General features: G+C 38.4%; 2 protein-coding genes and 2 long non-coding RNA genes across 7 annotated transcripts; 2 read left to right on the top strand and 2 right to left on the bottom strand.

Annotated features, from left to right (window-relative positions):
• Positions 1-12075: 12075 nt before the first annotated feature.
• LCA5 (lebercilin LCA5) lies at positions 12076-39349 on the bottom strand. Of its 4 annotated transcripts, none has more exons than XM_087944336.1 (8): positions 39112-39349; positions 31062-31340; positions 29560-30086; positions 27446-27583; positions 25218-25314; positions 24598-24671; positions 23543-23681; positions 12076-13593 (listed from the first exon to the last, which is right to left on the bottom strand). In XM_087944336.1, the coding sequence occupies exons 2-8, from the start codon at positions 31255-31257 to the stop codon at positions 12797-12799; spliced, it is 1968 nt and encodes a 655-aa protein (XP_087800462.1). In that variant the 5' UTR covers positions 31258-31340; positions 39112-39349; the 3' UTR covers positions 12076-12796. The 4 variants fall into 4 exon arrangements, with proteins under 4 accessions (XP_087800462.1, XP_026520962.2, XP_087800456.1 ...); XM_026665177.2 differs by having other exon boundaries at positions 24598-24746; positions 31062-31402; positions 39112-39299; XM_087944330.1 differs by having other exon boundaries at positions 31062-31402; positions 39112-39299.
• Positions 39350-39468: 119 nt separating this feature from the next.
• Positions 39469-52456, top strand: LOC148132962 (uncharacterized). The gene is made up of 3 exons (XR_015745457.1): positions 39469-39580; positions 47390-47527; positions 51025-52456. It is a non-coding gene; the product is annotated as an uncharacterized LOC148132962 (long non-coding RNA).
• Positions 52457-56318: 3862 nt separating this feature from the next.
• SH3BGRL2 (SH3 domain binding glutamate rich protein like 2) lies at positions 56319-86350 on the top strand. Its single transcript, XM_026665175.2, has 4 exons — positions 56319-56595; positions 68090-68275; positions 82108-82188; positions 85215-86350. Exons 1-3 carry the CDS (start codon positions 56551-56553, stop codon positions 82177-82179), a joined length of 303 nt encoding a protein of 100 aa, XP_026520960.1. The 5' UTR covers positions 56319-56550; the 3' UTR covers positions 82180-82188; positions 85215-86350.
• On the bottom strand, positions 86301-87788 carry LOC148132961 (uncharacterized). Its single transcript, XR_015745461.1, has 2 exons — positions 86529-87788; positions 86301-86447 (listed from the first exon to the last, which is right to left on the bottom strand). It is a non-coding gene; the product is annotated as an uncharacterized LOC148132961 (long non-coding RNA).
• Positions 87789-105871: the final 18083 nt, after the last annotated feature.

Raw genomic sequence — 105871 nt, 5'->3', positions numbered from 1 at the left:
TTTTTTTAAAGGCAGATATTTCAGTAGTTAATTATCAGCTATTAAGAATTTATATACATTGGGTAGTGTAATAATTGGATGATGGAACTGCCAGTCAGGGCAGAGGATTACACAAATCTTCCTATGTTATATTCTAAGAGTAGTAGGAAACTTAGGAAAAAAGAGTTTGTGGAATCCTTGGTGCTCCCTGAGCTTGGTTGTTGTCTTGCAGATCTTTCATTTACTCAACTAGGCAACATCATCAGTGCTAGAAGGGAATGAGGTTTGCTCTCCTTTTCCATAGTATACCTGTCACTGTTAGTGGAAGTGTTCTTGGTGGTTCCTTGATTAGGCTGTTGTTTACTAATTAGCTTGTTTGGCTGAGTTGGCAGGGCTTTAGTTGGTTTATATGCTGTTGTGAAGCCATGTGGTTGAAATAATCAGTTGGTGGTTTCTGAGATGTTTTTAATGTACCAACAGCTCAACCCTGAGCTACAAATATTCTCTTCCCTTAGAGTAGGATTTAGAAGGTGTGGGTTGGAGTGGAGGTTCGGAAGTCTAGCCTAGAAAGACTTTAACCTGAAAACAGGGTTAGGAACCAATTTGCTGTAGACACAGACAGGTATTGACTGGCTATAGGTATATTGTAGAGTTAAGTGAACCTATTCATAAATAGTGGAGAGATACTCAATTAAAGTCATTTTTAAAAAATAACCCAGTGACTGCCGACATATACTGTATTTCCCCCACATTCTACTTCAGACGTCCCCAAACTTGGCAACTTTAAGACTTGTGAATTTAAATTTCCAGAATTCTTCAGCCATCAAAGCTGGCTGAGGAATTCTGGGAGTTGAAGTCCACAAGTCTTAAAGTTGCCAAGTTTGGAGACCTCTGTTCTACTTAGTCATGTTTCCTCATACGTATAAAGAAATAAAGGAGAAGAATGGATGAATTTCTAAACCAAAAGAGGAGTGGCTTAGAGATAACAGCAAAGACAAATAGATTCTGTAGATATCTTCCATTGTTTATAGGATTTCATTTATTTAAAGAAAAAAATTGTAATAAAAAAGGACATCCACAGCCAGAAAGGTATATAACAGTATTAATTTACATTTTATTCCAGAGTGAAATATTTTTTAAAATCTTTACAGACAGTATCTTCACATTGTGTTGTGAAGATACTGTTGTGCTGAACTTAAGGATTTCAAAAATCCTTAATCCTCATTCAGTTAGTGTCCTGTTCCAGCACATACAACAGAAAGCAGCACAGCTAGGAAGCAAAATATAGATTATAAAATAAAATTGTCAAGCAAACTGAATAATAAACCTTGAGGACAAAGCACCATATCTTCTGCAAAGTTATGTCCTACATTATTTACTTGAAGATTTTTTTTTTAGAGGTGAACAAACGTTTGATAGAACTTTTCCAAAAAGCATTGTGCATGTGAACTTTTAAAGTGGCTGTGACAAAAATCCAGACGCACAGCTGTTAAAAAGTTTTTAACAGTTGTGGAATAAATGATAGCTCTCTTACAGATGAGCAATTATTTAAAAAAGAGAAAGCAGAAATCAAGAATAAATAGTAAAATGACTTTTTAAAGTAGTAAAAGGAAAGAAAATTTCCTTGGAAATTGCACAGAGAGCAATATCACTCAAGAAAGAGGTAGGTCATATGTGAAGTGGATAGAAAAAATTATTCTTCCCCTCTCACAATATTAGATTTTTGAGGCCACCCACTGACACAAAAGTCAAAGGTATTCAAAACCAAGAAGAGGAAATGTTTTTTCTAAGTTGTACATAATTAAACTTTGGAATTTTCTGGAACATTGCAGCCAATTTGAACATTATGAAAAAAAATGGGTCCGTGGACAGGCTATCAATAGCTGCTAATATTGCTAGCTGTCTAGTCCAGAATCCTAGACCTCGCACCTTAAAAACTGTTTGCTGAAAAACAGTGGTTAGAAGAGGTGCTCTGATCAAGGTATTGATTACTAAGATATTTTCTGTGGCACTACCGTGTTTCTCCAACAATATGCCCCCCCATAGGAAGATCCAGCATGTTTTCTAGGCATAAAATAAAATTAAGCCCCTCCCCCCAAATTTAGGCCTAGTTTAAAACATGCGAAATTTGGGGGGGAAAGCTGGGGGGAACTTGCCACTAGGAGTGCCCCGCGGGCAGCTACGCCTCACCATCAGCCGCTCCTAACGCCATGGTGGAGCACGGAGTTCTCCCTTGCCCAGGTCAGCAGGCGGGCGGTGTCAGCGTGGATGTCCGGCAGCGTTTCAGCCACTTCTCAGGCCTCCATAGCTTCCACGGTTCCCACCGGTGCTGGCGCCTCTCTCACCAGCGCCGTCTCCAACAACAGCATCTGAGTTCTTCCCACTTTTCCCCCGTCCCCGTAACAACAGGAAAAAAAAACCATTTTGAGGTACCTGGGAGCGCCGCACTCTGCGTTTTGGTTTAATCCTGAGCGGCTGGGTGGGCGTGAGAAGAGCCGAGCGAGCGTCTCTGCTGCTGCTATCCTTGGTGCTTCAGCCTCGGGCTCTGCAAGTTTGCAAAAGGCCCGGAGCGCAGCCCGTTCCTGCATTCCAAGCGCCCAGACTGAGCTGCAGCTGTCCCTCTCTTGCCAGTGCTGTCTCCAATAACAGTGGCAGCAGCGGTGGGAACCAGGTACCTCCCAGGTACCTCAAAATGTTTTTTTCCTGTTGTTATGGGGACAGGGGAAAAGCGGGAGCGACTCAGACGCTGTTGTTGGAGACGGCGCTGGTTCGCGGGGAGGGGAAGAAATTAATTCACCCCTGAAAATACATCCTATGCCGTTTTTCAGGGCTCAAAAAAAAAATAAGGCCCGGCCTTATTTTGTGAGAAACACGGTACAACCACATGTGGCCGTGGGTTCCTCTCTTTACTATAATACCCAAACATTCACAGCAAGATTGTCCATTATTTCTAGTTGAAAGCTGCACAAAATCTGTACCAGAGGTAATAGATAAATAAAAAAAAGACAACCCTAAATCTCTAAATCATGGAAACGCTTGGATTTGATACTTCCTTGTTCTTTTCCCATCGATGCTTCTCTGACTACAGTCCTTACGTACCAAAGACTAGGGGTGTCCATAGTTACTTTTTATTTAGGTTAGTTTTTCTCAACCTTAGCAATTTTAAGATACATGGACTTTGACTCCCATAATTCCCCAACCAGTATGCTGGCTGTGGGATTCTGGGAGCTGAAGTCCACAGATCATAAAGTTGCTAAAATTGAGTAACACTGATTTAGACACTGCAGGAAATTTTAGGATAATTTAAACCTTAGAACAGAGGTCTCCAAACTTGGCAACTTTAAGACTTATAAACTTCAGTTCCCAGAATTCTCCAGCCAACGTAGCTGGCTGAGGAATTCTAGGAGTTGAAGTCCAGAAGTCTTAAAAGTTGCCTTAGAATGTGTCTCATAGTTGTCTCTAGCCTAATGTAGTCAGTTTCCAACCTCATTCAGATTCCACTATGGATTGATATCAGTATAGCTGTTTATCTGTATAGATTGAAATCCATGCCTGAAATGTGCTTTGAACTTTTTGTTACTTGCTAAGAAGAAAGGAATATCAGTGTGTCAATCAAGATACTTTAATTTATTGGCTATTTTTCTGAATTTTTATTCTGTCTTCTACGTACATGCAAAAATATGCATATCTAGGCCCTTTCCCTTCAATAAGAGGAGTGTCTATATCTGACCGGGGTGAAATGACTAGCATTCTCTAGCTTTCCATTACTCATAATTTCTTTAGAGCTTCCAAATACCATCACTTCATTGCCAGCGTTCTTTCTAAATTCTTGATTTTGATGACTCATTTTCCGCCCAGCACCTCAAAGTTTAAACACAAAAGAGAAAAGTGTACATTAATTAAAATCCCTTCGTAGCAACCTACTTGCAAATATCATTTCTACTATTCTTAGAGAGGCAGTATAAGAACCACTTATCTCCTTTTGGTGACAGTATTGCCAAATGTGCAAGATCAACCGCCCTAGAAAAATGCCCTTTTGACACCCCATTGAAATCTTGGCTTCTACTCTTCTGGAGGACAGGAGATAGAAGCTCCTAGTAGTCCTTTGGTCTCCTTTCAGATGGAGAAGGCCACCAAGTGCCTTCCTTTAGCGACTGGTATTAGAAGGCCAGAACTTTCTAGCAAGAAATAGAAAACAGTTTCTCTAGAGCGGGGGTGGGGAACTATGGCCATTTTATGACTTATGGACTTCAACTTCCAGAATTCTTGAGCCAGTATGGCTAGCTCAGGAATTCTGGGAGTTGAAGTCCGCAAATCATAAAGAGCCTTTAGTTCTCCACTCTACTCTAGAGGAAGCAGTTCAATCATTATCTGAGACCAGGCTAATCTTCCTTGTGTCTTGTTGATTTTTGGAAGAAGCAGGGGGCCTTATTTTCTATGAAACCTAAAGCAGTCTTCTTTAACCAGATCTTTGGTACTATTAGAGGGAGAGAAGATGATAATTCCACTGGTACTTCAGCATCTCTTTAAAGTTTTAATATTACTAAGCTTATCTTTGGTTCAAGACTTTTATTTCTGTATTTTGCTTGAGTTTTGACTTTGAGGTGCCTTTTTTTAAAAAAGGATTCTCTACTATAATTAAAATGTGTGGAGACTTCTAGCTTGAAAAAACACACATGGGAGACAGGAGGGTAAGTGGACAATAGCCTGATCTTTATTCTGTAAACAGCAAATCTTTTGTGGGAATCTCTACACTTGAAGTTTTTCCCTTTCAGTGCTCCCTCATCATCCTTTCACTGTCACTCTGGGTTGAGAAGCAATTCCCATTCAAAACAAAAGGGAGAGCATTTTTTTTTTCAGAGAAGTAAAGCAGCTCCAAATTATAAAATGAAATTTTTAAAAACTCACCAACTTACCAGTGGACTCCCTATGTATATTGCTAGAAAGGTTTCTAGAAGGTACAAATCTGGCTTCAGTATATTGACTTTGATGAGCTAAGTAAAGTAGTTTATGCAGACAGTGGACATTTATTTATTTGATTACTATCATAATCCAGCATAAATTGAGTTCAGAAATCCTAGTATGAATAGGAGGAAATTTAAAAGAAGTCAAGGTACATACTAATCTTTTGAATTGGATCCAGACAAGTCTAAATTATAAAGTTAGTGTGATTAAAATATAGGAAACTCCATGCCTGAATGTTTATTTGGCCAGTCACATAGCATTCTAAGCCAGTGAAGCTGCATCACAATTATTTGTAATAGTTTTAAGAAAATTCAAATAGTAAATACCCTCATAAAAAGGGTAAAAAGGGAGAAGTTTAGAGTTAGTGTATTAGGATATTAAATATTAAATTAATATTAGTAGGATAATTCAATTAGTAGCTAGCAAAATGTACAATGGGCCAGTATACAGTTGTACTTGATTGATTAGAGAGTGTTGACTCCTGCATGAGGCAGTCTAGGCTGTGATTGGTTGCTGTGGGTGTAAAGGCGGAGTTTCCTTTGCCCCTGCATTTTTTCATCCCTGTGCTCTGTATGCTGTATGATTTGTCTCATGATGTTCCTGTATTCTGACTATTTTGTCTGTTGTAAATATAAATGTAAAATACGTTTTATTTATATAAAACTACAGGTTCATATCAGTGTCTCTGACATCATTTGGACACTTGCTGCACAATTTCTTGATAGTGGTGCTTGTTGTATGGGATAAATGTTTAAATATATTATAAGCAATTCACACATAGGTAGTCTAAAAGATTTTGTTACTTGAGTGGAACAGTAAGTTGATATCTCATCTTTCTTTCCATGAATAGGGAATTGCTGAAACTTACAGATGACTCTACCTTCAACACAAGGGATGGGAAGATATCTTTCACAATAGTTCAAGGTAGTGAGGCATAGGAAGTGAGTTCAATAGTTCAGGGTAGTGAGGCATGTCTTCCAACATTTTGCGTTGATTTTTTGCCCACAAGCATCTGCTGCTTGAATACATCATGTAATACCTAAAATCGTATGAAAATAAGCATAATGAAACCTCATTTTAAGGGACTTATTGAGAGGGAAGAATGCATCATGGCAATTTTACATCACTTGAATGAATTATGTAATTATGTAAATGACATACTTCACCATAGAATTAAGTCTCTTGAATGCAAATTTTTTGTATCCATGTCTTATAAATTGAGATTCCACTGTGTAACTGCTACTGCAGTAAAGTGAAGAAGATAAACTAGAATATTTTTAAACATGTCTTATTGTAATTTTATGTTGAGAAGCAAAACAAATGTTTACAGAGCTTGCACAAAACAAGGATTAGTTTTGGGGTAATGATACTGTAACAATATCTATAGTTTATGTCTATATTTTTGATACTAAGTTTTATTATGATTATTCTGCTTGTTGGACCTATTGGAAAGCATGCATTTAACACCTTTGAAATGCATCCTAAATCTAGATCTAAATCTAAACCACCTTCCATGGTTCCTGAAATCTTAACTTCTTTATAAGAGGTATTAAAATGAGAAATAGTCAGTTTTAGTTATATATTTGAATTGAGGAATGACAAATTGGAATATCCTGTTTTGGAAAAACAGTGGCTTGAAATGTTAAAAAAAATTAAATATACCTCTTAGCAGGAGGTATGAAATTTTTGGGGGGCTTACTGGATCCCCCCAAAAAGATAGACAACTAGGATAATTTTATGTAATTGGAAAGAAAGTTATTCTCTGAAGAAATGGATTTAGAATGTGAATGTATTACCTATTTTTGAAAAGTCTCAGCAGTCTAGACCAAGTCTAGACATGAGGAGTTAGCAGGTAGCTAAGTGGTCTATATTTACATATCGTCTTAATTATTGAATTAACTATGTAGTTAATTGAGGTTATTGCATAGGTCTTTTTCCTGTTAATTTGAGATTTCTTGTTATGTTTTCTTTTATTCACTATAATTATATTTCTTGATAATATAATTCTTGTCCTTTTTGTTGTTGATTGTGGCAACGTAGAGCTTTGTTGTATGTCATTTTAAAATAAATATTTTTTTAAATGAAAGAATCATTAAAAAAAAAAACACTACATGCTGTACCATCATTACACATACAAAATGCTCCTGGATCTGCAGTTGCAGCTGGTAATTGATCAGTTAAATGGTTAGTTAATTTCCTATTAGCAGATGGCTTGCAAGTCTTAACTCCCCCAAATCATTAAACAACATCACTGATGTTTTTGCATATTTTTTGTTGGCACCATATTTTGTTAAACATTAGAACTTGATTCCCAGATAATTATATTGATTTGTGACATGAGTAACAGATTTTATTTCACAAAGATTCCCCTAAAGGAATCTGAGGCATCACTTCCAGCAGTAACAACAGTATCAAATCAGAAACAAGATATTTTCTACAATATAATTCATAGTCTTGAACATCTAATTCTCTCTCTCTCTCTCTCTCTCTCTCTCTCTCTCTGTGTGTGTGTGTGTGTGTGTGTCTATGTGGTCTCTGTATACCTGTTTTATTTTCCAAACTATGGCAGGTCTGTTGTTGAACTTACCACAAAAAATCATTATGTATATTAACTTGCTTTTGAGTAGGTTTTAATTTCAGATGTCTATACCTATATGGAAACTAGTGGCTGGAAAATGGAAATAGATGCAATTTCTACACCATTCTTGCTGTCAATATATTGTTCTTCAGTATGGAAAGATAAATTTATGATCCCAATTACTTGATGAACTGAAGACCTGATATTGTTGCTTATGAATTAACAATAGTAGACTTTTGAATGAACAATTATAATGAAATATTGTCATCCCCTGTTGAAACAATTGTATAAAACTTTGTAAACAAACAAGAGATACACATACAATACATATATACTGGTATGTACAATTTCTTTATTCTTTTTTTGTGTCCTGTTAAATAAACACAATTTTAAAGAAATGCTGGCATCATTCATTTAAGCCTTGCTGAGTTAATATTGTGTGGGGATTTAATTGATCAATGGCAATTATATTAGAGGAGGTGAGGATGGCCTGTGAACATATCCCTTTATGAACTAGAAATAATTAAATTTAATCCTAGAATTGTCTAATATTGTAAGAAATCTGAATTTGCAAAAAAACTTACTGTAAGTAAGTTGCTGCTGCTGAAAACCAAACACAATACCACGTGTGGGGAAATGACCTTATCTAGGATACAAGGATAAAGGGATGCGGTGGCTCAGTGGCTAAGACGCTGAGCTTGTCGTTAAGAAAGGTCGGTAGTTCGGACCCCTAGCACCGCATAACAGAGTGAGCTCCCATTACTTGTCCCAGCTTCTGCCAACCGAGCAGTTCGAAAGCATGTAAAAATGCAAGTAGAAAAATAGGGACCACCTTTGGTGGGAAGGTAACAGCGTTCTGTGCACCTTCAGCATTTAGTCATGCTGGCCACATGACCACAGAGACGTCTTCAGACAGCGCTGGCTCTTTGGCTTTGTAACAGATGAGCACCGCCCTCTAGAGCTGGAACCTTTACCTTTACCTTGGGATACAAGGAAAGGTAGCATACATTTCCTACTTCTAACATGATTTGTTTCATTCCTCTCCATTTACATTCTATAGAAATTTAAGCAGTATAAACGCAGTTGGAATTGAACAGTTCTTTTTTTGATAATGGTTGTATTTTTGATCCACAAATTAACTTAACCATATTTGACCACATTGATCCACAAATTAACTTAACCATATTTTAATACAGTTAGTTGTATAGACTCAACTTTTAGCTTTTGCTTATTAGTATATGAGGTTAATCTTTTAAAAAACAACTCCATTAAATATGGATATTACACAAACAAAAACTTTTAAGGGTTGGGGTTAATAAACAGAGAATGTATGGTTAAAACATTAAGATGTTTCAGGCCAGGGTTTGGGTGAATGTTAAAAAGTTCCAGAAGAAGCTTCATGCAAATGACAGAACTGATTTTTTCCCCCTGCAAAGACCAACAGCAGAGTTGGAACTAAATGAGCTGTAGCCTTTGTGGAGGTGGATGACTGAAACACAGTACAATAAAAAGACTGACAACTCTTCTTGGAATGAGCTTTCATTAGTACCTTGGCAGCTTGCCCATGTGTTTCCAAAAAACTCACATTTGGTTCACACTTTTTTTCAGCAAGGCAAAGAGCTGATGATTGCAGAAACATGCTTGCTTCTCCAGCATGCAAGCTGGAGTACAGAATGGCAGATGAACTTCACAGTTTCTCCACTGAGGCAGAGAATTATTTGAAATGTTAATCTAGTTAAAATGGTTATACCGGAGCCTCCTTTCCTCCTAATTTATTTTGTATTCATAATATTGTGAACAATAATGCAGAATCCCTTGTTTTGAGATAACTGTTTCGGAGTGAACACTGAATCCAGCAGGCTCCACAGAAGCCTAAGACAAGATTCTGACAATTAGACAACTAGATTAAAACTCTGTGTGTGGCATAAATTTTAGTTTCTAAGCATTAGACTTTCGGGGGATATAAAACATCATTTAGTTATTTTTTCCCTTAATTTTCAAATTAAATTCCTATTGATGAATGTGTATGTGTGTATGTGCAAATGGAAGAATCCTTCCCTCATCTGGAAAGTACCATGTTGGCCATGATGACACAACATAAATGGGAGCCAATTCAGTGTAGCAATTCAGTAATATGTGCTGGACAAAAACTTGGGACACCCAGGTTCAGATCCACCTTCAGCCAGGGAAAGTAACTTAAGACTAAACACATGCTGTAGTCTCCCACTCCAACCCACTCACAGGATTGTTACAGGGAAAAATTGGAAAAGGCAAGTGTTTCATCACATTGAGCTCCTAGGGAAAAGGCAGGATACAAATCTTTAAAAATAAATATGCGACTTTTGATGACAAAGGGATGGAGTGTACCATTAATGCTCAAGATACAGCCAGTCAACAGAAACCTTTAAAAAGTACAAATTTTCTGCATTGATTGACACATCTTCAAGTTGATCGTCTTTCTAACTCATTGACTGAAACTCATTGACTGAAAGTTTATTAGCACCTTCCCTGTATAGATCAGTTTACTCAGTGGCTTCCTGTTTGAAATTGCCCACTTCAATAAAATATTCCCTGTGTTGGGATGCAAAGTAGGCCCACTCTGCTGGAACAAGTAGGATGAGCTTGTCCTAGAAGGATGAGACAGTTATGGACAGAATCTTGCCAAACTAAAGCTGGAATCATGTAAACTACTAGATATATTCTGTTTGGGACTGTGCAGTCTTTTAATTGGGGCTTCTCTCTGGGAAAGCTCTTGTGTTGCCAATACTGCCCTCACAACTGCTTCTCTAGCTACATATTACAGAGAAGGTGCTTTTGGTAGGCATTCAAGATTCTGTTATAATTCTCTAATGGCATTAAAGTGTACTCCAAGACTTTTAGTGATTGTTTCCTGACCTCCATCTATATTGAAGGGGTGACAATACATTGTATTATGCCAAGATTGTTGAATAAGCCGAAATGGCTGTTTGTAGATAATTCATACTGAACAATCATCACACTGAACAGAGCAAAAGCAAAGAGACTTTGTGACTTAGATCTGTCTCATGAGTATTTAAGCAGCAGGGAAGCTGCACGAGCCATTTCACCTTATTTACCTAACAAGCTGCTATTGATTCCATGTGCAAAATGGAATTTAAAAAATATTCAAGGTAAAAATGGTTCAAAGTACATTTGAATTAATATCATGAGGATTACAGTAATGTAAATATGTGAAAAGATTTGTTACTTTCATAAACACAACTGTCATGAGATCAAAGCTAGTCTGTTCCCCATTTCATATCCTTGGAATTAAGTACAGAAATGTTTATGTTAGCAAAAATAAAGAGTACTTGTGCTTGTTTGGGTCAGAAATACAAATACTTTAATAAAAATACATATTTTTCTAAAAATCCAAGTATATTGGTACATAAAATATAAATGTATAAAAAAACAAATAACATTTACATTTTTCAACCATTAGACAAAATGCTAAAGTGTGTATGTGTGTATGTATATAATGCAGAACTTGTATTTCTTCTCAGTGAAAACAATTTTTTTAAAGAAAAAATACCCAAATCTTTATTTGTGCGTTAAAAATGTAAGGATATCTAGTTATTTCCAAAAGAGGTACTAATAACCAAAACATAATCCTACCATCTTGGCTCTAATTGAAAGCTAGAAAACATCTATGATATAAACCAAACCTCGTGTGTGTGAATTCTGGATGATTACAGAGTAGAATACTAAAACTCAGGGTGCACAAAAGCCTTTTGTTTTGCCAATGTGTCACAGGAGAATGTTTCCCTAGAGTCCACTGCACTCTTTCTCCAAATGCTCAAGTAGCCTGGAGGCTAAACTAGCAGTTTGGGAAACAAGTAAAACCTAAATGTTACTTTGGTATTGCCCAAACCCACAATATCTGCCGGTAAATAATATTGAGTTAATATTGAGATTAACCAACAGTAATGGAAATGGGAACTATGCAGCATGATACTGTTGGAAATGGAAAATTTTTACTGATTTCCTGTTTCCTCTTACTTTTCAACTTAGTTCTGTGGTAACCAAGAGCTTTCCCCTTTATATTTCCATAGCTTTGAACCTTACTCTACACATGAATGTTTTTCTTGCCTTTAGCTGCAATTACTTGGGATCTTGTGCCTTAAGAGATAATCCGCATGTAATAAGAACATCTGTTTAAATGGTTCGTCTATAAACCTTAGGTTGAAGAATTCTGTACATTCATAGTAATGCATCAGCATCCTTCTTGTTCCTTCATTTTCTGTGTTCATGTGAAGCATAGAAATGATGTCCCCTAGGATAAAACAATTGTCTGTAGCCAAAATGAAAACAAAACAAAACAAAGTGTAGATCTAATTATGGGCTTCGGGTCTTCAGGCTCAGGCTAACCAATCCCTTTGCTCATCTTTTCAAATTATTTTTCAACTGAATGTTTTATATTGATATGACATTTGGTGCAGCTCTCTAGGAACGTTAGCATAGTCACCAAAGTTACATTGTACAAACACTTCACTTTGCTAAATTGATTATATTCATATCATTAATTCACAACCCAGTTATTGTGTTTTTTAATAGAGCTGGCAGGGTACAATTAAAGTGGAGGTAAATTTAATGGGCATATATTTTTTGTTTCTCAATTAAATATCTTTATCATAAGCTTTCCAATAGAAGATATAACAAATTACAACGTTGTCTATATTGCCATCAATCTTAAATAGTCAATTTTATTCTATGACAGAGGTTTATAAACATCTATTACATTCAAAGCAAACATGTAGGTGTATTATGCAAAACTAAAACATAAACTAAGGTTACAGGGACAATCCAACTTTTTCTGCAGTAATTGTTTTGCTTGCACCCTCAATTTCAAAACATAAAATTCCTCATAAAGGAAGCACTCTCTACAAGAGATACTTAACAAAATGGTGGTGGAAAGAGGCCTTAAATAAGAAAGGGTTCAAATTCAGAAAACATCCCCATTTATTTGGATGTGCTAGTGAAATGTCAATTTGAAGTGACTGATGACAAATATGTAGATAACACTACTTCCTTCCAAGAAGAGGGCCAAGTGATTCTATTAATAGAATTAAAATAAGAAAATAATTATTGAGTACATCTTGTTTTATCTGTTACTTGTCATCATTTTTGTGTAGGGCATTACATAAAAAGTTGCATTCTTGATCATTCTCGAAGCTATATAACTTAACTTCAATTACTTTGTATTTATAAACTAAAACCAAACTAAATATAACTATTTACATATTTTACAGAATAAAATCACTGCAATAATACTTCCTCAATATCATCTTCTAAAGAATCAAGTGCCTTAACTGCTGGTCTATTTGCTGTGTGTTGCAGTCGTTGTCTTTGGGGTATAAAGTTCTTTCCTTCACTAAAAAAAAGATCAGTGTCATGTTTAATGTTGACCATGGTTCCTTTAGCCTGAAAACCATTGTTTGTATTACCGTCTTGTTGAAAATCATTTCTCTTAGGTGGAGTGATTGTGTTGACACTGCTACCAAACAGCTGTTCCATTAAATTAGACTTTCTCTCTTTCTTAGTATCAAGACCTACGTTTTCCTTAGTGAGTTCATCTAAGAAGTCAATTTTTTGATTAAGCCAGCTTGGCTTCCCTGACCCTTTCCCAAAGGAAGGTACATAACTACCAAACATCACATTGTTGTTTGTACATGTGATGTCTGTAGACTGCAGTTTCTGGATTTCTTCTTTGACAACTGTACTAACTGAACTGTCTGGTTCTGGCAAACCATTAGACCCTTTCTCTGTTGTCTCTGACAATTGGTGTAGTCTCTTATTTTTTTCCAATGTATAACTTACAGTAACAGTATCTGTGGTAAGTTCTTTGGAAGCCGTATTTATATTGTTTTGAGTTTCCCTGTCGATTTCATACATCTTGGCAAGCAGAATTTCTTTCCGTCTTTCTTCCTCTGTTTTGTCATGATTCTGTGTTCCTTTTTCTGAAATATATACTTCTGTCTCTATCTTCACTTTTTCATTTTCAAGCAAATCACTGTTTTCTTTCTTCTTTCTGTCTGATTCTTCTTTCTCCCATTCTGAAGATTAAAATACAATAAATTTACATCTACATACTGATTGCATTGACATTCACATGTGATGTTAAACTATACTTTAGTATGACATACATGAGTTGAAACAAGCCGATTTTTTCTCCTCCAATAAGACTGAGAAGAGATTCGGAACTTTTATGCTTTCCCATAATTGTATCTTGTCATCTAGATCAAAAAAATGCTACTAATACTATACAATGGTTCTTAAAAGTATGTAAACCCTATCGAAGTTTCAAATTTTCTATGTAAATATGTCCTAAACATGACCTATTCTTCATACCACTCCTAAAACTAGATAAAGAAAATCCAATTAAATAAATCAAAAACATTATCCTTGTTCATTTATTCATTGATCCAAGGCTACATCTTCATGTGTGACAAAAGTCCATTGGAAGGAAAATTATTGTTAAGTAACAATTAAATGCAATTGCATAATTCAACATGTTAGCTATGATTTACAATTAGGATATAATTGATTTTTAAATAATCCAACGAGTAGTATTTACATATTTCTTTTAAGGACAAGCAAATATGCAAAGCTGGTTTTAAAAAACGCTTTCTACAATTATCCCTATGCATGTGTATGAGGAGAATGGACTTGGATGTTAATAGTTCTATTGACTATGGTATATAAAAGTACTGTGATGAAAGGGCAAAACCACCAATTCCCATGGAAAGGTAGGTGAACGTACACCTACAAAGAGGATGGTATCTCAGTTCTTCCATTTGTACAGTTCAGATACATATAGCAAAATATTTAAGTGAAAGTTCATGGAGTCATAGATATCTAGTCCATCTCCAACCTAGTCCAAGAAACCACCACTACAGCATCCCCAACGGATAACTATCCAGCCTTTATTCAGATACCTCCAGCAAAGGAGAGTCCACCAACTCCTATAATAATCCCATCCCCTCTTGAACAATTACATTAGAAAATTTGCCCAGAATTTATTCTCTTGTACTTTAAACTCTTCGTGACTTGTCTCATTTTCAGGAATATCACAGAACAATTCTGCTACATTTTCTACATCAAAAGAGTCAAAAATATGTGGTCCATAAGACTCCTGAGTGCAGCCTGAATCAGATTAAAATGCAATTCAGAAATATTTAAAATAAAACTAAAATACAATAAAACACAGATTCATGCATTTTAAAATGAAATAATAATAAATTATATCACCAAGCACCATAAAATACTGGCCCTGTGAGAGTCTTGCACTAGTTTACCACATATACACACAGAGAGAGAATAGAACATAATTCTTTATTGGGGAGGGTGGAGCTGGCGTCGCGACGATATGGCTGCGATCTTAAAGGTCTGAGATCACTGCCGATATCTTTGCTCGTGGATGGTCCAAACGGATCTAAACTGTCCTGAAGAGATGGTGAATGTAAAGAGCGCATCCTGTAGATCCCAGGGATACTGCAAAGTCCCTGGTAGATCCAGGAGAAGCTCTTTTTGCCAGCGGCAAAGAGGCAGCCATTAAAGCTGCTGAAGTTGGGACAGCTCCGAAACGAAAGAGAACAGAAAGAAAAAGTGTGCCGGTTTGGTGAGAATTTTTTTTTTTTTTTAACCTTAAGATTTAAAAAGACACCTGAAGGAAAAGAAAGAATCTGTAAAATCTTAGACAGAAGTGATTAAGCGGCGATTTTAAACGGGAAGTCAAATTACTTTTTTCTTTTTTTGCTGGACTCTTCATATATGATTTTTTTACTTTGAACTGGATTGGTCTTTTTTTTTTTCCTACCTTATTTTTTTCTTTTTTGTCTCTTCTCCTTTTTGTCTTTATAATATTTTAGGCTAGAGATTCCCTTTTAGCTTTTTTTTTCTAAACCTTTTCCCCTTTTTAATTAATTTTTATAATAATTTGTTTGGAAAGTGAAAACAGAGGAAACTTTGTAACACTGCCAACTAGAGGCTTAGAAATATTGTTTGTCTTCTTTTCTCTTTCAACCAGACAAAGCTGAGAAAGAATTCAGACTTCTTTTCAAGGACTTTGAGCCTGTCTGATAAGATAGAGGGAAGAGCATGGGAGAGTATTATTGCAGGTGCTCCTCTGGGTTTCTATCAGTAGCTGCAGTCTGGTGTTGAAGTATACAGAAAAAAGACAATAAGACTCTAGAGAACAGAGCTATAAAACTCAACAAAAGCCTTGGATAACTAAATAGGTGTAGTGTGTTCTTTTTCTCTTTTTTAAGCTGGGCTATTCCTTACTTTAACAAACCCCTTCCTTATTAGTTTATTATTTGTAATAGCTGTTTGGATCTTTGGCCTCTTGGAACTTGTTTTTGTCTTTTTGTTTTTGAAGTCTTTATGTCTGCATTTTATTTTAAAGGAAAAGTCTTACTATTAATGTTTTCCTTCTTTTTTTTAAAGGGGGTAGTCTTTTTTCTTTTTTCTCTCTCCCTCCCCTATATTTTTTTATTTACTTTCCATATTGATTTTTTTGTGGCTTCCTTTTTTTTTGTATACCTTTTCATACCTGAGACTTTTTAATTGGATTAAGGTGTTGAAGAACCTGAAGAACTTTTTCTTTCTTCTTTAGTTTTTTACTTTCTATTTTTCCGCCTCCTGCAAGATTTAACAATTTTTCCCTTTTTCTGTTTTTTTTTTTCCCTTTTTTGAGTTTTTACTGCTATTTAACTAATCAATTGGATTAAGGTATACAAGAACCTAAAGAAATTTTTTTATTATTATTATTTTGCTTCCCCCACTATTTTTACTTGGAATTACAATTGGTTATTTCACGAGTGGATTAAGGCTTAGAAGAACCTGAAGATTTTGAATTGTCTGAAATGAGCAGGAAACTAACAGCGGCTGGTTCTTCAACTTCTACTTCTTCCTCTTCACCATCTGGAGGACAACGCTCAATACAGACGATGTTACAACAAGAAAAAGAACAGGAAAAGGTGACACTGCAGAAGATTATGCAAGGAATTCAAAATATACAAACAAGAATATTGAAAAGAAAACAGAGAACATTGAACAAAGAACAGGAAAAACTGATGAAAAGGTGGAAAACATTCAACAAATGATGATGAAGTATGACGGGAGATTCCAAAAGAGATAAGAAGATTGGAGATATTGATAGCAGATAAACTGTGGTTGAACAAGATAAAAGTGGGATGCTGAGATGGGAAATGGACAGATCAGAATTTTATCTCAGATTCCAAAACTAGAGGAAGAAAAGGGACAAAACCTAGCTGAGATAATGATAGAAATCTTGGCTGAAGCTCAGGAAATAACCAAAGAGAAGATAATGGATGGAATAGACGAGGTTTTTCGAGTCTTCACAAGATATGCAATGAGAAATAGCTTACCAAGAGAAGTTCACATCAGATTTACAAAGAAAGCCATTAAAACGCAAATATTGCAAGTAGCTAGAGAGAAAACATTGAAATATAAAGACAAGGAGATTGTGGTCCTGAAACAAGTACCCAGAAGAGTGAGAGAGATGAGAAGAGAATACCAATTCCTGACTAAAATTCTACTTTAAAAAGAGGTGAATTATAGATGGCTGATTCCAGAAGGTTTAATGTTCACATGGCAAGAACAGAGACACAGAATTGACTCAATTGAGAAAGCTGAATTATTTTACAAAAAACTACAAGAATCGTTGAACCTTCCATTGCTAGAAGTTATGAATGAAGTTATGTTAAAGAAGAAGATACCTAAAACATGGTCAGAAGCTTATATTACACTTGTCCCAAAAGAGGAGGCTGACCCATTACAAATCAAGAAGACCTATTTCCTATAGGTCCTATAGGAAGACCTATAGACCTATTTCCCTACTAAACGCAGATTATAAAATTTTTCCTTCAATCTTGGCAGAAAGACTTAAAAAATACCTAAATAATTTTATTCATCCTGATCAAAATGGATTTCTGCCAAAGAGACAAATTAAAGACAATATGAGAGTAATCTTGGACACTTTGGAATACTACGAGGCACACCCTGAAAAACAAATGGCTTTCATATGCTTAGATGAACAGAAGGCATTTGACAATGTGAATTGGTGATTCATGTTATTATAGCTGGAACAGATGGGCTTTGGTAAAAAATTCATTCAAGCAATAGAAGCTATATATCATAACCAAATGGCAAAGGTAATGATAGAGGAAGAATTGACAGACTCTATTGACATAAGAAAAGGAACTAGACAAGGGTGCCCACTGTCACCTTTGTTGTTTGTGTTAACCTTGGAAGTGCTAAACAGAAATATTAGAGAAGAAAAGGATATAAAAGAGATGAAAATTAAAAAGGAAGAATTTAAATTGCAAGCATTCGCAGATGATCTGGTTTTCATTTTAGAAGACCCACTAGAAACAGCATTAAAATTGATAGAAAAGATAGAGACATATGGAAAGGTGACTCGTTTGAAAATAAATAAAGACAAAACAAAGATTTTGCCAAAGAATATGTTATCAAGACAAAAGGAAGAATTGGCAGATGTATTGAAAATCCAGGTCACAAATAAGATCAAGTACCTGGGGATACATTTGACAGCAAGATGTAGTACACTAAAAGAGAATAACTATATTAAACTTAAGCAGCACATAGCGCTAGATTTGGTGAAAGGGGAAAATTTACAACTGTCATTAATAGGGAGAATATCAACAATCAAGATGAATATATTACCCAGAATTTTATATTTGTTCCAAACAATTCCAATTAGGCTTGGAAAAGATTATTTTGAAGATTTAAATTAAATTGTGTTGAAATATATATGGCAAGGTAAAAAAGTGAGAATAAAATTAAAACTTTTGCAAGATGCTAGAATAAGAGGAGGATTTGGTTTGCCTAATTGGGAGTTGTATTACCAAGCTACAAACTTGATGTGGGTTAAGGAATGGATAACACTAAGAAATACTAGATTGTTGACATTAGAAGGACATGATCTGTTGTTGGGGTGGCATGCTTTTTTATGGTATAAAGGAACTAAAACACAGGGATATTTTAGAAGACATTATATACGAGAGCCTCTGTGGTTAAACTGGGAGAAAACTAAAAGGCATTGTTATTTGAAAATTCCGGTCTGGCTATCGACTATTGAAGCATTTTCTTATCCTTTAATATACACTGCTCAAAAAAATAAAGGGAACACTTAAACAACACAATGTAACTCCAAGTCAATCACACTTCTGTGAAATCAAACTGTCCACTTAGGTAGCAACACTGATTGACAATCAATTTCACAAATGGAATAGACAACAGGTGAAATGTGCAAATGGAATAGACAACAGGTGGAAAGCATAGGCAGTTAGCAAGACATCCCCAATAAAGGAGTGGTTCTGCAGGTGGTGACCACAGACCACTTCTCAATTCCTATGCTTTCTGGCTGATGGTTTGGTCACTTTTGAATGCTGGCGGTGCTTTCACTCTAGTGGTAGCATAAGACGGAGTCTACAACCCACACAAGTGGCTCAGGTAGTGCAGCTCATCCAGGATGGCACATCAATGTGAGCTGTGGCAAGGTTTGCTGTGTCTGTCAGCGTAGTGTCCAGAGCATGGAGGCGCTACCAGGACACAGGCCAGTACATCAGCAGAGGTGGAGGAGGCCGTAGGAGGGCAACAGCCCAGCATCAGGAGCGCTACCTCCGCCTTTGTGCAAGGAGGGATAGGAGGAGCACTGCCAGAGCTCTGCAAAATGACCTCCAGAGGGCCACAAATGTGCATGTGGCTGCTCAAACGGTCAGAAACAGACTCCATGAGGGGGGTATGAGGGCCCGACGTCCACAGGTGAGGATTGTGCTTACAGCCCAACACCGTGCAGGACATTTGGCATTTGCCAGAGAACACCAAGATTGGCAAATTCGCCACTGGCTCCCTGTGCTCTTCACAGATGAAAGCAGGTTCACACTGAGCACGTGACAGATGTGACAGGGTCTGGAGACGCCGTGGAGAACATTCTGCTGCCTGCAACATTCTCCAGAATGACCGATTTGGCAGTGGGTCAATAATGGTGTGGGATGACATTTCTTTAGGAGGCCGCACAGCCTCCATGTGCTCGCCAGAGGTAGCCTGACTGTCATTAGGTACCGAGATGAAATCCTCAGACCCCTTGTGAGACTATATGCTGGTGCGGATGGCCCTGGGTCCCTCCTAATCCACGACAATGCTAGACCTCATGTGGCTGGAGTGTGTCAGCAGTTCCTGCAAGACGAAGGCATTGATACTATGGACTGGCCTGCCCGTTCCCCAGACCTGAATCCAATTGAGTATATCTGGGACATCATGTCTTGCTCCATCCTCCAAAGCCACATTGCACCACAGACTGTCCAGGAGTTGAGGGATGCTTTAGTCCACGTGTGGGAGGAGATTCCTCAGGAGACCATCCGCCACATCATCAGGAGCATGCCCAGGCATTGTAGGGAGGTCATATAGGCATGTAGAGGCCACACACACTACTGAGCCTCATTTTGACTTGTTTTAAGGACATTACATCAATGTTGGATCAGCCTGTAGTGTTTTTTTCCACTTTAATTTTGAGTGTAACTCCAAATCCAGACCTCCATGGGTTGCTAAATTTGATTTCCATTTATAAGTTTTGTGTGATTTTGTTGTCAGCACATTCAACTATATAATGAACAAAGTATTTAATAGGAATATTTCATTCATTCAGATCTAGGATGTCTTATTTTTGTGTTCCCTTTATTTTTTTGAGCAGTGCACTATAAGGAACAGTTAGATATGGTGAAATATTGAATGAAAAGGGTGAACTTAAATCTATGCAAAAACTAGAGGAACAAGGTATAAAGATGAATTGGTTTTCATATGCGCAAATACAGTCAAGGTATGATAAAGATTCTAAAACAGAAGCTTTTTATGATAAATTGACTGATTTAGATAAGATTTTGACAGGTACTGATGAAAAGCTGATTGAAAAACTGTATGGATATTTATTAGAAATTAAACTAGAAGAAGAACAAGTCAAAGAAACAATGATTGCTTAGGAGAAGAATTTTGGATATGGGATTGATCTAGAGAAATGGCAAAAATTGTGGTCTCAAAATTATAAAATGACAGTGTCAACAGCATATACAGAAAACTTGTATAAGATGTTTTACAGGTGGCATTTTTTCCCCCCAACAAGAATAGCAAGAATGTTCAAGAACAAATCTGAAAAATGTTGGAAATGTCATCAGGTACCTGGCTCATATTACCATATGTGGTAGACTTGTGCGGATGCCAAAAAATATTGGACTAAAATCCACACATGGTTGGAAAAAATGACAAAAAAGCATATAGACTTGAAACCAGAGATATTTTTATTGGGAATTTTACCTGAAATATATAGTAAAGAATTGAAATGTTTGATTGTAAATGTATTAATAGCGGCTAGGATTGTATTTGCTAAAAACTGGAAAAATGAGAAAATACCAACACAGGAGGAAGTTATTAAGAAAATAATGGAATGTGCTGAAATGAGTAGGTTGACATTTGAAATCAGAGATCAAGAAGATAAACAATTTTATAAAATTTGGGATCTATTCTATCAATGGTTTGTTTATCTTCTTGATAATGGTAATGGTAATGAAATATGTAGATTTTTAGGACATAATGAATATATAAAGATGTATTTTTTATTATATCTACAAAATGATTATAGCATAGATTTGAGATGGAAATATGAACTGTCATAAAACAAATTAAGTCAAATATGGATTATTTTGCAAAACATGAATGAATAATAGTATAGTCAAATGATTGATTAACAATGATATTAATGTATTTAGGAATATTTGATTGACAATATGAGAACATATACAATGTAATTGTAATTGAAGGCTACGAAGTGGAAGCACACTGTATGCACATATATGGAAGATGGTTTGATGTTTTTATGTTGTGTTTGTTTATGTTTGTCTTAAAAAAACAATAAAACTTTTTTTAAAAAAGAACATAATTATTTATTGGCCAAGTGTGATCAGATACACAAGGAATTTGTCCCTGATGCATAAACTCAAAGTGAACATGGAAAGGTAAAGGTTCCTCTCTCACATATGTGCTAGTCATTTCCGCCTCTAGGGGGCGGTGCTGATCTCCTTTACAAAGCCGAAGAGCCAGCGCTGTCCCAAGACGTCTCCGTGGTCATGTGGCCGGCATAACTAAACACCAAAGGCGCACGGAACACTGTTACCTTCCCACCACAGTGGTCCCTATTTTTCTACTTGCATTTTTATGTGCTTTTGAACTGCTAGGTTGGCAGAAGCTGGGACAAGTAACGGGAGCTCATTCCGTTACGCAGTGCTAGAGATTCGAACCACCAAACTGCCGACCTTCTGATCGATAAGCTCAATGTCTTACCCACTGAGCCACCACGTCCCAGTGTTTAGGATTGCAAAAAAGTGTAAAAACTATATCTCTCGTGGTAGTTTTATACATATACCCTGTTTCTCCAACAATACGGCCTCCCCCAATAGGAAGTCCCAGCATGTTTTATAGGCATGAAATGAAATTAAGCCCCTCCCCCAAATTAAGGCCTATATTAAAACATGTGAAATGGGGGAATGGTGCGGGGGCTTGCCATTAGGAAGTACTTTTGTTGCACACCCGGATATGGTGCTGCCTGCGTTGACCCCGATATGAAGTGCCCCATCAACATCCAAGCCATCACCGCCCGCCCGAAGATGCAAGGGGGAATTAAGTCACCCCCAAAAAGATGGCCTAGCCATTTTTTCGGGGCTCAAAAAAAAATAAGACCCAGCCTTATTATATGAGAAACACGGTATTCATGTACACACACAAATACAGTGGATATGTACATACATACACATACACTCATTTATTTATACTATACACACACAGATATATATTTCCTCTTTCCTTAAGAATTCCAGAGGTTTATACAGAAACTAAACAATGAAATGGTAAACTCAGTACAATAAAACAAATTTCAAAGGAAAATAACCATTAAAATATAGCATGGAGCTATGCAGTTGAAAAAAGTGTTCACTTAAAAAGTATCTGCTTCTGAATTGCCATCTTGAAAACATCTTGAGAACAAGCATTATTTTTTGAGACTAGATAACATGGGGAGAGTCTGTATTTTTTCCAAGTGAGAGTACCATAACTGCGTGACATAACCATTTTATTCCTCCTATTCACTACGCTGCCAAATCTACAGGTAGAACCATAAAGAGTAGTTCTACTGCTGTTCTTGACATATGAGTTGGTTTGAATTGGGAGGCAGGTTTATCTAGATTATTTGGTCCTGAACCATTTAGTTCTATGGAGACCACCATCATTACTGCATTGAGCCAAGCACTCGAAGGAGATAGTGGCATCTAACAACCATTTGTTTTAAAAACAGCTAGGGAAGCCAGACCTCTTTAATACTTGGTTTGGCAGCCACAAAAACATCCTAGAGCTGAAGGCTTGATAAGCGAAAAACAACCAGAAGATGATATTGGTAAGCTACTTCCATACAGTTACTAAGGACATATCCAGGAATTGTACTCAAGAGAGGTCTTATCTTTTGCCTAGAGGCCCTCAATACAATGCTTAAGGTACTATGTCAGTGATTCCTAAACTGCTTCATCCAATTACCTCTTTTGCCTGCCTCTAATAATGTTATTATGCCATTGTAATAATATTCACATCCATTGTTTTCACAAGTGTCTTGGCACCAAGGCAGTTCCAAACTGGATCCTCAACTCATAAACAAGCAATTAGAAATTGCTCCATTATCCCCAGGACATGTCCAAATTATCCCACTGGGGGTAATTACCTCCAGTTTAAGAACCACATCAAAGATAAAACCTTATCTATAATATTTACTTATTGCAGTGTAAAAATAAAAAAAAGCATTTTGTTTATTATCCGAGAATAACCATTATATAAGAAATATAGCTGATAATAATTGGAGAAAGGGTATATATTACATGACATTTTCATACATAAATCCTGCAAATGTAAACATTTCTACTTTACCTTCTCTTAGTTTCTTGGCTCTTTCTTCCAATGCTTGGAGTTCTTGTTCATTTTTTAGTTTCTCTTCTCTTTCTCTTTCTTGGTTCTGTTCCTGCTTGAAATCCTCCCTTTGTTCTTTCCAATCTTTAACTAGATGTTCCTAAAAATATAAACGTAGAATGAAAAGCTCCCCAAAAACCATTGGGATGAAATTAGAACAAATATTGTCGTTTCAATTCATTTGCAACAAGTTACATTAACTAAAAATATCAGCAAATTATGATCAAAATACTCTTAGCAGAAAGAGTAGAGTATACTCCTTTCCTACTTAAGGAAGATGCTACCACCTGATATTCAAGATCGCTTTTAGCTCAGCCACCCTCTATTCCATTCACAAAGGACTTTCCATTCTTAAGAAAGGCTTTTCAGGGATATGAGAAGGACTCTTGCTTAAAGAAGCAGACAAAAAGATGCTGCCTGCTTCCCCCCAATGACTTCTAGCTGGATTCAACTCACAAAGTTTTCAGATCTTAGATATCTGAAGAAACCTGGGCATTCCTATATTTTATCATGCTAAAACTTAGATTTTCAATTTGCAGTTACAGCTAGTCCTGGACTTGCAACCAAATTGGAACCAAAATTTTCATCGTAAATCTTTGTGGTCACAAATTGAGTCGAGCCAATTACATGACAGTTTTATGGTGGTCGTTAAGTGAATCAGAGTGTCACTAAGCAAGCAACGCAGTCATTAAGCAAATCCAGTTTCCCCAATCAGTTGTTTTTGCCCTAAAAAAAGGTCACAAATTGCAATCACATGAGCACAAGACGCTACAAGGGGTCATAAATGCACACCAGTTGCCAAATGCCCAAATTGGGATCATGTAATTGCAAGGGTGATGCAATGGTCATAAGTGCAAATAGAGATCATAAGTCACTTCTTCTGACTTATATTAAATGAATGGTTGTAAGTCGAGGACTATCTACTTTCACTTGAACACAAACATTTTCAACGACATGGAGAGAAGCTAGTGACTAAACAGAAGACAGTAAAAAGGGAATTTACAGTTTCAACTCACCAATTGGAGATGCCCATCTTCTTCCTTTTTCTCAGCTATTTCATCAGAAATGAAGTCTGGCGGCAATGGAAATTCTATCGGGGAAAGGAATCCAGTAGTCTGTACTCCTTTTGTGTTCTGTACTTCTCTTACAGTGTTTTTCTCAACAACTGTAATAAATTTTGTGCCATATTTTAAATAGTTTTATTTAAAACAGTTACAAACAGTTTCAGGACGTTTACACCCATTTGTTTCATTAGTAATATGAATGACTTGAATGTATATCAAAAGAGAGTCCCTTAAAACATCTGTAATAGAATATGGAGCTGTAAGAAGTCTGGAATGCTGACAGCAATAAAGATTTAAAAACCTCTTAGCCAATTGCTTCTTCACACATAACAAGACCATTGCATAATAATTTATTCTTGTTTAATCGATCTAAGAGTTGGTTTGCTTCAGTTTTCAAATGCAAAAATTAGAATAAAGATCATTCACTTTTCAATTGATTAAACACTAAAAAGGACAGGCAATGCATTCAATATGCTAGAAATACGGAGATACTGAGAAATCACTCATCGAGTGATATATTATTTAAAGTAAACCTTCACAATTTTGCATATAACTGTTAATATAGTATTTACCTTTTTTTCTTGGTGTGATATCATCATGCTTTTTGGGTGAGTGTTTTAACATACGATTAGCATATATATTTTTTGCATCTAATTCTCTCTCTTTTTCCTAATAAAAATAGAAGCATACAAATTGTCAGAAAACTAAGCAATTCTTACACTTTTAGTTCTAGTGCCTCGTTCAGATTTTTGAGATATATGCCCAATATTTATATTTCAATTTTTATAACAAATATATGTCTTGGAGTTGTATGTGAGTAACCAGATAATTCTGAAGTGTTCAAAGTATTCAGCCCAGATGTTTTATTACTTGATGATATAATACACCCTCTCTGCCCAGAATATAAACTCTATTCTCCGGAAGGCAAAATAACTTTCAGATGTGGAATGGGATGACATAAGATTATGTAACAAAAAGTGTGCACTACTATTCAGTTTTATAAGGCATGAATGATCCTGTGAAAGGAAGGATATACTTTGACCAATCTTTAAACAGATCGTTATCAGGTTTTTTCAGGGGGGTGTACTATACATCTGCAGTCTAAGGAAGACTTCTTTTGAATAACATTATGTCTGTGTTGCAGCCCTAATATGACTAATGAGCCTAACAATTTAGACAAAGCCGGAACTTAATTTTATATCACAGGGATTCTCAAACTCCATATCCTAATTGCCTAAATCAGTAATATGAATTTGTGTAACCCTACCCAAAAATATAAGGGATGCGGTGGCTCAGTGGCTAAGATGCTGAGCTTGTTGAAGGTCAGCAGTTCGAATCTGTAATGGAGTGAGCTCCCGTTACTTGTTCCGGCTTCTGCCAACCTAGCACCTCAAAAGCACATAAAAAAATGCAAGTAGAAAAATAGGGACCACTTTGGTGGGAAGATAACAGCGCTTTGTGCGCTTTCGCCATTTAGTCATGTCGGCCACATGACCATGGTGACGTCTTGGGACAGCACTGGCTCCTCAGCTTAGAAATGGAGATGACAACTGACCCTAGAGCCAGAAATGACTAGCATACATATGTGGGGGAACTTTTACCATACCCAAAAATAAAATTTAATTGCTTCATTGGGATTAGGGTGGATATGTATATCTATTTACTTTTAATAATTACATTTTGATCTTTATACAGAATAAAACTGTGAATCTTACACATTAGTAAAATAAGATTGGATAAAGTAAAATTGGGATTTAGTTTTGCTTAATTCCAAAATTTAAAGTCATGTTTTTAACAAGGATTATTTTTCTTAGTTTTGCATAATTTCTGAAATTGATTATGAAGGCAGCCACTGTCAATCATTAGGCTGAACGGTGGGGGGAGTACAGGTAGTCCTCAATTTATGATCACAAATGGGAATTTCTGTTGCTAAGCAATGTGGTCATAAAGTATGATGTCATTTGATCACATCACGTGGCGACAGCCGTCCATCATTAACCAAATTCCACTGTTGTTAGCCATGGACCCAGCTCAGTGCAACCATTCTGGACATCTCCCAGCTCCGAGTTTTCATAAGGAAAAGGATTACTTCCTCTTTAGCTCTCTGTATCATCTGTTTCCCCACCACCACCATTTCTGCTCTTTTGGTTACACTTTACACTAACTTGCAGGGTAGCAAGCAGTCCCAGAACATATGGCTCAGGTGCTGCTTGTCATACTGTAGCTCAGGGGCTTTTAGTGCACTGCAATTCTGTAGCTGCAAGAAGCCACAGACAATTCTGAAACCTAAACCACCCTAACAGTGTGGAGCAAACTGCCATGCCCTGAGAAACCCCAGCTGTCCTTGCAGTACAGTGCAAAGCTGCAGGTAACTCAAGTTGCCCTTAGCAGCATGGCCAAAGCCACAGCCCTCTCAGGAAACCTAAGCAGCAGCTCACGGCGTCATGCCATGAGCAGCAGCACTGGCGCAACAAACCTCACAGCGTCCTGCTGCGAGCATGGCATCAACACGGTATGTGGCATCTGCCCATGAGCAGTTGTGAGCAGCTGCAGAAGAAATCAAGCAGTGGTGCAACAGACATGCGAGGCATGGTTGCAGTGGTCCTAAGGTAAGCGGGTAAGACATCCCCTGAAAACAAGACCCGATGCTTATTTTGGGGCCAAAAAGAAAATAACACTGGGTCTTATTGTCAGGGAAACAAGGCAGTTATATTGAACTATGTGAGATATGGAAAAAAAATATTTTGGATTAGAAGATACGTTATAAACATGTTCTATGCTAGACAATACCAATTTTTACCTTTAATTTTTGTTTCAATCGTTGGACTTCCTCTTGAATAATCTTATTTTCTTCTTGTGCTTCATAAAATTTCTTTTTCATAGAGTGCAGTTGTCTTTGGAAACTACTACTGCTAAGATCAAGCCTCTTCTCAAATTCCTACAATTCAGTATAATAGTACAATCATGTTTTTGGTAAAAATATTTTTGAAGGGACAAAACTGAGGAATTGTTTGTGTTCCAATACTTTTCTACATGAAATATTTCATTCTATTTCATGGCCTTTCTCAACCCTATCAAAATATTTAAATTATAAAAGAATTTCACAAATTTCTCTAATTTGTTGATGTCAGTGGTTGGATGCAATATGCAATGGGTCAGAAATTGAAAGTCTTGTTTATTTTCATCATGACAAAATGTCACCCAACATCTGATGAACTGAAAGGAAATATAAAGATGCATAAACTTATCAATGTATCTTATAGAAAGTCTGAACTTCTACTCAAGAGGCACCAAAACATATTGTCTATGGAGATTCTCAGTCATCCAGGTCATGGTTGTCCCAAAAGTGCTTTTTCAAGAGGCAACTGGACTTTCTGGTTTTTCTTTGAAGATATTTCGCTTCTCATCCAAGAAGCTTCTTCAGCTCTGATCCCAACCATCTAGTCAGAGCTGAAGAAGCTTTTTGGATGAGAAGCAAAATATCAAAGCAGAAAGTCCAGTTGTCTCTTGAAAAAGCACCTTTGGGACATCAAAATGAACTGCCTTTTGTTTATCATAGGGTTTGAACAGAGATTCATGTTTTGCTCTCCCTGGACAAATGCTGTAAGTACAAAAAAAGAAGAAGTTCCACCTGCTCTCTTTTCCAGCTCTTTATTACTGAATGCTAACTTATTTTTCACACAGCATAAATTTCCACTAACTTTCCATTGCAATTTAGAGAAATAGCATATGGTCATATGTATGACTTTAAAGAAGAAATAACTTGATGAAAAGTTCTAGATTCTACGTTAGCAATACAGTATTAAAAATTAATTCCTAATCAAGTAGAGATTTTATCATGGTGGTAAGAAGGAGGCTAGAAGTGGTTGGAGACTTCTTGCCAGTTTTATTCAGTTTTATTCAGCTTTAATAAAGTTTCATGTTTCCATTGAACATTCATATTATTCTATTTCCTTTTTCATTCATTTAGACCCCTATGCTGCAATTTTCAACTCTTGGTGGGTGGCAAATAATAAGAAAAGATCCCCACTCCTCTGCTGCTCATCCTCTTGGTATTTAGTTTATTTAATCTTCCTAATTTTAAGTGTTTTTGTTGTCTTTTTTAACTTTTATATTATTCTGTAAACCTTCCTTTGCTTGAGCAATGCAATGGGCGGCATACAAATTTAATAATAAATCAAGCAAAATTAAATCAATTTTAACAACAGCACAAAAATATTATACACATAGTCCCATAAACTTAACCCTAAAACTGCATTAACATTTGCAAACACAGAGTGACAAAGTAACCTTAGAAATTTTATCCCTGTCAGTTTGATGAATGAAGGGCCTTAAATAATGGAGGGATTATTATGAGAGGGTTGAGGACTATTCTCACCAATAATCTGTCTCTGCATCACCTCTATATAATTCCAGAAAAATCCCATTCTATAGATCAGGTTTTCTTAGAACATAGGGAAGTTGGTGAAAACTACTTCATCCTTTTCTATTAGCAGGTACACAAAGCAGGCTTTCTGTGAACTCTGCTCCCCTCTTAAGGATCCAATTAAGGATTCTAATGAATTAGTAGTATGTCAAAAGAAAATTAGTACTATGTCAAAAGAAAATGTGAATTTAGAATTTGGAAATTTTATACATACTTATTTAAAAGTATAAAGTATGTTTAGAAGTAACAGTCCCACTGTTTACTGGCTAGGATTTTACAACTGTGAATTATAATGGCAATGTTAGTAAATAACATGTGATACTGGTTCTTTATCAGATTCAAAGAAATCACAAGACTAAATTGGCCTGTTTCAGTTTAAGTTTTTTTTCCTGTGTATGAGTAGCCAGTAAGTGTGTAAATATGGCACGCACCATAGAATGTACAAAATAAAACGTATCTTTTGAAATGCTTTTTTAAAGGGCTCTCACCTTAATTTTCTTCTCACTATCTTCCAATCTATTTTCTGCAATTGCCAGCTTCTTAGCCAGCTCATCACGTTCAGGGAGATTCTTATCTTCTGCAAGTTTTTTCAGTTTTTGCAAACCACTTTTAGCTTTGAATAGCTCTTCCTCTGAAGCCTTGAGTTTCTTCTCAGTTGTTTGTTCTCTTTCTTGTGTTTTTCTTAAGCGCTCCTTTAGTATTCTCATCTCATCATTATGCCGCGCCAGAAGTTGAGAGATTTCATTTTCTGTACCTTCAAACTTATGAAGGGCTTTCTCATGTCTGTACTGAAGCTGCTTTAGTACCCTATTTTCTTTCTGCAACTCATCAAGTTTGACATGCAACCCAGACAGTTCATTACGAAGCTCGTTAATTTTCAGCAGCCTAGCAGAAAGCACTCTCTTTGTAACAAGACTGATATCTTTGGCAGGAGACTCCCTGGTGAGGCTCTGGGAGTAAAAACCCCAGCGGGTTCTCTTGCTGGGTGCGTATTTAGAGTAAAACTGCTTTGTGGCTACAAAGAAATATAACAAGGTTAAGATTACAATGAAAATTAGTGAAATCATCCCAGGACTGAAATATCCTAGATGTACAATTTCTCATTGCTTGCAAACATATGACAACAATCTCTCAAATATTCACTATGAAATCAGCATATATTAACTCTTACACTGTTTATTCTTTTTAATCCTGATTTTCTAAAAGCCTAAACAGTCTTTTAAAAAGATACCAGCCTAACAGAGTTCAATATGTTGGCACAGTAAAGGAGAATGTGAATCCTTCAAATCATTGTAAAGTTTAAAAGCACTTATGGGTTAGGGTAAGAGAAGAGAGGCAATAGAGTTGGACAAAAGTAAACAAGGAGAAAAATTAAAAATAGATGCCTCATCTATCTAAAATAAAACTAAAATGAAACTAATACTGTATCTGGTGTGCAAAAAATCTGAATCATTTAATGGCAGTCCATCTAGTATCATCTGAATTTTTGCAGCCCAAATCCCTTGTAAACACCTTATGACTAACTAAATATTGAGTCTGTATTTAAAAATAGAGGAGACCTTTATCAATCTTTTAAAAGAAAAGCAAGTTATATTTTGTACTGTCTGTTCATGCAATATTATTGCTAAATGAATGTTTAAATGGTCGTGATCAGTTGATACCTACTCTCTCTACTGTCTTGTATCTAAGATGCTATACTATGAGTGAAGAAAGGAGATATTTATAACTGACTATATTCAATTAATACATATAATTACAAGAACAAAAGTATGTACCAATTTAATTACAAAGAAAAGGCAAGCCAGGGTACTTTCTGTTGAGTAAATTGTACTTTATTTTAAAACCTAAATGTTAATTTTTATTACAAATGTCAGCTCAGTTTTGAAATATGCCATATTTCAAAGGAAATAATCTTATTTTCACATAATTCATTTAACACTATGATACACACAGACACACACATAACAAATTGTATTTTGCCAATACTTACCATGATAATCTGCATGGCTTTTCAAGTTCTGTATTTTATTGCTTCTATTTACAGTTTGTATAGATTGAGTGCTGATGGTTGGAGACTGATCAGAAGCATGAGATGAATCATCATCTGAGTAATAAGAATTACTGCTTTTATCACTGTCTGATTTTCTGCTATGCCCAGAATCCAGACTCCTTCCTCTTTCCTCCATTACAATAAACTTTTCCTCAAATAGTCATTTTCCAGATGAAGGCTCATTACACAGTCACTACTGGCTTCTTGTCAATTCATTACCTAAGTTTAGAAGAGTTGCTGACATCATTTTGGCAATCAATATCTTTCATGTATCTTTTAATCTGAATTCAAAGAGGAAAATGGAAGCTGATTATAATAACCATTTTAAAATGAATGACAGTGACCAATAATTCTTCCATTTAATGTTTAATTAAGTCTTATTTATGTACATTTGTGACATGAACTTCTGCAGATTAGAGTTTGTTAATTATAACTGATGTTACACAATACCATTTTATCATTACTGGTAATACAACAGAGAAATTTCTTCAAAGGAAAATGTTAAAAACCCTATGCAGAAGGGCAGCACATCACTTGAAAAAAATACTTTAATAATAATTCCAAAGAAATAGATATATGAATAAATCATGTTCAATATGAGAACATTCATAATTGTATAAATTGTTAATTTATAAATACATGAAAGTCCTTTGATTTGAACACAGCCAAACATTTTTAAAGTTAAGCAAATATTTAAGATGATCTCAACTAGTTTTGTTCAGTATTTTAAAGTATCATCATATACAGACAAATCTAACAAAAAATGTGTTCTTACTAAATCAGACCAAACTTAATTTACAGCAAATATTCTCTTTCAAAATGACTAATTATAGGACATGCTGTTGCTGCTGAGTCCTTCATATTCCCAGTGATCCTAGATTTTATACCATGTAGAACATAGACTTCATATTTTTTTATCATTGATAAGACTTGTTCTCCCCAAATTTGTCTACTCAAAATCTTTAAAATTAAATCTAATTGTGAAAGGAACAGTGGTGGGATTCAAATTTTTTTACTATCGGTTCTGTGGGCATGGCTTGGAGGGTGTGGCATGGCTTGGTGGGCATGGCTTGTGGGTGTGACAGGGGAAGGATACTGTAAAATCTCCATTCCCACCCCTCTCCAGGGGGAAGGTTAATGCAAAATCCCATCCCCTCCCCACTCCACTAATCTGCTTTCCAGCTCTGTTCTCCTGCGCAGGGCAACAACTCAGGAGGCAGAGAATAGTTGGGGGCGGGGCCAGTCAGAGGTGGTATTAGCCGGTTCTCTGAACCACTCAAAAGTTCCGCTACCAGTTCTCCCGAACTGGTCAGAACCTGCTGAATACCACCTCTGGAACAGAACTATTTTTATAGTACCATAGTAGTATAGTATATAAACTAGATCATACAAACATTAAAAGTCTGGTACTCAGTGGAAAAAATACTGAACAATGAACCAATATTTTGACTTCCTTTATGACAACATACAGTATTTCATGTTCTTTCATTCTAATATGACAAAGAAGACTGTCCATGTTGTTTAGCATATGGAAGTTTGCTATATTATATTTTAGTCACTAAAATTAAATGTCTCAGAGCACCAACTGTCCACCTATGACATTTTACCTCCATCCTTTACCGCTAACTCTAAATATCATTTCTTCATTTCGTTAGTACAATGTAGTGTAATTTCCTATCTTTTAAGTTAGCGGATGTGCATTTTCTCAGTTTAATGTTCCTTCTCAAGTCAGATGTAAATTTAACCATGAAATTATGAAATTAAAGTCACCTTTATAGAGTCCACCATTTTTGCTATAATTCTGACCTCATTTAATCTAAAACTACTTCAATAAATCTCCACAGATGCCTTTTGGAACAATTCCTCCTGCCTGTAACAAGATTATTTCAACCTTAATGTTCATTTGACAAAATAAGAAAATGGAAGCTGTAATTAAAGAGAAATTCGGTAGAAACTAGACTGCCTTCCACAATAAGTACATCGTAGAGAGATGGAAAACAGAGACCTGAATTTTAACACATCAGTGTAGATTGCAATGGAAAAATGTGTTTTCAAATTGAGGAATTCATAGTAATTTGGAGTGGTCACAAACTGATACAAATGTATATATGCCTCATTTCAGTGTATATCTATGAGCAAAATTTTATAATTAAACTCAATTTACAAATGCAGCTTAAGAAAAATTGTAGAGTTCTAATAAGTATCTCTAAATAAAATTTTATGTGGGAATGTATTTTTCCACATTTACATTTACTAAACAAGCTATCACAAATAATGTTTTAACATTACTGTTATAATTCTAGGCCAATTTTTTTATCTGACAAGTTCTATAGAATTTAATAGGATGTACTTTTGATTATATCAACATAAAGTAACAACTACAAAGCAAAAGTCATAACTTACTAATAATTGAGGAAAGCTTTCATAAAGGTAATGATGCAAATGTTCTCAGAGAAAGGTTTTACAAGTCTAATGTTGTCTTATCTACATTTCCTTATAAATTTTAATTTGCTTTGAAGGTTGTGCTATGGATGTGTTTTCATAAGAGAGATTTTTAGCATTAACATTTCCCAGTAGAATGAAATGCTCATATTGTGGAAATATAGCCTTAAGTGTAATTAGTTGCAGTAAAGATGCCCTCAATTTAAGCTTGATTCCTAGGGACCACAGCCATGCAGTTTTCTGGGCAGTATTATAGAGGTGGCTTGTCATTATGTTCTTCTAGATGTTTTTTCCCAATGTTCCCATGTAGCCTGCAACCCTAGAATTCCTAGGCAGTTTCTCATCCAATTACTTGCCAGGGCTGATCCTGCTTAGGTTCTGAGATCAGCAAGGACTGGGTAGGTGGGTAGGTGCTGCCACCTGCTGAGGCAACTATTACAAGCAGAAAAAAGTAATGCTTATTTGAGGAAAAAATCCTTAAATATGTCTGAATTCAACAATAAATTCCTAAACCAGAGCTCTTCTGCATGTTTTGGTGGCTTGGAACTAAGGTACGCAATTATTTAAAAAGTTATTTTATTGGTTCTTTTAAAAGCATTTTATATTGCATTGAGAAATTCTTAAACAACAAGCACATTTTTAGGAAAATATAATTTTCTATTCTTAATATTATTCCCTTCGTTTACTAGCGAAAGTGAAATTTACTAAGAAAATGCCAATAAATATATTATCAAGATGAATCTCAAAAGAAGCTTCTGGGAACTTTTAAAAAAACAAATACTTGTACGGTAGTAGCCTGACCATTATTATTAGTCAAAGTTGTCTTTCTAGAAAAGGGGTCTCCAAACTAGACAACTTGAAGACTTGCGGACTTCAACTCCCAAATCCTGGGATCCTTCAGCCAGTCATATTTCTATGCTGGCTGGGGAATTCAGGGAGTTTAAATCCACAAGTCTTAAAATTGCCGAGTTTGGATACCCCTATTCTAGAATTACTATCTTTCTACAGTTTTGCAAATTAGTTAAAGTTACAAGATAATAAACATTTAAGAGCACAGCAGGCCACCCTCAGAAGACACCACAAACTGATTCACCTGCCCTCAGCAATAATTTCTTGCTGGTTCTGCACATATCCACGTGGACACCCAAACAAAATATTTTTATTTGTTTTGCCAATAGGGAGACGAGCACAAATATTACTATAAACCCCTAAAGACACAGGTCTCGTAGGAAAGAAAGGGAAGCAGATGTGCTGGTTTCAATATCAGATGCACACTGACATCAAAAGTGAAGTCACTGAAACGCTGGCAAAGAGAACTCTGGGAAGGACAAGCAGGGAAATGAAGGGAATGGCTGTCATCTGCAAAGGCTAAAATGGGCCAAGACAGCTGTAATGCTGTTGAAGATGTGCTTCTGGTTTCAGTTCAGAAAAAAAGTGTGGTTTGGGGGCTAAAATAGATTAGGCAGGGTTTCTACTGCTAAAGGCCTGTTAATACAAGTGTGATATAAAGTCCACAAAGTTTTTGAGAATACAAGTGGGGAAAGAGTGATGGAGAAGAAAAGGAACTGGCATGTAAAAAAATGTGCTTCTGACGGAGGACCTTCAGTGCATTTGAAGATGAAAAAAAGAAAAGAAAAGGAAGGGTCTTATTTGCAAAAGAATAGTTAGCTAGATGAAGGCCGGTTGCCAATTTGTCTGAGAGAGATAGAGGGATAAAGATAGATAGAGGGAGAGGGAAAATATTGCAGCTAATACTTGTACTTCTTCAACTCTTCAGTAAGTTAGAAAAAGTATTAGAATAAAGTACATATTTATTAAGCTTGTATCCTGACCTAAAATACACATATTTATAAGGTTAAGAGATCAGGGCTAACAACTGGATTTCAGGAGAAAAAAATTCTCTAACATTTAATTTTGAAAAGACTGTCTTATCTAAAGGGTAAGGAGAAACTGTTGACAGTAGAATGTGGAGTAATTTAAGTGAATACAAATTGTACTTGCAAATCTGGATAAAGAATTGAAGCTATTTTTGCTTTTATTGGTAGTCTGAATAAAGAGGAAAATCAAAATACTGTTTTGTGCTCTTTTCAATCAGGTTCATTTAACCCTCAGATATACCCTGTAACACAAACCATATTTAAATTACTGTGGCATTAAGAGTGTGATCTATTTATTTAAATTTTCAAATAGTCTTAAGAGCTTCCAACAATATTTATTGCTTAAATAAACTTTTTACATTTTACATGAAATTAAGCATAGTCTGCCAGGCTCTGCCCAGATTAATACTCTGCCAACTTTTAAAGTAATTTCATCAGGCTAAAGAAATGTTAGTTTTAGAGACTATTCATGGCTTTGACATTTCTTTTACATCCGCAATTATAAGGACTTTTACAATTAAAAAACTTTCGTTATGAAACTTTCGTTTGTTTACAATCCTTTTATTTTCAATACACACACACACACAATTCATATCCTGAAGCTTATCTATATTTTCTTGAGTACTGTGAGAACATATTGTACATACTTTCAAATAAGCTAAGAATTTTAGCTGCCAAAATAACTCCACACACACCCTTCCTCCCCAAAAAATTGGGTTGAGATTCACTGAAGGGCTTATCTGAGAGAATATACAGGTAGGTAGTCCTCAACTTACAAAAGTTCATTCAGTGACCGTTTGAAGTTACAATAGCACTGAAAAAAGTGACATGACTGTTTTTCACACTTATGACTGTTGTAGCATCCCCATGGTCACGTGATCAAAAGTCAGCAGCTTGGCAATTGGCGTTATATTTATGCCAGTTGCAATGTTCTGGAGTCATGTGATCACCTTTTGTGAACTTCTGACAAGCAGAGTCAATAGGGAAGCCAGATTCACTTAACAACCATGTTACTAACTTAACAACTTCAGTGATTCATTTAATAACAGTAACAAAAAGAATTGTAAAATGGGGCAAAACTCACTTAATAAATGTCTCACTTAACAACAGAAATTTTGGGCTCAATAGTGGTCATAAGTTGAGGCCTACTTATACTTAAGTATGGTGTATAAAGTAGTCATGTTTTCCACATATACTTGTGAATAAGCACATTTCTGGATAAATTGATCTGACCAAAATACCACGAAAATATATAATCTGTCAATTATCCATAGGTAAGTAAACTGTGAAAATTAAAACATACAAATATTTTGATGGTTAGCTTATCTGCGGCTGTGGATTTTTTGAGGGTCAACTTATCTATGAATGTATGTGATAAGTTTAAAATTCAGATAGATTTTGGCTAGATGGGGAAACTAGTAAAACAACCCAGAGGAAGAAAATGGCAAATCACTGTATGAAAAGCTGCCAGTTGAGTTTGACTGGTTGAAATTTTAATGTGACTGGAATGAAATTAAATTTATAACAGCTACAACAGCATAGTACAATTTAAAATCATGAAAACCTATTTCTAACCTTTCAGAATCATTGTATAATTTTTCCCTCATGGGTTTTATTTTCAATTATGTTCACAGTTATATAGAACATGATGTACTTCAATGTTTGTTTCTTCAGGAAATTGAATAATAAATATAAAAAGGGATCAAAAAGGACATGCAGCTTCACTTATTTACTTTGATGCAATTTTCTTTCAACTTTACCATTCTGGCTATAACTGAATTCTCAGGCTTCAATTCAAGTACAAATTTGATTAAATTCAATGCAGTTTCAGTTTGATTTAATAGCTTGTGTACTGGACAAATAATACAACAATACATCAGTTCTTACAATTCAGCACAGAATTATTTTGCTCTCTCTATTGCTGATGTAATGACTTTGAGAGTATATGATTGTCATAACAAAAGCAATATTTATGCATACCTATCCATGAAAGAAATAAAAAAGCCTAGTAAATGATGCCAAGAAGCAAGTTAGAAAATATATTTTCTTTTTAAGATGTTACTTGAGTGATAAGACCAGGTATTTTAATATATTTATAATGTATAAATATAGCAAGAGAAGATGGAATGTCTCTGAGTTGCATATTCTGTGATATTTTTAAATACATTTACTTTATATTAAACTTGGAAATTGATTTTAAAAATATTACTATCCCAAAATTCTTAAGCGCAAAACAAAAAGCAATCACCTAAATAAATAAGGATAAAAGCAAATTTCATTCAGTCCAAGTTTTCCACCATGTTGTAATCTCAAATGAATCCACTGTGGATATTTTACCCCATGAGATACCATAATGAAAGCAAGGCACATTTTCCTCTTCCTGCCAGTGTAAAACAGAAGTACTTCATACTAAATAATATGGAATAATCTAAATCATTTATGTTTATTCAGAAGTAAATCCCAGTGCTATTTTCTAGAACATCTGTTTATGATAGCATTTATAAATATAATATGTAAATATATTTTATGTATCTGATTTCCTACCACCAATTTTTAAATATAGTTACATTAATCAAGTAGCAAGCATAAAAAAAGAAAATGTTTTGCCAGTAAAAACATAAAGCTGCTAAGAATTGTATATTCATTTGAGTGTACCTACCCAATCTGAATACACCTAGTAAGAAAGAAAATGGAAACAATATACTAATATCTTGATTTTCCCCATATTATAGAAGACATTGTATGTATTTTCTCATCAACCAGTTTTTGAAATGTTACAGGAAGAAGAAAGGACCATCACATAATTAGAGTAAAAAGGTGTTTTGTTCTCATATTAACTTTCCATGGTGCTCACTCCACTTCGAGACACTTAGGTGTGATGCTTTTGAAATCTTAACCTATTTTGGTTGCAAATTCTGGTCTCATTAACCTCCACTGAACTCAATGAGATTTAACTGTAAGTAAGCACAACTAGGATTGCATTACTTTGCAAATATTTCAGGTCCTTGAACTATTATCTTTTAATTATCCTGGGTATAGGTAAACATAAGAGTGATAGAAGGGGGGGGGACTGAACAGCAGCTTTGCTGTGTAAGAAGTTCCATTTATGACATTTCTACCCAAACTTCACTTGTGGTGTTATATTTCTATTCCACTTTTCCTCCAAGGTAACTTAAGTCGATATCTTTCCTTCCACTTTTACTTCACCATAACCCTCCTGGGTAGGCTCGGCTGGGAGAGAATGATTGTCCTAGGATTACCCAGCGAGTTAAATAAGAGGTAGACTCGTAAAAAAAAAATGCATTAAGTCAGATGGATCGGGGAGGCAACTGACCTTTCTAAGTGCCAGCCAAAAGTGTCTTATCACTGGCACCCCAAATAAACTGACCCTTCTAAGTGCCAGTCCCCCTGTCTATCACTGGGACCCCAAATAAAGCTGCCTCTGGCTTTAGGGAGCCACCAGTCGTTATAGAGTGTATGAAAAGAAAAAAAGAGCTCTGACAAAACGAGGATGCGGGGGACGTTGGAAGCAGTCACTTCCCAACCTGGGAGCTAGAGGCTACCAGCGAGGAACCGAGACAACGCGAGTGCCAAGAAACCTTGCCCCGTAATGCCAGCCCGCCCGCCACCCCCGGGTTTCCGGCTTTCTCCCAGCGAGCCCCTCGCCCTACCTGACTCCGGGGGCTCTACTTCCCCCACCCCTGACGGAGCCGGACGGTTGCCGGGGCTCCCTTAAAGGCGCCACCGCGTCACCAAGGTGCTCCAGAATATTTACAGCAGGTTCCAAGGTAACGCGGGTGAAGAAGAATAAGAAAGCAAAGGGGCGGGGATAAGAGGGGAAAGGGGGGGAGGAGAAGGAGGAGGCTCTCAGAGTCTGTCTTATTGGCTGCCCGCTTTGTCAAAAATCCTCACCTGAAAAGCCAATCCCCGCGTTTGATTAGGCCGGAAAGGGCGGGCAGAAGAGGAAAGGCGGCGGTTTTTTTCATGGGGTGGGGGGGGCGAGGCGGGGTGGGGGGGCGTGGAAAGGGGCTATACAGGGAAGCTTGCCTTATTGGTTCGTGCACCGGAAGATTCCGAGAGAAAGGGAAGTCCTCTGGTCCCGGCCGATGCAGGCGGAGTGGTTTTTATTCCAGCTGCGAGGTGCGAGTTGTCAGTCTGGCGGAGGTGTCGGTCTAGTGTTGCGTTCCTGCTGCGCTTGTCTCGTAGTAGGCTTATCGGTTCAAATTCCCTAAACACTGAAGCCTCACTTTCCTCTTAAGCTCTTCAAATATGCTTTTCCTAAGCAAACTTTAAAAAATAAGCTATATTTGATCAGTATTTATCTTATTAAGATAAATATTAAGATATATATTGATCAAATATTAATTTATTAAGATAAATAAATAAAAGATTCTTTTTAACAATTTCTCTTGTAAGTCAAAGGAATGACACTAAGGAGCCATACATTTTAATGGCAGTGAGAGCTCGATTTAATAGACGTCTGTGATACAGAATTTGGCGTGAAATTTTCGGGGCCAGTCATTTTATAATTAGCATAATGTCATCTTTATGCAAATGACCCAAATCGGTGCAGTGCTGTCTCTTTATATGTAACGGATATTTGTGAATAATGGAAAGCCTCTTAGTACATGCGAAGTCAGTACAGTGTGAATATTGATCGACATATTCATTTAACACAGCTTAAAAGTGGCTACTTTTTGTTGTTGTTTTGGCTTTATATTAATTCACTCAGTGGTTCAAATGCTGTACACTCCACACTTTTTATTATGAGTGAAATCCCTATCCTTATTTTATCTGCATATATTTTTTATTGTTTTTTTCACCTAAAGTGGGTCACAGCAGATTTTTTTTAATGTGGAATGCAGAGTTGAAACAAATCTTTGAATTTCAGCCCAAACAGTATATGTTCTTTATTTTCAAAATACAGGTAGTCTTCAACTTACGTGACCGAAGTTAAAATGGCACTGAAGAAAGTGATTTATGACCATTTTTTAGACATATGACTGTTGTAGCATCACCATGGTCACGTGATTTACATTCAGATGCTTGATAACTGACTCACATTTATGACAGTTGTAGTGTCCCAGGATCATGTGAACATCTTTTGTCACCTGAGAAGCAAAGTCAATGGGGAAATCAGATTCACTTAATAACCAGGTTACTAATTTAATGACTGCCATGATTCATTTAACAAATGTGGCAAGAAAAGTCATTAAATGGGGCAAAATTCATTTAACAAATTTCTCACTTAGCACCATAATTTTGGATTCAGTTGTGGTTGTAAATTGAGAACTACCTGTATAAAGATATACAAGACCAAATAATGTGTCCACACCTTGTACAAATAAACCTAGAAAAACATTAACATTTTTGCCATTGCTATCATTTCTCAAACTTGAATATGAAACAACATAATTTTATAAAATAGTGAAAAGCCAAAATTTAAATTTAAATACATTTCCTGCTTGTAGAAAGCAAATAAAAATAGATTGCACCTCATTTCCAAGAAGACAATCAGCAATTTAATCCATTCTGATTTGAATAAATAAATCTATATATGAAAGCAAAATACCACTCATGCATCATCACAAAATCTCCAGAACCGTAAAGCCTACAAACTTGAAATTTGGCACATATGTTCCTTTTGGCTTCTAGGTGCTCACTAAGAAAAGTTTTTTTCGAAATGACCGTCAGAGCAATTAGTATTTCGTATATTACTATTAACACGCTCTGAGGCTAAGGAATTCTATTCCCCCTCTCCACCTGAAAAGAAATATCTTCCAAATATAAAACACAAGCAGAGGAGAGGAGTTTCAGTTTCACTTTTACTTTCACAGCACCAAGCAGATTTAGTACAGAACAGTCGAGCTAAGCCATGCCCAGGCTCCTTGCTGTCTCCTTGCTCACACAGCAAATACTGTTTCAGCTTCCAAACAGCCCTCAACTCTCTCACACACTGACAGGATGTTAGCCAGATGAATACCGATGGATGCTGGTAGGCAGAGGCAGAATTTTTCCCCCTTATTTTCCTCCCGAAAAACTAAGCCCGACCGCATAGTTTGGTAGCGAAGCACAGGTATCGAGCTAGTTCCTTATAATTTCCATATCCATTCCATTTGTTCTTTCTTCTGTGTTTTTATTTGTTTACTTGTCTATTGCATGATTTGTTCATCTTCAAATTAGGTTAAAAGTCAAATTATACATCATAACCTTATAGAATAGAATAGAACAGAACAGAACAGAACAGAATAGAATAGAATAGAATAGAACTCTTTATTGGCCAACTGTAATTGGACACATAAGGAATTTGTCTTGGTGCAAATGCTCTCAGTATACATAAAAGAAAAGATACATTCGTCAAGAGTCAAGGATCATAAGGTACAAAACTTAATAATAGTCATAGAGTACAAAAAGCAATCAAATCATACAAGGAAACAGTCAATATAGATCATAAGGATATAAGCGACAAAGTTGCAGTCATATAGTCACAAGTGGGAGGGGATGGGCGACAAGAAGTGATGAGAAGATTAATATAATAGTAGTGCAGACTTTGTAAATAGTTGAACAGTGTTGAGGGAATTATTTGTTTAGCAGAGTGATGGCGTTTGTGGAAAAACTGTTCTTGTGTCTAGTTGTTCTGGTGTGCAGTGCTCTATAGTGTCGTTTTGAGGGAAGAAGTTGAAACAGTTTATGTCCGGGGTGTGAGGGGTCTGTAAATATTTTCACAGCCCTCTTTTTGACTCATGTAGTATACAGGTCCTCGATGGAAGGGAGGTTGGTAGTAATTGTTTTTTCTGCAGTCCTAATTATCCTCTGAAGTCTGTGTCTGTCCTGTTGGGTTGCAGAACCGAACCAGACAGTTATAGAGGTGCAGATGATAGACTCAATAATTCCTCTGTAGAACTGTATCAGCAGCTCCTTGGGCAGTTTGAGCTTTCTGAGTTGGTGCAGAAAGAGCATTCTTTGTTGCGCTTTTTTGATGATGTTTTTGATGTTAGGTGTCTATTTTAGGTCATGTGATATAATAGAACCTAGAAATTTGAAGGTCTCTACTGTTGATACTGTGTTGTCTAGTATTGTAAGAGGTGGTAGTATGGGAGGGTTTCTTCTGAAGCCTACCACCCTTTCTACGTTTTTGAGTGTGTTTAGTTCCAGATTGTTCCAATTATACCACGAGGCAAGTTGTATAACCTCCTGTCTGTATGTGGATTCGTCGTTGTCTCGACGAATCACTGTTGTGTCATCTGCAAACTTCAGTATTTTAACAGATGGATCGTTTGAGATGCAGTTATTGGTATATAGGGAGAAGAGAAATGGAGAAAGCACACAGCCTTGGGGGGGCCCTGTGCTGATTGTACAGGTATCGGATGTGATTCTGCCTAGCTTCACCTGCTGCTTCCTATCTGTTAGGAAGCTTATGATCCACTTACAAGTGTGTTCAGGTACCGCTAGCTGGTTTAATTTATTTAAAAGGATGTCTGGACTGATGATATTGAATGCTGAACTGAAGTCTACAAAGAGGACCCTTGCGTAGGTATTTGGAGATTCAAGGTGTTGTAGGATGTAGTGCAGAGCCATATTAGCAGCAGCATCTGTCAATCTATTTGCTTGGTATGCAAACTGCATGGGATCTAACAGCGGATCCGTGATGGTTTTCAGGTGGGACAGCACTAGCCTTTCAAGGATTTTCATAACTACAGATGTTAGAGCAACTGGTCATTTAGTTCCTTGATGGAGGGCTTCTTTGGCACTGGGTTGATAGTAGAGTGTTTGGAGCAAGAAGGAACATAGCACATCTCCAGTGATTTATTGAAGATTTGTGTGAAGATGGGGGCCAATTGGTCAGCACAGACTTTTAAGCAAGAATGAGTTATCTTGTCTGGCCCTGGTGCTTTTCCTGGCTTTTGTCTGTGAAATAGATCTTGCACTTTTTTTTCCGTGATCACCAGAGATTGTGAACCCAATGGATTGGGATCAGTTGTAGGAGGCTTGGCTGTTGTTGGTATGTTTGAGATGGGAGTTGTGGAAAGAGGTGGCTGTAGTTTCCTTTCAAACCTGCAGTAAAACACATTCAGGTCATCTGCTAGTTGTTGATTTTCTTCTGACCGGGAAGTAGGTTTGCTGCAGCCAGTGATATTTTATCTACAAATTAGAGCTCTTATGAAATATGCAAAGCTAATTAATATTTCCTTCAGAATAATTCCCACTATTTAAAGGAGCTTACTAATATTAATGTATATTAGCTTCACTGTGTTACTTATAACTTCAATCAAATTATTTTATAAAGTACAATTTCAGTTCTGCTTTTAGTGATGGCATAATGTTTTTATTTGGATAACAAATTGATACTTCACATTACATAATTGCTGAATGGATCATTATTTCTGAGTTGTGTATATAAGGTAGTTCATGGTCTTGAGTTATTAATAAAGATAATAAAGGCAGGCTATAAATATATACATAAAGGAAGGGATGGGATTCAATCGGTGTTACTACCAGTTCGGTGATTACGTTTTATCCTTGCATATTATTTTTGCTTCTATCTTGTCCATGCAAACCTTTATACTTGCTTATTCTTTAAGCTTCTACTGATAATCCCTGAGTTACGAGTGTTCCCTTAACGAACGTTCAAAGTTATGCGAAAAGTGCACACTTAGTGTTTGCGAACATGGCCCGAAACTACAAACCTTGCAGCACCATGGCAGTCGTTTGCCTTTACGAACAACCACAAAGGCTCTGCAACATTCACTCGGCCCGTTTCTGACCAAAATGGAGCTTCTAAGGGGAGGATGCGACCCTCAGAAGCCCCGTTCATCCCTCTGCGGACCTCCCCTGCCTTTTTCAGGCCAAAATGGAGCTTCTGAGGGGAGGATCCACCCTTTAGAAGCCCTGTTCGGGAATCCAGAGGCCTCGTCTGGCCCATTGCCGGCCGAAATGAGTTACTGAGGGGAGGATCCACCCCTCAGAAGCCCCGTTCGGTCCTCCACGAGCCACTCCGGCCCGTTGCAGGCAGAAATGGAGCTTCCAGGGACTGGGCCCCAGAGGCTTCATTTCGACCTGCAATGGGCCAGGGAGACCCGTGGAGGGCCGAATGGAGCATTGGAGGGCCGGATCCGGCCGCCGGAGGCTCCATTTCAGCCTGCCACATGAAACTACAGAGGGGCGCACAAGGCTGCAGAGGAGACTGCAATTTGGGGAGTATGAGGTATTTCAGAGGATCGGAGGGGGGTTCGGGTGGTCTTAGGCAGGTGGCCTATTCCATCCCTCCATGGCCTTCCCCACCCTGAAATACCTTGTGCATTAACGAGCCTCACATTCAATTAGCGAATGTGTGGGCGAAAGGAAGGAGTGATCTCATTCAAGGTACAAGATTCACTCCCACGAATCCTCTGGTTACAAATGGAATGGGCATTCGATTCAAGGACTACCTGTATTCTCTTTTTTAAAAATATCTCCTCAACACTGTCCTAGAATAACAAACTCTGTCTTCCCCTGCCACTCACATTTATCCTTTTTTCATATATATTTTTTTAAATTATTAATATTCTCTCTCTGTGAACAAATCCTTCAATGTACTTTTTTCATGCAATGTATTCTCGCTTTTTAACGGTAATTAGGGCCAGGAACTCTGTCACTAAGTGATGCAGTTGTAAGGCATGATGTCACATGATCATGTCGAGTTCTGGCAATTCTAGGTGCCATCAGTAGGTGATGCATGTCTTATAGACAAATGACACCCTTTGTGACTTACTGGCCTCCCCACTGACTTTGCTTGTCAGAAGCTGGCAGCAAAGCTTGCAAATGGTATTAACATGATCACAGGACGTTGTAACATCACAACTGCAAAGTGGTTGCCAAGTGCCTAAATTGCAATCACGGGACACTGTGACAGCTGCATCTTAAATCCCCTTTTCAATGCCTTCAAACAGTTGCTAAACCAAAGGCATTTAAGCAAGAACTATCTGTGCTGCTGATTACTTTATTTTGCGTTCAGCCCATGTTCATCTACCCTCCTTTTTTGAACATATTTCTTATTATATCACATATGTTTTTACGTACGTCATTCTTAATGCATTCTATTTTTACGTTTCTTTTGACATATCCAATTTTCATTTCCATATAACAAACTATAAATATATAGAAGCAGTCTTATGCATAGCCATTTTTGTTTGTTTTTTACCACTGGCTAAATACTACTTGCCATTCTTTTACCCACTCTTACAGGTTTTAAAATTTCTCAATCCATCTTCCTATCATTAGTAAACATCCACCTACAGTACTTGCTCTATTTTTGCTATGTATAATTTGCAATTGTTCGCTTCATTTTCCCTGTCAGATCAAAACTATCTTAACTTTGATACATTAATTTTCATATTGATCCTCTTTGTTCTGACAACACTACTAGAATGCTTCCTGCCATTACTTCTACTTTGTACTTTTTGATCAGTAAATGAAGATTTATCCATTGATATCCACAGAATCCATCAATTTTCATTAGAAAATAAGTGTCACATGATAAGCTCTGTCCCTAACAGAACAGAACATTACAACATGTGTAGAAAAGAGGCAGAACTTGCATAGTGAGCTCTTGCATTTTGTAAACTTATCCGAGTTCCTAACACATATTAATGTATTTGAGTTTTCACTTAATTGTTTATTCCCTCCAAACATGATTTATAATCATATTCAGTCTCAAGGGGACAGAACATTCTAATGCCTAGATACAGGTGGTCCTCAATTTAAAACCAGAGTTGGAACTAGAATTTTGGTTGTTAAGCAGTGTGGTCATTAAGCAAGTCATCACATGACCAGGCCCAATTTTGCAACCATTTTTACCATGGTTGTTAAGTGAATCATGTCATTAAGCCAATCATATGGTTGTTAAGCAATTCACTTCCACAGTTGGCTTTGCTTATCTGAAACTGATTGGGAAGGTAGTATACTGCAATCATGTGACTGCAGCTGTCGCTACTGTAAATGTGAGCCAGTTGCCAAATGTCCAAATTGTGATCAAGTGACTATGGGAATGGTACAACAGTTGTAACTTCAAGGATAGGTCATAAGCACTTTTTCAGAGGCCGTCATAATTTTGAACCATCATTATATGAACTGTCATAAGTTGAGGACTACCAAGTAACTCAATGTCTCCTGAATTAATTTTAATTAAGTTGCATTTTCCCTATCTCCTCTTTCAACCCAAGTTGGTTTTTGCTATAGATTCGCAATAATAAATACATCAAAGTAATAGGTTGCTCCCATTAATGCCTCTCTCATTTCTGTCTAAATCTGTCAGTTAAATAACTGCATGGGATTGGGAAATCACTCTTCCAATTTATTTAACATTATTATCATACCACATTTTTCTTCAAAGAAAATTGGAGCATAGTATCTTACCCCCAAAATGTATTGTAGAATTTTTTAAAATTGTCACAAAGGTTTTCATTGACCCGAAAACTTCCAGGGTTTGTATCTTTTGGTAATAAGAGAGGACTAACTCTTCTTATAAGTGGCTCAATGGCTAAGACGCTGAGCTTATCGATCAGAAAGTTCGGCGGTTCGAGTCCCTCGCGCCACATAACAGAGTGAGCTCCTGTTACTTGTCCCACCATCAGGGTCATGATTGCGATTAGTGTTACATTTGCTGCTTTGTGAAAAATTCTAAACGGATGTGAATATCCTTGCAGTTGTCTATGAATCCTCTGAGTGGAGCTTCAACTCTGCTTCAGACAATTGTGATAAAATTCTGCTTTCTACAGCAATAAACAACACACTGATACATACCAGTGTCTTGTAGATTACTAGCCATGTAATACTGATTTTAAGGGGGGGGGGGGGGAATGACACTTCCAGTTGCCAGTTTTGTCCCAAATTATTTATTTACGTACTTTATTCTATCTATATGGCCACCCATCTCAACAAGTGATTCCTGTTGTTTTTGATGTTTTGCAGGATTTCCTAAGTGTCTTTGCAGCTGAAATTTCAATAGGAGGAGGAGGAGTATAAAAGAAGGTGAAAGAGGAAATTAAGAAAATTGATATTCTCTGTTTCCCTGATACATTTTTTTGTGCAGCAAGGAAGAGGAAAATGGTGAGAGGAGGAGCATAGCCACACCTCTTAACATTCCTCTGTATCGGGAGGTGGGGGAGCTAGAAACTTTACATAGAAATATCAGATAGAAGGAGAAAATCCCAGGAAGCAGGTTTCTAATTTATAAAATTGCCCTGCTAGAAGATTGAGCTGAAAGTTAATCAGCTCAGCTTCCCATGCCCTCAGAAATTTGGTCATGGGGATGCAGGAGGAAACACTGTGGGTAGTCTGTTGAAGGGATCCTAGATCAGTATGTTTTGAACTCGTAGGAAAATATTGCAATTTGAATGCCAGCTTTTCAAAAAATAGACAACAAATGCAGGTAGTCCTTGACTTACAATCACAATGGAGCCCAAAGTTACCTTGCTAAGAAAGGAAGATGCTAAATGAGTTGCAGCTCATTTTGTGACTTTTTTTTTTTGCCACAGTTGTTAAGTGAATCAGTTGCTACGTGTGTCAACTCATAAAATATTTCTCTGGTCTTTTAGTGTTGCCAACAGAAAGGGAGGGGGGGAGTAGTGTAGAAGCTTGCAAAACCGAAACTGCATTCCCTAAATGTTTTCATAGATAGCTTCCAGGCAACCAAAGTTTCTGCCGTGCAAAATTCTAACTGGAGAATATGATTGATGACTCTTGGGTATGGATGCGTCCCATTGGAGAATATGAATTACGATACACCCGGGGGTGGGGGAAAACCAGGATCAAGAGTGACAATGAATGATGTGTCTCAGAGTTGGCTACACTCAGGCAGCACCGGCATGGCAAGTCCTAATAAATCTTCTTTAAGCTTTGAAAATCCGGCTAGAGACTCATGATTTAAATGGGGGGTAACTACCGGAGCCCTGACAGCGTGATTCATGAGGTCATTAATCAAATCTGGCTTCCCCTTGACTTTGCTTGTTGAAAACCAAGGTTAAAATAGTGATCACACATAACAATGCAACTGTCATAAATATAGGCCGGTTTCAAGCACCTGAATTTTGAACACATGACCATGGGGATATTGCAACGTTCGTAAGTATAAAAACCAGTCATGTAGTCACTTTTTTCCAGTGCCATTGTAACTTCAAACAGTCACTAAATGAATGGTCGTATGTCAAGGACTACCTGTTTCCTGTTCATTCTTCTTTTGTTGTCAAATATGTATTATTATACTTTGAATCTCGAACTAAAGTACACATCTTCATTTTCAGGACTCCTGAAAAAAATCTATCAGGCTCTGTGTCTTACAGATTTAATGATTTATCTTTAAAAGTGTTCATATACAATAAACCAAGAGTTTACCCAAGTGCAGCAAGAACAGTGCTACTCACAGCTTCATGATACTCTTCACATCACAAGGCTAGGCTTATTAGACATTGGTTTTGTTGAGGTAATTCCCCGTTAGGAGAATGAGCGCATACAGGGAGACGTAGTGAGAGAAGTGTTTGAATAATACACACACAGCACACAGATACACTGTACAGTAAATGTAGGTTTTTACTTCCAGAAACTTTTAAGCAAAGTTCAAAATAAGCAGTCCAAAGTCAGATAAGATCAGTCAGTTTTCAGTCCAGGGATAATCCAATAACAAAGTCCAGTGTCAAAAACAGTTCAGTAATCAGACTTACATCAAATCCAGGAATATCAGTCAATTAGAAGGAACGGCAATATTCTCCAACAGAAGGAAACAGAGACTCACACTCTCTTCTGAGACTAAGACTAAGACTAAACAACCCAGGTTTCTGGCTCCATTTTATGGCAGTTTGAGAAACCACACCCAATTACATTTTTTTTTCATTTTCTTAAAGATACAGTATTAAAATATCTATCTTGGTTTATATATTTCCAACCCAAATAACTGTTAGGTGACTTACATTCCTAACAGATTTCCTTCAGAAAGGAGTGCAAATCCATCAATAAAGGACGGTGACCTACATGTTGCTGTCATGATACTGCCAACTGTCATATGTAATTATGACTGTTTTCTTCTTGTTTCACTTGCATTGTATTAGGCAAACCAGGAGGAGATTAGGATAAGGCACAAGTGTATATATCCAGCATTGTACATGTCCAGAGCCATGATGGTGAACCTATGGCATGTGTGCCAGAAGTGGCATGCAGAGCCCTCTCTGCGGGCACACAAGCTGTTGCTCCAGCTCAGCTCTGCCACGCATGTGTGTGCGCCTTCCTCTGGCCAGCTGGTCTTTGGATCTCTGCCATGCATGCGCAGTAGGAGGGGCGCATGTGAGGATGCATGCATACGTGTGGGGCAGAGCACATGCACGGGGATGCATGTGCATGGGGGCGCTGGTGCAGGGATACACGCACATTGCATTTTGGTGGTTTGCGCATACACTTATTTGTGCAGACACGTGTGCCCTTTCGGTTCTTGGGGCTGAAAAGGTTAGCCATCACTGGTCTAGAGGACCCAAAGTTAGTTTGGATTTTCTCACACCATTGACGGACTGCATTTCTATCTAAAAGATCTCACCAATCCATCTATCCATCTTTCTGAGGGTCTTGTCTAGACAATTCTTCCAGCCCTGATCTTAAATACAATTAAGAAACTAAATATAATTGAATATATTTATAAATATTTAATATAAACCTAGAATTGACAAGTTTTAGATCTTCTAACCCAGCGGCCCCCAACCTTTTTGGCACCAGGAACCAGTTTCGTGGAAGTCAATTTTTCCATGGACCGGAGTGGATGATTTCGCTCGCTTGCCTGCCACTCACTTACAACTGTGCGCCCGGTTCCTAATAGGTCACGAAATGGTACCAGCCTGTGGCCAAATGGTCAGGAAACCCCTGTTCTAACAGTTGGTTTCTATAGAACTGCAGATTTTGGAAGATTGCGTCTGTAGAAAAATAGCATATCACAGTAGAATTATGTTTTTTTAAGGAAAAATGAAAAATCATAGAGGATGTTGTACTTTCATGAGAAAATCTCTACTACGTATTCTAACCAATAACTTATTTTTTTAAAAGAAGAAGGATGTTATTTCCTTGGACTTATGTATGTTACATTCTGCTAGTGACCCACTGTTTATAATAAGTGTCCACAACAGTTTATTTTGCAAACCTAGCATCACAGTTAATCATTATATTTAATCGACATTCTGCTGCCTGTAATCCAGAACTGATAGCCAAAAGCTCCATCTCATTTTATTAGCTTTTACATAAAGTCTTTCAAACCAAGAATAACTGGAAGCTTGTGAGGAGTGTGCATGTGTGGTATGTGTATCAGGTTGCTCGAACTAACCAGTTTCCTTTCGAGCAGTTTTTTTTAAATTGTATGGTAGAAACAAAGTGGATAGATTATAAATTACAGAAGTAAGAATTTGGGTAGGATTATAGTTCAATAGTAAATTCAAAAAAGAAATCTTTTTCATTGCTCGCCCTACAGACATATATCCAAGTTCCTATGTTACTTTTCTCCTATCCAAAATCACATTTTTCTTTTTCTCACATACTTGGATGTGTATTTTCTGTTTTTACACTCTTTATTACAGTTTACTTCTAAGCAGCATATGATCGTGAGCATATATGAGGTTTCCTATGAAAACTTGATGGGATGGGGGAGCTACATTCCCTCTCATCTCTCACATGATAGCTGCACATTCTGGATCATTCTGCTGCCTTCTGGTAATTAAATAACTTTGAAAACACCTGTTGGAGGAAATATAGAATTGATGTATTATTGTCTGATTTTCCCTTAAGATACTTGTCAGGAATCCTCTTAATTTTGGATGGAGGCGTCTTAGCTCATTCAACAATGGGGACTTGGCAACCTGACCACCCCAATTATAGGAGCTAGAATTTCCCTAAGAAAGCATAGTGATAGATGGAAATGACTCACTTGGCTTAACTAGGCCAGGGGGAGGAGAGTAGTCTCTTACAATAATCTTTCCTAGAAAGGAAAAAGGAGGATGAAAACTGACTTTGCTTACAGCAGGAAAACCTGTATTACCCCAAAATTTGGTGGAAAGGGGAATTGTCTTTGAGTACTAATACTGAATACCGTTAACTTTCATTCAAGTTGTATACAATGTATGTACAGTATAAGGAAGCTTTATGGCATAGAAACATCGAACATTTCTAGTGACTTTATTCAAGAAAACAATTTTGGATGAACATTGAAATCCCTGATTCTTTCTAATTCTTGGAATGTGATGGATCCTTACAAAAATACGTTTAGTTCTGTTCCATAACTGGATGTTTATAGATCTCGTTGGAGTTCAACAAAATTGCCAGGTTGTTTTATTTTAGTAAGTACTTTTGTGGTGACTCAGCATGATAGACATGTCTTAAGTTAACATTTGCAAAGTAAACTGTCACTTTGAGAAATATTTAGTGAATAGGGTGGAACAGAGATAATTTTAAATGCCTACAAAGATGGTAAGTCTAATATTTAAATATTAGGGGTACTGGATCTTCTTTGTCTCCTCACTTGCTCTGTGGAAGAGCATTTAGATTACTGGAACCATGTTGGACTTTCACAAAAGTGCTAAAAGATCTGGCTATTCCTATATGCATTTGGTTTGTGAAATAAACACACACAATTTGGAAACAGATTAGGTGAGCTGCCTCTTTTTGATGTCAAAGAAAATAGATTCAGACAAATAGCATATTCATAGATAATCAGCATGTTCATAGAATTCAGTTCTTTTTCTCTTTTTCTCTATTTCTTCAAGTGTTTGGAAAGAGATAATCGGATTCGCTGCCTGAGTGCCTTTTACGCTACTTGGACAGGGATGCCAAATGTAAAGCTACATTTATTCAAAGATGCTGGCTGCTGTGAAGCCCCACTAGATTTCTTCCCAAGTGCCTGTGTTACATAACCACTCTTACAGTTTTTACTTACAAATGGCTCAGAGTCACGTAAATAGTGAGATGGCCAGTGTATAAAATTGATTAATAAACAAATGAATAAATCCTTCTGCAGCGGCAGTCTACAGTGTACCTGAATGATCTTTCAGCAGATTCTATTGATATTTTAAAAATACTTTTCCAAGTGGGTAGTAGAAAACATCTGCTAGGCTTCCATCCCTATCCATTTTGCTAAGGTGATAGGGTTCCCCCACTCCCAGCAGTTGTTTCTCTTGGATTTATGTAGTCTTATAACTGTTATTGCTGCATAACTATGCTACATTTATTGTTAAATGAAGAAAAGAGTAATTCTTTAGCCATTGTCCTAGTGCTACTTTTGTGCCCTGTTTTCAATAGGCAAATAATTTAAAAGTATAATGAACTAGTGCATCTATTAATAATCTATTTTGCATTTCATGTGATGACGGTACTTAAACCATTGTGAAAACAGGTTTCCAGAGAAGGCAAATTAGTGGCCGCTAGACGATACAAACTCCTATCTGGCGGAAAGAAAATGTGACTGCTCTTTGGAATGGTGAGGGGAATGCTCTGAGCTATTGCTAGTCTCTGTGCAATGTTCTGAACAGAATCCTAGAGTATGGAGGTACAAAAAGTTGGTAGTTTCTCAAGTTCCTCAGACAGGATCTGAACTTGGGCTGAGCAAACTTTTTTTCATCACCAGTTGCATTCAACATGTGTAGGGGAAGTCCATAGTGAATATGACAAAGCACAAATATATTCTAAACGTCCAAGTTCAGTTGAAGGAATAATGAATAAAAAGAAATATTGATATAAAATACAAATATTAAACTAGATAAAATATAACTTGTGCTGCATATTTTGAAAACATACATATATAAAATTATAAGCCCTAGATTAGCAGACAAGTGGAACCAGAAGATTGGCAGGACTGATGCATTAAAGAGGGTCACAAATGCAATCAAGATATTTTCATGTTCTAAGCCCTTGCCACAAAAACTTGCAGGGACTGAAACTTTTTACTGTCAGGTCTTGGGCTTCCAACTCCAAGGAACAAAGAAAAACAAAGGTACAAATACCCAAATCTAAATTAAAATAGCTCCAAAGGAATGGAGAAAATAAATAAAAAGGCAACCACCACCTTTAACTCAAAAGCAAAAGATCAAGAGGAAGGATCTGATAAGTGTGAAAGGAAAGAGCCACTAATGGAAACATTAGCGCATTAACCTGAATTAGGAGCCAAATACAAATTATAGCCAAAGGGATGGATTAGTCTGGCTTGTAATGTGAATCAAGGGTATATCTATGTTAAAGATCAAGAATTTCCACTTCCAAAGCAAACTTTCTTAGTTCTTGTACAGCCACAACTAACACCTATTAATCCATCAACTAATCCTGCCTTAACCATGAAAGCCAGCTGGGCCAGTCACTCTGTCTCAGCCCAAATCACCTCACAAGGTAGTAGTTATGTGGAAAATAGGAGGAGGAAGGTGTATATATGTCACTACCTTGAGTTATTTATTGAAAAAATAATGGTGGGGTGCAAATAAATGAACTCTCTCTTGTTTTGGGTTCTTCTAGGTGAGGTTTTAAAATAGGGAAATTGCATCCTTCACATGATGTTAGGTTGTAAGTATTTACAGAAAATGCACAAGCACTCAATGGCTTTTGTCTTTGCATTGGTTTCCCCCCAATCCCTTCTTTGCATATCATCTTTCCTCAAACTATCCACTATTCTTTAAACATCTGTTAAGAAGCTCAGTGAAATAGCTGAATAACTCTTTATTCTACTGTTCTCAGTTCATTTTATTTATTTTTATTTATTTTATTTGTCAATCGCTTACAAGATAATAGGTATAAACATGAGTAAGAATACAGGAAATAGGTACGAATAAATGGGGACAATAGGACAGGGATGGTAGGCACAATGGTGCACTTATGCATGACCCTTACAGACCTCTTAGGAATGGGGTGAGGTCAATAGTGGTTAGTTTGAGGTTAAAGGAATGTGGGTTAGAGCAGGGGTCCCCAACCACCGGGCAGCGGACCGGCACCGGGCCGTGGAGCACTCTCTACTGGGCCGCAAAGAATTTTTTTTAAAAAATGGCGGCTTTCTTCACTTTCGGTGAATGCTGCTGGGATCGGGATCAAGGACACAAATGAAAGAAGGGGAGGGAGGAAGCAACCGAAGCCTGTCCTTCTCTCTGGGTCAGCTCTCTCAGTCGCTCTCTCGCTCCTCCACCAGCCCAGGAAGAAACTGCTTCAAAGAAGCGGGGGGCTTTCCTGTCGCCGCAGCGCCTCCGAGCGCCCGTTTCTCCCCCACCACCACCCGTCCGCCCGCCCGCACGCCCAGCACGCACGGGTTCAACCCAGTGCTCCATTCTGCCTGCCTGCCTGCCTGCCTTCGTTAATGGTTGAATCGAAACAGCTTCGGCTGAGTAAAAGGCGAATAGTTATTATTCTCAGCCGAAGCTGCTCCCAAACAACCAGAAACTAAGGCAGGCAGGCAGGCAGGCAGAACGGGACACTGTGGATTGAAGCTGGCGGCGGCGGGCGGGGTGGGTGGGGGTGAAGCGGGCGCTTCGGAATAGCTGCGGCGACAGGAAAAGCCCCCTCCTTCTCTTCTCCCCCGGTCCTTGCAAAAATTTTCTGCTTGAAACCGGTCCCTGGTACAAAAAGGTTGGGGACCACTGGGTTAGAGGATGTAGCAACAGAGTCAGGTAGTGCATTCCAGGCACTGATCACTCTGTTGCTGAAGTCGTACTTTCTGCAATCGAGTTTAAAGCAGTTTACATTGAGTTTGTATCTGTTGTGTGCTCTTGTATTGTTGTGGTTGAAGCTGAAGTAGTCATTGACTGGTAGGACATTGTAGCAGATAATTTTGTGTACTACGCTTAAGTCTAACCGTAGCCCAAAATCTCAAGCCTGGTAATATGTGGTATTCTGTTGCGAGCAGAGGAGTGTAGTACTCTTCTCGTGAAATACTTCTGGACTCACTTAATTGTATTAATGTCCCATATACAGTGCGGATTCCAGACTGAAGAACTGTATTCGAGTATTGTCTAGCAAAAGTTTTGTGTCTAGTTAGCAATCCGATATTTCCAGAGGAGAAGCTTTGTAAGATTAGATTTGCAACTCTTAATGCCTTTTTGCCAATGCTGTTACAGTGAGCTCTGGCACTTAGGTCATTAGATATGAGTACTCCTAGATCCTTGACAGAGTGAGGATCATCAATGAGGTCATATCCGCCTAGTTTGTATTTGGTGTACTGATTTTTTTTACCAATGTGTAGGACAGAGCATTTGTTAGTCGAGATTTGGAGTTGCCAATTGTTTGACCATTCAGACACATAATCAAGGTCGCTTTGAAGGACAGTAGCATTGTTGGTGGTGTTGAATAGTTTTACGTCATCCGCAAAGAGGACACAGTTGCTTATAAGGTCATTTATATAGAGTATAAAGAGTGTGGGTCCTAGAACGCTACCTTGGGGGACACCGCTGTTAACTGGAGCAAGGTTTGATATAGCGCTCCCTATTTTTACTATTTGTTGCCTGTTTGACAGGAACGCAGTAATCCATTTATGGAGGGATCTGGAAATGCCGTAAGAGTTTAGTTTTAACAGTAGTTTGTCATGTACCACTGAATCAAAGGCTTTGTAGAAGTCTATGTAAATTGCATCTATAGCTTTACCCTGGTCAAGTAGAGTAGTCCATATGTTTTTGCAGTTCTCAGTTCAACTGATATATTCTTTATTCCACTGGTTTGTCATCGAGATGATTTTGCTATTTTTCTCCAATAACAAAGTGATGGTATGTGCCGTCTCTTATTTAATTGCATATCACCCTTGCCTCAAAAGGAAGAGAAAGGGAAGGTGAACAGCTTCGGTTTATGCCAGGGCCCGTAAAACTACATTTCCCAGACATCTCTGCACCCTTCCCCCCCCACTTATCTTCGGATTCCTGCCGCATCTCGGAGTCACTCGCAGCCCTTGCTTATCTGCGGCGCGCCCTGCAGTCGCGGGCTCGTAGGGCGGAAGGGCTTATAGGAGCGAGGCAGGCTAGGCGCTGGCTAGGCAGACTCTAGTCTAGGCGAAGCAGCGCGACACGGAGGCGCGGGAGGCTCGCAGCTTCTAGACTTTGGCAGAGGGAGCTGCCTCGAAGCGCATGTAGGGAGGGAGGAAAGAAGGGAAGATGGTCATTCGGGTTTTCGTCGCGTCTTCCTCTGGTTCCGTGGCGGTGAGTGGAAAAGGGAGGCTGGGGAGCGTGGAAGTCCCAACGGTCAGGCGAGGGAGCCACTGAATTCATTCATCGCCCTGCCCTGCCTCTTGGTGTCCACAAATATTTGGGCCGGACTACAACTCCCATCACGCCTTAGCCCCTCACGAGCCATGTGGCTTGGACGATGGTAGGAGAGTTGTCCATCGCACTCGGGACGTTGTGTTAGGGAAAGAAGGGTATGCCTTCAACAGACCCTTACCACCACCCCGGGGGAAGCTTCTATGCGCCGAGGCTATCGAAATCGCGACCCCGACAGAAAGCAAAACGCGCGCGAAATCTTTCGGTAGAGAACCGGCGGAGCCGAGAGAGAGATTTCTGCCGTGGGCAGCAAAGTCCGTAACACTGGAAAGCGGCGTAGTTGTTTTTCGTGGCTAATAACAGCCTTTTTTTTTCTCGGGAAAGAGAGAGGCGAAGCGAGCTGTCCTATCGGCAGCCTCTCGGTTGCAGAATCTCTGGGTTTGGGCGGGCTGGAATATACATGTTGTAATTTACTAATAATGTTGTTTACTGGCCTCTGGCTCATTTCTTTTAATTTGGTCATCTGAAAGGGCGAAAGAAAATAAGTATACCTCAAAAGCATTACCGTTCGTCACCCTTTCCGAAAAATTGGCATGACCCCCGTTTTAAAATGAAGTAATTAATAGTTAATAATTAATGACCATAATGAATAACACAGTATTTTTTGAAAAAGGAGCCCATATGTAGAAATGGGACTGCTAGGTGCATCAGAAGCCCGTATGCATTTATATGATTTATATATGCCTGCCCACCTCACATAAGTGACTGGGCAATATACAGGATTATAACACAAAACCTACCACACATATCTTCCAACACCCAACGATAAACAATCCACTCACCATCAGCAACACAGAGCTCATCTGAACTCATAACAAAGTTTGTAATTATACACACATAGTTGAGTTTGTAAACACATTAAATTCACCATAAAATTGCTGCTTCAATAGCATTTTTCAATTCACACAAAAACTCAAAAAGTTGTATTTCAGATGCAAGTCAAATTTAAGCCTTGCTAAGATCTTGATAATAAATTCTAATCTATTGAAGGAAAGTGGGAGGATTTACACTAAAATGATTAGAAAGCAGTGCTAAACCAACACCCACAACTCTTCAAAAATAAACATTTTAGCTTTGTAGCATGTGCTGTTTAAGTAATTAAGCTTCCTCTGTAAATGTGCATAAAAATTTCAGCTGGATGTGGTTGGCATATCCACCATTAAAAAAAAAAATTGGGGGAGTGGTCCCCTCTAATATGTTTTTTTCTCAGTCCTGTTTCTCTCAAGATACTTTTAGTCTTTAGATATTTCCCTTTTGCACAGACACAGTTATATTTTGGCACTGTAAGGATTGTCCTCAAAGAATGTAGGATTGGTGTCTCTTTATATGATAATGTAAACAAAGGGAATCCCCATTAACCCTTTGAAGTTTGCTGTAATAACAGAGATAGCCATCTCTGACCTTCCTGCAGGTGTTGTGCAGTTTGAAAAGCACCAAGTTCGAAAAGGCTCTTAGTCATATTGTACAGGTAGTTTATAATCCCTGGACTTTCTGCTGCTGTAACTAACTTTGCTATCTAGAGAACTCTGTTTGAATTACATATTCTTGTCAAAGTAAGCATAAATATGGACCTGCATGGGCTTTTTATGAAAGTCATTGAAGGAGATTTTCTACACCCATAACTGCTTTTCCTTCAGTGTTTGGGATATTGAACTTTGCCTTCTGTAAAACACACTTATGCTGCCTCTATGGACTCTGAAGTTTCTGATAGATCTGATAGCTGTGTGTGATAATTTGCATTGTGTCCATTCATGTAATAAATGCTGAAGTACAGTGTGGTTTGGCACAAGTATGTATCATGCTAGGTAGCTGCATCAGCCAATAATGAGTATTTATCCATCTCAGGAGCCTGCTGAGTAATTATTAGATGTTTTTAGAACCTGTATAATGAGCAGTCACTGAACATTCACAATAAAAGCCTCTATCGTAGTAGAACTGTCGGTCTATTTTTAGCAAGTGGTTTATAGTAATACATCATCAACATGTTTAATCTGTGTCACATATTTCAAAACAATGATTAAAATAACCAAGAAAGCCGTCCCTGTCTCAAATAAAAAACCTGGGATTTTCTACTCACTAGGCTTAGCAGAACTTATATTTGAGCAGGCATACATCAAGTTGCACTATTTATCTTTGGCTCTCTGCCTATTTGCCTTGGGAAATTCAGGAAATCCTTCCTTCCCTTAAAGTTTATTACTCATTTCCTGGGTGCCATATCTGTAATTGAATGCTTGAACTAAAATAAGCAAATAATTCAAAGCAAAAGGACGTGGATATCTAACAAACTTAATGCTAGGGCACTGATGGCGAACCTTTTTGTTGTGTACCGAAAGTGCATGTGCTGGCACCCACAATGCAATGTGCCCCGCCCCCCTGCACATGCGCCCCCTTACCTGCGCATGCGTGTGCCTCCAAGCTGATTTTTGGCCCGTTTGAGGCTGTTTTTGCCTTCCCGGAGGCTCAAGGGAAACCTCTGCAGCCTCGAGAGGGCCTCTGGAGCTCGGGGGAGTCCGTTTTCGCCCTCGCGGAGGCTCGAGGGAAGCTTCTGCAGCCTCGGGAGTCAAAACGGGTCCGTTTCGGCACTTCCGGTATTTCCGGAAGGCCCATTTTTCAGCCTCCCGAGGCTGCAGAGGCTTCCCTCAAGCCTCTGGGAAGGCGAAAACAGCCTCAAACAGGCTGGAAATCAGCTGGGAGGTGCACACATGCGCAGTGCAGGTAAGTTTGGCTGGGGCTCATGTGCCTGCAAAAATGGCTCTGCGTGGCACCTGTGACACATGTGCCATAGGTTCGCCATCACAGTGCTAGATTTTTTCTAGTCAGTACACTGGAAAGTGGTGTGGCCATAAGCACTTTCACCACTACTGTTCCTTTCTCAATAATCAATAGGTCTGAGAAGTGCTATTGGCAATTCTGCAGTAGTAATAGTGCAACAACCATAATGTAGACCAGCAGTTCCCAACCTTTCCAGCTTGCCAGACTGGCAGGGAGAGTGGAGGGTTCCATGTGAGTGGCAGGTGCCCACGTGAGCATGCATATTTTGTGCATTTGTACAAGCGGCGAGGCATGTGTCCGCTTTCACAAATGGATCTTTGCATGTATGCTCGCCCACTGCTGGTTCCAAACAGGTTGCGGTCTGGTGGTGGTCTGGTTCCAAACAGGTTGCAGCCCAGTAGTGGGCCAGCGCCTGGGGGATTGGGGAACCTTGATATAGACCACTGCCTATAACATCATGCGTAGTATCAGACTACACCATTCTGCTCTTCCCTTTAGCTAAAGCACAAATGATGGAATACTGTGCACATAAAGTACTCCATCAATAGAAGCAAAGCTGTCACAAAATAATGAAGAGTAGATTTCAATTTTCTGTCTTTTATATACTCTTTCTTAATAATCCTGTTGCAAAAAAAGTCATTTCTTGCTTGCAATTTCCTTTACTACAGGGTTTTTCAATTTGGTAAGCAGGAGGGGGAAGGCTGTTATTATAATATTGACATCTGAGCTAACCCCATCTACCTCTGCTATTTTCCCCCTTCCCAGGAAAAGCTAGATTCACACATTATGCAGTTTGCTTAATTTTAACTTAGCATCATGTTGTATGAACCTAGCCATTGTGTTTTGCACCATGTATAAATAATTTTGTATTATTTGTATTATTGAGGAGCAAGCATACCAAACCAGCAATTATATGAAGAACATGCAAAATCTGTACCTGGACAAATTGTGTTTTGCATGCACCACTGGCCCTGTACAAAAGGGACTTGGTAAATATGTAACATAAGCAAGAACTTTCTTTGTTAACACATCAATAATGGCTATTATTCCAACATGTAATCAATATAGTAATAAAAAGATATCCAAGGAGAACCAAATACAGATTAGATTAGATTCAACTTGCCAACTAATAAGTCGGTTTTCATCTGGAACAAAATGAGACTGAAGCTGACCTCAATTACTGCTATGGGGACAGTTTTTCATAAAGGCAATGTCATATCACCTTATTTGTTATTAAATGCAAGAGATTTTGAGAAGAGCCTCCTCTTTGGAACTTAAAGTGTAAGCCAGTCTGGGAAAATGTTCATATATTTGGCACCCAAACTGTCCCAGTGTTTGAAAGTTAAATAAAAGAGTTTGGAACTGGCCACAAAAGCAAGTGAGCAGGTGCTTGCTTAAATTTCAATGGCAGAGTTGGACTGAGGTTTATTGCCCTTTCAACATTCACCTATTTGTTAAACCCTCATTTGATTCAGATAGCAAAGAGAGCCGGTATGGCATGCAGGTAGAAGACACTTCATGCCCTTGATGACAGTGCATTGCTGTTAAAAAGTGGAGACTTGAAGGATCCCAAAGTATATGTGCTATGGAATACAACAAAAGTCTCTTCCCTACTACCTATCCAAATGGTACCTTAATATTCAACTACTTCGCAACTCGTTGAATTTGGAACTCAGTGCATTTTGATATGAAAATTTTGTCCCAGTACTCATCATTTGTTTGATACTCAATTCACAAGCTAGAACTTATTGATGATGGCTGCCTTGTGATTCACTACAGGTAGTCCTCAACGTACAACCACAATTGAGCCCAAACTTTATGTTGCTAAGTGAGAAAATTGTAAAGTGAGTTTTGTCCCATTTTACACCCTTTCTTGCCACACTTGTTAGGTGATTCACTGTAGTTGTTCAGTTAGTAACACGGTTGTTAAGTAAATCTGGTTTCCCCATTGACTTTGCTAGTCAGAAGGTTACAAAAGGGGATTGATCACGTGTCCCTTGGACACTGCAACTCATAAATATGGGTCAGTTGTCAAGCATCCTAATGTAGATCACGTGATCATGGAGATGCTGCAGTGGTCATAAGTGAAAAACGGTCATAAGTTACTTCTTTTAGTGCCATTGTAACTTTGAACAGTCACTAAGCGAACTGTTGTAAGTCAAAGACTACCTGTATATTATTCCTAATGGTAAAAAATTGTTCCATACTCGTCATGCCTTCTAGAACCAATTAAAAATGACTAGTGAGGTAACACTATATATTCCTCAAGATAGAAGTGAAACAATTCTCAGAATTAACGTGATAAAATATTGTGATCATTTGTACTGTATAAAAAATAAGCTATGCTTCCTCAACAAACATTTGAAATTACTGAATTGAGAGTTCACTTAACAGAAGGGCTCTGTTTCCCTTAATCTCCATTTCTTTATTATTACTCCAGTACAATGTTGTTATGGATAATATATGAACATGTCAGGCTTGTAGAATTTCCTTTGCATTTTATAACAAAGGTGAGGTGCTATGTTTACTGAGTAAAACCAAGGCTTTTAAATTAATTTGAAAGCCCTTTATTATAGCTTATTTTTGCACATCTGATAGAATGGACTCTAGGTCTGTGAATGTTTCTACCATATTTTAAAATATGTAATAGGCTACAAAATATATGTTTTCCTTCTGTGGATTAATATGGTTGCCCTTTGGGATTTTTTAAAATTTTTTTAGAAATACTCTACATTATCAGGGATCTTTCTTCCACATAAGTGAATTGAGGATTACAGCAGAAATTCATTTTTAATAAATGATAGGAAGTACCAGTAACTTAAGTATTTTTAGGAGTAAAAAACTCTGATACTACTAGCAAAATGCAGGACTTTAATCTCAAGTCTTTCATCCTTGATTTCAATTGCTACCTTATTATATTGAATGTAGCGCACTCTTCAGAATGAACAATGTGTAGGATGAGACATTTTTGTATAAAATTAGGCAATCTATCCCCTATATACATATACATATACATATAATATACATATACATATACATATACATATACATATACATATACATATACATATACATATATATACATATATACATACATACATACATATATATATATATATATATATATATATATATATATATATATATATATATATATATATATATACACACACACACACACACACACACACACACACATACACACATACTTACAGAGAGAGGGAAAGAAAGATCACGCGAATTAGAAATCTTCCCCTCCCCTCCCCTCCCCTGGTTGGTGGAGAAAATGAGGGAAACTGTCACAGAATGTTGAAAATGAAGATTACACAACCACAGCAGCAGCGCAATAGCAACCAGCAGCACAGAGGCAGCCACAATCTCCCCAAATTTAATCCCTCAGAAGTCATGGCCCCCAGATTTTGGAGACATTCTGTAAACCCATTTGAAGTACCTTGGTTCAAAAATTATTGCCCTAGGATGCACCATTTCACCCAATTAAAGGTCTTGACAACAAGAGCTTTAGTAATACATAGATATATCTTGTGTGAGTAATATATAGCAGGGGTCCCCAATCACCGGTCCGCGGACCGGTACGTCCGTGGAACAAGTCCTACCGGGCGCTGGTTTGCTAGGCGCCGCCATCTTTTTGATGAAAAAGTGCTTCCAGTGAGCTTTTCCGGGTAGAAAGCTCACCGGAAGCACTTTTTCATCAAAAAGATGGCGGTAGCGCTTCGTGAGCTTTTCGGGTAGAAAGCCATTTCTACCCGAAAAGCTCACCGAAGCTACATCGCCATCTTTTTGATGAAAAAGTGCTTCCGGTGAGCTTTCTACCCGAAAAGCTCATCGGAAGCACTTTTCATCAAAAAAAGATGGCGGCGCCCAGCTAATGCCGGTACCGGGCCGCGCCATAAAAAAGGTTGGGGATACCGGGCCGCGGCATAAGAAAGGTTGGGGATCACTGATATATAGGTACATCTTGTGTGAAGACTTTACTCTGGTTTCTAATCACTTAAGGTTTTTCTCTATATGTAGATGATTTCATTACATACTGCCATTCATTGAGAAGATGGGAACAGATATAGTACAATTTGTAGCATCAGAAACAATCGGGTCATATATATGTTTAGAAGAGAAATATTTTTAAGGACCCTAGAAAACCTACCTAATAATCCTACCTCCTATTTCCCCCGCAACAACAACTCTCTGAGGTGGGTTGGGCTGAAAGAGAGAGTCTGTCAGTCAGTCACCTAGCTGGCTTTTATGCCTAATAGAGGCATAGAATTCAATCTCTTGGTTCCCAACCCAGCATCTTAACTAATACTAGACTGGCTCTCAGTTTGTTGAAATATGATACAGAGATTTGATCAGATTGTGTGGTTTACAAAATATTCAGTATAGAAAACTATATATTTTGAATATTTTTTCCTGGTTTCTGATCACACAGCATAAATATGCTGTTCCACAAAAGCATTCTTAATCCTTTTCCTGTAATTCAGATACGCTTGACTTAAATCAAAGAATATTTCAAAATTCTAAGCCAGAATTCAAGACACCTCTGTTGAGCAACAGCTGTCATGTTTTTGGTCTTATTTTCTCAATCCCTGACTGGCTGATTTACGTTTTGAGTCATTTTAAATAATATTGGTGTTTGTTTATCCAACTCTTGTCATCCATCTGCTGATCTCGCTCCAGATTTAGCTATTTTTTTAAAAAAAGAGCAGCATGCAGAAATTCTGTTCTGTGCCTTCTACCGTTTGCTGAGCTAATTATTTTTAAAGAAGAATGCAAGATGCCAACAGAAAATAGTTGTTTTCAGTAGCTCCATAAATTTTACTAAAGTATGCTGTGCATGCAGTCCATTAATCTATAGAGCATGCAGTCAGATGTGCAGTTTTAAAGCAAAAGTAAATACCGTCTTTCAATCTTACATATCAGAAATCTTGAACTGAGGGTTTTAAGGTAAAAAATTTATACCGTTAAGCATATATAAAAATAAAATTTGTGCAAACAGGCTAGCTAAGTTTGCAAGTCTCAGGTGCTTGGCTGCCTTATTCAGCTTAATTTCTAGATTCATAGAATACTGAACAGCAAAATGTGATTTCTTTAGTTCCAGCTTCACACATTTTGCAAATTTTATAGTGTGATTTACAAATCATGATTTAGGGTTGTATCTTATATATAACCTCAGTCATTGTGACTTATGGAAAAAAAAATAATTAAAACAAACTATGTTGGCATAGTGCTACATGTGGTTAGAACAAGGGTCTTCAAACTTGGCAAGTTTAAGACTTGTGGAGTTCAACTCCCAGAATTCTTGAGCTAACATGACTGGAGAAAGAATTCTGGGAGTTGAAGCCCACAAGTCTAAAAGCTGTCAAGTTTGAAGATCCCTGAGTTAGAATATGTCTAATTGGTCTGGATACTGCCTTCTTTTGTGTATTCAGTTCTCTAACCCTCTATTAAATATCCCTAGAACTGTTTGTCAATCAGGTTACAACTTGTTACCTTGTCATCAACAAAGTATTCCTAAGCTGTCCATAAACTGCTAGCATTTAGAATGGTTTTGTGAAATATACAGTGCAGTGATGTTGCCTTGTGGTAAGTGCACCATCACCTGGTTTTGACAGATTAATGACCACCTTTTCTTTTTAGTTCTTTTGCATCCCCCAGTTTTCTCAGCACCATTAATCTACAGAGACCTGCAAATTATTTGAAAGGATGATTTAGAACATTAGAGGGTGCCCTTCTTTTTAAGCACTTAAAGCAGCTGTTCCTCCTTTCAGCCTTGGGTGGTTTTTCAGAGGTTGCTCCTGGCAGTCTCTGCCTCCATGTGCATTTATAGCTATTTTGCTTTGTATTGGGATACAGTAAACAAAGTCCCTGTGAATGTATGTGCCTGTGGAAATAGTCAGGATTAATTGAACAGCTGGGCCAAAAGAACAGTCAATCAATCAGAATAGAGTTGGAAGGGACTTTGGAAGTCTTCTAGTCCAATCCCCTGCTCAAGCAAGACACCCTATACCAGTGGTAGCTAACCTTTTTGGGCTCCTGTGCCAAAAATTGCCAGTACACACGCACTCACGTGCCAGCACCCAGAATGCAATGTGTGCCCCCCTCCTCACACCTCCTGCGCATGCATGCACAATTCCCCCCACTCCACCCTCTTATCTGCTCTGCGCCTCACAGCTGGTTTTTCAGCTGGTTTGAGGCCTTTTTCGGCTTCCCAGAACCTTGGAAAAAGCCTCTGCAAGGCTTTTCAGGCCAAATTATAGGCCCGTTTTGTCACTTCTGGTATTACAGGAAGTGATGAAACGGGCCTATAATTCATCCTGAAAAGCCTTGCAGAGGCTTTTTCTAAGCCTCTGGGAGGCCGAAAAAGGCCTCAAACCAACCAAAAAAAATTAGCTGTGAGGCGCATGCATGCGCAGTGAGGTAAGTTTGCCTGCAGCTCGCATGCCAGCACAAATGGCTGTGCATGCCACTTGTGGCATGTGTGCCATAGGTTTGCCGTCACGGCCCTATACCATTTCAGACAGGTGGCTGTCCAGTGATGAAGCACCCACAACATCTGAAGGCAAGCTGTTCCACTGGTTATTTGTTCTCACTGAAAAGATACGATGGTTTGATTGGTTCAATATGATGTGCTTTGTATGCATTCCAATCTTTTCTAAAGCATCTGTTTTGAAGGATTGTTTTGTCCTAGTATAGGGGAAACCATATGCAGGATTCCACCTCCCATTATTCCGACAATTTTGGAATATGTGTAAAATAATATGATCTCTTTTTTTTTCACTTGTTAGTACAATGAAATGAAACCCATACAACAAAAAGTTTTCCTCTCTGCAAATTTTCTGGATTGCACAAAGTTCATTGGGTAGAATCGCAAAGTTAGTCATGAAAAAAACCCATTTGTTTTGCTATAATATGTTATCTTGAAAAAGTAGAATGTTTAATAAAATGAATAATTTGAAATAATCAAACAACACATTCTGGATACAGTCTGATAAAATAATGAGAATTGAGAAAGGCATTTTCTTCTTTACTGTATTTTTGAGACAGTTGAGCTGGATCTAAACCCCTGTAGCATTACAAACTAATGTTTACCAATAATTAGTTGCTAGTAATGAAAAAATAATATGTTTCTTTACATAAATAAGGAGTCTTGTGTTTATTTATTTTTTGCTTTGTTTACTCAGAAATTAATAAAATGTGCTACTTTAGCATATTTACTTAATTTGCATGTAAAGCTCTTTGGATTGAAGGTGTACCCTATAAAGTCACAGATAAGTCAAACTTAATCTTTCAGAGTTATTTTTGGAACCTAAAATTTTCGGCTTATCCATGAGTCTATACGGCATATTTTTAAATTGTTTTTCATGAATCTCTTAATCATCACTTTGTGTCTTACTAGCCATTTCAATGGAAGGGGGAGCAGAGCCAATGAAATGTGGCCTTCCAGATGTTATTAGACTTCATTGTTCCTAACTCTTGTTGACTGGAACTGATGTTGTTCACTTCAACAACATTGTTCCTTCCTGTCAGTCATCTGAAAGCATATTCTTTATGAATTGTAAAAAGAAAAGTGCTTTTTGTCAAGCCAAGGGCAAGGAAGCCCTTGTATGAAGGGTTAAAATAGCCACAGAAGATCCTCCTTCCTCTTCCTGAAGAAGCAGGAATGGTGCGATCAGTTTGACCACCTAGAATTGAGTTATGTCCTCCAGACCGGGGTCTTCAACCTTGATAGCTTTAAGACTTGTGGACTTCAACTCCCAGAATTCCCCCTTCAGTCATGTTAGCTTAGGAATTCTGGGAGTTGAAGTCCACAAGTCTTAAATTTGCCAAGGTTGGAGACCCTTGCTCCAGACATTGAGCTTTTTGGTGAGATCCTTGTTTCAAAGATGAACAATTTCTCTGGATTATGTGTGTCAGCTGCACACACTGTCCTTCAGTTAGCAAATTAGTCTCATCAGTTGCTTTTTAAAAACAAACTGTAGAGCATATTGTAATACATCTTCCCAAGTAGCCTCTGTAGTACCTTTGAACATCTGCCCTGGGAAATCAACACCCTCTCCTGAGATGTTCATATTGAAGCGGTTGCTATAGCAAAAGTGCTACTGAACCCCTCCCCCTTCTTTTGGAGGTCCTTAGTAAAGCTTTCATAATAGGCGTTGTTGTTTAGTCCACTGGATAGTCCCACTATCTATTTAGTCCCACTAAGAAAATTATGTGCTGGAGAAATGGCTTCAGTGTCTATTAGGTTTATTAATATGCAATTGAGACCAGAGGATTTTCTTTTTTAAATGTATGGACAGTTGCAAAACATTTCATTTCTGTGCATAATAACTTCAGTGAGATTATTGTATGCAAAAAGATACAAAAGTTTTGTACTATGCACAATGGAGGAATGGTTGGTGAAGATGATGGAACTTGTTCAGATGGGTAAATTAAAAATTTTCTGATCAAGAAAAGACAATATCTACATTATTGCTGACTGAAAACCCATTATAGATTGGTTTGCATACAATAGAAACTTTGCCATGATTTACTTGCACAGTTGGCCTGGGCAACAAGTGACCATCTCTTAGTTCTGCCTTTTTTCCAGATAAAGAAGAGGCAACAAGACATTGTGCGATTTCTGGAAGCCAACAAGATTGACTTTGAACAAGTGGATATCACCATGTCAGAGGAGCAAAGGCGGTGGATGTATAAAAATATTCCTCAAGACAAACTGCCTGCACAAGGCAACCCATTGCCTCCCCAGATCTTCAGCAATGATGAGTACTGTGGAGTAAGTAACTTTCAAAAGTTTGTGGTTTCTCCATTTTGTTACAGAAGAAAAACAAGAAATGTATTGGACAATGTCCAGATAACATGAATATGGATGGCATCATGGTGATTAAATCCCCTCCAGTGTGCTCTGAAGGAATTTGGATTATGCTAAGGAATTATGGAATAATGAAACATTTAGTGATGGGTTTTCTGTCTCTGACATATTTCTAGCCTTACATGAAATTTAAAAAGCCCTTGCTTGGTGGAAACCAACAGGAAAGAGAAGCATGTCTGTTTCTTTAAAACAGACATCTCTAAGAAATTTTGATTGTACCCGAATATATACATTCCCATTGTTTCTTGCTCACATAATATGTCAAACATCTACTCTCCATATAAATAAAGACAGGGCAATTCCCAATCATATGTCTTCATCAGATTCATTATGAAAAGTAATGTGTTCACCAGTAGATCAGTATAAAATTTTTGCTGAGTCAGGTTTCATCTTATTAGGGAATTTTCTGTTTGATTTTACCCAGTTCTAACTCTTCATAAGTTAGAACAGTGATTCAGATAGTTTGGAAATAGGTTGATTGATTACGCATGAGCCAGGTTGCTCAAGTAACATCTCCCAAGGAATTATGAAAGGATGTCTGTTTTTGTCTCTTCTTTCCAGTAATGATGGGAGAAAGTTTGCTGGTTCTGTCTATGCTGGTCAGTGACCACAATAAAGATTTTATTTGAGATTTTGGCTTCCTCCTAATTATTAATGTAAAAGCTGCAAGCATCCCTTTAGCCCATGAAACTAGAAGCACAAAGACAGGATTCATGGCAGAATTACTTAAGCATGGGAGGTCAAACTCTTTTCTTCTGTTAGGGCCTAATTTTCTCTTTAACTTTTGGGAGGCCATAGACTAAAGCTACATGAAGCTGAAATTAGAAGAGCGGGAATCATATGGGGACAGGGTTCTCAGTTGCTTTCTTGGCCAATTGCCTTTTCTTTTCTTTTTTACACATTTCCGCCCCCCTCTCTCTCTTTCTCTTTCTGACTCTTTTATGTTAAATAGTAGACTGCCAGGGAAGAAAATGATTACTTCTGCCAGAAGAATGGATATGTTGTTGCTGCTGAGAGTTTTTTAAATTAGATTACGAATCCATGAGATAGCATGTTTCCCTGAAAATAAGACCCAATTGGAAAATAAGCCCTAGAATAATTTTTTCAGGATGCTTGTAATATAAGCTGTACCCCCAAAATAAGCCCCAGTTAAGATCGCTAGCCAGATGGACGCATTTAGTACCATATCTCCCCCCAAAATAAGACCTAACTGAAAAATAAGCTCTAATGCATCTTTTTATTTTGGGGGGAACACGGGTATGATTAAGAACCTTATGTGATCTGAAATCACCAGATATACAAGTTAAGGCTCTGTCTTTCTTGCCCTCCTGTCCCTTTCTACCTCCTGGTTGGACTGTGTAATAAGATCTAGTAAGTTGATTTGAAGAGATTGCTTTTGCCCAGTGTACCACCTAAATTAAATAGCATAATCTAGTGGTTTGAATCAATTCATTCTTTGGTTGGGAATAAACACATTGCAAACAGTAACATTTCATCTTTTGCAGATAAGAAAAATATGTTGTTCTTTCACTTTTATGTTGAATTCCTAACATTATTTTTCCAAAGATATGGTCTTGAAGTGCCATTGCTCTTGTATGGGCTCACCCAAAACCGGTTTGCAGGTTGATGAATTAGCACTTAAAAGCCCTTATGTATACCTGTTAATATTTTTAGCAATTGAGCCCTATTGTTTATATTGGAATAAATAAAATGCTCTTTCCACTTCAGACTGAAAGGAGGCTGAATTGCAATGTGAAGGAGTTACCCAAATAATGGAAAAAAGCTCCATTAATTTGTTAGGAAGCCATTTCATATTTATGAGCAAGGTAAATAAATAAATTTAAGGGTTTTAAGGATGAAAGGGCCTATCATGAACATTTAAAAGAACTATTATAAATTATTCATTAATAGAATGCCTACTTAGCACTGAAAAAAATCATTAAAATCACAGCATAATGAAATAGTGTTAATAGTAGTGTTACTGTGTGTATTCATGTGTGTGTAGGGGTTGCACTTTTGTGACTAATGCATACATGATATTCTTCCAACTAAAATCGGAATTCCGTTTTTTTCCTTTTCTGAACAGCAGCGCTGTTAGTTTGGACTACCGGTAGCAGGTTTCTGGCTGGCTGCTCTTCTTTGCTCACGCTGCTCTTTGCAAAAACAAAAAAACAAAATCCCGGAGCCCTCCATGGTTTTTGCATTTGCAAGGTGCAAAGCGATGGCGGCGGATCGCGCGTGCTGGAAAGGGCTTGACTGTATTCCAGTAAGAGAGAAAGAGAGAGAGAGAGAGTTAGAGAGGGAGGGAGGGAGAGAGAGAGATCGTAAGAACGGCTCTTGCTTTTTTCGCCAGCCCCGGGCGCTGGGGGGCTTGCAAGGGAGAGAGTGACTCCTGCCTCCCACTGTCATGATCTTCTTTTGGGTGGGTGGGAGAAGGAAGTTGTGTTTCTCAACGCATGCAAAAAAAGAAAGAAAAAGATAAAAATAAAATGCATGGCCGAATTGTTGGGAGGGAGTTGAACTGGAGAGGTAGCCGATTCCCATGGTGGGAAATCATCCCTGCAGCGGGCGGGTGGGCTGGCTGGCTGGGCAAGCGGACGAGCCGAACAGCGGCTTGGCTACCTACCTTGCGAGGCAGGGGAAGGCGGAAGAAGGGAAGAAGACGGGGGTGGCATGGGGCGGGGGGGAGAGGTTTCCCGGGGATGCGGAGGTGTGGAAAGAGCCAGACGGCTGCAGCTCCCTCCGGAGAGCGAAAGCAATGTTCATTTGCCAGAAAATTCCCCTGCGGGAAGTTGCGCGGAGGGGAAAAAAAAGAGAGAGAGCTTGGAGCGGCGACTGGAACCGGAGCTCCCTTGATTAACAATTCTGAATTTTTTTCCCTTTCTTTTTTTACTCCCTTCCCGCCATTGATAATTAGGATCCGGTGCCTCCCGGGTCCTGTTGGCGGTGTGTGGGGGGGATGGTTAGATTTGGGGAGGAGGGTAAGGTCAGAAGGAAAAGGCTCCGGGATCGGGCTTGTAAGGCAGAGGGAAGGCGGTTTCTCTTTAGGAAGTTGGATTTCACTGCTCTTTGTGTAGCTGTGTGGGATACCTGTAGCGAAGATTTGGCCAACAAGACTTAACGTTGATATTACTTCCTCTTCTGTGACTTTAAAGGTCAAATAATAGTTGCAGCCCCCAACCCACCACCATAAAAGATAAGGCACATTGCACTGCCTGAGCTTCCCACTTTAACATGTGTGGCACCTAAGTTTGTGGCACCTTAAAAAACCAGCAAAATGTTATGGCACCTTTCATAGAAGAATGCTTCATTAAAATGATGGTTGCAACTGCTCCACATTTCTGCAACATGGTCCCCTCCAGCTGTTTTGGATTTAAAAGCAAAGAGAGCCAATCTGGAACTGAAGAGGAAGACAACTGTAGCCAAAAGACAGGCCAGACTCAAAGTTATGCTATCAGCTCAACTAGCTAGAAAGAAGCATAGAGAAGCAATGCTGATCAAAGGAAAGGGAACAAAGAGAAAGTCCAATTAGAGGTGAAGCATTGTGGCTGTTTTTCTGTCTGTTAAGCAGGGTTTGTTTGTTGTTTTTGTTTGTTTGTTTTATTTTTTAAATGTGAAATCCTTTGCCCGAGAGCATTCTCGTGGTGCTTTTTATTTTTTATTTTTGTCAAACAATAAAACTATCATGCAGACTCACCTTGAAAAATCACTTTTGATTACTTTACTCTGCTAAAGCTTCAAGGGGGCGTTGCCAATTTAATTCCCACCGGGGCGCTGCACGGACCGCGGCGGGTGCTTAGGCAACCCCTGCACCCCTGGCTACTTTTCAGATTTTTTTTTCAGAGGGGAATATCATGCCTGCTAATGTGAGTGCAACAGTTGCCAATAACACTTCACTGGATTATTAACCAAACAGTACTGTTGATTCAGTGAATCTATGTTGTGAGTATGGATATGGATATTCAGACATGGTTGGATGTGCAATAAAAAAGATGAAATTTGGACTGAGCCAACATCTGGATATATCTGTCAGTAGCTATGTACTATGCATAACAATCCTGTTTTTGCATAACAATTCTAGCATATCTGAATTCATAATAATCTGTTTTAATCCATTTACAAGAGCTTGGCTATTCTGCATTAAAAATCTGAGCTTTGAAAATTGAAGAATAAAAATGACAGCTTTGGTTTTGTGACAAATAGGTCAGAGGAAATATAAAAGTATTTTTGGTCTTTCTGAACAGAAACCAAGTGCTACATTTTCCAAATAAAGCAGTCCTTTAACCGCAGTGCTTTATAAATAATGAAACTTAGTTTGAAAAATGTCCCAATAGCTTTCTGTAAAAATGTTACATTTTTCTCTGTTAATGTTTCTTTTTCTGTATGTTCTCAAGTGTTCTGGAGAAAATGAAACAGCTCTCTTTGGGGATTTTCCTAGTGTTTGAGCAGAAATCCTGAGGATGCTACTTTCTCTGATAAATACTATCAGCAGCTGGCTACCAATGACACAATATTACCTCATGTGTGAATGTTGACAAAACTATTGTATTTTTTTTTTTTTTACTAAAATACGTTTTTGAACTCTTGCTTAATTTTTAGTGCCATAAAGTTGAAATATTTGTTTTTAAAGAAAGACATATTCTTTATATTTATATTCTTTATATTCCTGGAATTATTTCTTTAAATGGACAATGATTGGCCTGGTTTTCTAATAGAAACAATAGTCTTTTTAGGATTAATACAAGAACCCCACAGCCTCAGATTTGGTTCAGGGCCTACAGGGCCCTTATAATAACTAAACTGGTAGCAAAATAATGTGATAAGATGGCCAGCCAATAAAATAATAAAATAAATAATGCAGTCGCAAATGCATTACTTCTGAAGCATATTGACCCTGGAGGAAGTAGAGGTATCAGAAAACCAAGTTATTTATTTACAAATTATTGTCTTTCAGGAAAGGAAAAAAAAAACATGGGCATGTAAATACTTGTCAAGATTTGCTTTGGTGGGAGTAGTTTAATTTGGTGTATTTGTTACAGCTGCACACAGAGTTCAGTGGAAAACTCCTGATCCTACATAGGAGGCGGATTGCCAACTGAATAGGCTGCAGGTGGTGTTTTACAATCATAACAATACACAATGCATGCCCTTGTTCAGAATAAGATGGGGTTGGCAGAAAGAGCTCCCAGAGGTAGAAGCCTCAGATAGTTAGTGGGATGTACATAAGAACAGTCAAAGATAATTTGCAGGAAAGATTAAACAACAGCTGCCCATTCTTTCACTTGTTCTGAAACAATAGTTATCTTTGTTTGCCTTAGGAGGAAAATTGTTTGTAGTAATAAAACTCCTATTAACCACTCAGGCAATAGCTTAAGGGTAGAAGTGGGTCCTCCATCATTTCTTTCTCTTACAATTGTCCATTTAGATAATTGATTTAAAAACCAAAGTGATACAGTAAATGCGAACTGCTTGCTGCCATCTAGTGGTCAGGTGGATTAGTGCCCCCCCCCATTGGTTTCCTTGTATTTAGCATTTTGCTACTTGCATCTTGATTCGCCTTTTCTTCTGCCTTACTTGCTTTGCTCCTTAAGAGCTGCCTTGAATTTTGTACAATAGGAGTGGCAAGCAATGGTCTAAGGCAAGGGTATCAAACTCACGTCGTCACAGCAGCATCACATGATGTATTGGGACTTTCCCCCCTTCTCTAAACCGGGCGTGGGTGTGGCCAGTGGGTGACACATCTAGTCCACAGGCCAGGAGTTTGACAGCTCTGGTCTGAGGCAATGGATCTTAGCCTGAGGTAATTTGAACATATCCTGGAGGTAATGGATCAATTTTTTAAATTGTTTGTTTGTGAGCTGAGGATCCGGTTTGAAACTGCTGCTGCTGAGTCGCTTGTGTAAAATTCTCTGGGTTTTGTGGGGATAGTGATATGGAGGTAATGACATTATTTGAGAGAAGAAAAGGATTAACTGGGTCAAAGGTTTCAAATCCCACTGCTCTGATGGCTGGATGCTTTCTGGAGCCCATCTCCCCGAAGTCCGCAGAGTCCCCCAATTATGCCCCTGGAACGACTTGTCTAATTACTGAAAAGCACTGGGGTGTCTGTTAAGAAAGGGAAAAGTCTGCTGCAGTGATTCATATTTAACTGTTTTTGGTTGTAGGATATTTTTAAATTTTTCTGTTCATTTTTCTCACCTGGGCCTGCCTTTGTTTATATATTTAACCAACTGTGTTTTTACCTTTTACCCCAATTTAAAAAAAACCATGTGTAGCCCTCTGCCAGAGAAAGACAGCCCATCCTTTGTGTAGAAAGGTAGACAATATATTGTAGAAATAAACATGGAAAACCTAAGACGGCAGGTGCTTATCATATGCATGAGGAATTTTTTCAAAGAAAGATTCAAAGTGTACTTAAATAAATTCCTACAAGGTTAAACTTAAAATATGTCTTCTATGGAGGGAAAATATTGCTAGCTGTTTTGAATAAAAGACAGCTTAACTGCATGAGTTGCGACAGAATAAAAGATTTTATTTAGCCTAAGGTATTTTTTTACATATGAGCAGTGAAGGCCAGACCTTCTGATTTCTTTACACTTCCAACAAGGAAGCTCCTATTCAAGGCATAAGGTTGTTGGTGGATAGAGAGAAGCAGGAAATGGGTTAAAAACCAGGCAATTGTCCTTCTTTAAAAACCTACAACATTCTAGACAGCTTTTTTTTTTTAGTGAAAAAGTCAACACTTGCAAGCAGTGCTGAGAAGAGTCCTTTTTTAAAAACTCACAGGCCTTAATTGTCCCTTGCACGTTAATTATCTGAGTCAGGGTGCTTGACACTGACAATTTGCCAAACGATTTTTCTCATCGTTTCCTATTTTCTATAAAGGGAACAGATCATTTGATCATTTGTACAGTTATAGATACAGCTAGCATCTACAAAGGTAATTGCTATAGGCAAGTGAATTCAAATATGTCAATTGTAGTATGCAGGGACTGTGGAGAAAGGTTGCCTGGAGTAGATAGTTGTCTGGAGAATTCTGGGAGTTGAAGTCCACAAGTCTTAAAGTTGCCAAGTTTGGAGACCCCTGCTCTAGACTGTCTTGCTAGATTCCAACAGTTCCCTGGCCAGGAGCCAACCAAAGTACCTCCTTAGGTAAGTAGCTGCCATCAGTTTTGATATGGAGCAGAAGTTCATTCACTGGGGCAGGGATGGGTGGGCCAACTAGCCACATGCAGTTTCTTTGCTTCCTATTTGCCTCTGTTGGAAGAAATATCCTGGGTTCAGTTCCAAGTTGGGGGAAAAGACAATGGAAACATGGAGGCTGTTTGGAAAGATGGTTTAATGGCGGACAGGATTACATGCCTTGGAGCTCTTGGGAGAAGAAAAAGGGAAGGGATGCTAAGATTCCCTGGGGTTTATACCCTCTCTGGCTTTGAACTTCCTGGGGCACAGGAAGAGTATCCTGTTTGGTTGCTGTCAGAGCTAGCTTTGTAGGTTATCTGTGTACTAAATTTGGTTGAATCAGCAATAAGTTTGCTGGGTGATGCAATTAAGGGCAATTGAATGACTCTGCCTGGAGGAGGTAGATCTTTGTTATGTAGAATAGACTGGCCCAAGCCTTAATGACCCATTAACAAAGGGGCTGGGGTGGGGTGGGGGCTGAGTTTCTGCCTCTCTGAGTTTCTACTTTTCTTTTAGGAGAAATATTCTGCCTTTTTAGTATATCCTAAAATATTTCATTTTTCTAGGAGAGGGGTGGGTTTTAACTTCCAGCACCTCCTTAGAATAGAATGAGCTGGAAGGGACCCTGGAGGTCTCTTGTTCAGCCCCTTGCTCAAACAGGAGAACCTATACCATTTCAGATAAGTGACTGTCTAGACTCTAGACTGTTCTTAAAAACCCCCAGTGATGGAGCACCTACTATTTCTGGAGGCAAGCTGTTCCACTGGTTAATTGTGCTCACTGTTAGGAACTTTCTCCTTAATTCCAGGTTGCTTCTCTCTTTGATTAGTTTCCAACCATTGTTTCTTGTCCTGGTCTCCTCTGGTGCTTTGGATAATAATTTGACCCCCTTCCAGAGGCCTCCCGTTTTATTCTCACCTGGACAAGTCCCCAAAAGAAAAAAAAATGGACCACATTCTTTTATTGATTTCAGAAGTATTGTACATTATGATTTAATTTATTTATAAAGTCATTCTATTTTATATTTGTATCTGTACCGAAGAAAGTTGCAAGCTATTCTTTTTTTTTTTTTAGTCTTTATTGACTGCACCCTCGATTTTGCTTTTTCCCCTTTTTTTCTCTTCTCCCAGATCTTTCCTTTTTTAAATTTGTGTTTTTTATACTGTATTTTTTATTAAGCCATTCCTATTTTTTAAATGATTACTCAGGGCAATCTAGGGCAGGGACCACCCCCAGGGACCACCAAACTCATAATTTTAAATCCCGAGGACCACTAATATGAATTTTGACTGACAGTGGCTTGCTAACGTTGGAGGGAGAAAGAGATCTGATCTAACCTCTCTCCCTCTCTCTCTCTCATACACACACACACACACACACACACACACAAACACACAGAGGCAGGGATGGGATTCACATTTCTTAACAACTGGTTCTTGGGCACGGCCTAATTTGTGGGCATGGCTTGGTGGTCATGTGACTGGTTGGGCATGGCTTGTATGTAAATATAAATATTTATGTAAATGTTGATTTATTTTTTTATAAAAAAGGAGCAACTTTTACCCAAAAGCAGGTAAAGCAGGCAGGCAGATTGAGTTGCTTACAGAATCACAGATTCAGATCTTTCTGCCATTGGCTACCTGAGTCTATCACATAAAATTTGCTTGCAAGCAAACTCATAAAATTTGCTAGCAAGCAAACTCACAAAATTAATTCACAACACACCATGTATGTAAATATTGATTTTTTTATTAAAAAAAGAGCAACTTTTACCCAAAATCAGGCAAAGCAGACAGGCAGATTGAGTTGCTCACAGAATCACAGATTCACTTAGAGATCTGTGTTTCTGCCATTGGCTTTCTGAGTCTGCAACTGACTAATAGAACCTTCAGTCCTAAGGGAGGTTCGGCTCTGCTAGCAGAGCCAAAGATCTAAAGATTAGCTAGAAAGCAAGAAATCCAACTATTTCCTGCTTTCTAGCTAATCTAAATGTACCAGCACAGCCAAACAGCTGATGGTCGGGGGGGGGGGGGAGGAAAAATAGCAACTTAGCAGGCAAGTTAGCAGGCAACTTAGCGCGGGGAGGGTTTCGCGGGCCATGTGGGCGGCGCAGCCTTGCGTTCCCAGCAGCCTGGATTAATTGCTTTGGGGGGCTGGTCTGGGGGTGACATTTCTCTGCGGACCACCAAAAATTTCTTGCGGACCATGAGTGGGCTGTGGTCCACCGATTAGCGACCGCTGATGTAGGGACTGTGTGTATCTCTTAAAATATTTTATTTGGCATTTTAGCTGTTGATAGAATCAAAAGGACCCTGGGATTTTATTTATTTTTTAATATTTGGGTACCTACATAAAAACTGATTTTATATACTCCTATGAGTTTCCTCTGTTCCTCTGTCATCTCTTTACTTCCTTTTGTATTCTCCTTCACATCAGATCCCTTTTTATGTACAATAGTACATATTCATATGGTGCTATTTTTGGTGCTATTTTTTGTTAGAGTACTTAAGAGAAATAGGGCCAATCACTTCAAAGAGGCTCCACTATTCTTGCTTGAAGGATGACATGGTAAATGTGGAGTGTGGATGTTGCAGAAATAAAATGTGGGAAGTGGAACTTATTCATAATATAAAAACTGAAAAGGAACATAAAGCCTGCAAAAGGATTTAAGTCCTTGGCTTTGTTTATACCAGTTAAGCCATCAAATGATTTTTCTTGCATTTAGTTTAATGTAATGTGAGGACTAGATTACCATTGTTATTCAGCCTCGAGATGTGTTCAGAACGTGGCCTTGAACAAGTTTGATTTCAGTTTTGGGATTTTTTTGTATGGTAGAAGTAAAGTGCAAGAGGTTCAGGTATGAATTATAATTTTGGCTGAGAACCTGAATGAATTATCTCTTTTCTTGTGGATTTAATAACTTTTATTACATGTATTAAATGTTGTATTAAATACTTAATTCACTTTAATGTTAAATACTTTTCTCAATCTTTGTCAGAATTAGGTACAATATTCTGGCCTTGAAAGAGAATTGTGTGTGTGTGTGTGAGAGAGAGAGAGGGAGGGAGGGAGGGAAAGATCACTATCAAATAATACTGAATTATAATCCAACTTTTTTTCTAGCAGACACTCAGTGCAAGTTTTTCCTGTTAAAATGGAGTGATAAGAGAATTTAATCCGCTTCATTTCAGGATATATATTTTTTTAAAGTACAAGAAGAAGCCTTTTAAAAACAACAACATACACAAACTATTTTAATTATATGTTATTAATGCACTAGATTATTTATAATAATACCAGATTTTAAGGGGTGTGGTTAAATGATTAAGACAGTGCTTTAATTTATGTGAGAAGGAGTAAATGCAGTATTACATCTTGAATTATAGTAGGGAAAGCCTGAGGACAAGAGGTAAAGAACAAAGCTGGACATTCAGAAGAAACTTAGCATAAGTGTGCTTCTTCAACCTTATCGCTCCAATTAATTTGGATTATTTATTTTTGTTTTATTTATTAAATTTATACACTTCCTGTAACATGGGACAGAATGGGAAACTGGCAGAATAATTTATTTATTTATTAGATTTTTATCCCGTCATTGTATGATTATAAATAATTCAAGGTGGCAAACATACATATTAGTCCTTCCTTCTCCTATTTTCCCCATTCAACAACAGCCCTGTGAGCTGGGTTGGCTGAGAGAAACCGACTATTTAGTGGGCTGTAGCCAGTGGTGGGATTCAAAAAATTTTTTACTACTGATTCTGTGGGCGTGGCAGGGGAAGGATACTGTAAAATCTCCAGTTAGAGATGGTATTTGCCGGTTCTCCAAACTACTCAAAATTTCCGCTACCGGTTCTCCAGAACTGGTCAGAACCTGCTGAATACCACCTCTGGACTGTACTCATCCTGATGAGCCTTACTGGAGGAGAATAACTTTCATTTTGAAACTTGAGGTTCACTTTCAGAAGCTTGTCTGAAAACAAATCTGTGATAGTTTTCACAATAGAGAAAAAGCTTATGGACAAACAAATTGGGATGCTTGTTATTTTCGTGCAGGGAGAGCCATCTTAGACTTATTTCATTTGGAGGAAAAAAGCAATGTGCTGTAGTGAACTAATTTTGACTGGGTTCACACATCACACAAACGCATGGCTATGTAAATGATACCTTGGATTACCTATAAATAGTGAATTCATATATGCGAAGCCATAAACTGTATTTTATAAACCATGATAGATGGAAGTTACATCATATACTTAGCCAAGAGCAATTGGCTATCAATATGAGTTAGTGAAAAATGTAAATCAATAGCTGTGATCGGATACAATATATGCAAAATATTGGCTTTGCATCTGGTATGAAGAGTATTTTTTCCTGTGGAATGCCAATATGGTTAGGGTTAGGATTAGGGTCATATGAATTTGAATGTGATGTCAAGGAAAGCTTTTTCTTCCACTTGATGTGGCATAATAGAAGTAAAGCATTGCTTTAAAAAAGTAATTAGCTATATATCCTGCTATGGGTAAAATAAAATTGCAGAAATACATCCCATGAATTTACCCTCCCCTCCCCTTGAAATAGATCCTTTTTTGTTTGTGCATGTGTAATCTGAAGTGTGAGATCCTCAGGATAGTGGGTAGGTTACAAATATGTTTAATAAGTAATCTATCTATCTATGTAAGTGAAATACCACTGACGCATCATCACAAAATCTCCAGAACCGTAAAACCTACAAACTTGAAATTTGGCACATATGTTCCTCTTGGCTTCTAGGTGCTCACTAAGAAAGCATTTTTCCAAATGACCATCAGAGAATTAGTATTTCGTATATTACTATTAACACACTTTGATGCTAAGGAGTTCTACTCCCCCTCCCCACCTGAAAAGAAATCTGTTCCAAATGCAAAACACAAGCAGAGGAGAGGAGTTTCAGTTTCAGTTTTATTTTCACAGCAGCAACCAACTTTAGTATAGAACAGTTGAGCTAAGACACACCCAGGCTCAATACTCACACAGTAAATACTGTTTCAGTTTCCATGTTTCAGTTTCCAAACAGCCCTCAATTCTCTCACACACTGATGGGATGCTACAGATGGATGCTGGTAGGCAGAGGCACAATTCCCCCCCTCTGTTTTTCTCCCCAAAAACTAAGCCCGATCACATAGTTTTATAGCGAAACACAGGTATAGAGCTAGTAAACAGATATATAAGATTCTAAAATTGACAGATCATGATTTCAGGACAATGAGCAGGACAATATTAGATTCCTTTTAAAATAAATCAAAACTGCATGATAACACAGGCTTTGGTGAACCTGCTTTTGGTGCTTTTGGTGCTTTTGGTGTTAAAAACCTCCTTTAAGATTTTGCTTTGTGTTTTGTTATTTCAAATCAGGAGATCCCATCCTAGCCTTGGCTGAATGGGAGTCAATGACCCCCAGGTGACTGAGCAGAGCTTCACAGTAGGGCTGGTTTGCCATGTTTGGCCTGAAGAGTTAGACATTACAACCAGAAATCATGAACTCTGCTTTCCACATCAAACATGAAACCAGAAGAAGTTGTCTAACTTGTTTCAAAGGTGTTGGCCTGGCTTCAGGGTGTCTCTGAAGTCAGAGTGTTTGAGTGAAATGGCAAAACAAGGAATGTATGAGCAATGAATCTACATATAATTACCTTCTTATAAGTGGGCTTGAGTGGTTAATTATTTACATTTCTATATCCAGTCTGGCAGTGGAATAGATGAGCAGATTAAGCAGCCATTTATGAGTCCTTTGATCTGTACTGATCTGTGGGGCAGTGGTACTAGAAAGGAAAGTAAATATTTAATTTATTGTTTATCCTGTGTTTTCATATCACAAGGAAAGCAGTACAGTTTCTTGTGAGGAATGCTGCAACTTATTCTATTGTATTTCTACCAGATACTTTAGATGGATGAACAAAATAGAATTATCTTCAACTCTAAATTTAATTTATTAAATATGTTGTAGTTGACCACTCTATTAGATTCCGGGTGGCCTACAAAATCCAGAAGACAACAAAAACAAATACACACAAGAAGTAAAATGTCTAAATACAGCAGGCCCCCTGCAAATATATTAATGCATGAACCCAATACCTGGGAACAGAGCCAATTTTAAGGGCTTTCTAGAACTTCAGAAAAATGGGCACCAGTTGTATCTCCAGGGGGACATTATTAACTGCTTGATCACACTGCAATTTTTGATTATATACACCACTTTCATGATGTACTAGACTTAACTCCTATAATTCTTGGCTCATTGCTTCTGAACCTTGGCAACTAGAAGACATGGACTTCAACTCCCAGAATTCCATAGTCAGTATGGCTGACTGGGGGAATTCTGGGAGTTGAAATCCATACATCTTAAAGTTGCCAGGGTAAAAAAAACCACTGACTTAACTTATGCTGGCAAAGGATTGTGGGAATTAATCAAATACATCTGAGGGCACACATACACACACAAACATATGTTTATGTGTTGAAGGATGAACATTTTAAAAGTATACTTTTTTAAAAAATCCTTTCTTTATCTTTAGGATTACGACTCGTTTTTTGAATCCAAGGAAAGTAACACCGTCTTTACATTTCTTCGCTTGAAGTCTAATTAGGCCTCACAGGTGAATATTTATAAAGTAAAGTTTAAAGTGTTTGCATTTGGGGTTTCAATGTATTTTATCTTTCTTGTGTAATCAGAGTGAAATAGGGAAGCAGCATAAGCAATTTTAGGGACCTGAAGCTGAAATGGGAACCTCAGTAGTGATACTGCTGTTCACAATTATAAGGTTACCTGGGCTGCAAAAATCCAGACAGCCACTAGAGGGGAACAAAGCATTAAATGTTTTCTGTATCTTTTTGATACCATATTAGTCATCCACACACATTAGCCCTATTTAATTATCTCTAGGTAATTCAGCTGGTTTTCATTTGGCTTTTTTGGGAGGGTTAATTCTAATAGATTTTCAAATAAATTGGCCCTTTGTCACATGGAAAAGACATATTTCTTGTTGGTACTTGTTATGACTTTATTGATTTCAGTGGGAAAATAGTGGAATTTTCCCCTGGTCTAGGTAACTAATCTGGAATCCCCATGAGAAGAAAAATCACCATTCTGAACCTGAGCGGAGTAGTTGTGTTGGCTATCATTGAAATTTTGAGAGAGATTTAGTGGCAAATGAACTTAACTTTCATATATACACTGCTCAAAAAAATAAAGGGAACACTTAAACAACACAATGTAACTCCAAATCAATCACACTTTTGTGAAGTCAAACTGTCCACTTAGGTAGCAACACTGATTGACAATCCATTTCACATGCTGTTGTGCAAATGGAATAGACAACAGGTGGAAAGCAGAGGCAGTTAGCAAGACATCCCCAATAAAGGAGTGGTTTTGCAGGTGGTGACCACAGACCACTTCTCAGTTCCTATGCTTTCTGGCTGATGGTTTAGTCACTTTTGAATACTGGCGGTGCTTTCACTCTAGTGGTAGCATGAGACGGAATCTACAACCCACACAAGTGGCTCAGGTAGTGCAGCTCATCCAGGATGACACATCAATGTGAGCTGTGGCAAGGTTTGCTGTGTCTGTCAGTGTAGTGTCCAGAGCATGGAGGCGCTACCAGGAGACAGGCCAGTACATCAGGAGACATGGAGGAGGCCGTAGGAGGGCAACAACCCATCATCAGGACCACTACCTCCGCCTTTGTGCAAGGAGGGACAGGAGGACCACTGCCAGAGCTCTGCAAAATGACCTCCAGCGGGCCACAAATGTGCATGTGGTTGCTCAAACGGTCAGAAACAGACTCCATTAGGGTGGTATGAGGGCCTGACGTCCACAGGTGGGGGTTGTGCTTACAGCCCAACACTATGCAGGACGTTTGGCATTTGCCAGAGAACACCAAGATTGGCAAATTTGCCACTGGCTCCCTGTGCTCTTCACAGATGAAAGCAGGTTCACACTGAGCACATGTGACAGGGTCTGGAGACGCTGTGGATAACGTTCTGCTGCCTGCAACATCCTCCAGCATGACCGGTTTGGCAGTGGGTCAGTAATGGTGTGGGGTGGCATTCTTTAGGGGGCCACACAGCCCTCCATATGCTCGCCAGAGGTAGCCTGACTGCCATTAGGTACCGAGATGAGATCCTCAGACCCCTTGTGAGACCATATGCTGGTGCGGTTGGCCCTGGGTTCCTCCTAATGCAAGACAATGCTAGACCTCATGTGGCTGGAGTGTGTCAGCAGTTCCTGCAAGACGAAGGCATTGATGCTATGGACTGGCCCGCCCGTTCCCCAGACCTGAATACAATTGAGCACATCTGGGACATCATGTCTCGCTCCATCCACCAACGCCACATTGCACCACAGACTGTCCAGGAGTTGGGGGACTGTCCAGGTGTGGGAGGAGATCCCTCAGGAGACCATCCGCCACCTCATCAGGAGCATGCCCAGGCGTTGTAGGGAGGTCATACAGGCACGTGGAGGCCACACACACTACTGAGCCTCATTTTGACTTGTTTTAAGGACATTACATCAAAGTTGGATCAGCCTGTAGTGTTTTTTTCCACTTTAATTTTGAGTGTAACTCCAAATCCAGACCTCCATGGTTTGCTAAATTTGATTTCCATTGATAATTTTTGTGTGATTTTGTTGTCAGCACATTCAACTATGTAATGAACAAAGTATTTAATAAGAATATTTCATTCATTCAGATCTAGGATGTCTTATTTTTGTGTTCCCTTTATTTTTTTGAGCAGTGTATTTTTATTAAGAGAAATCTAAATGGCTACTTGCTTCTTTATTTATCTGACAATTTCTGTATGTCACTTTGTTGAATATTCAATCAGGTATTTATTAGAAACAAGACTTCTTGTGTGGTAAGACCAATTTTAGAGATTATTTTCTTAAGGGAGCATTGCAACAATGCTGACTTTTTAAAGAAGAAATTTGTGATTAATTGTTTTGTGGAGTGTGTGTGCTTGTGTGAGAAAGATCTTGAGAGAGGGTAAGGAAATTCTGCCTAAGGCAGGGGTCTCCAACCTTAGCAACTTTAAGACTTGTGGACTTCAACTCCCAGAATTCCTCAGCCAGCAAAGCTGGCTGAGCAAAGTTGCTAAGGTTGGAGACCCCTGGCCTAAGGAACAGTCAGATAAGAGAAGGCATAGCACACAGGTGTACAGTAGGTGGAGAAAGCCTTTCTCAGTTTCTCAGGCTGTAAAAGAGACAGCAGGAGATATATACTTTCAGACTTGCAAGATTCTGTTGATGTAGCTTTATAATGAAGTAAAATAGGACATCTTGTTGTGTTTCCTGGCTGGTTTACCTGGGAAACTGCTTTATTTAGAACAAAAAGCAAAACAGTAACAAAAACGGAAAAGAAAGCTGAAATGTGAGCTGTACTTGATTTGTTGGGAGTAGTTTCTGTTACGTTGCATTTTTAATTTCTCCTGATCAGTATTTTTACATTTAGTTAATATGATTTTGTAAAGCCATTGCTATAATTATGCTTTTTTAATTGTTCATTTTCATGTTGTATTGTTTCCCTAATTCACATTGTACACATTAAATTATTTTTATAAGCTTCAAACGGCTATAATAATTTATATACATATTTATATATATATATATATATATATTAAAAACTAGGAATCAGAACCTTAGGAAAACTCCTTGAAGATTCCAGAAGCAGTTTGTCTGGGAGAATGAATTCCTCGATGTTCAGCACGCTACACCTTCCCTCGTGGATCACTGTGATACAAGCCAATATGCACCATTGGTATTTTGCTTGCTGCTGAAGAGGTGAAAATAAGACAACGGATACACACACAAAAAATGGGGTGATTGGTTGTGTCGGGTGCTCTTCTTTCTTTGCAAATATATCTGTAGTTAATCCTGTGGATCATTGTTCTGATATGCACTATTATTCCATTTAAATGATGACTTAAGGTTCCCAAGAATGACAAAGGGCAGCAGAATCAGATCATGCATTATTATAGGATCAAAAATCCAAGTGTTTACACTTTACTGAGATGGGAATTACTGTAGGGATGACTTATTGTTCTAACTGTGATTACAAATATCTTGAGCTGGCAAAGTTCCCATTTTCCAAAATACAAAAAAAAATTATTACAATAATTCTCCTAGCAAAACATCTCATTGTTGTGCTAGATGTGCTAATGTGTTTTTGTTGCCATAAGTGGGCCTAATATATATTCCTGGTAGAAGCAAGAACATACATACGTGGTTGGGATTCACCCGTACAATGCATAAGCCTTTCTGTATAAATGCCTAATTCGAGCAAGTATGTTTTTGCTTTGATGGCCATCTAAGAATGATCTTTTAAGTCTCTTGACCCAAGAGAGAGAGAGAGAGAGAGACAATGTTCTTGTATTCAAGAACAATCCCAAATCAACTGATCAACAAAACTAGCAAAGAAGAAATATCAGCAATCTGTGTCATTCTGAACAATAGTGCCAAATTTTATATTTCCAGATGCCTTCTGCCTTCTATGTCAAGCATTCACAACAGTTAATGGTGTCAATTAATTGTAGAGTCAAGTTCAAAACATGGAGTGCATCATACATGGTGATCAACATCTGTACAAGACAGAAGCCATGCTCAATCACTTTAATGGGGAAAAGGGCAGGGGTTCTTCAAGAAAAGAACCTTTCCTGCCTATAAAATGTGATATTTCATATGATTGTGTTGGGTGAAGACAGTACGGTATCTTCCACTTTTAAAGCGCATAAGAACAGACAACCCAATGATATACATTTCTAAATGGGTGGGACTACAGAAAAATAGCTCAGCCAAGACATTCTGTTTGGAAGTAAGTCTTATTATATTCAATTAAATTTAGCCCCTGACAAGTGCACACGTCTTATTTAGATTCTCAAACCGATTTTCAAAACTAGCTGTAGTGATGAAGAGGTGTGATGTTTTTCCACACCTCTTCATCACTACAGCTAGTTTTGAAAATCAGCTGTCTCCTTGTCAAAGGCATTCTTTGGTTTAAAATTGGGCAGGTTCTGTTTGGACATAGCTACCATTATCCCCCAAGGCTCTCTTTAAAAATGAGAGCTGACAACATCAAACTGTTTGGAAATGAAAGTATGCAGAAGAAGAAAAGCAAAGGGAAGCTGAGGGAGCAGAAGGGGTCCTGATGGCATGGCAGAAAGCATCTTCCTTTGCTTATCTTGACAAACATGCATGCCTTGTGATTGGTCACAGCACAGTAGCATCCACTGTGTGTTTAGAGAAGCTCCTTCACCACAGACACTTTGTAGTAGGAGCACCCAGGACCGGTTTTGTTTTTAAAAATCCAGATGTGCCCCATCCCAGTCTTGCACTCTAGAACAACTTGTAGTCTTTGGGACTAAATGACTTGATGAAGTATGTTAACTTTATTGTACACACAGAGTTCCCCCACCTGTTAAGAGTTATGTCTTATCTTTCATCAAGATGTCCTCTCTATGTCCTCTCTTGATTGCGGCAATAAATTCAGGTATTCTGTTTAAGTAGATCTGGGGTGAAAAAAATCTGGATGACCATAGATTAGGGGTCTCAACCAGTATTGGGCCATGGCTTGCTAGGAGCTGGGCCACACAGCTGGAGGTGATCAGCGGGCCTGTGAGTGAAACCAAAATAATTCTCCCCTCCCCCCTCCTCTCCCTAGTCCATGGAAAACTTGTCTTCCATGAAACCCATCTCTGGTGCCAGAAAGGTTGGGGACTGCTGCTATAGATGTTAGAAAAAGGTGGAGGCCTCCAAAACCACCCTAGCCCTTGGCTGCCATCTAGTGGTCACTGATTTTTCAGCCCAGCCCAGTTAGCTGCATTCAGGGGAAAGCCTATATTTAATAGTGAAACCAGGTATGTGTGATCTGTATTCAGTTACTCAGTCAAAGCTCAGGGAAGTTTCTGAAGTATTTGTTATGAACAGGCATTCCAAGGGAGTGGGAAACTTTTAAGAATCCACTGTGTTATCCATTCTACTGTACAGACCTTGTCATACTTAAAACAGGATGAAATTTTAGCTAATGTTAATTATAAGATGATATACATTTAGATTTTATTGTTGCTTTGGATTTTGGATTTTTTGGAAGAGGGAGCATATTATTAGAATGCAATTGCAAAAAGTGTCCTGTTTTCATGACTGAATCAGATCACTTAAGCTCATCAGTGAATGCTATTCTGTAATTAATTAAATGTTTGGCTTTTTTAAATTAAAAATTGGTCAGTCTTTCATTTCGCTTGCTATTAGATTTCTCATCCTTTTTTCTTTTAAAATTATTAATGATTACAATGTACGTATTATTTGTTCTTTAAAGTTACCCTTTTGTGACGCTTCATTCAAGCATTCTAAATCCTGGATCACTTGCCAAGTGCTAGAAACTCTTCTTACATGTTGCCAATATGTCAGGGTTGGAGATAGAAAATGAACTACCGGTACTTGTTTTGCCTTTCTCCAGGAGGACAATATTCCTTACATGGGGAATCAAAATGACTTTGCAGATAATAAATACAGAAATAGTATTAACATTGGGTTATGTGTGTACGTGCGTGATATCAAAAACACTCCTTAAAGGCTGCATCAAATCTCAGTTGCCAATGAAACTGCAAGGATGCAGGTGCTTGGAATTGCTGAGTTTGACTTTAATGTGTCTTTCTCTTTCCTTTCTCTCCAGAGGTGTCCAGAATCATTTCATGAAATTCCCAACTAGTATGACTGTATGATTAGGAATGGTGGAAGTTAAAATTCAGTATATCTGAGAGCATCACTTAGAGAAGATGCCTTAAAGTAGTACTTTTAAGTAAAAGTAACTACTGCTAAATGGAAGTGCGGGGTGGGTGGCGGGATCCCATAGGAGAAAGACAAGGGGATTTGATTAAATTAGCTGTCAGGAAGTACCTTTTGTGAGATAGTTTTGACAAAATAGATTACAATTATTAATTATTATAAAGAGCATTCGGTTGACTAGCTTATTCCATGAAACAAACTTAGAGACTCCATCTGAATAAATATTAAGTTTAATCAATGCAAAATATTTATGCTTTTTATTTATTCCTGTGGACTGTTAACCTTTTCCTGGAAAGATTTCAAACGTTTTCAAATATAGCTGAATTCCCCCCCCCCCCCACACACACACTTTTCATTTTTCTTTAAAATTTAAATAATCAACCCTGTCTTTAGCCATCACATGTGCTTTCTGCTGGTCAATTGCTATGCTTCAACAAGCTTCAATTGTTGCAAAATGCACCCATTAAACTGCAGGTGGTATCTAGTATTCATATCAAACAGTCCAGAAAGATCTGTATTAATTGCTAACTCTGAAATCATTTCCAGGATCAAGATATTAAGATATATCAAAGATCAACCCCAGTATTGAAGCCTACAAGAGCAGTTCTTCCTTTAGCAAATTTCTCCAACATAGAAGGGGAATATTCTGAATAGGTGGAAAAGAAAGGACGTTCTCCTGCATCACAAATGTGAAGCTTGGCCAATAATAGGATTTCTATATGCAGTTTAAAGACTGAATTCCACTTATTTTGTATTTCAGAAAGATTGTAAACACATCCATTTTTAATTTGTTCTGCTTAAATTGTTAGCAGAAAGGGGGGGGAGTGGAAATAAAATACCCAAGGAAGACCATTGAATAATTATAATTTAAATAAAAATGAAGTCACCACAAGACACTATTAGCCTGAGCCTCATGCTTGCAGAAGATTGGCCCAATGTACAAAAAAAGGTAGTAGAAATGTTATCTGATGGGGAGGGAGGAGAGAAGCATTTGGAAAAGCCTAGATTTGGATTTTCAGTTAAATACACATAGTCACAGAAGTGTGCATAGATTCACATCTTCAAGAGGTACACCTCTAACATCACGATCTCCCATTTACATATATCCATTGATATATTAAACAACCAGGAAGGCATTGTATCATATGCCTTTATCATCCTGCTGAGTGCTAAACCAGTTAATAAACGTTTCATTCAGACACATGCTGTATTTCCATTATAAACATTTCTTATTGCATTCAACAACTGAACCAACTCCATATTTGGACAAAGCATTCCTTTATTCATACTTACTTCACATGTACTTTCTCTAAATTGGCAGATAGTATATGCCATTCACACACACACACACACACACCGAAATATTCTCAGTAACTTGCTGAAGTACCAAAATTTGGCTGCACAACTGCCCAGTAAAAAGCCAGGTTGCCCTTCCCAAATACAGCCCACCTTTACCTTTCACACAGGATTTATGAGAACCCTGCCAAAGATTTGCAAGGCACATTGAATCAACGAAGGGAAAAACTACACCCATGTTTTGATATTCCTGCAGTTACGTACCATCTATGAAGGAAGCTTTCCATTCTTCCAACATTCTCCCAGCATTTATAACTTCATTCTATGAATCTTTCATCATAATCAAATCAATAATGCTCTTAAATTACTATATAGTACTTCATTATGTGTTGAATTAATACTATATTTTTACTTAAACCTCATAACTGAAACAAAGAACTTTTTCTAAGCAGATACTCAAACTATTCTCAGATCATCAGCAGCCAGTCTCATTTATTTTTGGGTCTCCAAATGACTCAATCACTTTGTTCTTTTCTCATACCCACCCTCTTTTTATATTATTTAACAGAACAATTTCCCCCTTAGTTGGATCAAATATAGTTCCCCTCTTACCTCTTTTCACTAGAGAATAAGATGAAACTATCACCAACCTATGAATTTCTACTTGCATATACAGCCACAGCACCTGGATGCTCAGTTCAACCTCTCTATATATTACATCAGTTTTACTTCATAAAATCAGACTCATTTAGTTTTATTATGTCCTTCCCCTTAGTTTTATAGGCACACGACCTTCCTTCCTTCCCTCCTTACCTCCCTTCTTTCCTTCCTTCCTTCCTTCCTTCCTTCCTTCCTTCCTTCCTTCCTTCCTTCCTTCCTTCCTTCCTTCCTTCCTCATTTCTTACCATAGGCTTATGCTATAGCCATCAAATGATAGATACTGGCTTCTTGTACCCATTATGGCTTAGGTTTTTGCATACTGAAATACTTTTTTAATAAGAAAGAGAAGGAATAGACTAGCTGTCAGCCTTCGCTGTATCTATGACACAGGATACAAATTCTATGATAACGGAAAAGGTAACAGTTTTGACACACTTAACCTCAAAGTTCAACCAAACCCAGACTTAGGCTATTTCCGTGATGGCGAACCTATGGCACACATGCCAGAAGTGGCACACAGAGCCATCTCTATGGGCATGCAGCCATCACCCATTGCTCTTCCGGATTCCAGCACACTGGCCAGCTGGACTTCATGTGCACCTACGCAACAAAAACCAGAAGAACCCAGTGTGCATGTGCATGCTGGGAAGATGATCTTCTGGTTCTCAGAGCGTGCATGCGCACCAGCCACCTGGTCTTTCAGTTTCTGGAGCAAGTGTGCGCTGGCCGGTGTGCATGTGTGCCAGAAACCAGAAGATTATCTTCCCAGCAGAGCTGCCAGCCAGGCAGTCTGGACCACGTCCGCACGTCAGTGCCACGGGCTGGAGGGCTGGGGTCATGCAAGAAGGCCACTCAGGCGGGAAGGAAGGGAAGCCCCAGCCCGTCCATCCTGGCCGGCAGCTCTGTTCCCTTTGCTCTTCGGGTTCCGGTGCGCCAGCCAGCTCAGGCATGGGGCAGTTGACTGCCCAGGCAGCTAACATTGCCCCACGTGCTGCTTCTGCCACCACTGGGGGAGAGAGGGTGGTGGTGATTCACACGCGCTGCCCTGCTGCCCCAGAAGAATAGCAGTTGTGGCCACAGGGTGAAAGGCAGGAGCGAAAAAGGTGCTCCTTTTCAGTGCTGAAAAGGTTTGCTAACACTGGGCTATTTTGTACAATAGTACTATTTTGTACTATTATGATTTTTAATTTAGAGGTACAGTGTAGTCCACATCTCATCACTTAGGAGTCATATGCAGTTTGCTGACACAAACTTGGGGTGCCAATGTAAACATTGCTATCATTTTTCAGACCTCTAAAGTGAGAGATCAGATCAAGACTTTGAACTTTTAAGTGTAATGAGGCATTCTCCAGCACAAGCCTGCTAGCATTTATTATCTATTCTGGACTGTTGAATCAAGGGTAATTATTAATTTTTAATTAACAGCATGAATCTTTGCTTGAATACTTGCAGAGTGCTTGTTCTTGGCTTAGCACACTTCAACACTCAGTTGCTTCGTCAGCATTTCCACAACCATGGCTATAAGTGGCCTCTTGAGCCTTGTACAATTTGTCTATATGAGATATGGATATTATTATTAATGGTGAATAGAATGCAGAGCAACATGGGATGTACATTCTCATTAATACAGGTGTTACGTTCCTATTAAACACAAATTAACCTACATTTTGTGCAAAATTGTCCATCTTTTCTGTTCCCAGAACTTATCACAGTATTTTATCAAGTAGCTGCGTCAACAGAATATAGAAAAAAGCTATTTAGGAACGACTGAGAACTTCTGACCATTCCACTGACAAGCTTTTTTTTTAGTTTAAAAAAAGTACATTTGTTTCGGTTGCACAATCTTTGAATACCAAAGCCTTTAGCAGCTAAAAAGCCCGAGGATGAAGTAAAAGGGGTTTGTTTTTTTCTGTCAGAACCCCCTTTTTCCACTTGTCCTCGAGATTTGTCAGCTGAATAGAGAAGAATCCAAAGGAAAGCAAAGGAAAATTTGAGTTATATCACATTCAGTCCCCACCAATTTAGGAAGAAGCCTATGATATTGATCAGTGAGGGCATGTAGTGAAGAGATGGATACCCAGAAGGGAGAGGGTGCATTCCAGAAGAGGCAATATCATGTGTGGGAGAAAGAGGGTAAATACAGCTCCTTCCTAATAGTTCACAGAGTATATTGTAGATACAGTTAGTAGAGTTCTCAATCTGGCAAAACAATTTTTTTAAAAAAAAATCTCAGCTTTGAAAAATTGTCATGTGTCATTCTTGGTTTTGGGCCTGATCAAACATTATATACCAAGTTGAGGGCCCAGTAAAGTAATTCCCAGTGAATCTAATGGAGTGCCAAAAAGGGGAGTTACAGTAATTGGGGGGGGGGGGCTGTAGAAGATTTAGATTCAGCACTAATTCAAATAGACAATGCTATTTTGCTTACTTAGAGCTGACTCAGAGCTATGTATTGCTGGAGATGCATGCATTTACTCAACACTGGACTGTCTTAAGAAGAAAAACAACTGAAAAAGGTCCAGATCATCCATTTCCTCCAGGGTCTTCTGAAGTTGCAGCATAAATGTTAGGAATATAAGTCACCTAACAGGTATTTGGGTTAGAAATATATAAACCATAGATAGACATTTTAATACTGTCTCTTTAAGAGCATGCTAAAAACTTCAATTAGGTGTGGTTTCTCAAACGGCCATAAGATGGAGTCAGAAACCTGGTTTGTCTTAGTGTTAGTCTCAGAAGAGAGTGTGAGTGTATCTCTGTTTCCTTCTGTTGGAAAGTGTTGCCGTTCCTCCATTTTTCCTAATTGACTGCTATTTCTGGATTTAATGTAAGTCTGATACTGAACTGTTTTTTGACACTGGACTTTGTTATTAAATTATCCCTGGATTGAAAACTGACTGATTTAACCTGTGAATGACTTTTGGACTGCTTATCTTGAATTTTGCTTAAACTGTCTGGAAGTAAAAACCTACATTTACTGTACAGTGTATCTGTGTGCTGTATGTGTATTATTTAAACACTACTCTCAAATACATCTCCCTGTATGCGCTCATTCTCCTAACGGGGAATTACCTCAACAATAATCACCTTTTCAACAACTTTCTCTGGAATAGAAGCTTGTAGATTGGATGAAAATTGCCCAGGACAGTTGTGTCTAGTGGTGGTCTCTTGATGAGGAAGCATACCTTTGAAGCATACCTTCAAAGTGGGCAGAATCACCCTCTCTCTTAGAAAGACTGACAACATTGCATGGAGCCAGCCATAATATGTCACATCTCTGGAAGCTTTACCAGCCAGGAAAGACATAGACCTAATAAACAGATAGCTCGGTTAATACCTTAAAGATCTATCTACATCTTTGGGAGTTAAAGGTTCAAACTGATTCCAGCTAATCATGCAAGAACATGCTTCTGTCACTTGATAGGATTTGCCAAAATCAACTCAGAATCTGAGTGACTTTATTCACCAGATGGCCAGGAACTGCAAATGGTCCTGTGATCCAACTCTGCCCCAACAAAGAATGGGTCATTTGCAGAAAGTTGTTGGAAGGTATCAGCAGATAACGGTAAGAAAAAAAGACCCCCAATGTTTTACCACATTTATTACCACAATATAATCCCTAATATGGCCTCTTGCGCATGTTTAATTGGATTCTTTCTTGTTTTTCAATTTCTCTCTTACTTCAGTCAGAGAATCTCACATCCAGTTATCTGTGTAGCAGGATTATAGCAATAGCACTTAGACTTATATACTGCTTCATAGTGTTTTACAGCCCTCTCTAAGCGGTTTACAGAGTCAGCATATTGCCCCCAACAATCTGGGTCCTCATTTTACCCACCTCAGAAGGATGGCAGGCTGAGTCAACCCTGAGCCTGGTGGGATTTGATCTGCCAAATTTCAGGCAGACGGCAGTCAGCAGAAGTAGCTGCACCACCATGGCTCATATGGGGAAAGCCCCTCAAGGCTTTCCAGATGACAATTGCCTCAAATTCCCAGAGGAAGAGGGGGTGCAATGGCTCATTGGTTATAGACACTGAGCTTGTCAGCTGGAAAACTGAAAGCCCAGGTTCAAGACCCAGGCAAATGTGTGAGGGGGGTGAGTTCCCATTACTTGCCCCAGCTCCTGCTCAGCTAGTAGTTCAATAGCACGTAAATGTAAGTAGATAAATAGGTACCACTTCAGTGGGAATGTAAGACCACTCCATGCACCTTGGCTTAGAGTCATGCTGGTCACATGACCATGGAAGTGTCTTCGGACAACACTGACTCCCTCGGCAAAGAAATTGAGTCGAGCACCATCTGCTAGAGTTGGACATGACAGGACAGGGGAAAACTTTACCTTTACCTGGAGAAAATGGAGTGGGATGTAACTTTAACAAAAGAAATTTTATTGGTGCAATCATAAAATACGCAATTAGCAAATGCATGGGGCCATGAAACAACTATGTTTATATTAGGACTGTGTGGAGATATGCATCTGAGAGGCAAATGTGATTCAAAGCACACCTGTGTATATGGTGTGTTGCCTTTGTGGGAAATAAATTATCCTGCAGAGGCTACTGGCACAAACCTGTGAAAAAACTATAGACTTAAATCACAATTGGAACCAGAATTTCCATTGCTAAACAAGGCTATTAAGTCAATCACACCATTTTATAACTTTTTTTTTTTGCTACTGTTACTAAGCGAATCACTGCAGTTGTTAAGTGAATTATGAAATGATTAAATGAATCCAGGTTCCCTGATTGACTGCTCGGTAGAAGCTGGCTGGGACGATTATGGGAATGGCAATCGCATGATCCAGGAATGCTACTACAGCTGTGGAAAATACCATTGCCAACTGCTCATTGCCAAAGCATATGAATTTTGATCATGTGATTGTGGGGGATGCTGTGACCATTGCAAATGCCAGGACCAGTGGTAAGTCACTTTTTCAGTGCCATTGTAAGCAAATGGTCCAATTCAAATGGTCATGAATGAAAGGTAATCAGTGGTGGGATTCAAATTTTTTTTTTACTACCGGTTCTGTGGGCGTGGCTTGGTGGACATGGCAGGGGAAGGATACTATAAATTCTCCAGTCAGAGGTGGTATTTGCCGGTTGTCCGAATTACTCAAAATTTCTGCTATTGGTTCTCCAGAACTGGTCAGAACCTGCTGAATACCCACCTCTGGAATGGTTGTCCATCAAGGACTATCGATGTCTGCTCTAAGGTGTCCCCAGCAGGTGCTTCTGACATGCATACCTGCTGCATTTTGAAAATGTTTTTTTTCCTTGGAATCTGTATCTCTGCATAGTCAGTATATAACAAAACATTCCTTCAGGCAATTCAGATACTCGGGATTTCTGAGGCCCTGTTATTAGTTCAAGGAAGAAACAGTTGTCTGAATTTATTCTGCAGCAGGGCTTCAACTAAAGTTCACTCTGAATGAATAAATCACTTGAGAAATCGCACATGTCTGTTTCTGGACAATTCAACAAGAAGTTATGTAATGTTAGAATTGACATAACAACTGTTGCATAATTTAATCAAAGTTGTTGCATTCGGCCCATCCCCGTCGTCAACTGTGGATTACAATTCCCATAACTCCTGGTCAGTGTACCACTGTGGAGAATGGGACGCTCCATTTCTCAAGAACACCAAGATGGGAAAGCGATAATTGGTGTATTATTTGTTTCTTTCTTTGCATGTAACTGACATCTAGAGGGCTCCAAAGAAGTTGCAGTATATTTCACAGTTTTTATTCACCTATGACACTATGGAGGCTCAGAAGGTCTTGATGGACTCTTATGGGTCCACTTAAGCCCACCTCCCATCAAAACGATATATAATTAAAATATGAAAATGCACATTTGTTACTTTTCTGAAAAGGAAATTACATTCTTTCTGCAATTTAGCTCTAACTTAAGAAGGTCATCTTATTTTTCCTGAGCGTACAGTCCAGAGTTGGTATTCAGCAGGTTCTGACCAGTTCTGGAGAACCGGTAGCAGAAATTTTGAGTAGTTCAGAGAACTGGCAAATACCACCTCTGACTGACCCTGCCTCCATCTATTCTCTGCCTCCTGAGTCCCAGCTGATTGGCTGGGTCTTCTTTGGTTGCCCTGCACAGGAGAACAGAGCTGGAAAGCAGATTAGTGGGGTGGGGAGAGGATGGGGATTTTACAGTAACCTTCCCCTGCCACGCCCAACAAGCCACACCCAACAAGCCAGACCACACCCAACAAGCCATGCCCACAGAACCGGTAGTAAAAAAAATTGAATTCCACCACTGGTACAGTCATAGGGGCAGGCAATGATGATGTCTAACCTTCTTTAAGATTCCTTTTGTGTGTGTGTGTGTGTGTGTGTGTGTGTGTGTGTGTGTGTGTGTGTGTGTACACATATACACAAATACTTTAAAAAGATATATGCATACTTAAAAAAGATGCTCATCTCCCACTTGGAAAGTTGAGACTTCAATTTTAGGTAACAGCAGATGTTTCTCTCCTAGGGTGCAAAGAAAAAAAAATCTACTGGGAACTTTGTGTGGTGTCAGGAAGTAAACACTCAGCTCCATCCAGTTGCCCCAAATTAAGGGATTGCAGAATTTTTAAAATGGAGGCTTCTTTGTAGGGCTTCTAGTCTAACCCTCTGCCCAAGGCATGAGTCCTTATACCACCCAGGACAAATAGTTGTTCAATCTTTTCTTGAAAGTCTCCATTGACGGAGCACCCAAAAACTTCAAGAAGCAAGCTGTTCCGTTGATTAACTGTTCTCACTGTCAGGAAATTCTTTGTTTCTAGGCTAGATCTTTCTCTGATGAGCTTCCACCTATTACTTCTTGTCCTGCCCTCAGGTGCTTTTGCGAATAAGTCAACCTCATCAGTGGTGGAATTCAATTTTTTTTACTACTGGTTCTGTGGACGTGGCTTGGTAGGCGTGGCAGAGGAAGGATGCTGTAAAATCTCCAGTCAGAGGTGGTATTTGCCGGTTCTCTGGACTACTCAAAATTTCCACTACCAGTTCTCCAGAACTGGTCAGAACCTGCTGAATACCACTCTCTGAACCTCATCTCTATGACTGTCCTTCAAGTACTGGAAGACAACTATCATGTCGCTCCCAATCCTTTTCTTTGTTAGGATAGACATACCTAGTTCCCTTCGCTGTTCATCATATGATTTAGCCTCCAGACCCCTTTGGGCTCAAGCTTCAGCTCTTCAAAAGTAAGGGGTTGCCTCCCCTTTATCTCCCCTTTATCTCCCCAAAGTCCTTATTTCTCCCCACATCTCGGGCCCTTTGGCCACCCAACAAAGCAACAAGCTTTGCACAGCTGGGAGGCCACTTACTGTTCCATGGCTCAGAAGCAGCAAGATACATAAGGACTCCACTCTCAACCTGCCCCAGCGCCTAGGAGAATAGCCAGGCCTTCTATACTTCATCTTTCGCCCTGTCAGTTGTCACTATCTTTACCTTCTTCTTCTCCAAATAGCAGTCTAACTGGTCCCTTGACTTTCCTTTTATTCCACATAATCCTAGAGAATGTGTTTCTGTTATCTTTGGCAGAAAACGCAGCCCAAATTAATTTTTAATGTGTTTTTAATGGGAATCTTAGATCAGTGACCTTTGCTTCATCTAATAGCGTAATACTTTCCATTTCTAATGGCATGAACAACAGACAACCAATAAGAAGATAAACCAACACATTTCATGACTGAAAATCGAAATGACAAAATAATATCCCACTTCAAATTAGATGAGCTGTTTTATCAAAAAGAATGAGTTTTGCATAGAAGTGGAAATAATAGAAAATCAAAACAGAAGATACATTTCAGCTTCCTAATACTGGAGCAGTTCATAAATGCTCTAGGGTGCAGTAGTGAGCCATATTATAATCAACGGGCTTGCTGCGTAGGTGAATATGGGTTAAAACTCTTATGGTATCTAGCTGCAATCAGGGTGCTATGAGTCTGACCTAAGGCTGTGCAGATATTTTTGTAATTTAAAAATATATTATTAAATATATTGGGGTGGGTTGTTTTCACATTTTGTCTTTTTATGTCCAAGTTATTTTTTTAAACAGCTCATACCGCTATCAAAGGCGTCTTATTGCCTTGAATTTCAATAATGGTGGTAAAATCTATACCATAAAAAAGAGATGCCGCTTGATACTTGCATTTAATGGTTTTAATAGGCATTGATGTCCTGGTAAAGCTGTACATCAAGCAGTTTCTGAAGACACCTGAAGCCTGAAAAAGGAAAATATTGGTGTCTATATTTGGAAGAGTTGGATTTCCATGGGTCATTTCTATGGCTGCTACTGGGTCATCATGGCAGAGCTGGTAAATCAACACTGCCATTGTGATGGTACATGAGAAAGACCTTGGGAGACTGAGTGAAGATATGCTACCAAGGGAAGAGTCAGATAAGAGACAGCATAGCTTGCAGTGAGATTGTGGGTGGGGCACAAGGCTCAGAAGAAACCCACGCTAGCTTCTTGTGCTGTAAAGGAGGCCAGGGAGGGGGGTATTTTCATACTCGCAAGAAACCAGATAGGAATCACAATCAGATGAGCTAATTCTATTTTATTGCAAGCTGTATTGACAGAATCTTGCAAGTTTGAAAGTTGCAATTCTCTCCCCTTCCCCTTCAGGTCTCCTGTACACCCTGAAAAACTAGGGAGGGTCTCTTCTGAACTTCTTGTCCCACCCATAATTTAACTGTGGGCTATGCCATGGGTGTCAAACTCGCTGCATCACGTTGCCATCACGTGACAATCTGTGATGTTTTTCCCCTTCGTGGAGCTGGGGTGGATGTAGCCAGCATGTGATGTATCCAGCCTGCGGGCCACCCGTTTGACAGCCCAGGGCTATGCTGTCTCTTATATGACCCTTCCCTCCGCAGCATCCCTTCACCCAATCTTCCAAGGTCATTCTCACATACCAATATAGCCATATAGTACTATCTCTGTGTAAGGGTTAGCAAGGCACTAGAGGTAGGATCTGCAGTTGTCAATGAAAGTGTCTCTTTCATTCTGCATACCACAGCTTATTCTTCTGAAGGGTGTGGACTTTTCAGAGTTGTTCTCATGTCTCTGTTTAGAATTACGGTTATTATTAAGACAGTGCTCAGTCATCCAATACATAGTCTTACTGGAACCCTGTCTCCAGCTCCTATGTCTTCTGCTGACATATGCTTTGCCTCCAATTTTATAAGAAAGTATGAGCCAGGCAAATTAAGTTGGTAATTTCAAGAAGAATATTTGATGTCCTCTCCATGTCCTGTTATTTTTCTCTGTACCTGGTAGGAGCCCAAGTGCATTTGGACTGTTTTCAACAGAGAGGCAGAAGAAAGTGGCATCTTCATTGCTGCCTGGGGAGCTCCCCATCTGAAGCCAATTAGAATAGAATAGAATACTTTATTGGCCAAGTATGATTGGACACACAAGGAATTTGTCTTGGTGTAAATACTCTCAGTATACATAAAGAAAAGGTACATTCATTAAGAATCAAGAATCATAATGTACAACACTTAATGATAGTCATAGGGTACAATCAACAATCAAATCATACTAGGAAAGAGTCAAGTGGGAGGGGATGGGTGATAAGGAGTGGTGAGAAGATTAACAGTAAGAGTAGTGTACACTTTGTAAATAGTTGAACAGTGTTGAGGGAATTATTTGTTTAGCAGAGTGATGGCTTTCGAGAAAAAACTGTTCTTGTGTCTAGTTGTTCTGGTGTGCAGTGCTCTATAGCATCGTTTTGAGGGAAGGAGTTGAAACAGTTTATGTCCGGCATGTGAGGGGTCTGTAAATATTTTCACAGACCTCTTTTTGACTCGTGCAGTATACAGGTCCTCAATTGAAGGCAGGTGGTAGTAATTGTTTTTTTCTGCAGTCCTAATTATCCTCTGAAGTCTGTGTCTGTCCTGTTGGGTTGCAGAACCAAACCAGACAGTTATAGAGGTACAGACGATAGACTCAATAATTCCTCTCTAGAACTGGATCAGCAGCTCCTTGGGCAGTTTGAGCTTTATGAGTTGGCACAGAAAGAACATTGTTGTGCTTTTTTGATGATGTTTTTGATGTTAGGTGTCCATTTTAGGTCATGTGATATAGTAGAACCTAGAAATTTGAAGGTCTCTACTGTTGATACTGTGTTGTCTAGTATTGTAAGAGGTGGTAGAATGGGAGGGTTTTTTCTAAAGTCAACCACCATTTCTACGGTTTTGAGTGTGTTCAGTTCCAGATTGTTCTGGTTACACCATGAGGCAAGTTGTATAACCTCCTGTCTGTATGCAGATTCATCATTGTCTCGAATTATCAGCACAATTTCTGGATGATTTCCCCAAATCCCAGCTGAAGAATTGCCCTCCCCTTTTGTCACACACCTGCTCAACATTGCTGGGTAAACAACAGGTAAACAACCACAGAAATTAATTGATATTCTTCTTAGACCAGAGGTTTGTCCTTGAGGATTCACATATTTCATTTTGAGGTGTGAGCTAAAAGGTTCATAAAGCTTTGCTACAACTGTGTTTGTTAGACCACGGGGCTCCCTGTGTTTTTATTTGGCATCCTGAGACTGGGAGGCTAGACAAGACCCAAGCATTATTTAATGTACTTTTAACAAGCTTTGCTTACTCACTGCTTGCAATAAATATTCTTTCACCAAAGTTCTCCATCTCCAAATTCCCAGATACTGTCATATAACCATAGGATTATGGCCGTTAGAGCTCAATGAGGTAGCTCCATGCCACAGATAATATATGAGCTCTGATTGAAAGTTGTGATTTTTACGTCTCTGCTTCAATTGACAACGAACCAAGGAGATTAACATCCAGAGTGGCTGGTAGAGTAGAAGGTGACTTTTCTTTGGGTATTTTAATTGATTCCAGTGGGAGTGTTTTTAATTAAGCAGTTCTCTTTTTTAAATATTGGCCTAAGGGGAAGGAGTAAGATTGTAAGTTCCAGTTTTTCCTCATCACATCCCAGGCTCATCCTATTTATTTGCATTTTCCCACCTGTGAAGAAGAGCTCCGCCAGTTCAACTGATCATTGCCAGAAGTGATACTGATAACAGCAGGAGGTCAGGCAACTAGACACAACAAGCATGCACCCTGGAAGATTTCAGAAGTAATAACTTTTCACATGAACTCTTGTCACAATCTTTCAACATCCTGAAAATGGCTTTTTCTCCGTCAATCAGTAATGAGTATATTTTCACAGTTGAAGAATTTAAAGGGAAGGAAAGCCTGCAGATGTTCTGATCTGGAAACCCTTTGTCATACTAAATACTAGAGCAAGGGAAACCAGCTTGTTGCTCAGAGCATTGAGGCAGCTGTATCTCTTGAATACTATCCTTCAATACTATCCTGCCGAGCATCCTTATCGAAAAGCTACAGTAACTGACTTGGATTTTCCCTCTTCCATCTGCGACTGGATCAAATACTTTCTGAGGGACTGACCACAGTGAGGGCTGAGTCTGTCACAGCCACCTCCCTGAAGCTTAGCACTGGCTCCCCACAGGGCTGTGTGCTCAGTCCCTTCCTGTACTCACTGCACACACATGATTGTGTATCGTCTGACCCATCCACTGTGATCATTAAGTTCACAGATGATACCACTGTTAGGAATATAAATCACCTAACAGGTATTTGGGTTAGAAATATATAAACCAGGATGAACATTTTAGTACTGTCTCTTTAAGAGCATGCTAAAAACTGCAATTAGGTGTGGTTTCTCAAACGGCCATAAGGTGGAGCCAGAAACCTGGTTTGTCTTAGTCTTAGTCTCAGAAGAGAGTGTGTCTGAGTGAGTATCTCTGTTTCCTTCTGTTGGAAAGTATTGCCATTGCTCCATTTCTTCTAATTGACTGATATTACTGGATTTAATGTAAGTCTGTTACTGAACTGTTTTTGACACTGGACTTTGATATTTGGATTATCCCTGGATTGAAAAACTGACTGATTTACTTGTGAATGATTTTGGATTGCTTATTTTGGACTTTGCTTAAACCTTTCTGGAAGTAAAAATCTACATTTACTGTACAGTGTTTCTGTGTACTGTGTGTGTATTATTCAAACACTTCTCTCAAATACGTCTCCCTGTATGCACTCATTCTCCTAACAGGGAATTACCTCAACACTGGTTATGGGCCCAGGCCATACCAGGCTCAGATAACTGAGAGTTAGTGTGAATACACAGTACTGTATACAGACAGCTGTTTACTGTTTAATTGTGGTTTACTATCCTGATAAAGATGGCACAAGACACTTCAACAAGTCTATCACTGATAACCCGGTTGGATGGAACAAACTATGTTTCCTGGTCTATGAAGTGCAGTCTACTTCTGCGTGGAGAAGGTTTATGGAATGTAGTTCAAGACCCACCAGATGTACATGCTTGGGATCCAGAAAATGAGGACGATGCCAAGAAGATTGCTGACTTTAAACAGAACAACGAACGAGCTCTTTGTATAATTGGACTAACACTGAGTGACCAGCAGCTAGTCCATATTCCTGGAGAAGAGTCTGCTGCTAGGTGTTGGGAGAATTTGAAGAGGATTTATATTCGTGACAGTGTAGGTGCACACATACATCTTACACGTAAACTGTTTAGAGCACGTCTTCTGAAAGGTGGAGATATGTTAGCTCATTTAAACTTCATGAAAAGAACTTTTCAAGAGCTACATGAAAAGGAACTGATATTTTCAGAACTGCATCAAGTTTACACCATTCTTTCCTCATTGGATGAAAGTTATGATGATTATGTATCTTCACTGGAAGTACTGCCCAGAGATAAACTGACATTGACTGACATAACTGGAAGATTGCTAGAGGAAGCAAGAAGACGGCTGGATAGGGACCAACTGAGGAAAGAACAACCACAAGAAGAGGATTTATCTTCAACTGCCTATACTGTTAGGAAATGTTTTTCTTGTGGGGCTAGGGGACATATAGCTAAATTCTGTAAGAAAAGAAAACAACAGAATACTGGCAAACACCAGAAGGCCAAGAAGAATGTTAGTTTAGCTATGTCTAGCAATTCAACTGTAAACCATGATTTGTGGGTTGTTGATAGTGGAGCATCGCAATGCATTACTAAAGATAGAAAAACGTTTGTAAAGATGTCCACGAGTAAACAACATGTATCATTGGCAAATGGATGGAAGATTAACGCATCAGGTGAAGGTACTGCATATTGTTCTTGTATAAATGAACATTTAACTATGTTATATGTACCTAAACTGAAATTTAATTTATTATCAGTAAGAGCTTTAGTTAATCTTGGTTATGTAGTAACCTTTAGGGGAGATAACTGTATAATAGAGAAAGAGGGTAAAAGTGTTACTGCTACTTTAAAAAATGATTTATATGTGATACATGATGACCAGTTGAAGATGGCTAACTCAGTTTATAACAATGTTAAGCCACATGATGAATGTATACATCTAGGGCACATTAATTTCAAAATGCTCAAACAAACTGTTGAATTGTCAGAGGGAGTAAAATTGAAACCCTGTAGCAAGTATTTACACTGTAATGCTTGTAGTCAAGAAAAGGGTAAGGTTACTCCAGCAAACAGACTAAATGGGTTTAAGACCAAAGAACCTTTAGAGGTTGTGTTTGCTGACATAATTGGTCCTAAGAAACCAAGTTTAGGAGGTGCCTGCTATATTTTGAGTATTATGGACCATTACTCACGATACGGTTTCTGCTATCTTATGAAAAACAAAACAGAAACATTCCAACATTTCTTTAACTGGCTAAGGTTTGCTGAGAGAAAAATGAAAAGTAAAGTAATTACTTTAGTAACTGATAATGGGACTGAGTTTGTTAACAAAAGATTCTAAACTATGTTGAAATTGGCTGGTGTTGAGCATAAACGTTCTGCACCTTACAGACCACAACATAACTCGTTTATAGAACGAAGAGGGCGAACATTACAAGCCATGGCTCGCACTACCTGATTCAGGTTTACCTGAAACACATCTTATCTGATTCAGGTTTACCTGAAACACTGTGGGGTAAAGCCATAATGTGTAGTAACCATGTTTTAAACAATGTAGTTAATACAACAACTGGTGAATTGCCATTCACTCATTGGCATGGCAGACAGGCCAAATTTAAGTTATCTACACACATTTGGAGCTTCAGCATGGGTGCATATTCCCTCACAAGTAAGACTGAAATGGCAACATAGAGCTAAGAAGTTATTTTTTGTGGGTTATGAGGCCAACCATAGATCATTTAGATTCTGGGATCAAGGCACAGCTCATGTTTATTGTAGTGCTAGTGCAAAATTTCTTGAGCACGTTGGGTGGGATAAACTGGAACAGGAATCCAGCAATGATATTATTATTGACACCCAAATAGTCCCTAAAGATGATATCAGTAAACAACAAATAGCCATTAAAGAGGAAAAACAGGAGGAAGTAGAAGAACAGGCACAGGAAGAGGTAGAAGAACAGGAGTAGGTGGCACAGGAAAGTCTACCAGTTAGCCCTGTAATACCAAGACATTCAACCCGTGTAACACGACCACCTGATAGATATCAGGCTAGTATTGTATGCCAAGTGAATACAGTTCCAAGTAATTATAGTGAACTAAAACTCTATCCTGCTAAGGATCAGGCTGTTTGGCAGAACGCAATGGATAAGGAACTAGAATCTTTAAAAAAACTGGATGTATACGAAAATGTTAAGTTACCACCAGGTAAACATGCCATAGGATGTAAATGGATATATAAACTTAAGACAGGTGTGGGTGGGACCCATAAAGCCAGGTTAATAGCACAAGGGTTCAATCAGACAGCAAATGACTATGATGAGGTGTTTGCACCTAGTCTGAAGGCTACTACATTAAGGGCGGCATTAGTGTGGGCAGCTAAAAAGAAATACATTGTAAATCATTTGGATGTAGAGACAGCATACCTGCATGCACCGTTGCAACATACTATATATTTAAAGAAACCTTTAGGTATCAAAGATGATAATAATGATTGCTGGAAATTGAAAAAGAGTCTTTATGGTTTGAAACAATCAGGATATGAGTGGAACCAATGTATAGTTAAAGAATTAACTAAGATAGGCTTTGTAGCTGGCATGGCTGATCCATGTTTGTTTAAAAGAGAAAGTGATGGTGTAATTTCATTGTTGCTATTATTTACTGATATAGCATTAATCACCAAAACTGAACAAGAAGCTACTGAGATAATTTCACTATTGGAAAAGAAATTTAAGATAAAACAGTTAGGAGAAATCAAACAATATCTTGGTTTAAAGATAGACAGAACTAGGGGAGGATACAAAATCTCACAGGCAGATATAATTAACCAATTACTAAAAAGTTATAAAATGGAACTTTGTAAACCGGCTAAAACACCAATGAGCCAGGAGTTTAGCCATAGTGATGTTCAAAGTCCTGTTTTTGATAAGAACATTTATCAGTCCTTGATTGGTAGTTTATCTTATCTTAGTAATTGGTCAAGGCCAGATGTTAATCAATTAGCGAGATTTAACGCTGAGCCAACTGAAAGGCACTGGCAAGCTGCTAAACGTGCGTTAAGATA

Source organism: Notechis scutatus, chromosome 1, assembly GCF_049901735.1.
Source record: "Notechis scutatus isolate UNSWTSFEM ecotype Mainland chromosome 1, rNotScu1.2, whole genome shotgun sequence".
Classification (NCBI taxonomy): domain Eukaryota; kingdom Metazoa; phylum Chordata; class Lepidosauria; order Squamata; family Elapidae; genus Notechis; species Notechis scutatus.
Note: the sequence above shows the minus strand (reverse complement) of the source record. Positions and strands in the feature narration are given on the sequence as shown.

What these genes read in the sequence shown, in the direction of transcription:
- LCA5 (XM_026665177.2), bottom strand. Translation starts at nt 31,257, where the DNA reads ATGGAGGAAAGAGGAAGGAGTCTGGATTCTGGGCATAGCAGAAAATCA. An exon ending in GATTGAAACAAAAATTAAAG is followed by an intron (nt 25,315 to 27,445) that starts GTAAAAATTGGT and finishes TATTTTTATTAG; the next exon opens with GAAAAAGAGAGAGAATTAGA. An exon ending in AGCCAAGAAACTAAGAGAAG is followed by an intron (nt 13,594 to 23,542) that starts GTAAAGTAGAAA and finishes TTTAATCTTCAG; the next exon opens with AATGGGAGAAAGAAGAATCA.
- SH3BGRL2 (XM_026665175.2), top strand. Translation starts at nt 56,551, where the DNA reads ATGGTCATTCGGGTTTTCGTCGCGTCTTCCTCTGGTTCCGTGGCG. An exon ending in CTTCCTCTGGTTCCGTGGCG is followed by an intron (nt 56,596 to 68,089) that starts GTGAGTGGAAAA and finishes CCTTTTTTCCAG; the next exon opens with ATAAAGAAGAGGCAACAAGA. An exon ending in GCAATGATGAGTACTGTGGA is followed by an intron (nt 68,276 to 82,107) that starts GTAAGTAACTTT and finishes CTTTATCTTTAG; the next exon opens with GATTACGACTCGTTTTTTGA.